This window comes from Asterias rubens, chromosome 14 (genome assembly GCF_902459465.1).
Source record: "Asterias rubens chromosome 14, eAstRub1.3, whole genome shotgun sequence".
NCBI lineage: Eukaryota > Metazoa > Echinodermata > Asteroidea > Forcipulatida > Asteriidae > Asterias > Asterias rubens.
Genome location: NC_047075.1, coordinates 9,161,285 through 9,275,858, shown reverse-complemented (window position 1 = coordinate 9,275,858; position 114,574 = coordinate 9,161,285). Strand labels below are relative to the sequence as shown.

At 40.0% G+C, this 114,574-nt stretch overlaps 3 protein-coding genes and 1 non-coding gene across 12 annotated transcripts; 2 read left to right on the top strand and 2 right to left on the bottom strand.

The window, feature by feature from the left end:
• Positions 1 to 4,898: 4,898 nt before the first annotated feature.
• Positions 4,899 to 18,471, bottom strand: LOC117299357 (CWF19-like protein 1). The gene is made up of 14 exons (XM_033782886.1): positions 18,324 to 18,471; positions 17,550 to 17,634; positions 15,546 to 15,621; positions 14,475 to 14,576; positions 13,754 to 13,971; positions 12,996 to 13,199; positions 12,455 to 12,580; positions 11,086 to 11,194; positions 10,557 to 10,636; positions 9,924 to 10,016; positions 8,587 to 8,703; positions 6,793 to 6,906; positions 5,641 to 5,744; positions 4,899 to 5,198 (listed from the first exon to the last, which is right to left on the bottom strand). Exons 1-14 carry the CDS (start codon positions 18,344 to 18,346, stop codon positions 5,054 to 5,056), a joined length of 1,596 nt encoding a protein of 531 aa, XP_033638777.1. The 5' UTR covers positions 18,347 to 18,471; the 3' UTR covers positions 4,899 to 5,053.
• A 192-nt stretch (positions 18,472 to 18,663) lies between these two features.
• LOC117299298 (microfibrillar-associated protein 1-like) lies at positions 18,664 to 28,580 on the top strand. Its single transcript, XM_033782796.1, has 10 exons — positions 18,664 to 18,765; positions 19,966 to 20,082; positions 20,850 to 20,901; positions 21,959 to 22,129; positions 23,182 to 23,571; positions 25,268 to 25,376; positions 25,671 to 25,840; positions 26,127 to 26,286; positions 27,640 to 27,729; positions 28,258 to 28,580. The coding sequence occupies exons 2-10, from the start codon at positions 19,998 to 20,000 to the stop codon at positions 28,438 to 28,440; spliced, it is 1,410 nt and encodes a 469-aa protein (XP_033638687.1). The 5' UTR covers positions 18,664 to 18,765; positions 19,966 to 19,997; the 3' UTR covers positions 28,441 to 28,580.
• Positions 28,581 to 30,402: 1,822 nt separating this feature from the next.
• On the bottom strand, positions 30,403 to 30,475 carry Trnar-acg. The gene has a single exon. It is a non-coding gene; the product is annotated as a tRNA-Arg (tRNA).
• Positions 30,476 to 31,234: 759 nt separating this feature from the next.
• On the top strand, positions 31,235 to 113,707 carry LOC117299095 (rho GTPase-activating protein 5-like). 9 transcript variants are annotated; one of them, XM_033782528.1, is made up of 30 exons: positions 31,235 to 31,355; positions 49,330 to 50,323; positions 55,052 to 55,715; positions 56,854 to 57,069; positions 57,643 to 57,936; positions 60,022 to 60,174; positions 60,795 to 60,903; positions 61,746 to 61,869; positions 62,938 to 63,151; positions 64,382 to 64,564; positions 71,742 to 71,999; positions 72,955 to 73,127; positions 75,197 to 75,356; positions 76,386 to 76,435; positions 78,780 to 78,908; positions 81,121 to 81,204; positions 82,965 to 83,075; positions 87,708 to 87,800; positions 91,605 to 91,688; positions 95,154 to 95,219; positions 96,428 to 96,585; positions 98,393 to 98,641; positions 104,215 to 104,308; positions 105,034 to 105,236; positions 105,521 to 105,619; positions 107,539 to 107,710; positions 109,139 to 109,216; positions 110,264 to 110,398; positions 111,175 to 111,277; positions 112,350 to 113,707. In XM_033782528.1, the coding sequence occupies exons 2-30, from the start codon at positions 49,918 to 49,920 to the stop codon at positions 112,633 to 112,635; spliced, it is 5,148 nt and encodes a 1,715-aa protein (XP_033638419.1). In that variant the 5' UTR covers positions 31,235 to 31,355; positions 49,330 to 49,917; the 3' UTR covers positions 112,636 to 113,707. The 9 variants fall into 9 exon arrangements, with proteins under 9 accessions (XP_033638419.1, XP_033638410.1, XP_033638415.1 ...); XM_033782519.1 differs by having other exon boundaries at positions 64,382 to 64,903; XM_033782524.1 differs by lacking the exon at positions 78,780 to 78,908 and having other exon boundaries at positions 64,382 to 64,903.
• Positions 113,708 to 114,574: the final 867 nt, after the last annotated feature.

The following is a 114,574-nucleotide window of genomic DNA, read 5'->3' as shown; positions in this document are numbered from 1 at the left end:
AGACTGAAAAACTGCCATCTAAGGTTAAGAGCACGGGATTCAAGCTCTGGTGTTTGATCAGCAGAGTGTGGGTTCGAGTCCCAGGTGTGACACTTGCTATGTAAAATTGGGGAGGTAGTGCTTTCTGCTCTACCGGCCAGGTTTCGGTTTGATGATACCCAAGCCTACATCCGTATGGACTGTAAAAGGGGTAACCCTGTTTCAATCCTAGGAGTAGGTGGCAACGGCCTCTGGAAAATATAATTGTAACCTACACGGCCTTGTGTGTCTGGCGACTTGCATAAAAAAAAACTGTAACAATCTTTTTTTTTTTTACTATCCCAATTTTTAACTCCGGAGAGTACTATTTCCCAGGAATATGCACGGTCGTCTCACGAAACTAAGCGTTTTACCCTGGGGTTAACTCTTTTAACCGTACCCCCTGAGCAGCGTTGATATTTACTGGGAATAAGTTATTTACGGGAAATTCCCGGGAGTTTTTTCTTTTTTAAAGGAACACGTTGCCTTGGATCGGACGAGTTGGTCTACACACACAAAAAGCGCTTGAAACCGTTTGTTATAAAACGCATATGGTTGGAAAGATGTTTTAAAAGTAGAATACAATGATTCACACAAATTTGCACCGAAATTGCTTGGTTTTGCTTTGCGAACTATATAACACGGTCGGCCAATGGCCGACCGTGTTAGTCGACGAGGTAAAAGGAAAACCACGCATTTTCGAGGCATATTTGTGTGGATCATTGTTTTCTACTTTTTAAACATCATTCCAACCATATTCATTTTATAACAAACGGTTACAAACGCTTTTCAAACACCAACTCGACCGGTCCAAGGCAACGTGTTCCAAAGTTTAAGTTAGTGTGAAGAGATCGACCAAAAGGTTCCCGGGAATTTCCCGGTAAACAAAACTATAACGATCACACAAAACACAATGTCTACACAGATTTACATTAAACTTAATAAGATAATGCCTTTCGGTAAACAGTATTGTCCAAGTCCCACACTTCGTGTATCACAACTTATATATGAAATAACAAACCTGTGAAAATTTAGGCTCAATCGGTCATCGGAGTCGGGAGAAAATAAAGGGAAAACCCACTCTTGTTTTCGCGCGTTTCGCCGTGTCATGACACGTGTTTAAAATAAATCCGTAATTCTCGCTAACGAGAATTTAGATTGTTTTAATGTTTTCTCAAAAAGTAAAGCATTTCATGGAACAATATTTCAAGAGAAGTCTTTCACCATTACCTTCTGTAAACCCTGTAAATTATGTGTAAATCTGTGAACTTTGTTTTGTTTCTGTACCGAAAGTGTATAATGTCTTTAAAGACCGTGGAAACTGACTAGCCTTGACAGTTGGTGTATCTCAACATATGCATAAAATAACAAACCTGTGAAAATTTTAGCTCAATCGGTCATCAAACTTGCAAGGTAATAATGAAAGAAGAAAACACCCTTGTCACACGAAGTTGTTTGCGTTTAGATGGTTGATTTCGCGACCTCAAGTTCTAAATCTGAGGTCTCGAAATCAAACTCGTGGAAAATTAAGCCTACTTCTTTCTCGAATACTATGGCACTTCAGAGGAAGCCGTTTCTCACAATGTGTTATACCATCAACTTCTCCCCATTACTCGTCACCAAGAAAGGTTTTATGCTAACAATTATTTTGAGTAATTACCAATAGTGTCCACTGCCTTTAAACTCCCCTGCGGCTCGAAAATACACTCGCTCTACACGGTTTTGGTGTCAGGTGTTTTTTTTCTCGTCTTTCCCGGGTTTTTAAAAGTTTGTCAACCTCTGTAACTTGTTTTAACGGGTGTTGTTTTTGCACGGTTTTGGATTGTGTAAGTTTACAAAAATGTATCAATGCCAAATAATGGGATGACAATAGATGATCATCCAAATCACAAGGATTTTGATTTGCTTTTGATGTTTACCGTTATGTGCGCAATACAATGATCCACACACAATTGCCTCGAAATTGCGTGGTTTTCCTTTTACTTTGCGAACTAACACGGTCGGCCATTAATGGAAATTAAAAAATTGGACACCCATAAATGGCCGACCGTGTTAGTCGACGAGGTACAAAGGAAAACCACGCAATTTCGAGTGATACTTTTGTGGATCATATTCTACTTTTAAAATATTTTTCTAATCATTATGCATTTTATAACAAACGGTTGCAAACGCTTTTCAAAGACCAACTCGTCCGATCCAAGGCCACGTGTTCTTTCAAAGACCAACTCGTCCGATCCAAGGCAACGTGTTCCTTTAATAGGCCTAGCGTTTGAGTGTAAACTTCTCTTTACATAGGGGAATAAAAGGGTAGCGACGAGTTCTTACACGGCCGTTTAAAGCCGGCAGGGTCGAATTGCCGTGTGATAAAGGCCTGAGCCGAAGGTGAGGGTTTGTTTTTGCACGGCAACGACCCTGCAAGGTTTTAAACGGCCGTTTAAGAACGAGTCACTACTCTTTTATTCCCATTCATAAAATGCCCATTCATAAATGCCCTTTTGTTAAAAAACTTTCAAAAACTTTGTGAAGAGCCTGTTGCGCGTGGGTTGGGTGTACACGCGCGTGCTTAGAAGTAGATTACGCGCTGTTACTAAATTGCGCGTAATTTGGGAGTTATTTTTGATAACACTATCCATGGATAAACATGTCAGCAGAATCTGTCAATCGACATACTATTACTTAAGAACTGTTAATACATTCAAAAAACCTTATCACATAAAACTGCTGCTACTATCATTCATTCTTTGGTCACTTCTCGCCTTGACAATGGTAATTCCCTATTATACGGAGTTACCGAACACCAGCTCCACAAACTACAACTTTTACAAAATGCTGCCGCTCGTGTTTTAACAAAATCTAAAAAACATGATCATATTACACCTATATTGCAGGAACTTCACTGGCTACCCATTCGACAACGAATTCAATTCAAAATTCTACTTATTGCATTTAAATCCCAGTTTGGCTTGACTCCGTCTTATATTGCAAATCTCCTTGTACCTTATGCCCCCTCTCGCACTCTTCGTTCTTCTGCCAAGTCCCTTTTAACTATTCCTAGAACTTCCTCATCATATGGCGATCGTTCCTTTTCCGCTTGTGCTCCTAAACTTTGGAACGCTTTACCTAATAACATCAGGCGCTGTAGTTCTCTTCCATTGTTTAAAAACTTGCTTAAAATTCATTTATTTAAATCCTCTTACACTTAGCTCGTTACATGTCTTGACAGTAGATTATTCACTGTATAATTTTGTATTATGTTCTACATTTCTTTTTTGTTGTATGTATTGTTTTTTGTTCTGCGCCTCGGAATAGGGTCTTGTACACTAGATAGATGGCGCATTATAAATGCATTGTTATTATTATTATTAAATGCTATGAATTGCGTGATAATCTTGCGCGCCTGACAGGCAGAAACCAGCCGTTTATAAACACTGGTCATTATCAACCGTTTAAACAACCCCACGTGACGCGCTCTCCACCAATAGTCAAATTAGTTAGTTTCCTTTCTGGTGTACCGTTGTTTTACTCTCTTAAATCAACTGGGCACCTTCTTTTAGTAATTGTCAAAAACCAGTCTTATCTCAACATAAATATATGCATAAAACAACAAACCTGTAGTAATTTTTTGAATAGCAACAACAGGTAACCTTAGATAAAGATTTAACAAACGTTAAAGATTTTGCCCAACTCACAGCCCATCCTCGGGTTACACAAAGTTGGGCGTGATCCACTGTTGGGGTGGAAAGATTTTCCAAAACAGAGTAAGGTCAAAGGTCATGGAAAATAAACATGAAATAACAAGAAACCTTTCAACATTCCTGGGCTGTATAACAGCAAACGACAAGCAAAATGTCACGTTTTTGTACAAAAGTGTACCTGAAAAATATTTATTTTATTAGTCATAAAAACAAAACATTTATTACAGTATTTATCGACAAAATATGAACATAATTAGTAACATTTCGCACCACACAAGTGGCAATGGGAGACTTTGGAACGCTAGGTGGCAGCAGACTTACCACTGCGGGAAAATTTCCATTGTTCACGTAGTTCGGAGCCTTCGCACATTACCGAGAACAATTGATTGTTCCTCCGACCACAGGTGTTGAACTTCAACAAAATTACTTTTAACAACTAAAAAATAAAGTTAAAAAATCCTGAACAACACGACTGTTTTATACAATCTATACATCTTCAGAAAGAATTTCAAAAATAAAAAAGAGTGAGCCTACGCCCTCTGATCCAAACTGGAAGTTTAACAATTGTCAAACTTCACACAAAGTATGATCTGTACTCTCTTTTTGTTGAGAACCAAAAGTTTAAATTTCATATCTTTTTAATCAACAATCGATTGGTCCTGTGTGTTGTGTAATGCACATAGATCCCAGTAACACTTATCGCTCAGTGAGGGATTCGCACGGTGATCCTTGCAGTGGCTGCTGATTGCGCCGTAGCATCTTGCAAACCATTATAAGGTGCAAAATAACTGGGTCTCAAAATTCATAACTTCAATAACATGTATAGGATTTGAGACATTACATGGTGAGGTATCAATGTATATTTGCTTTGCGATAACACCATGTGTGTGTCTGCTTGCCAGGTAGAGTTGTTCTTAGAGAACTGTCTTGCTTAGAGAACTTACTCCGCCGCATATGCATATGCATAAAATACCAAACCTGTGAAAATTTAAGCACAATCGGTCATCGAACTTGCGAGATAATAATGAAAGAAAAAAAAACACCATTGTCACACGAAGTTGGGTGCGTTCAAGTTCTAAATCTGAGGTCTCGAAATCAAATTCATGGAAAATTACTTCTTTCTCGAAAAACTACAGAGGGAGCCGTTTCTCACAATGTTTTATACCATCAACCTCTCCCCATTACTCGTCACCAAGAAAGGTTTTATGCTAATAATTGTTTTGAGTAATAACCAATAGTGTCCACTGCCTTTAAGATTTCTGTACTATAATTATTGTTAACTTTGCCCCAAGGTTCAATAAACCCTCGCTACTGAGCCAGTCCCATAGTGTTTTTGTCTTTCATTCATCTTTGTTGAAATCAAACGGCTCAAACTTCTTGCGGAATGCAGCGGCTTGCCTCGTTTCTTCATCTTTCTCGATAGTACAAGCTTTCCAGTTGGCCCTCTCTGGCATGTCAAGGAGCTCCTCGCATGCCATCACCTCTCTGAACGAGCGGGGAAAAAAACCTTGGTCAAGGGTTATGGAGGGTAATACATATAATTACAGTCATTTAACAGATTCCTTTTTGTTGTTTGTAGTATTTTTAATGGTTTCATTCTAACTAACACGGTCGGCCAATTAAAGGGAGTCAAAATTTTGACTCCCATAAACTGCGGACCGCGTAGTCGACGAGGTAAAAGGAAAACCATGCAATTTCAAGTTATACTGTGGATCATTATATTCTACTTTTAAAATATCTTTCTAATCATATGCATTTCATAACAAACGGTTTTAAACGCTTTTCAAAGACCAACTCGACCGATCCAAAGCAACGTGTTCCTATAACAGAAGCTTTCTATCATCATTATCTTTTAACTTTGTAAGTTGAATGTAAATCTGTAGACTTTGGGGTTTTGTGTCGTACTAAAAACCCTTTACTATCTTACCTTCCAAACTGTAAAGGAAAGAACACACTCTTCTTCATCCGATGTAAGAGTTTGTCTCCGTTGTCCAACTCTAGGTAAAAATAGGGTGCGTCGGCAGGTATTACCTAAATCGGATTGAAACAAAATTATGTACATCAGATTAAAAGAAACATTTATTTTGGGTGGAACAAAGACAAATTGACAGAGCCAATGAGCCTCGGGATTATTGTGCCGGCGCTGTACCAAAATGAGCAATTTAGCCTTATGTCAATATCTTTGTTTGGGGATTCTAGTCAGAAGCTAATACCAGGGAAACCCGCATGGCCGAGCGGTTAAGAGCACCGAATTCAAACTCTGGTGTTTTTGATCAGCAGAGTGTGGGTTCGAATCCCAAGCCGTGACACTTGTGTCCTTAAGCAAGACACATTACCATTGCTTCGTCCTTCGGATGGGACGTAAAGCCGTTGGTCCCATGTGTTGTGTAAACGCATGTAAAAGAACCCAGTGCACTTATCGAAAAGAGTAGGGGTTCGCCCCGGTGTTTCTGGCTGGATTTGGCAGCATATTGCGCCAAAGCACATTGTAAACCATTACATGGTGCTTAAGGATTAGGTCTTATATCCCAAAATTCGCCCCACTCCTTGCAGTAATCATACCTGGAGCTTTGTATCCTCTGGCAAAAGGCGCGTTATAAATACGGTTATTATTATTATTATTATTATTATTATTATTATTATTATTATTATTTTTATTTTTATTAGCATGATTAGGTAGGGATTGAAAACCCGATCCGCATAGTGCCCCTTTGCGAGATTTGAATCAGGGTCCTAGTGGTGGTAGGCGAGGAATAATTATAATAACAGCTACAGGTATAACTCAGATTCGCAGCACCCCTTACAACACCCCTTACCAATATTCTGCCTTTTCATTGGTTTAGAGCGCGTCACATGATATGTCTTAGTTTTGCGAGACGACGGCCGTGTGATAGCGCATCGGTTTGCCGTGCGCTAGTCCGAAAGACTTCAGAGGGAGCTGTTTCTCACAATGTTTTATACTATCAACCTCTCCCAATTACTCGTTACCAACTAAGGCCTCATGCTAATAATTATTCTGAGTAATTAGCAATAGTGTCCACTGCCTTTAACGTTTGGGCCCAAGCTTAAATCTACCTACCTGCTTAAGGTCTGTACGTGTCGGTATCTCAAACAACTCCAGCTTCTGAGCTTCAGCTTTCTCCATGAATACTTCCTTGATGTCCTCACATACTGATCGCTCGATTGGTACGACCTATGTATGACCCCAGCAAAATAAGAAAAACAAAAAATCTAAATCAGAGTCTTTAAAGCCATTATACACTTTCGGTGAACAGTATTGTCCAAGTCCCACACTTCGTGTATCACAACTTATATATAAAATAACAAACCTGTGAAAATTTAGGCTCAATCGGTCATCGGAGTCGGGAGAAAATAACGTGAAAACCCACTCTTGTTTCTGCGCATTTTGCCGTGTCATGACATGTGTTTAAAATAAATCCTCCGTAATTCTCGCTATCGAGAATTGATATTGTTTTAATGTTTTCTCAAAAAGTAAAGCATTTCATGGAACAATATTTGACCATTACCTTCTGTAAACCCTGTAAATTGTTTGTAAATCTGTGAACTTTTTAGTTTTTTGTCTGTACCGAAATTGCATAATGGCTTTGAAAATACTTGGTACATGTAGTTTCTGGGTTGGCCTGTCTGTTCACTATTTTGTATTGAAACAACTATGCAAGTCTTGTTGGTATTCGAATATTAGGTTTGTGGAATGGTCTTTGGATCCCAAAGAAGCTTGCCCTGGTTGGAACCAACCACTCACTCACTCGGTCGCTCACAGGTTGGGCTCGAGGATAATGATAATAATAATAATGAATTCTTATTTTTTTTATTTTATTAGTGCAGGTATCTACCACCAAGGTACACAAAGTCGCTGAGTATATAATAATAATAATAATATAAAATTTACAAGGCGCGCAGTATCTGGAATGGTACCGTTCAAAGGCGCCGGAAGCTTAGCAAGCTGACAAATTGAACAGATGAGTCTTGAGGTTGTGTTTGAAAGTAGATAGATCAGGTGTGTCCCTCAGCTCGTCTGGCAGGGAATTCCAGAGACGCCGTGCGCAGCTGGAAAAGGCACGGTCTCCGTAACTTGCCAGACGGGTTTTGGGAACATAAAGTATGTGTGGTGATGATGATGATCTAAGGCCTGGAGCCTTTCTCAAACCACGGCTTGGGCTTGGGCTCAGGCTCCGCGTGACGATATCCATGCAATACGCGCTGCTCCAAAATGCAGGTTAAATGCAAGCGCAGAGCCTAAGCCGGAGCCGGAGCCCAAGCCGTGGTTTGAGAAAGGCCCCTGGTCTGATGTTACGTTGTTGTAGAAGATCTGTAATGTAGCAAGGTGTTAATCCATGGAGAGCTTTGATTGTGAGAAGCAACAGGAAGCCAGTGGAGATTATATAAATTGGGTGTTATGTGATCAGAAGATTTGGTCCTGGTGAGTAAGCATGCAGAAGCGTTTTGGACTTTTTGAAGACGTTTCAGAAAGATAGGTTATTGAAGTTATGTATTCTGAGACCCAATTATGTAGCACTTTATGAATGAGGGTTTACTAGGTGCTACGGCGCCTACGGCAGCCACAGCCAGGAACCCCGGGGCGTACCCCTTCTCTTGTCTATAAGTGCACAGGGTTATTTTACATGCGTTACACAACACACATGTAGACCAACGGCTACGTTCCATCCGAAGGACGAAGCAAGTGTCATGGCTGGGGATTTAAACCCTCACTCTGCTGATCAGAAACACCATAGTTTCAATTGGGTGCTTTTAACCTTTCGGCCATGACACTCCCACATGATGTGTAAAGGATTTGTTCTTTATTAACTTTGTGCGATTGGGCCCAGCTGATTTGTGGTTCTTTGTTTTTTACCTGTAACTGGAGGTGCTGTGTTTTGAAATTCCTCTCGAAGATGGCGCATGTCTTCCCGACTGACTTGAAGTATTTCCTTAACGCTGCCTTGTACTGATCCAGCTCTGAAATGACATCCTAAAACAAGGAACAAAAATAAAGACTTTGTATTGTATTGTATTTGCACACATTTATTTCATTGCTGCCCTACATTACAACTTACACATTTTACAAAGTTTTATAAATATATTCAAATTATGAGTAGTTTACAGTATTACTTAGTATCTTAGGATATGAAAGTTTACAATGATTTAGATAGTTATATATTAGGAAGATGAACTTATAAGGATAACGCCAAATTAGGTTGCATACTTATACATTGAATGGCCATGGTTCAATGCATTCACACCCATATTGTACATGTTCATGAACATGAATTCAAGCTCTGCTGATTCTGTTCAGCAGAGTGTTGGTTCGAATCCCGGTCGTTACACTTGTGTCCCTGAGCAAGACACTTAACTATAATTGCTTCTCTCCACCCAGGGGTAAATGGGTACCTGTGAGGGCAGAGATGGTTCTTGTGATTGATTTAGCCGAGTAGCGCATTGTTGCACAAGGCTGTATACTCCCCAGGGAGCTGAGATGGTTTAAGGAATGAATTAAGGCCCAGTGACCAGGGGTAATAATTTGAAGCGCGTTGAGACACCCATTCGGGAGTGAAAAAGCGCTATATAAACTCAAATATACTAACATGAACAGTAAACTTTCATTCTGTTGACTTCCATGTTTTACAGGAGGTGAAGGTCAAAGTTCATCTTTGTGCAAAAATTGAGCAGGATCAATGACCTATAACTTTATGTCAAAATATTGACTAAATTAGCAGTACCGGATTCAAGCTCTGGTGTTTAACCAGCAGAGTGTGGGTTCGGATCCCGGTCGTGACACTTGCTACGTAAAATTGGGGAGGTAGTGCTTTCTGCTCTACCGGCCAGGCTTCGAATTGAAGATACCCAAGCCTACATTGGTATGGACTGTGAAAGGGGTAACCCTGTTTCAGCCCGAGGAGTAGGTGGCAACGGCCTCTGGAAAAAAAAAAATTGTAGCCCACACCTTGAAGTGGCCTTCAGGCCTTGTGTGTCAGGCGACTTGCATAATAAATAAAAAATAAATACAAATAAAAAAAATAGCATGTAGTTCTTCAGCTATGGGTACATGTATTTGAAATTTTCAACTTCAAACTCAAAAATGTGGTCACAATCAGGGTAGTATTGGTTCATGAGTTAACATTTTTCGAATATTTCAATTTGATTTGGAGTAATTTGATACTCGATGACTTATTATTGCAGACAATTTCTTACCTCAGGGAGATCCACCATCGACCTGTAGTGACCGATAGGTAGTATGAGTACGTGGTCTGGTACCATACCTCCTTTAGCAAGAGCCATGTATGTCTGTGTAAGAACAACAATTACAGATTAAGGTTGTGTTAGAATTGATGGCATAATTTAACATCTAAAATATAGTGGTGAGATATCTACTCTAGAGAAGGGCATTTACGGGAAAGCTCCTAATAAGAAAATTGTCTCAAATTAATACACCCTTTTTGTTTTCACCAACTCACACCTGGTATCTCAATGCAATTTCTGTTCCAAACAGCAGACCCTAATATTTTGATTGGATAAAAAAAAACATTGGTGCTGCTGAATGTCCCAGGCAGATTAACTGCTAATCCATTTTAAATTGACACAAGAATTTCAACCACTCAGAGAAAAGGATGTAAAGTTTTTTTGCGTTTTTGTGGCCATACTCTTAGGAACTCCTTGCCTTGTGAAGGTTTCCCTCAATCCTAGATTGTAGACTACAATTCCTAACTTTAGCTCCCCTGAGTAAATGTTTTCTTATAGTAGCCCTAAGAACTGGCTTTATTCCTCTTTTGGGATGAACAAAAAATAAATAAAAAAATGAAATCAGTGACTGAGAAATCTGCTTACCGATGTTCCAACGCTGACTACAAGGTGTTTCTCAACTTCGGGGCTCCCCAAGCAAAACCAGCACGGACCTCTCGGTTGAGCTGCAATCGAATCAAGAAAATTTAAACCTTTTATTCATGTAGGGAACCCTCAAAGTGCGCCCTCATTGTTCAAATCTCTACTCCAACTTTGTGATTAGCATATTAACAATAAAAACTTAGCTTTGGGGTCACAACCTTTTATAATAGAGGACCGGCCTCTCCCCGTGTTTCTACATTAATACAAACCAATTTGGGGTGGAAAACAGAAACATTGACTACAAAAGTATTTGAACTCCGCATTAACGTGCCGGCATCCTACCAGCTAAGGTATCTAGCCCGATGTTGGTGATCTCCAAACTTTATCAGTAACTTAGTTTGAGTGCCAGTCAGAACCCATTCAACCAGTAACTGCTGTATACCAGGGATCATGCCTAAGTTTATGATACAACCTGGGAAGCCGCGCAAGATGCCCATAGCTGAATCCTTTATAAAATAATGTATCTTCTTACGTGGTTTCCTTTGACCTTCATGCCCGCTGTGTTGACCTCTTGACCTCTTTTGACCTCTGCCCCTTTGACCTCCTCTTTGTGAGAAGAAGTACTGGTTGGACATATCTGCCTGTAGGAAAATAAACTTAAATTGTCAATGGTGAATACTTTAAGGTCATAGATTGGTACTTAAGCAGTCTTAAAGAAATTACCATTAAAAAATTACTTGGTGATAAGCACTGAAGTTGTTAATGGTATATGAAATTTTAGGAAGGATTCCCTTAAAGCCATTGGACACTTTCGGAACAGACAAAAAAATAAAAGTTCACAGATTTACAAATAACTTACAGGGTTTACAGAAGGTAATGGTGAAAGACTTCTATTGAAATATTAGTCCATGAAATGCTTTACTTTTTGAGAAAACATTAAAACAATATCAATTCTCGATAGCGATAATTACGGACTTATTTTAAACACATGTCATGACACGGCGAAACGTGGGGAAACAAGGGTGGGTTAACCGATGACTCCGATGACCGATTGAGCCTAAATTTTCACAGGTTTGTTATTTTATATATAAGTTGTGGTACACGAAGTGTGAGCCTTGGACAATATTGTTTACCGAAAGTGTCCAATAGCTTTAATGGTATATGAAATTTTAGGAAGGATTCCCTTAAAGGGAAGGTACACGTTTGGTAATTACTAAAAACAAATATGAACTTAAAAACAGTTTTGGTAATGAGCATTGGAGAGCTGTTGGTAGTATAAAACATTGTGAAAAACGACTCCCTCTGAAGTAATGTAGTTTTTGAGAAAGAGGTAATTTCTCACTAAAATAATAAAAGACTTCTAGCTAATGATAATAATAATAATAATTTGGGGGGCTAATCATCCTTACTCGCAGCTAAGAGCTGAATTGCGAAGGACGCGGCTACAACGTGTTCGAGAAGCAGGCATGCAAGGGCGCATTCAGCTGCCAGCTACATCAACCCATTATGACCACGGAGCACAGCCAAGATCGAAAGTGTTTGCTTTTTTTCCTGAGGGAGGAAAACCGGATAGTCTGGGAAACCCTCGTGGCACAGCAGAGAACCAACGCACAACTCAACTCACATATGGCCTCGACCGGGAATCGAACCGGGGTCACCTTGGTGAGAGGCGAGCGCTTTACGCACAAGCCAACCGTGCCACCCATTGCTACAAATTGCTTTCCCAATATCTTTCCGTGTGCGTTTTGGTCTGGTATGAATCAGTGTCTATGGCAATGAGCTTGTGAACGGATTTGTAAAGGAAACCTCGCTTAGTAGACATGTGCGCTATATAAGACTACGATATTATGATTAATCTTCCCCTGTTGTTGAGTTCTAGAACCGGTTCTCTTTTCACTTACCTGTGATTTCTGTTCTGGTTTGGTGCTAGACCAGCTGTAGGGACATTCCGTCACATCTTGAGGCTGTTTCACCAACTCATCCCTCTCCATGGTCTTCATGGGGACTATGTTGAAGGCGTATAAATACTGCAAGTAAGAAGTAATGTAACTTGATACTTTGTAGGGAAGGTACACAATTGCATTGTCTAAGACCAGTCTTCTCACTTGGTGTATCCCAACATAAGCATAAAATAACAAGCCTGTGAAAATTTGAGCTAAATTGGTCATCGAAGTTGCGAGAAAACGAGAAAAAAAAAGACCACATCCGGTTTAACTCACAACAGACGACCCATTGCCCTCCGTAATAATTACGTAAACACACTGTGACCAATAAACAGGACCTCTTTAAACCAAAGATAAACCGTATCGGATTATAACTCAGTGCTGTCCGATAAAGGGGAACAACTCTTTACAATCACCTCGAAAGTTAAACCGGTTCGGGTCTTACTTAGTACGCTGTCTGAACATACCCAGAGTAGTCTACTCCAATAAGTAAACAAACCTTTTGCTTCGCCGGGTTGCCCACTTTTGCGAGACCTAGAAAGCGCGTTGCGTGTTTGGCTGATTCGGCAAGGACCTTGTGGTTTCTGTATGGTAGACGCTCGTAATACGCGCCCTCTAGAGCTGAGAAATGATAGCGTGGTCTAAGAGCTAGCACTAAGTCAGCAATTAGACTGGAGCCTGTTGTTTCTGCGTCAAGTCCTTCCTGTGTGGGGAAAACAAATATATTGTTTTCATATTTTGCAAATTTTTTCATTCCAGGTACATGTAGTGTCCCGGTTGTGATACTTGTATCCTTGAGCAAGATATTTTATTTTTACTTATCTTCACCCAGGGGTATAAACGGGTACCTGTGAGGGTAGAGGTTGATATTGTGTTTGAACAAGCCTTCTGAGCGCCAGGGCAGCCTGGGCTGTATACTCCCCAGGGAGCTTAGAAAAACTAAAGGAATGTTGTTGGCCTAAAGACCAGGGCGTTATTGGCCTAAAGACCAGGGCGTTATTGGCCTAAAGACCAGGGCACCAATGTAAGGCACATTGAGACGTTATTGTGAAATGCGCTAAATGTAACTTACAATGACGTTATCATTACCCAATTATAGTAAAGTATCTTGCTCAAGGACACAAGTGTCACGACCGGGATTCGAACCCATACTCCGATGAAAACCACCAGAACTTAAATTTGACGCTCATAACCATGACACCATCAAAGGCACTTTATACAAATAATGTTAAAATGGGTGAAGCTAAAATAACTCACTGCTGTGCTGGCGTACTTAAACACCCCCCTTGGCCATGGTGATGTCATGAGGACATCAACTCCTTTGAACTTTGAGTCCGAGATGAGAGGTACAGCCAGAGCGTCGATATCCGCTTTATTGAAATCGCTGGGTTCTTGAATCGTCTGGTCTTTCTGTTCTGTGCCGCTCAGATACGCAATCTGCAAACCGGACGCTCCGCTGAAAATACCTTTTTTGCCTAAAATAAAATATCAAAACATATCTTGTTTGTGTGTGTGTTACCGATTCACCTACAGTGCTGTGTATTTGAGGAGAGACCAGTTTTCAATAATTAAGCTCCACCATAAAACTACTTGAGTTACATGTTTACAATCCAGGGGTTAGAGTCATTACGAACAAAAAAGTCTGAAACTTTGGGACAAGTTCAAAGGTATGTTGAAATGATGCAATTTCTACCGTTTGGTAACCCATTGGGGTATAGATTCCAAGGAGCTTTTGGAAACAGTATCCAAAGCACTAGAGAAGTAGACCAATGAGCAGGATTTCTTTATTTGTGGGAACAAAATATTGTCTGATTTTTCTTCACCAGGCGGACATCCAGGCAGGAAAAAACGCATCAGCTCATAAGCAATCCAGAAAAACAGGATACAAACGTGAAGTGGTAAGGCGGCTAAAGACTCAAATTGTTGTCAATTATTGTCCATCAGCACACATCCACCAACCATTCTATGGGACACTTACCCAAGTATGTGATATTTTCACAGAGTTCACAGCCTTTCACGTCTTGGATGAACTTCATATTTTCTTGTTTATTCGGTCCGAGTATAAACACCGGCATGGGTGCTATCGTCCCAGGAAAAGAGAGAAAAAACAAAAATAAATAAATAAAAGCAGAATTTTGTTCTTCTTTAGTCTTTGGACATGTTGTTTCTCACTTGGTATTTTTAATAAAACCAAAGTGAATGAATAAATAACAATATAGGTTTTCTCGGTCGAATTCGACAAATGAGCAGCCATTTTCATTTTCATGTGTTCAAATTAAAGCTGTTTTGCCTCTCCAGTTGTTACTGCGGTTCAAATTCAGAATTCGGCCATTCAATTTCGTTTTGAGTCGAGTCAAATTCCTTCAATTTAGTGTATCATCATTTTTTTCCGAGACACACACGCCTCAAGAAGCGACTGCGAAATTGAATGCTGCTTTGATGAATTGTTAAATTGAATGATTATTTTGTTAATTTGAATGACACAACATACATTGGACTAATCATTAAACGAAATCGAATGACCCTTTTCAGTAGCATTTGATTGCGCGCGAAATAGAACAGCTTGATGGTTAAATTGGCTGCTCTTTTTCCGAAATTGGCCGAGAAAACCTATATTATTATTATTATTATTATTATTATTATTATTATTACTTCACCTGGCTGCATATTAATTTCAAAAGTTGCTGGGGGGGGGGGGTTCTGGGTTTTTGTTTTCGATTTTTTGTTAAGTTGTTTGAATTTTTTTTTGTTAGGAATACATTTACAACTTGTTTTGCATAGCCTGGAATACAGTAAATATGTTAGGTATTAATATCAACCAAAGAGAGGTTACAAACTTACAAAGACGGAGGGTTTACTTTGACTCCGTGGGTAACTGTTGAAGCAATATCCGGATCCAAAGCTTTCCCATAAAACACTCTCCGTACTTGGGGTTCAGGGAAGCTTTCTACTATCATTATCTTCAGACTGTGTAAGTTTAGTGTAAATCTGTGACATTGTGTTTTTTGTCCTACAAAAGTTTACATACACCCTACAAGAGATAACCAACCTGTTTCTTGTCCTGTCTTGTATTTATTCCACTCTGCATCATTGGGACCAAAGAATTCACCAACGCACAAAAGCATCTGCAAGTGCAAATCAGTGAAATTAAATGGGAGACTTTGGGACACTAGGTGGCAGCAGACTTTCCATCGTTGACATAGTTCTGAGCATGCGCACATAACCGAGAACAATGGATTTTACCTGGTGAGTCTGCTGCCACCAAGCGTCCCAAAAGTCTCCCATTCCTTTTTATTTCATTTCATTTACATTCATGGGATGTATTGTTTTAGAAAGTTTTCAATTTTTTTTTTTTTTTCATTTGGTCAAATTACTTAGACTGTTACAATGATTGAATGAATTGCTAACATTCGGCCTTCCATGCTAACCAGCACTTGAAAGGCCTTCTAAGGCACTAGGGTAGGCCTTAAGTCCCGTGTGGCGGACATTTCACCACGTTGTTGGAACGGTTTAAGCTTTCCGGCGTGTTCAGTTTTCCGGGTGACCTGTCAGATACCGCCGCGAGTACCCTGGCGAGTACTGTAGTTCTCTCAGCAGTGACCCCCAAATTGTTTATTATTACGATTCTTTTCTGTGTAGTCACATAATCTCTTGCCCCATCTTTACATGTATTCATGGGTACATTTTCAGGCAGGTCACACTCTGCTTGCATAAAAAACAACTCATACGATCCACGCATTTGCCGCTAGTTGTACTCGACTCGTGGACGCCGCCATGACAGCTACCAGAGGGTAATGGATGACTCAATACGGCACTAAAAATGGACTACTTTCGCTTGCTGTGCTCAGGCATCGCATGACGTAATGCTACCGTATTTGGTCATTCAGAAAACTGAACACAGCGGAAAGTTGAAACCGCCACACCGGCTCACACTTCCTGCGAATGCTTTTTGGTATGTGAATTACATTGCGCCACAAAGGCAAATGGAACGCGTACCGATTGTTGCGTCACCAAAATTTGCTTCGCATTCGCATTCACAGGAAGTATGAACCGATGTTCTCTGCAGCTGATTTCAAGAAACGCTAGGATTAATCTTATCTTGAATTAGGACGAGTAACTCGTCCTAACGAGTAACTCGTCCTAACGAGTAACTCGTCCTAACGAGTAACTCGTCCTAACTTAGGATGGGTTCAATGCCTCCTAACGTCTTAGGAAACGGAATTTAACTCGTCCTAAATCCTAAGATTTGACAGCAGTATGAACCAGTGTTCTGTAGGCCCTCGGCACAATTTGTTCTGCAGGCTCTAGCATTCTCTAGGCTCTATGCACCAGTGTTGTAGGCCCTCGAACAGTATGGAAATATTGACTGCTATGAGGGGCATAGTTGGAAACATTGACTGCTATGAGGGGCATAGTTGGAAATATTGACTGCTATGAGGGGCATAGTTAAAATTATAGGCCCAAGGTGATGTCAAACCTATGACTATGCCCGAAGCGAAGCTGAGGGCATAGCCATGGTTTTGACATCACCAAGGGCCTATAATTTTAACTGTTCCCCGATTACTAAGCAGTCGATACATGTATTTCTTTTATATAGGCCTACTGAATAAATATTCTTCTAATCAACAACACTCTAACTATACGGTGAAAGGTCGTCAGCGAAGAAAGGTCGCGCTGTGACATGGAACGCTAGTCATACATTCTACATATCAAAGTTGCGTTATTTTTAGAGCGGGCATAGTCAATTGACTATGTCCCGGGCATAGTCACTATGACGTCATCTTGGTAAAAAAAACGGGCATAGCTATTTCCATGACTCCATTTTTAACCAACCAGTTTAGAGGATTCTCTACATGAGGTATATAATGTTCTTTATTGCCCTTCGTTGTGTTCTGTAAGCCCAGGGTAGGCACTAGGCACTCAGTGTTCTGAACTCGGCCCTATTTTGTAGGCACGATATTCTACTATTTCTAGAGTCCTACCTACATGAAGCCAATCGTACAAAACTTGAAAATCAAGTTAATTGTTGAGGCTTGGTCACCAGGATCTTTACCTCAAATGGTCCAGCTTTCTTGTTAACGTTGTTGACTCGCTTGAACAGCTGACTCAAATTCCCTTCTACATCGCCACAGACCAATCTGTAAACCACGGAAACAGATACAAACTCAATCAAGAAACTCCACTTTTAAAATTCGAAGTTATTATATGAAATGACAGACTGGACTGTTGTTGGGTGGAAATGAAGTACCTCTACTTAAACAATTAATTACCGCTAAATTTCGGCTTTTATTGCAAACATTAGCAACAAAAATAGCCATTTCATAACACTTGAAAAATATTTCACAATAATGAGCGGAATAGTGTCCGTATGGCGCCACCACTTTTTCATTTGGTTGTAGTCCTAGCTAGAAGTAGAACTATGAGGTTCGTTCTGCTATCGTCTCCCGGATAACAGGGACGATCGATAGCCAAACAAACTGCATAGTCTTATGAGTTATACTGTAGACGTATCCTAACCTTGAAATATAATACGATATCCTTTTTTGTAAAAATGAGAGAAAATAAAAAGTGGTGGCCGATCGTGCGGAAAGTTCCTAAAGTAAATAAGAGGTATACAAAATGAGTTGCACATTCGTATTAAAGTTAAACATAAAACAGTTGTATACATTTCCATTTAAACTGCTAGCTAGGTTGGAGAACTGTATAACAAACTATCTGACGGCTGTTTTGTGTTCTACAAAAACAAACATGTCACATGCGTTAACAAAAATTGAAAGCTTTCAAAAATGCTTGGCCTACGTACGTGTAGCTCTATGGATTTACTTACATTTTAAGAGGTTTTCCAGCCATGATTCTTCGTCTCTAGATGGATTTATGTTAACAAAAAAATGGGAGAAATATAACCACAATCACTGACAACAACGGCTGATTTCAGTTCATCACCACAGAAACGATCTTTTTGCATCCATCCATGGGCGCAGCCATTTTGAATATTCTGGAACAATTGACGTTGGTGGCGCAAAGCTGATGGTCGCGTGCTCTTCGTGATCCCGATATTGCGTGCCCAATATGGAGAGGGTATGCACAAAATCATCTAACAATACGCGCATTTTTCTAAATAGCGCAAAAAAACGAAGTTACGACACACAATTTATCTTATCACACAATTTGCCAGCTTGGTGTTGAAGATGCTGTAAAAACACTGTGCAGAAACCTGTTGTCTGTATCTTTCCAGACAGAGAATTTAACCCAAAGTTGGGCAAATATATGTGAGTATGCTGTTTATCAATTTTGGGTTGGAAATTTATAATTATAATAATATTATCTGATTGTTTTACACTTTTTACTTTCTACTGAAGAAAAACTGAACTGCATCAATCGATCGTACGGTCAAGCAATCCGCCGGCCGGAATTAATTTTGTTGAATGGCCGAAAGGCATTGGTAGGGAAAAGGGGCACCGTAGTGTAAACATGGTAAAGCCCAGTTTATACTCCCTGCGAATGTAGATCCAGTAACTGGGGCACTGTACTCCTTTTTTCGAAATTTTGACTTTCTGAGAAATTTCGATTCTCGCCCTCGGTCGAACTCGAGAATGTCAAAATTTCGAACAGCGCCCCAGTTACTGAGTTTACTGCGAATGCGATACTATACTAATTTTGATGGCACACAACGAATAAAGCGTACCGTAAACAGTTGTCCGTTGAGCTGTGGTCAACTCCTGCGAAACATTCGCTGTGAAAATAAATCAAATAGCCGTCCATCCATGTTATATTATGAATGAGTGTGACGTCAAATTTGGCTTTGAATTTGCAGAAAGTATGAACCGGACTTCAGCTCCCTTTTCCTTGCCACGTTTATGTCAGTGCCTTTCGGCCATTCTCAGCAAAATCAACTAAGCAATAATCATGTATGAACTATGATGTGTTAGAACAACTGTTATTTAATTGTAAGTTAAGGCGCACGAGTCTCCTCAGAGTCCATGGAATTTTGTGTAAAAAAAAGCAGTGGATATATATAGACCAATCCGACGACACAAAATTGGTAGCGCCCTCTATTGAAAAAATACCAACTGCGGTGTCTTTTTGTGCACAATCTAGGCATTGAAGGGAAAAGGTGCACTGTAGTGTAAACATGGTAAAGCCCAGTTCATACTCAAAGTTGCAGTGGCGCGCGGTGCTCAATATACCTGTGCGCCCAGTGCACGCCTGGTTTTGTCTATAGCAACGGCACAAAATTATTGTTAATTATTATTAATAAAAGAAAAACATCTAAATCGCTAGATCCTTTAACTGGGGTGCACTACTCCTTAAACTAAAATAGAAATCATTATTTGGGGTTTGTCTAAAAATAGTGCTCCAGATATTTTTAGAAATAACGATGCAGGTAACGTTTGTCTTCATGTTGTAGAATTAGAAGGAAAAAAAATTACCCAAACCCTTTAACGACTATGTTTTGTTTTGCTTCACAGCTTAGAGGAGGGTTAAGCCAGGAGCAAACACAATGACTACTCCATCAGAGATAGCTGCTGCAAAGAATGCACTCATCCAGTCTACGGCGGGTGCCATCCCCTTCATGAATGAGAAGGGTACGTATGAATCCTTAAAAAAACATCAGGACAATTTTTGAGGATGGCAATTTTAATGTGCAGTTAAGAACAAAAATTGCGGGGAAGGCCCGACACTTAATGGAGACACTGAAGGTGATGCCTCTATGTCCCCTGCTCATTACCTAGGTGCCCTTAAAATGCTCTAGTCAAAACCCTACAATTTCATCATATATAGGGTGCCCTTATTAGCAGAGTCAAAACCCTTTCTCACTAGCCAGCCAGGCGAGTTTAACATTTGTTCCTGAGGGTACAGTGGCAAAATCCCAAAGAAACTTTTAGTAAAGCTTTAAAAATAGTAAGTTTGACAAGACTAGATATTTGCTAGATTTCATTTGGCCACGATCGGGATCTGATTGCTGTCGTTCATTTCAGAAAACACGTACCATCAATTGACAACACGATGCACAAACTACAAGTTTACCAAGGAGAAAAAGCTTCGGTGCCCTTGCCCTTTCAAAAACAAAGTATAGACCTACATGCGTGTAGGCGCTCAGATGACACAGTGGTGGATTTCATGAAGAGTTAAGAATAGTCTTATCTGGAGTTAGTCCTGAAATCGACCCCGGTTTTTGTTTGCAATATCCACTTTTGTACCCCTTCTTTTTGGGTGGGGGCAAGAAAATTATAAGTTTCATTCACCAGCCACGACCCTGCCTACATTTGTACATGTTAAAATCAAAATGGTTGCCTCAAGTTAACTTGCCTTTATATTAACATTATTTCTGCAACTTTTATTTTCGTTCTAGGTGAGATGAGCATGCAGAAAGTCAAAGTCAAAAGATATGTCACGGGAAAAAGGTAAGTCAGGTTGGCTTAATAATATTTATAGGGCGCCAAAATGAGGTGCTCAAGGCGCACAGAAGGGGGAACCACACACAGCAAGGCAAATAAGACAAATAGACCAATCGGCGAGATTAAACACTGTGGTTTTCAACTTAATCTTGAAAGTATTAAGACTAGAAATGTTGCGGATTCGAATCATTAAGAGGTAAATCATTCCAGAGTAGTGGTTTCTCAGTATTTTCTCTCCATTACTTTCACCTCTGTGGACCCCGGTTCGATACCTGGACCGGAGCCTAGCATGTGGACTGGATTTTTCAGTCCCAACCTGGCTGCATGGATTTTGCCCTACTGACCCCTTGCACGCGTGTCACATGCGGCGACTGATGCCACGCTCACCATGTTGGTGGTCAATATGTTTACGTGTAAACGATGCATCGCCTTATATCGCAGTTCACTGAATAACACACGTTGCCATTGACCACCAAAATAGTGCCTGCAAGATTATTCTGATGATGACGTCAGGTGAATTGGGTCAATAGGGGTTTTTCATCCCACGTTTACAACTCAATTACTTCATTGTCTTCTCTACATAAAGTTGGTGTGATGCTTCCATTAAGATGCTTTGCTGACTACAATGTATATAGTTCAGGTTCAGATTCAGAAGATGGAGGTTTTCCAGAGAAAGACTTTGCTATCAATGGATCAAAACATTTGGGCCAAATTTCATGGCCCTGCTTACCGCAGCTTTCTACGCTTAAGATCACCATTCTCCACTTATGTGAAAGCGCAAGATTTCTGCGCTAGCAGTGCAAGGGTAGAATGCCTAGTAGTGTGGAGAACGTGCACTCGCACTAAGCCAAAATTCCCTGCTAACCCATGAAATACGCTTGAGGTAAGCGCGGAATTCCCTGCTTCCGCAAGCCCCACTTCTTTGCTTACAGTAAGCAGAGCCATGAAATTGGGCCCCAACCATGAACTAATTGTTTATTTATACCATAGGTCCTTTAGGTTGGTAAGCAGCTTGCAACATCTAATTATATTTTCTGTTTTTGTTGTCGTCGTTGCTCCGTAGGCCAGACTATGCGCCCGACAGTAGCGATGAGGAAGACAATGAGGTTGAGGTTGCCTTCGTGCGTAAATCCAAACCTCCCACAGTCACAGCATCAGTAGATGAAGAGGCAGATTCCAGACTAAGGCGGCTTCGTGAGCGCGAGCAAGAAATCGAAGGTGATGTTGTCGAAAGGTAGGTACACAAAAATGTCTCATTTATGGCCCAGTCTGAACAGTCAAATGTTTGAAATGTTTGATTGTTTGTTTCTTCAAAAAAATTGGGTCAACAGAGTTAACTTGAAATCGAAATTAGTTTTGATTACAGTTTGCTTTTCTGACTGTCAGTATCTTGACGTAGGCCCAAGGCTAATTCACAGGCCCCGGAGTGTGGCGTCAGATGTTCAGGCTAGGGTAGCATTAAAAGGGTCTTGAAAGTTTGTTTCAAACTTGACTTTTGAAAGTGTGCAGATACCCTTCAAACTTGTTAGTTTTGCTATAATAACAACTAGTTCTTGTACAATAGAAAATTTCACAATAAACATACCACAGGCCTGATACTTCCGATTGCCTCCGTTGCCCCTTGCCATTGCCTTGGTGCCCTTGAAATGCTCCAGTAGAAATTTACAATTTCCTCATAGGGTGCCCTTTGCCAAAGAGTAAATGCCTTGGTGCCCTTGCCCTTACAAAAACGAAGCATACAGGCCTGATACCAATGCAAAGGCACTGTACACGTTTGGTAATTACTCAAAACATATATTAGCAGGCAACCTTACTTGGTAACGAGCAACTGAGAGCTGTTGATAGTATGCACAAATTGTGAGAAACGACTCCCTCTGAAGTAACATAGTTTTTGAGAGGTAATTTCTCGCTAAAATAATAAAAGACTTCTAGCCAGAAGCCTTACTTTATTCCTATCTGAAAGCACACTATTTTGTACAACAAGGTTGCTTTTTCTTTCATCATTTTCTTGCAACTTCAATGACCAATTGAGCATTGAGTCCAAATTTTCACAGGTTTGTTATTTTATGCATATGGTGGGATACACCAAGTCAGACAACTGTTCTTTGACAATTACCAAACGTGTTCAGTGCCTTAAAGAAATGTTCGTACTTTTTTCCATGGACCAAACATTATGCCTTTAAAAAACTGGTCAAAAGTTGTTAAAAGGGTCTTTAAAAGTCTCACGTTTAACTTTTTAAAGGAAGCACAGATACCCTGAAATTTGAAACAAAATTTACTCAACAGAATCGCAAGACACCGTCGCGTTGATGGTCCCGAGGTCCTCGACGATGGCGAGATGGAACCGGAGGAAGAGATGGACGAGGACAGCGAGGAGGACTATCCATCTCGTCGTCATCGTCACGTCATCCACCGCATGGAGGCCGAGGAGAGTAGCTCAGACGAGGAGGAGGAACTCGACGAAGACGAGATCGAGAGACGACGAGCGATGATGCGTGACCGGGCGAAGGTGAGGGTGGTTAGAGAGGACGAGGAGCTGCTAGGGGTCGAGGAGGACGATAAGTCTGATAAGGAAGCGGCGGATGAGGATGACGAGGAAGCCTCGTCGGAGTATGAGGAGTATACGGATTCGGAGGAGGAGTCTGGACCGCGGTTAAAACCGGTCTTTGTTGCAAGGTTAGTTTCGGAAAGATCAGGACCCAATTTCATGGCTTTACTTACCACCGAATTCTTCTCTTGCACTGCAAGCACCAAATTTCTACGCTAGCTGTTATCGTAGAATGCCTAGTGTTGTGGAGTACACAAGCGCACATGACCAAAATTCCCTGCTGACCTGTGGTGAAATAGCCCCGTGTGAGGTTGGAACTCCCTGATAAAGCAGAGTCATGAAATTGGAGTAGATTTCAAAGGGTGTTTGGAGAGGATGAGGGGCTTCTAGGGGTCAAGGAGGACGATAAGGAAGAGGAGGAGTCGGGACTGTGGTTATAACCGGTCTTTGTTGCAAGGTTGGTAGGGTTAGAAAGATCAGGGCTTGAATTTTTATAGAGCTGCTTTTAAAAGCACAAAATGTGCTAAATATATTTCTGCTTAGCATAAATGGGCAGGATACCAGTTACAAATTTTACATGTGAGGTAGTATTTTGGCTGGTAACCCTGTTCTGGTAAGCTTAAAGCCTGTTTTTGTTGCAAGGTTGGTTTCAGTGTAAGAAAGATCAGAGTCCAGGGGCTGATTCCTCAAAGACCCGCAGGTGTCACCTTTAACACTAGCCCCTTTAAATAATATTAATAATATTAATAATATATTTATAGAGCACCTTATTCAAGGGCCTGGAGGCGCTTCACAGATTAAAGGCATTGTACACGTTTGGTAATTGTCAAAGACCAGTGTTCTCACTTGGTGTATCCCAACATAAGCATAAAATAACAAGCCTGTGAGATTTTGGACTCAATTGGTCATCTAAGTTGCGAGAAAATGATGAAAGAGAAAACACCCTTGTTGGACGAATTTGTGTGCTTTCAGATAGGAATAAAAGACTTCTAGCTAGAAGTCTTTTATTATTTTAGTGGGAAATTACAGTTTTCTCAAAAACTACATTACTTCAGAGGGAGTCGTTTCCCACAATGTTTTATACTATCAACAGCTCTCCAATGCTCGTTACCAAGTCAGTTTTTAAGTTAATATTTGTTTTGAGTTATTACCAAACGTGTATCTTCCCTTAAAAACAGAAGCAAAAAGGAAAGTAAACAGCAAAAGGTAATCCGAATTACAGAGACAAGTCAGTAAAATCAAAAAGTAAAAGTAAGTCTAAAGATATAACGTGCACATTAACAATAATAGTTTGGATTGTTTACTCGAGGGCGGCGGAAGGCTTTACCATTTCATAGCAGGAGGGGTGTTGTTTTGAAAGAAATTATTTAACAATTATAATTTTTGCATTTATTTTACTTTTTGACCAAAAAGTGATGATGTTTTTGACCGAAAAGATATTCTAGACTGGGAATCAAAGTGTGTTGAATCGGTTTTCAACTAGTGGTTTAAACCTGCCGAGGCCTGGTTCTTTATAATTTACCTCGACTTCGGTAAAATTATCAAGAACCAGACCTCGTTGGGATTAAACCACTAGTTGAAAACCACTTCACCACACATTGATTCCCTTAGTAAAAATATAAAATTTAAAAAATTGAGCGAGGGGACGAACACCCTCTGGAAAAGAACTGTTCCGGGCAGAAAGAAGAAAATCGGCCTAGACTACTACTTTTCCTTTATTTGATCTAGGTGACTCTTCGTTAATAACTTCACATCCACAAATTGAGTTCTTAATTGGTCTCAAAATCATCTGTTTTTTTTCTTTTCTTTTTTTCTCATCTTCAGGAAAGACAGAGTGACTGTCCAGGAGAAGGAATTAGCAGCACAGAAGGAGAAAGAAATTGAGGAAATGAATAAAGTCAAGATTGAAGAAAGACGGAAAGAAACACTCAGAGTAAGAAATTAAATGAAAATAGCTTCGCCCTCTCAAAGATGAAGCTCTGTTGTATGTCAATATTTAGTTGTATGTCATTATGTGCAGTTAATGACAGCAGTCTTAGAAGTTGTCCCTTTTTTTAAGATTTGCACGGTGTAAAGTTTTGTGACGATGCAAAATTTTTGTTTCGTTGCATGATTTTGAATTTTGTGAAGAATAGCTCTGGCACAGCGTGATCTTTAGAAAAAAGGGCAGCTTCGAAGATTGCGCCAATTATTCTAAATTCAACTTTGACCTTTGTTTGCCTCATAGTTGGTTGAGAGGACAAACAAGCAGGAGCTAGAGTTGCAGGTGGAATCGTCGGTTAAGGAACTCAACCTCAATGTTGTCAACACTGACGATGAAAATGACGAAGAGGAGTACGAGGCTTGGCAGGTTAGAGAACTCAAGAGGATAAAACGAGACAGAGAACTACGGGAACAGTACGTATCAGTTTTTTGTTTTATTTCATTTTATTTGTTATTGTTGTGAAGCCAAGGACTCTCGGAATCGGAAAAGCGAACTTAAGCACTGGACTAGCCACTGAAAAGGTAATACCTTCCGCCCGGGTTGTAGTTAAAAGGCAGGACAGTTCTTTTCAGAACTAAAAAGTCTCCTTAACACCCAAACAATCTAAGAACAAACTCTACCTGGCAAGTAGATACACACATGGTGTTACCGCAAACCAATGCCTCAAATCCTATATTTTTTTGTTCTTGCTATGTGCAGAATCCAGAAAGATTTAGCCGAAGCAGAACGACTACGTAACATGACAGAGGAAGAGAGACGCAACGAGCTGCGGGTCAATCCACGCATAGTCACCAACAAAGCGACCAAAGGTCGATACAAGTTCCTACAGCGATACTACCATCGCGGAGCTTTCTTTATGGTAAGAGACTAGTCAAATGTGGACAGTTGGTGGCGTCTGTTAAGTGTCAACATAGACCTTATCGCAAATACTCGGAGTGCGTTTTGGCGAACCCAACCAAAAACTGTTTCGGTTGTTGGTCGTTGGCTCTGCTGTTCAGACTGAACGATAACCGAGTTGTGAGCTCGGTTACCGTTTTGGTTATGACGTCAGAAACAATTATTGGTTACAGCCGCAAAAAACGCACTCTTGGTACATGCGTGTTAGGCTAGGAATGAGGTGCATGCTGGCCTTGCTAGCAATATGATCGCTAGCTAGACCAGCATGCAACTCAACCTCATTCAATAGTAAAACACTTAGTGCTTGCGAAATGGGTATTTGCGAAAAGGTCTATGTTTGAACAATGTGATGTAGATTTGAATAATGTATGGTATTGTTAAAGACACTGGACACCTTTGGTAATTGTCAAAGACCAGTCTTCTCACTTGGTGTGTCTCAACGTATGCATAAAATAACAAACCTGTGAAAATTTGAGCTCAATCGGTCGTCGAAGTTGCGAGATAATAATGAATGAAAAAACACCCTTGCCACACGAAGTTGCGTGCTTTCAGATGCTTGATTTCGAGACCTCAAATTCTAAATCTGAGGTCTCGAAATCAAATTACTTCTTTCTCGAAAGCTGCATTACTTCAGAGAGAGGGTAGTTTCTCACAACGCTTTATAATAATAATAAATAATAATAACAGTATTTATAAAGCGCCAAATTGCCAAAGGATACAAGGCGCTGAGAAGGAATGAAGAGGGAAAAAGACAGAACAAAGATAAAGATGAGCAGCTACGAAGAGGCAAAAAGGTGGGTTTTAGAGCACGTTTGAAGCTGGGACACTGTTGGAGCTTCTGCTTTTTATACTATCAACAGCTCCCCATTACTCGCTACCAAGTGAGGTTTTATGCTCCGAGTAATTACCAAAAGTGTCAACTGCCTTTAATGTCCGTCCAAGTAGACTGAGTAGGTTATATAAGAACAGTGTGGACCTTTGCTAGCTTTTTACCAGGGCCCAATTTCATAATTTGTACAGTGCTTACTGCCAAATTCTGCGCTTATGGTAACCATTCTCTGCCGCCGTGCAAGCAAGCGGCGAATTTCTGTGATAACTGTGTAAGCGTAGAATGCCTAGTAACGTAGAGTATGCACGAGCACAAGCCAAAATTCCCCGCTAACCTGTTAAATAGGTGACGTAAGTGCAGAATTCCTTGGTCCTTTGCTACGGTAAGCAGAGCCATGAAATTTGACCCAGACTGGCCATCAGTACAGGATCTCATCAAAATCTTTGCTATTTTAACAATTATTTATTTCCTCCCCCATTCCTCTAGGACGAAGATGCCGACGTCTTCCAGCGAGATGTTGCCAAACCAACTCTGGAAGATCACTTTGACAAAACTGTCTTGCCCAAAGTTATGCAGGTAAAGGTCTTCACCGTTTACTACGGTCTTAGTGTGTGCTTGCGCTCTTGTGCGCTTAATGTACACATTGTTGAGATGGCAAAGGTGGAAACCTTTGAAGGGGCCATCATGTTATAGTTCTACTTATCTTCAAGTATGCGCTACTCCAGTCAGATTTGCAGAATGGAGTGGTGATAAAAACCTATTGGATATGGGACGCAGAAGCGCTATATTTTTCTTATAACTTATAATGAAGACCTGTGACTCAAGTTTTGTTTGGCCTTAAAATTTGCAACCAGAAGTTTAAGGGCCAAATATGAGGACAAAATGGGGAAAATTTTGTTTCTCTGCGTTTTTTTTTCCGCTGAAGAGTTGCATGCCTGGTTACTTTCACACTGTTGTTGCCATTGACCGACTTATCAGAATTTAGTTTGCCTGAATAAATAATTTAATTTGTGGGTTTTTTCAAATGTTATGCCTGCGATAATTCCAGCTCCCTTATGATGAATTGATTTGACCCTTTCTCCTTCATCCATTATTGCTTCATAGGTCAAGAACTTTGGTCGATCAGGCCGGACGAAATACACCCATCTCGTTGATCAGGACACAACGGAGGTTGACGCACCCTGGATGCAAGACACGGCAATCACTCGCAAATTCCAGACCAACGCTGCAGGAGGAATGAAACAGACTTTTGAAAAACCTACAAAAGGACGAAATGCCACTACATAGTGTCGTCTTAGTTAAAGAATAATTTTGAAAGTAAGGGAGCGTCTCAAAAGAGTGCATCGTAGCCGAGCCCAAGCTTTGGTGTTGTCAGCAGCAGAGTGTGGGTTTCGAATCCCGGTTATGACACTTGTTCCCTTGAGCAAGGCAATTTACAGTAATTGCTTTGTGAAAATTTGGAAAGGTAGTGCATTCTGCTCTATGCCTACACCCTTATGGACTGTGAAGGGGCAACACCGTTTGAGCCCCAGGAGTAGGTGGCAACATGTCCTTGGAAACTGTTGATTTGGATTGAGCACGTCGGAAACGGATAAGTTTTACAGAGTTTCTTACTTAAGTACGCCTTTTAACCAAAAAGGCATTTATGAATGGGAATAAAAGAGTAGTGACTTGTTCTTAAATGGCCGTTTAAACCTTGCAGGGTTTTTGCTGTGCGATAAAGTCCCTCGCCTTTGGCTCAGGTTTTTATCACACGGCAACTACCCTGCCGGTTTTAAACGGCCGTTTAACGGACTCGTCGCTACCCTTTTATTCCCTTGTTTAAGCAGCTCTATAAAATATAGCAATTTTTTCCCCCAAAAAGCAGTGCTCTAGAAAATCAATTTGCCGCCAAACCAACAAGAAACCCTTGCATATGTCAGTCACAAGTAACTTTTTTTGGGTAAGCAGGAATTTTCTATGCTTATTATTAGGACTGTATAAAAAGGAACTCTGTCTTTATGGTCATTTAAAAATGTTTCAATCTGTGAATAAATCTGCCACAGGTTTTCAATATTTGCTCCTTTTTGAAAATTAGGCCTACATCAGATTCTCCAGTTTCAAATAAAATCCAGGTTTTGTAAATAATTACATTTTGGTCTTTCAAGTGGTTATTTTATTGTCGTCCATTTTATGTGTGCTGTGACTGAGGCGCTCTACGGACCGATCGGCAGCCGTTATACTGACCGATCGGCAGCCGTTATACTGACCGATCGGCAGCCGTTATACTGACCGATTGGCAGCCGTTATACTGACCGATCGGCAGCCGTTATACTGCCCTCCTAAGACCTGATGAAGCGGTTGAAGTATTAGCCTGAACGTCTGACGTCATTCTTCGAGGCTCGTGAAAAACGCCAGAGACAGGTGTGGTGGTTTCAGTCTTCCGGCGTGTTCAGTTTTCCGGGTGCCCTAGCCGGAAATTTCAGCACGTTGTTCGAACGGTTTTAGCTTTCCGGCGTGTTCAGTTTTCCGGGTGACGTAGCCAGACAAAAATACCGCCGCGAGTACCCTAGCGAGTACTGTAGTTCAGTGAAATAAAAATAAGTAAACTAAAAAAATTAAATAAATAACGGTAATAAATAAATTTAATAAACTAAACCAGAATAATAAACAAATTCTTCTGATTCTCTGACGCTCCTTCGGTATATCATGGAGGCTGAGTCTATTTTCTTCCTCCATGGGTATATGTACCACTGGTTAAATACAGGATAATTTGCTTGGTCTTCACACCAAATTCTCTCATAATACGATCCACGCGTTCGCCGCTCGTTGTACTCGTGGACACCGCCATGACAGCTACACGGAGACTGGCGTAACATGGATGACTCAATACGGCACTAAAAATGGACTACTTTCGCTTGCTGTGCGCAGGCATCGCATGACGTAATGTTACCGTATTAATAATATTGGTCATTCGGAAAACTGAACACGGCGGAAAGTTGAAACCGCAACACCGGCTTATTCATGTGGGAGAGGAGGATGATTCACAAGAGGGCGCTATCAGAAGAAGTTTGTACCAGAGTTTGCCGTATGCATTTCACGCAGGCAGTGCACGGAGAGTCGTGCTGGCGCCTGCAAGTCCACCCGGCCTTAAGCATAGGTGGAAGATGAAAATTTAATGTAAAAAAAAAAAAAAAAAAAAAGAGTAACAAGTTACGGATTAATGCTGAATAAAAAATACATTTATTAAAAAGTTAAAAAAATACTATTCGATCTTGCCAGGACTCGAACCTGGAATCCCCTGATTCGTAGTCAGATGCCTTATCCATTGGGCCACAAGACCGGTTGAAGTAATTCAGTTCGTAAACAATTATTTATAGATAATTTAATAATAATTTAATTTTTTTTTTTAATGCATTTCATCCTTAGTTAAGATGCAAATGAATTCAAATAACTGATTTAGATGATAACTGCTTCTATGTTTGACTAAAAATATGATTTTCGTAAATTTTTTGCTACTATCGTGTCCCGTCTGCCGTTGATTGGCCACTCAGAATGTGTGACACTTTCCAGATAGTTAAATTACAATTTATTTACTTTACAAAACACATTTTGGTCACACAATACAATTTTTTTTACCCAAACAACGAAATTGTGTACAAATCATTATCTCTTGTCGTCAATAGAAAGGGTAATAGCTACAATTTTCGGTCTGATAAAATCCAGTTTAGTTGACTAATCAAAATGGCCGTTTCATATTTTTCTAACATTATGCGGAAGTCAGTGAATTTTCCCTTGCCTAACTTCAAAATATAGAATTAGTTGGATTTGAAACAGATGAAAGACTATCTTTTCATAAAAATCACCAGCTATAATTCATAAATCTAGGACTTGTTATCTGAATGATGAAAGGGAAAATTTGAGGAATTATCGAGATTTGGGCGTGGTTTTCGGGTGCACTTCACAGCTAAACTCAAGTAGCCTGCCTGTTCACACAGCACACACGTTAAAAATGGCGTTCTGAACAGCATCGCTGGTGTCCCGCGCTCTGGTAGGAGTATATAGTGCGTACATACAGGAAACCAGTTAAAATTTACCGAACTGCAATAACGTTGTATTTTGGTCTCTGCTGAAATAAAAATCTATGCTGGATTTTACTTCCTGATGGCTGTTTCTTCCTAAGTAACAGAAGCTACCGCTGAGCTGGGCGGACATATTATTTTGTAAGTATCACAGTATTCTTTCAGTTTCGTAAAATAGAATTGTTTACAATCGTAACTGGTAAATTTAAATGTTTGATTTGGTGTAGAGTTTCTTGTGTTTTTTGGGGGGTGACTTTATCATTGATTTCGTATGATGGTGTGATGGTGGGCTTTGCCTTTTGGTCATGATGTTGGTGTTTATAAATGCAACTTACAAACTGCAACCAATACTTTCATTTTAAACGGTGATCCTGTTCCTTTTGCAGTTTATTTCGCTCATTCATTATGTGATTGTGTTGAGTTTGTATGATAATATAAAAGTAGTTTAAAAAACTATGTTTTTCAAACAGTTCAGTTCAGACAAGTCAGAACCTGACTGACTACTGAGTGAGTTCAAAATGTGGCTGGTGATTGATGATGTAATTTGAGTATTTGCAATATTTTTGTACATGTTATATGCATGGGGAAGGACACCACATACACAAACAAAAACAACTAATTTTTAGCAATCCCTACAAGTTTCTATTCGAAATATCATCTCTCACTTCCTGATGATGATTGGACTTTTTACTTGCCCGCGAAGCAGCAATATATTTAATAAAGGGAGAAGGGAGGCCAGCATAATTTACCAACTGTTTTGGCACTGTGAAATGTAAATTTCTGGAGAGGAGAGAGTGAAACTGCAGTGAAAAATTTACACTTTATGTCATTGTTGCTCTGTCGAATCTTCTCTGTGTGTGTGAGTGACTGTGTGTGAAGCCTGGTTCAGACTTCCTCTCTGTCTGAATGCGATGTGAGTTTTGACGTGTGTGGGTGCTCGGCAGGTCACAGGTGTTCCCCGTCGCAGCGAATGATTCGCAGGAGTTGAACACATTTTAGCTGTCAAAATTTGTATTGCAAAGGAAGTATGAACCGGGCTTCGATATGGACTCGGACTCTACATTTTGTCAGTTGTCCCGGTTGCACTGACTAAAACTTTTGGCCAAATTACTGAAGATGCCTGACCTGACCACATTTCAGTTGATAACTCTCAAGCCGTCGATTTCACTAAACTCTTCCTAACTTAAGATTAATCTTAGGACTTAGGAAGAGACCCAACCCTGCACTGTAGCATGCAGACCTTAAGATTAATCCTAAGTTAGGACGAGTTACTCGTCCAAACTCGAGATAGGATTAATCCTAGCGTTTCGTGAAATCGGCTACCAGAGGCATGTTTGTGTGGATCATTGTATTCTACTTTTACAACATCTTTCTACCCATATTTTATAACAAACTGTTACAGACGCTTTTTATAGACCAACTCGACCGATCCAAGGCAATGTGTTCCTTTTAAGCGAGGTTGTAAAATGTAAGGCCAAGGGTGCTTGATTGTTGATGCACTGCAGATCGGACACAAAAGTCCTAAACTGAAAAACAAAACGGTATCATGTTGTAGTGTCTTCAACTACATATGTTATGTTTAAAGCCAAGGAAGTGTCCGTTACCAAAATGCTCATAGTGACTGCCCTGCAAACATAGCTGACCTGGGCCCAATTTCATGGCTAGCTCTGCCTATCGCTCAATTCTGCGCCTATGGTTACTTTTCTCCGCTTGCAGGGCAAATGGGTCGCATTAAATACCGACAACTCACGACCCCTCACGACAACAATTTTTAAATGCACATTAACAGAACATTTGAACCTTTTATAAGTCAACCGTTAAATATATGCCCAAGAGTAATATATACCCAAATCATTTTCAATCTGATGAATTTATTTTATTTTTAATTGTAAAAAAAGTGTTTTTTACCCGAATTTAGTAACAAACAGTAATATCCGCCATGTTGTCTTTCGACGTACTTGGACGATTCTAATATACCGCAGGGGGGATACATTATGCAAGATGATTATTTACCTTTTTTTAAATGTATTTCATGGAGTTTAGAACAATATTATATTTAAGTTTCCCCTTTTAACTTCGAATTCCAGACTTAGTTAATTAACAAGAAATTAAATCAGCAGCTAAAACCAAAATGAAAAAATAAAACTTAGCACTCAGAAATTACCTTGCCCCCTGCGGTGTAATAGAATCGTCCAAGTACGTCGAAAGACAACAGGGTGAATATTTCCGTTCGTTACTAAATTCGGGGCAAAAAACACCTTTTTTACAGTTGAATTACTTTCAAATGTTCTGTTAAAGTGCATTTAAAAATTGTTGTCGTGAGGGGTCGTGAGGGGTCGTGAGTTGTCGGTATTTAGTGCGACCAAATGCCAAATGCGAAGTTTCAGCGCTAGCTTAGTTAGCGTAGAATGCCTAGTAACGTGATTGCATGTTAATGGGAAGAAGCCAAAATTCTCGTGAAAAGCGCCTGACACGAGCGCAGCAGAGTTCCCTACTCCCATAAGCGCAGATTCTTTGCTTTAAATTATTAAGTAAGTAGCCCAATGAAAAAATGTCAAAAAAACTAAAAATGGTCATTCAAATGGTCATTATCGCAAACTACATGTACATACAAAAAAATACTTGGTATTACAAGCAATGGAGAGCTGCTCCCTCTGGAGATGAATGTCACTTTTTCCATAAATAGAATTGCAGGCATATCATTTGTACAAATAAAAACTGTGATAAACTGAACTATCTTTTAAAGGCTACACGTACAGTAAAGTCTGTTCAACTGTCAAGTATAGCTGTACAATGATGACTACTGAAGTGTAGAGATGAGCAAACATGTTTTAAGGCATGAGTAGTAGCAGGAGAAGATAGAAGAACACTGGATCTGGCCCATAGATATAGAATTAAATTACTAGATCGGCCGCGCGTACATACGCGCCATTACCTGTGTAGAAAATAAATTTGTTCGCCATGGACGCGGTAAAAATTTTACGTTCGAAAGGCGACGCGCAAAAATGAACACGAGAGATAGGCCTTTGACGCGCTTAATGTCACGTGCTGACGGCAAAAAGTCACATGCTGACGGCAACGCGTAGAAAATGTACACGGGAGATAGGCAATGGCAGCCCCCATGCCGGAACCCGCGTATGTACGCGCGGCCGATCTAGTTATTCTATTCTATATCTATGATCTGGCCATGGTGTAAGATTTGGCACTGGGCTAACCAGGAGGGTCTGTTGATTATCCACTAGGTTGATTACAGCAGATAAGAGAAGAATGATGAGTGTGGGAAAATTGGATGATTATACTTGGTCACTACATGGTCAATGTGACATGGTCGTAAACTTGTCAAGTCCTAGACAACCAGTCTGGAGACTGGTGTCTGGGTGGGCATTGTAATGTTTTAATTGAGAAAGGATGTGCGAGAAACAATAAGCTTACACTTCCAGTAGTTTATGAGAAAGAGGGAATTTCTCATTAGAGCACATTTTGTATTTAAATCTGAAAAAGGCTTCATGTTTGAAGCCCTTTTCAGGCATCTGAAAGCACACACAAGTTGTATTTTTTCTGTCATTGTTTTCTTGCAACTTCAATGATCAATAGAACCAAAATTTTCACAGATTTGTTATTGTTGCAAATGAGAGTACTGGTCACTGACAATAACTCAACATTTCAAGTGTCTTTAAAGGCAGTGGACACTATTGGTAATTTCCTCAAAATAACTATTATCATAAAACCTTCCTTGGTGACGAGTAATAGGGAGAGGTTGGAAGTATAAAACATTGTGAGAAATGGCTCTCTCATAAGTGACACAGTTTTCGAGAAAGAGGTAATTTTCCATTGAATTTGATTTCAAGACCTCGGATTTAGAATTTGAGGTCTCCTGAAATCGACCATCTAAAAGCACACAACTTTGTTTGACAAGGGTGTTTTTTCTTTCGTTATTATCTCGCGAGTTCGATGACCGATTGAGCTCAAATTTTTACAGGTTTGTTATTTTATGCATGTTGAGATACACCAAGAGAAGACTGGTCTTTGACAATCACCAATAGTGTCCAGTAGGAATAGTGTATTAGAGTCAAATTTCGAGGCAAAATCCACAAGAATCCACTGCAGGGCTTGTGTGTACAACATTGTACATGTAACTCACAAAACTTAATGGAAAATTTATGTGGGCGACTAGAATCAAAACGTGAAAAAAACTTGCTGACACAACATTTAGCGTGCGATCAACTGTGTTTTTAAGATGTGTACGAGATTTAACTATGTCACTCAAGAAAACTCGAAAACCATGTCACTCAAGTTCAGAGGGAGATGTTTCTCACAATGTTTTATACTATCATTACAACCTCTCCCCATTACTCGTAACCAAGTAAGTTTTATGCCAACAATTATTTTGAGAAATTACCAATAGTGTCCACTGCCTTTAAATCTGGCGGTTACAAAATGAGCATAGTATGGCTTGGCTCACACAGTGCATACTAATCTACGCAATCTGTCCATATGGTATCATTTTATAGACATTGCCAATCTTCTCTAGGTTTCCTTGTAGATTGTAATTTAGATACTCCATAGTAATCCATTGCAGCGTGCATGAGTGAGCAAACCACAATGATGGTACAGAGTGGCTCATGCTGGATCATTGTGTACTCGAGCAGAAACCTGAACTTCCATTATACAATGTACATACAAGATGTGTCGAGCTCTGTCAAATTGTACAATCATGATCTGTAATTTGAAACTTTACATTACACTATACTCTAGTAAGGGGTCATTTTTAATGGCTGCTTAGCGACTGTTTTTGTGCTTACTGCCGATTTCCATTTCACAGCAATTCTAACCGCAAGCACAAGAGAAGGCGTGCTAACCTTCCGGTGCTTACTACTTGATAATAAATGGCGTCACAATGGAAATCCATGGTGAACGCGCAATATGGCCGCCCTTTTTCTGCAAACCTGTCAAATACGCTGCTTACATTTAAAAATGTACGGCTTAAGCAAATTTTTCTGCTAGTGCTACAGTAGATAATGGTTCTGCTCTGTCAAATTGTACAATCATGATCTGTAATTTGAAGTTTACATTACACTAGACTCTAGTAGGGACCAGGGCCCAATTTCATAAAGCTGCTTAGCACAAAAATTTGCTTAGCAAAATTTCTGCTTTGATAAAAACAGGATTACCAACTACATGTAAATTTCCACGTGATTTTCAGGATTTAAGCAAACAATAGCTGAATACCAGTAACAAGCAATATGCTCAAATGGAAAGTTGGTTGGTAATCCTGTTTTATCAAGGAATAAATTTCATGCTAAGCAAATTTTTGTGCTGAGCAGCTCTATGAAATTGGACCCAGGGCCCAATTTTAATACTGTTTAGCGGCAGATTTTTGCTTATACTGCGCGATTTCCATTTCTTAGCAATTCTAACAGCAAGCACAAGAAAAGGCATGCTAACCATCCGGTGCTAACTACATAATAAAATGACGTCACAATGGAAATCCATGGTGAATGCGCAATATTTCTTATATGCTAACCTGTGAAATACACTCCTTACATGATGTAAGGCCTGTGGACATTTTTCTGCTACAGTAGATAATGGTTCTGCTCTGTCAAATTGTACAATCATGATCTGTAATTGGAAGCGTTGGGAACATACAAGTGACTCTATTAGGGGCAGGGCCCAATTTTAATAGCTGCTTAGCGACCAATTTTGTACTCACTGCGTGATTTCCATTTCATAGCAATGCTTACCGCAAGCACACAAGAAGGCGTGCTAACCTTCCGGTGCTTAATAAATGACGCCACAATGCAAATCCATGGTGAACGCGCAATATGCCCGCATAACTTTTCTGCGAAACTTGTGAACTACGTCGATTACACCGTTGCAAATTTTCCTAATACAGTCAAGCACAAAAATTTGCTACAAACCGTTAAGCAGCTATGAATTTGGGCCCAGGCCTGATACTCCATGTCGGCAACAAAGGCGATTGCCTCCATGCCCCCGCTATTGCCTTGGTGCTCATGAGTTGTACAAATTTACAGTTTCCTAATAATTGTCTAATTGTCTCACCTTTGGCTCTGTTTTTAAATTTGTAATGTGTAACCTTGTGCCAAGATATAATTCAAACATTGCCACCAAATTTATGTATTAAGTATTTAAATCTATGCCAACTGGAGACATTCTGTGACACTTGCTGTGGAGTGTTCAATGAAAAGTCTTTGCAAAGTCTCTTTTGTTAATTGTTTTCTAGATCGAAACAGAAAGAAATAGGCCTATTAAAGCCATTGACCATTGACAGTTTCGATAAACAGTATTTTTCAAAGGCCCACACATCCTGTATCACAACTTAAAAAAATTAATAACAAACCTGTGAAAATTTAGGCTCAATTGGTCATCGAAGTTGGGAGAAAATAACAGCAAAATCCACCCTTGTTTCCGCACGTTTCACCGTGTCATGACATAATGTTTAAAATAAATCTGTAATTCTCGATATCGAGAATTGATAATTGTTTTAATGTTTTCTCAAAAGTAAAGCATTTCATGGAATAATATTTCAAGAGAAGTCTTTCACCATTAACCTTCTGTAAACCCTGTAATGTAAGTTATTTGTTCTGTGATTTGTTCTTTCTGTTCCGAAAGTGTACAATGGCTTTAACATGTTTCGGATTTAGAGCCTTTAATATTTTTAATTTCTTATTCTTCTTTTCAATTTTTTCTACTTTATACTTCATTGTAGGCTGTAGCCTACTTAGTTTAAAATCTCAATTAGTGTTAGTGAATGTAGTTAGATAAAATTAGCAAACACTCTTTGATTTAAAAAACCTCATCAATTTTGTTTTGTATCATAGAAAAAATCACAACACCGGAAAATTTGTATCTGTTCGGCTTAACACGAACGGAACACACACCAATGGCCACCCTGATAGCAGTGTGGCAGAACTAACAGCTCGTTATAACCCCCTCGGGTCTGCTCACCAGACTCGGTATATTGCCGGCACCGGATCATTGTGCAGGGGCATGGATAGAATAATGAAAATGTAATCAATTTTGAAGCCCAAGTGTTTTATTTTTATACTGTTGGCAGTTTTATACAGTACTTTCGGAGCGCAGTGTACGCCAAAGATGCAAATAACAAATGTGTGCACGGAAACAACCCCAGGGAAGGTGTTAAAGGGAACGCACACGTTTGAGAATCACTCTTAAAATTCATATAATAATAGTTAACATACTTGGTTAGTACAGTCAGCATTCGATAGAACAGTGTACGTAATTTATTCATGCATTTTCAGAATAATTTCACTTTGAAGATATGTCAGATAATCAGCAGAGTGTGGGTTCGAATCCCCAGCCGTGACACTTGTGTCCTTAACCAAGACCCCGCACCATTGCTTCGTCCTTCGGATGGGACGTAAAGCCTATGGTCCCATGTGTTGTGTAACGCATGTAAAAGAACCCAGTGCACTTATCGAAAATAGAGGGGAATCGCCCCGGTGTTCCTGGCTGTAGCTGCTGTTTGCGCCGTAGCACCTTGTTAACCATTATGAGGTGCTAACTAAATTCATCGCTGCAATAACCTATCTTTCTGAAAGTTTGTATATAATATAAATACTCAGCGCCTTGAGTGCCTTGTTGTTTGGTAGGATACGTGCGCTGTATAAGACTTCGTTATTAGGCCTATATTATTATAATGTTTTTAAGATTTTGTTGCGCTTTCACTATAATATGGATTAATTTATTAACAAGAACAGAATCAAAATGAAAAGAGACTATCAAAGTGAGAACACGGTTTTATCAGCTAAACTGTTTCATTTGAACAAAACACTTGCATAAGATTGATGTCAAGATTCTGGGTTTTTTTTTCTCGGCAGGGTTGAAAGTTTTTTTAGACTCAAAATCAACATTTGAACATCATTTTTCGAGACAAAAATGTTGAATTATAAAATAAACAGGACCATCAGATTTGCCCCGTCTTGAGCTTTACTGGCCCGACGCTGAAATCACTGGAGTACAGTGTGAAATTTGAGCCTTGTTAAAGGCAGTGGACTCTATTGATAATTTACTCAAAATAATTATTAATTAGCATAAAACCTTACTTGGTAACGAGTAATGGGGAGAGGATGATAGTATAAAACATTGTGAGACACGCCTCCCTCTAGAGTAATCTAGTTGTCGAGAAAGAATTGATTTTCCATGAATTTGATTTCGAGACCTCAAGTTTAGAATTTGAGGTCTCTGAAAGCACACTAAGTTCGTGTGACAGGTGTGTTTTTTTCTTTCATTATTATCTCGCAACTTCGACGACCAACCGAGCTCAAGTTTTCACAGGTTTGTTATTTTATAAATGCATTGAGATACTGTACACCAAGTGAGATCACTGGTCTTTGCCAATTACCAATAGCGCCCAGTGCCTTCAACCGGTACACATGTATTTGACCAATGGACTACTGCACTGGTAATTAAACCAATGCTGTGCAGCAAATAATTTGAATAGGAATTTGAGATCTGAGACAAGTTTCCTGTTACAAGTTCTTTTATTAGCATGCATTGCAATAATTAGCTTGCCACTAGGAAAGGGTGACCAGCCCAAACCATCATGTCACAGGGGCAGGGCTGTATGCTGTGTTTTTTTAAGGGCAAGGGCACCGAGGCATTTTTTTTCTTGGTAAAGGTTACCCTACATGTACATGTGTATGTGATGAAATTGCAAATTTGTAGGCCTACTATCAAGTATTTCAAGAGCACCAAGGCAATGACCAGGGAACACGGAGGCAATTGACTTTGTTGCCTCCGTGAAGTATCAGGCCTGACGTCATAGGTACTGTTTCTTGGTCTGTTAATAATTTTTATTGGTTTTGGGGGTTGAACAAAGAATTGACTAGAGTGGGATTCGAACCAACGACCTCCGGATTAACGTGCCGGCGCTCTACCAACTGAGCTACATGGGTATCGAGACCTTGACTGGCTGGTTCACTGGATGCCTGGAATATAATAACAACAGGGCCACTGGCCTCTGTTGCCCTGGTCTTGGCCTTGGTGCCCCTTCAGTTTAAAACTTCCCCCATGCCCTTTTCACACTCGTTATATGTTACCTGCATGTACTACATACGTACATGAATGGCAAATGGGCATCCTGAGGGAATAGCCACCACTGTCCACTCTCAGATAGGGGCACTAGCGGTAAAATTTAAATTTAAATTTAAATTTTACTCATAGATTGCTCCTTACTGGAGGAAAATTTGCTCCTTCTTCAAGAGTGAAGTTTAAAGGCAGTGGACACTATCGGTAATTACTCAAAACATAAATACATTATGCTCCCAGGAGCTTGCTGCAAATTATCTTTCTGATCTATTGTCTTCTTAAACACCTGGCAGAGAAGGTCTGTGCTCCTCCTCAGATAAATCCCTTCTCTGTGAGCACAGGCCTTCTCGATCTTACCAAGTAAGGTTTTATAATAATTATTTTGCAAGTAATTGCACACAAACAATAGTGTCCACTGCCTTTAACATACAGTGTACTACATGTACATGTACATGTATTGTAGCAGTGTACTACATGTATGTAGTTGCCAAGATAAGGAACTGCACTAAAAATAATAAACACTGTCCAACAGGATTTCCTTAGAATGCTTTGAAAGTGTTAACAATTGAAGACTTGGACAGCGATTTTTGGCATGTCACTGTTTTATTTTTGAACGCAGGCCGGTGGGGTTTGTGGATACAAAATATGATTCCATAGTGTACATGTACAATGTGAGACCAAATTTCTTTTCATCAAGCCTCTGTAAGCACAACAACTTTGCTAAGCACAGAATAGTTTTGCTTAGCATAAACAGGTTACCAGCCAAAATTACATTAAGTTTACATTGTTGTGACTAGTCCCCCACTCACTTTTTGCTTGGCAAAGAATTTTGTCAAGCAGAATTTTCTGCTCTAAACAGCTTTATGAAATTGGGGCCCTCTACTGAAGTGGTGAATTGGGACTTCAGTGTACAAACAGTAGCCTACACTAATCAGTAAAGTTCTGTGGTATATTGTTAATGGTATTAGATTATTAATCAACGATAAGCGCCAACAATGTTTGTGATTGCATGCTCATTGTTTGCCCACTTAAAGCCATTGGACACTTTCGGTAAACAGTGTTGTCCAAAGGCCCACACTTCATGTATCCCAACTTATATAAAATAATAAACCTGTAAAAAATTAGGCTCAATCGGTCATCGAAGTCGGGAAAAAATAACGGGGAAAACCCATCCTTGTTTCGGCACGTTTCACCGTGTCATGACATGTGTTTAAAATAAATCCGACAACGAGAATTGATAATTGTTCTAATGTTTTCTCGAAAAATATAAAAGCATTTCATGGAATAATATTTCAAGAGAAGTCTTTTACCATTACCTTCTGTAAACCCTGTAAGTTATTTATAAAGCTGTGAACTTTTATTTTTTGTTCTGTGCCGACAATGTAACTGGCTTTAACCAAGTGCATGTACGCTCGTGTGTAAAAAAAATTCATTTTAAGGCACTGGACACTTGGAAATTGTCAAAGACCAGTCTTCTCACTTGGTAATGTAAATCTCAACATTATGCAAAAAAAAAAAAAACTCTGAAAATTTGAACTCAATTGGCCGTCAAAGTTGCGAGAGACTAACCAAAGAAAAAACACCCTTGTCACACAAAGTTGTGTGCTTTCAGATGCTTGATTTCGAGACATCAAAATCAAATTCCGATGTCTCGAAATCAAATTCTAATACTTTAGCGAGAAGTTACTTCAGAGGGAGCCGTTTCTCGCATCAACAGCTCTCCATTGCTTGTTACCAAGTAAGTTTTTATGCTAAAAATTATTTTGAGTAATTACCAATAGTGTCCAGTGCCTTTAAGGTGTTCTCACATTATATAAACCAACCCCCTGCTTTTAAAGGAACACATTGCCTTGGATCGGTCGAGTTGGTCTTTGAAAAGCGTTTGTAACCGTTTTTTATAAAATGCATTTAATATGGGTAGAAAGACAATGTAAAAGTAGAATACATTGACCCACACAAACATGCCTCGAAATTGCACTGTTTTCTTTTTACCCAGTAGACTAACACGGTCGGGCATTTATGGGAGTAAAATTGTTGACTCCCATAAATGGCCGACCATGTCAGTTCGCACGGTAAAAGGAAAACCATGCAATATCGAGACACACTAGTGTGGATCATTGTGTTCTACTTTTAAAACATCTTTCCAACCATTATGCATTTTATAAAAAACGGTTACAAACGCTTTTTATAGACCAACTCGTTCAATCCAAGGCAACGTGTTTCTTTACAGGGTGGCTGCAGTGTTTTTTTTAATAATCTAAACGATTAAACATGACTTTTTAAACCTGAAATATTTTTATATATTTTTTATTAAATGCGCAAGTATTTTAAAAATTGTTTTCAAGAGATTAGGGGAACTCACCCCGGCCCTAAAAGGGGCATAACGTGACGTCATGTCGGGAACCCGAGCCGTCGGGCCCCCTGGCTGTGTTCATATAGACGTGTGCACTGTGTGGCCTGATACCTTGGCGCATGTAGTTAAGGACCAGACTCTTTTTGCCGACGATGTTTGAATTCCCGACGTGACGTCGATGGTAGGGGGGGGCGGTAACAGTCCACAAAAGGGGGGCATGACTTATTCGCTAATTACGCAAGTGAGATATGTCGGGAAAAAAAACACAACACATTTTATTGAGGTTCAATACATATATCAGAAATAAATGACGGCAAAATTAACTGTTTTATTTTAATTCACTGCAGCATCCCTTTAATGCACAAACAAATTGATATCTTTGTACAGAGGATCAAAGTTCAGTTGTTGCAGGGGCAGGAACATGTATTGTGGGATTACCAGATGTCAGATGCAGTTAAAGTGTATGATTAATTTGATGAATTACATGTACTCAAGGAAATTATAACATTGATAATGGGTTTTAATAGTGAATTCATGATGGAGTACACTGCCAAAACTCACTACTAAAATGGATTGCCCATACATTTGACACAATAACTCCCTACCTACATTGTAAAACGAATTGCCCATCAATACAAGTCGGTGACGGCAATTGCCCCGGGTGCTCTGTGCTTTTTTTTCTCAAAAACTACAGCACCTCAGCAAGTTATATTTTAAGGGAAGCTTTCTTCTATCATTATAAATCTTCAAACTGTGCGAGTTTAATGTACATGTAAATCTGTTGAAATTATGTTTTGTGGACTACAAAAAATACCTACATGTACATTGTAGACCCTTTATTAGTTTCCTCACAACAAATAGGTGTATACACATGTACGTAGCATGTTTTTTTCAAAAGCCATTGGACACTTTCGGTAAACAATGTTGTCCAAAGGCCCACACTTCGTGTATCAAAACTTGCTTACAAAATAACAAACCTGTGAAAATTAGGCTCAATCGGTCATCGGTGTCTGGAGAAAATAACGGGAAAACCCCACCCCTGTTTGCGCATGTTTCGCTGTGTCATGACATGTGTTTAAAATAAATCCGTAATTCTCGACATCGAGAATTGATAATCGTTTTAATGTTTTCTCAAAAAGTGAAGCATTTCATGGAATAATATTTTAAGAGTTGTCTTTCAGTTATACCTTCTGTAAACCCTGTAAATCTGTGATTTTTTTTTTTTTTTTCTGTTCCGAAAGTGTATAATGGCTTTCAAAAGCACTGCATACATGTACATGTAATGTACTCCAAATTTTGAGAGTATGCTTAGTATGTACATGTACAGTGTACATGTACATGCCCAGCAGTCTTGTGTATTTCCCCCCAAAAATGTAAAGCCCTGTAATCGGTAACCACACGTATTCATATAAAACAAACCTGTGAATGTATACGTATCTGCACACAAAGCACACTGAACCAAAATCAGCTAACTGTGACTGTAGAATATCATTCATAATTTTTTCAAACTGCATGCAGCGAGGGAGCCTCTTCATGTGAGTGTGTAACATCCTTGTACACAGCCAGTCAGTGAGGCAATATATGGACTTACACATCAGACACACTCTCCCCCATGTCAGTCTACTATCAACCTTCTTCGTCGTCATACATGTCTAGAAAGGGTTTGGGTAGTTTTTATAGCTCAAAACACAAATTGGTCCACAGATTTTTAAGTCACACTAAAGTGTACGTATGTAAATCTGTGGACAAAGTGTTTTGTGATACAAAAAGTACCAAAATCCTGGACTGCCATCGACTTCACTAAACTTTTCCAATTTAGGACTATAATCTATTTTCTCAAAAACTTAACGTTACTTCAGAGGGAGCCATTTCTTTATGTTCTATTGTACTATCAACAGAGCTCCATTTCCCGTTACTGAGTTAGATTTTATGCTAACAACAGCCCTGTTAGCTTCGTTTTTGAAAGGGAAAGGGCACCAAGGCATTGACCAGGGGGCATGGAGGCAATCACCGTCATTGCCTCCGTGAAGCATCAGGCCTGTAACAATATTACCAATAGTGTCCAGTGCCTTTAAAGGATTTGGGTACTTTTTCAAAATATCCATAGATTTACATTAAACTTGTAAACGGGGATTGAAGATAATGATAGTGGAAAGCTTCCCTTCAAATATTACTCACTGAGGTGCTGTAGCTTTTCAAAAATGAGTAAAACAATGTCATGAAAAAAACGTTTGTAAATGATTAAAATAATTTTCGTCTCATGAGAGGAAAATTATTTTCATGACATTTTTTTTGACTCATTTCCCAAAAACTACAGCACCTCAGCACGTAATATTTTCAGGGAAGCTTTCTACTATCATTATCTTCAAACTGTGTAAGTTTAGTGTAAATCTGTGGACATTGTGTTTTTTGTCCTACAAAAGTTACATAGACCCTTTATAACAGTAGACATCAGTCAGTACCTCAACTGCAAGTTGAAGCAGCCCTGATGCACACTGTGTGATCATGCATACAATTCCAAGTCACTTATCTCAACATGGCTAGTCTTCAACACTGTGTCACTTTCAAGGACACACACAAGTAGAGGTTGTCTGAGAGCAAGTTTACCATCTTCCCCTGATGTGGGGCAACAGATCTACGGATCATAGTATGTATTTGCTTTTGTTGTCCCTTGCCCATCTTGGGGTATAATGTTGTCAATGTATTTTGTTTTGTACTGTTATGGCGAATAAAATAATAATAATAATAATAATAATCTTCAGTACAGGTTTTGCCAGTAAGTTGTCAAGGAGTAATTTTGTTGTGTCTGTTTTGTTTGTTTTGTTTTTTGTTTTAATGTGCCTGGAATACCCAGCAGGGCATGCTTGGACCTACCATGCCTACTACGCACACAAATTACTGAGTAAACATGCATGCTTAGACTAGAGTCGCTCAAAAAGAACCATACGTAAATGGTTCATTAAATTTAATGTCTGCTGCCGCCAGCGTCTCAAAAATTTTCCATTGGGATAAGATCTTCATTAAATGCGTTTGAAAAAAGAAATTGGCAACATACATAAGTGAATTACATGGTGCTCTATTCTATGTTTACAAGTAGTTTGTTGGGATGTTTTTTTCTGAGGCAGTAATGTTTAATGTACAGCCTAATGCAGTTGATAAGTGCTATAAATATCTGGGCTCGAACAGGCGTACACGTAAAACTCAAGGGCATAACGTGTAGTTAAGTTTACATGGACTTGTATAGTACATAAGTACATTAAAACCACTGTACACGTTTGGTAATAGACCCTTCCCATGAAAATATGTAAATTGCACATAGCGCGTGCGCACTAACGTTTTGTTTGGCAAAATGAGGGAACATCGCGCTATTTTGTACACGGCTAATGGGTGCGTGACGCAGACGCGATTGCGCGTCTGCTTAGTGCACAACTCTATGGCGTTTGCCAACCAACAGGGTCTGTACACATGCGTGAATGTACTTAGCATATTTCATGGGAAGGGTCCATTGTCAAAGACCAGTCTTCTCACTTGGTGTATCCCTTCATTTATAAGCATAAAATAACAAGCCTGTTAAAATTTGGGCTCAATGGGCCATATTTTTGACCGCGTGAGGGCGCTCTCAATCACTTCCGGGGGTATATTCATTCATACGCAAAACAGTTTTTAAAGATTGGAACACATTATAACCACAGACATCTAATCCATCACAGACAATAAGACTTTTAAAGGAGCCGTTATAATCCACCTCTAAAGCAAATTGAAACTACGGCGCAACAAAAGTGACAGAACGCCTATTAATTTGTGCAGGGCGAATCGCGTGTACCCCCGGAAGTGATCAAAATACTATTTATAGCGCCCTCGCGCGGTCAAAAATAAGGGGCATTGGTCATCAAAGATATGCGAGAAAATTATGAAAGAAAAAGCACTCTTGTTGGGTGAATTTGTGTGCTATCGTTAGGAATAAAAGGCTTCTAGGGGTAGAAGTTTTGTTATTATTTTAGTGAGAAATTACATCTGAGAAATTACATGTACGTACTTCAGAGGGAGTCGTTTCTCCCAATGTTTTTTACTATCAACAGCTCTCCAATGCTCGGTACCAAGTCAGTTTTTAAGTTTGTTTTGATTAATTACCAAACGTGTACCGTCCCTTCAACAGGGATGGTATTTTTTAATGCAGCTCAAAATAGTCAGGTGTGGAAATGGTCAGGGGAAAGTCCCATACAGCTCTCCTTGTACACTTGACTTTACATCAGTATCGCCCAACCATGACAATTCAGTATTATGCAAATGGTACATTGTACATTATTACTCAACTGTTTCGCAAGAACCAACTGAGTGTGGGAAAAAACCTCTGGATGGACTAATGAACTTGATGAATGACGTTCAAGCATTTTTACACACTGTATAGTATACACATAATGAATGTTTATGAGTGCAATGGTGCGAATATGTTCATGAGTTGAAAGATGGAATGTTCTATTCAACGAGGCGGAGCCGAGTTGAATGGAACATTCCAGCTTTCAACGAATGAACATATTCGCACCATTGCACGAATGAAAAACATTCATTATTTGTTTTATATAACATCCAAGTAGAACTTTGTCATTTTGATTGAAAGAAACAACTTTCAAAACAAACAATTTCAACTGTAGAAGCCGAATGCTAGTAATTTTACTATGCCTTCTTGCAGTAACACCTGCTGCGTTACCAAAAACACGCGCACGCAGTGATGTTTTTACTCAGCTTTTTCGTTCCATCCGAAAAGTACCATTGCACGCTGCCAGCGTGCAATGGTACTTTTCGGATGGAACGAAAAAGCACGGCGAGTGACTCAGCGTGCAATGGTACTTTTATTTGCTATCACGTGACGGACAATCCTCCAATCAAATGGCAAGGATCTGCTTGGGTGTTTTATAATAAAGATTAGTACACCTTGTAGGATGCATGTACAGCGTAATGTGTTGTGTTTTTTTTTTTTTTTTTTTTTGGGGTTTTACTGCGCCTTGAACACCCAGCAGGGTGGATATGTGTGTGTCTTATTATTATTATTATTATTATTAATATTAACAGATCTGTAATCATACTGTACTGTAATCGTACTGTAACTGTACAACCATGACAACATGACTGGGTACATGTATACAGCTGTGTATTTTGGACCAGGGTTTGGCCATTTTTTATACAGTAGCCTACAATTACATAGATGGTCAATCATATTTCCATAGTATCCAAATCCCATCAAAATCACTCCAGGGGCCGATTTCACAAAGCAATAAAATTCATCGCAAGACAATTTTTCAGTATCACCATAGTAATTTGTATTGTGACATCACCATTTTCATAGCAACTGCGATTGATTTGCAGTTACGATCAATCTTAGATCTTTGTGAAATCGACCCCAGGTATGAAAAATGTTCCGGAAAGGTGTATTCAAGAAGGCCCAATGCACATTTATTTCTGTGCAATGTATAACTTGCTGAACCGCCAACTCTCCCTGATTCTGCTGGAATCTAACTGAAAATAAACCAATCTTTCCATCTTCTGATGAACAAATATGAAACCTGATTATGAAAAATTATTTCCCCTTGAGTGTTGTCTTCTTTGTGTACACTAGAACAAATCAGTATTAACTCTGAGTTCTCTGTGATTGTTGTCAGGAATTGCCCTGATGCAAATGTTGGCAGAGGACCAGCACTAATGGACCGATCCGGCCTGTCAATCAAACTGTGCGCGTTCACCCATTTTGACCAATCACAGCAATGATTGTGGTCGGACAAACTCGGTCATGCGTGCGTGTATATTTGGCACGCGCGGCAGAATGTCATTGGGAGTGCTTGTACACGTGTGTTGCTCACGTGCGCGGTGGGCGGAGCTTAGTGGAAAGCCGGAATGGTCCATTGTACAAATGCCTACACAAACTACTTATATTTTTACACCAGGACACTCCTGTACTGTACTGTTAAAGGCAGTGGACACTATTGGTAATTACTCAAAATAATTATTGGCATAAAACCTTTCTTGGTGACAATTAATGGGGAGAGGTTGGTGGTATAAAACATTGTGAGAAACAGCTCCCTCTGAAGTGCCATAGTTTTTGAGAAAGAAGTAATTTTCCGCGAATTTGATTTCGAGACCTCAAGTTTAGAATTTGAGGTCTCGAAATCAACCATCTAAACGCACACAACTTCGTGTGACAAGGGTGTTTTCTTCTTTCATTATTATCTCGCAACTTTGATGACCGATTGAGTTCAAATTTTCACAGGTTTGTTATTTTATGCATATGTTGAGATACACCAACTGTGAAGGCTCTAGTCTTTGACAATTACCAATACTGTCCACTGCCTTTAAATCACGGCCAGTTTTAATTTCCCCAGTGTGCGATAAAAAAGTTCTTATCTTATCTTATCTTACTTTTTATTTCACTGGTCATGAACCTTTTCAGGCCTGTACATACATGTACCTGTACATGTACAATGTGGGCCTTGCTTTGTTTTGAAAAGAGCAATTGGGCACCGCGGCATTTTCTTCTTGGTAATGGGCACCCTAAAGTAGAGGAAATTGAACATTTCTACTGAAGGGCACCTAACCAGGGGGGCACTGAGGCGATCGCCTTTGTTGCCTCTGTGATTTTTAAAAATTAAGTTGTAGTTTATATTCATCCGAATTGCTTTCTTTATTTTTTGCAAATTTCAGAAAATGGCGGTGAAGTGAAAGAAGAATTTGAAAAGATGATTTTGAAAGCTCCTTGATCGACACTCAACCCACCGAAGATCCTATCCCAACTGAAGATCCAGTCCCAACTGATGATCATATCCCAACTGATGATCAAATCCCAACTGATGATCAAATCCCAACTGATGTTCATATCCCAACTGATGATCAAATCCCAACTGATGATCAAATCCCAACTGATGATCAAATCCCAACTGATGATCAAATCCCAACTGATGATCATATCCCAACTGATGCAAGGTTGTCCCAACTACCGATCATATCCCAACTGAGGATCGTGTCCCAACTGCCGATCCTAGCCCAAGTGATGCAAGGCTGTCTTCAAGAGGGACAACATAATTAAGTTAAGATTTAGAGAGCAAAGTTGATTTTGACGTCAAACGAATATTAAACTTTTTTTTAAGACTTTTTTTAATGATTTTTTTTTAATGATTTCGTAACAAGCAGATCCACCAAATATAACTTTAAAACAATGATATCATGTGAACTACCCTCCTGAACAATTTTGAATAACAAGTCTTCCAACGGTTTCGTCGTGACGTCACCACCATGGCGGGCAAGAAACTCCAAGACCGTACCTTCCACATCGCTGTCGTCGGCTTGTCCGGCGACGAGCGCACGAAAGGCTCGGTCGGAGTCGGGAAATCCTGCCTCTGCAATCGGTTCGTCCGCCCGCACGCCGACGACTTCTACAAGGATCACATCTCGATTATCAGTCAGATCGATTTCAGCGGGCGGGTGATCAACAACGACCATTTCTTGTACTGGGGGGAGGTGAATAAACAGTTGGAGGATGGGTCGTCGGTGACGTGCAGCATCATGGAGCTGACGGAGTTCATCGATGATCAGTCGTTCCAGCCGCTGCGGGGACACGGCGACAAGGATTACAAGAAGAGATGCAAGAGTAGTCTGTCATCGGCGGAGAAACTGATGTACATATGCAAAGACCAATTAGGTGAGTACTGACTGGGCTTAGTGAGTACCTTCGTTGTCGGGTAGGGAGGGGGTCAACGGTATGGATGCAGACAGTCTGGCACCTAGTGTCGATTTCATAAGGTTGCTCATGTTACACGTGACTGACTACCTGGGGCCAATCTCATATCAGAGCTGCTTAGTAGATAAAAATTGCTTAACATTTTTCATTTCCAGGTAGGGAAGGTCAACTTTTTCATTCCCAGGTAGAGAAGGTAAACTTTAAGGATGGAGACAGCAGTTCTGACAGTCTGGCACCTAGTATCAGTTTCATATGCTTACTAATGTTAGCCTGGCTGACTATTGGGTAACAGAGTTCTGGCACTTCAGAGGGTGCCGCTTCTCACAATGTTTTACACCATCAACCTCTCCCCATTACTCGTCACCAAGAAAGGTTTTATGCTAATAAGTATTTTGAGTAATTACTAATAGTGTTTGTGCTACATACGTACGCAATAACTATTTTTGGCCCAAAGCTGGAACCATGGCCTCGGGCCTGCAGTCAAGTGTTTGTTTTTTTATTAGAATGCCTTTAGAATCATGGAAAATGTCCTGTTTTTGCAACACGGTGGACTATCCCGTTATTAAACAGGATAGGCCACCATGTTGCAAAAAAAAAGGAAACATTTAAGTTCCAGGACAATTGTCTCCAATTTGGATAATTATTAAAGGCAGTGGACACTATTGTCAATTACTCAAGATAATAATTAGCATAAAAACCTACTTGGTTATGAGGGATAGAGAGCTGTTGATAGTATTAAACATTGTTAGAAACGGCTCCCTCTGAAGTAACATAGTTTTTGAGAAAGAAGTAATTTTCCATGAATTTGATTTCGAGACCTCAGATTTTATGAAAGTCCAATTCAACGTGTTTTTGGTGGTCGCTAGCAACCGCCTTGTTCACCAAAGTATAAATAGCTAAAAAAAAGAAAGGCTACCAGCCAAAAACAATCATTGCTGTGACTGGTACCAAAATTTATTTCTTGTTTTAGCTAAGAAATTTGCTGAGCAGAAGTTTCTGCTACATGTACACAGCTTAAGGCAAAAAAATATCAGTTTTGATCGTCCCCGCCCGCATCCATTTTTACTATTTGTTTTCTTTCGATTTTTGTAAAAAAAAAAAAAAATACTTTCAAAAGGACTGTCTGAGAGGTGATTTTTCTGAATCTAACATGATGCTCTAGAGCACGTGTAACCGCGGTTTCATAAGTGAAGGCCTACCAGCAAATATTTTCTAGTGTATTACGTACATGAACATTGTCTAATCCAACCCTGTTAACCCGGTTGCTCATACAACAAATAGATATAAAATAAGTGTGCAGTGGGTTCAAACTGAAGAATTGAAGGCCTGTTAAATAAAAAATATAAATTAGAAATGCCCTCATCCTACTCTGTTTGGAAAAATCCGGACGATCAACTGGAATTTTTATTTTTTGGCCATACTCAGCTGAAGAAGTTGGACAAGTAGGCCTGTTATTAATTTTGGTTTTTACCCAAACACCGATGTGTGTTTAATAGCATTGTACATGTATACTCGATACTTTCCTGAGTCCTGTGAAAAATATTTCCGCAGTCATATTACTCGGATGGGATTCGAACCCACAACTTTTGCAATTCTAGAGCAGTGTCTTCCAACTAGACTACAGAGGTTGCCCGGTAGAACCCGCAGTCATATTACTCGGATGGGATTCGAAACCACAACTTTTGCAATTCTAGAGCAGTGTCTTCCAACTAGACTACAGAGGTTGCCCGGTAGAACCCGCAGTCATATTACTCGGATGGGATTCGAACCCACAACTTTTGCAATTCTAGAGCAGTGTCTTCCAACTAGACTACCGAGGTTGCCCGGTAGAACCCTACATTAGTTTTGGCAGCAGTTACATGTACTGCAACGATAGATCTGTTTTAAATTTGCATCAGGGATGGACATTGCTAACCCTGGACACTATTGGTAATTGTCAAAGACCAGTCTTCTCACTTGGTGTATCTCACCAAATGCATAAAATACCAAGCCGGTGAAATTTTGAGCTGAATTGGTCGTCAAAGTTGTGAGATAATAATGAAAGAAAAAACCCCCTTGTCACACGAAGTTGTGTGCGTTTAGATGGTTGATTTCGAGACCTCAAGTTGTAAACCTGAGGTCTCAAAATCAAATTTGTGGAAAATTACTTCTTTCTCGAAAACTATACTACTTCAGAGGGAGCCGTTTCTCACAATGTTTTATACAGTCAACCTCTCCCCATTACACTCGTCACCAAGTAAGGTTTTACGCTGATAATTATTTTGAGTAAATTACCAATAGTGTCCACTGCCTTTAACTAGTAGAAAAGGTTATAATGGGAGGGTGGATTGTATACGTGGTTGGGATTACACAATGTACTAGGCTACATGTACATGTACAACAGTGGAAATCAACCCCAGATGGCCCCACAAGGATCTGAGGTTGTACACATACATTATGTAGCATCAGCTCTGCAGGAAGAGTTGATTTTAATTGGCAGTAAGACATGCATTAAAGGAACACGTTGCCTTGGATCGGTCAAGTTGGTTTTTTGAAAAGGGTTTTGTAACCGTTTGTTATAAAAATTCATGATTAGATAGATGTTTTAAAAGTAGAATAATAATGATCGTCACAAGAATCAATCAAAATTTCATGGTCTCCCTATTAACTCGTCGACTACATAGTACCACCTTGGGCCATTTATAGGAGTCAAATTTTGGACTCCTATAAATGGCCGACCGTGTTAGTTTTGCAAATTAAAAGTAAAACCATGCATTTTCGAGGTTAATTTGTGTGGATCATTGTATTCTACATGTACCTTAAAAACATCTTTCTAATCATATTTACATTCTAAAACAAACGGTTATTTAAACGCTTTTCAAAGACCAACTCGACCGATTCAAGGCAACGTGTTCCTTTAATGACACTGGACACTATTGGTAATTGTCAAAGACCAGTCTTCTCACTTGGTGGATCTCAACATGTGCATTAAATATTAAACCTGTGAAAATTTGAGCTTGATTGGTCATCAGAGTTGCGAGATAACTACATGTACATGAAAGGAAAAAACACCCTTGTCACACGAAGTTGTGTGCTTTCAGATGCTTGATTTTGAGACCTCAAATTGTGAACTTGAAGTCTCGAAATCAAATTCGTGGAAAATTACTTCTTTCTCGGAAACTACGTCACTTCAGAGCGAGCCGTTTCTTACAATGTTTTATACTATCAACCTATCCCTATTACTAGTTACCAAGTAAGGTTTAATGCTAATAATTGTTTTGAGTAATTACCAGTAGTGTCCACTGCTTTAAGGCAGTGGACACTATTGGTTATTACTCAAAATAATTAATGGCTTAAAACCTTTCTTGGTGACGAGTGATAGGGAGAGGTTGATGGTATAAAACATTGTGAGATACCGCTCCCTCTGAAGTGCCATAGTTTTCGAGAAAGAAGTAAATATCCACAAGTTTGATTTCGAGACCTCAGATTTAGAACTTGAGGTTACGAAATCAACCATTTAAACGCACACAACTTCGTGTGACAAGGGTTATTTTTCTTTCATTATTATCTCGCAACTTCGATGACCGATTGAGCTCAAATTTTCACAGGTTTGTTATTTCATGCATATGTTGACATACACCAACTGTGAAGGCTAGTCTTTGACAATTACCGATAGTGTCCACTGCCTTTAAGGAGGAGGGAAAGGAGCAGTGTGTGGAATGTGGAAACCGTCTGCTGGTTATGGGCCATTACACAGTGATGCAAGATGCACTGGCAACTGGCAGCATAGTACAATATATTTCATGATCATAATGACATGGTCACTATGCACACACGTAACTATATGTACATATGCACATTTCATGTACATAGGCTTAATACATTAAATCTGATCAGTCTTGTTTGTCATGGCCAAGCGGATAACATCATCAAACTCAAGCTCTGGTGTTTCTGTTCAGCAGAGTGTGAGTTCGAATCCCGGTCGTGACACTTGTGTCCTTGAGCAAGATACCTAACTTTAATTGCTTCTCTCACCCAGGGGTAAATGGGAACCTGTGAGGGCAGAGATGGTTCTTGGGATTGGTTTTAGCCGAGTAGCGCATATTAATGTTGCACAGGCTGCATACGTACTCCCCACCCAGGAGCTGAGATGGTTTAATTAATTGCTCTATGGTTTAAGGAGTGATTTAAGGCCCAAGTGACCAGGGGTAATAATGTGAAGCGCTTTGGGACTCCCTTAGGGTGTGAAAAGTGCTATATAAAAACGGGTATTTCAATTTCTAAAAAACAAAACAAACTTTTGGTTCCATACTATTTTTTACATTTTTCTTTTTCACAATTGATTTGTTTTGCATGTAAGCGGGGAATCGTGATCGTAAGCGCAGAATTCAGCGGTAAGCAGAGTAATGAAATTGGGCCCAGATACAATCGTTTTGATAGTAAGTTTAAGTTTCTAAGTAGCCCACAGTTCAGACTGCCGTCAAATGCAGAGTGTTACATTCATACACTCAAAAACAAATGTACTACATGTATTTCCCATCCAAAAAGAAAGAATTACATGTACACTAGTTACTGTTTTATAAGCATTTCAAAAGTAAGTTCATTGCACGGGGTGTGGTATTTGGTAGCCTACAAATTGAGAAGTGGTGTTTACTACAAACAGATTTTAAAGCAATTACCACAAATTTCAAACTTGTTTCCCCTTTCCAGGTGATGAAGTAAACTACGATCGAAAGATCATGCCCGACGGAAAGTTTGTCATCGACGGCTTCTTAGTAGTCTTCGACGTCAGCCACGTCCAGAACCGACCCCCAAACAAACAGTACAGCTTCATCCTAGACCTGCTCTCAGGACCCTTATCCAAGTCCAAGAAACCCTGTGTCCTCGTCGCCACCAAATGCGAAGAGCCTGAGGAGAAGGCCCTTGACGAAGTCCGAGCCCTCAAGGACAAGAAGAAGGTCTCTCTCGTTGAGACGTCCGCTTTTGAGAACGTTAACGTCGACTTTGCGTTCCTGACGCTCGTCAACCTAATCGACAAGAATAAGAAACTCCCCAAGGAGGTACCGTTTATTAACGGGATAAAGAAACAGAAGGAGCTCTTGGACAAAGTGGAAGATGCGTACATGGGTCTCCTGAATCGGACGGTCACCGATTATCATGACATTTGGAACAGGACAAAGAAGAAGTTGGTCGGGGAGGACCACTACATGACGTATCTTAAGTACTTTGGCTCGGAGATTGCGGCGAAGAAGTTTAAGAGTCACACCAAGAAGCTAAGGGAGGATAAGCAGCAATGGAAGAAGCAACAGTGTCTGGAGACGCTACCGAAGGCACTGGAGGACATGCTGCCGGATCTCAAGTCCATCGATGGAAGGTGCTTGTCATTTTCTTGATTTTGTTTTTATTACAGTGCACCACAGTGGCTTTTGTCGTTCGTGTACTAAGGTCACTGGGATGACCAGGGACCAATTTAATGGCTTTAAGAGCAAAGAATCAAGCTTATAAAAAAACAAGGATTTCCACACTTGCGTCAACTGTTTTTCACAGGTTAGCAGGGATTTGTGCTGTGAATGGTATCATGACCGATGTACTTGGCATTCTTGGCTTACACAGCTAGCGCATAGAATTGTGTTTTTGTTTGCGTTTAAAATCATGTTATAGTAACTTTTGTATTACTTGTGTACCAAGGTCGCTGGGACTGATTTTATGGCCCTACTTACTGCAAGTAAAGAATCAACACTTTTGAAACGAGGGATTTCCGCGCTTGCTTCCAACGGATTTCACGCGTTAGCAGGGAGTTTGTGCTGGATATGGTACTGGGCATTGTTTGCTCATGAAGTGCAGAAATTCGGCGCTCGCACAGTAAGCGGAGAATAGTGATCGCAAGCGCAGCAAACCTTTTTCTTTTTTATACTCTTGCCTACATGTATATTGTAAGTTTTTGTCTAAGGTACATCTTGACAAGGCCAGGGCAACTCTTAAAGGAACGAGTTGGTGTACAAAAAGCGTTTGTAACCGTTTGTTATAAAATTCATATGATTAGAAAGATGTTTTATGAGTAGAATACAATGATCCACACAAATTTGCCTCGAAATTGCATGGTTTTCCTTTTACTTTGCGAACTAACATGGTCGGCCATTTATGGGAGTCAAAAATTTGACTCCCATAAATGGCCGACCGTGCTTGTCGATGAGGTAAAAGGAAAACCGTGCACTTTCGAGGCATGTTTGTGTGGATCATTGTATTCTACTTTTACAACATCTTTCTAACCATATGCATTTTATAACAAACGGTAACAAACGGTTACAAACGCTTTTTTAGACCAACTCGCCCGGTCCAAGGCAACATGTTCCTTTAACTGATGTGATTTGGGCTGTTAAGAGAGAACGCTGTGCTGCTTGTACACTGTGAATGTATGTAACACAGCACAGAATATAGTGCTCCACTTCTATGTACCCCATCCTTAAATGACTCACTCATACTTAACCTTTGACCTTTGACCTTTGACCCAGGGATTGGGAAGCTTGTAAGGGGATCATGACCTCTCACCCCAACTACAAGGAGTGGTTCGTTCAGCTGCCGAGAGGAGACGCTTGGCGTACCAGTGAATACATCGACCAGACCGACCATCAAATTGCTGTCGACTTCCTGAAGACCAACGCAGTGGATTGCGAGAAATGCTTCAAGTACCATGAGAATAGACTCAAGGAAGCCCTCAAGAAAGAGAGGTAGGTTTGGGGGGGGGGCGTTTTTTCTGTTATCACCTCTTAAGGTCCGGTCACACTGGCCTCGATAACGAGAGCAAAAACGAGAACGTTAACAATGCACGCCTTTGATTGGCTGAATAAGCATGCGTGTATTCTGCATGGAGCAATTTAACCAATAGAATGCGTTCTCTTGCGTCAAGGTTATCGTTTGCATTGTCGCTGCAGTGTGACTTGCCCTTTAGTGTGGTTTTGTACTGTGAAGCCCGGTTCATACTTCTTGTGAATTTTGACGTCACAAATTAACATCGAATAATTTGCATCAATTGAACTGTGCTCAGCCTCTGCAAAATATTTGCTGCAAAAAAACAGCCATGTGACATCATATGATTCGCTCCGCATTCGCATTTTGCCGAGACTAATACTTTAGCTTTAATATAGGATCGTTATTAACTGCACTACAGCAGAGTGAGTTCTTTAATTGGTCTCAACATTTCGACTAGCTTGCTCACATATCCCAGAAGTATACTTTCACCATGCAATGTTTCAAATCCTAATTTTCTGTTATGATTGTGTTTCTTCCTCAACTCTTCTTAGAATGAAGACAGAGTTCCGTAAGCTCCTGAAGGCGCTGAGCAACGTCGTACTCCCTGGCCGACCCCTCCAGGACACCCTAACCCAACTAGTGGACGAGGAGAGCTACCAGTACCTCAACCAGCAAGAGCGGAAAGAGATCTATGACGTCCACCAGGCCGAGATCACTGAACAGGGCAAGAGAGACTTCGTGGAGATGCTGCTGGAGAACGTGGAGACGTTTGAAGATTTCGATATGGATAATGTGAATGCGCACATGGAGGCGATTATTACGCATAAGTTGCAGAAAGAACCGAGGTGAGGGGAGGGGGTAGGGTTGTAATACTCAGTGGCTCAGTGACTCAGAGTGTGGGTTTGAGTCCCGCTCGTGACACTTGGGTCCTTAAAGGCAGTTGACACTATTGGTAATTACAGAAAATAATTATTAGCATAAAACCTTACCTGGTAACGAGTAATGGGGAGAGGATGATAGTATAAAACATTGCGAGAAACGGCTCCCTCTGAAGTGACGTATTTTTCGAGACAGAAGTAATTTTCCACGAATTTGATTTCATGACCATAGATTTAGACCTTGAGGTCTTGAAATCAAGCATCTGAAAGCACACAACTTCGTGTGACAAGGGTGTTTTTTTCTTTCATAGTTACCTCGCAACTTCGACGACCAATTGGGCTGAAATTTTAACAGGTTTGTTATTTTATGCATATGTTGAGACACATCAAGTGAGAAGACTAGTCTTTGACAATTACCAATAGTGTCAAGTGTCTTTAAGCAAGACGGTTAACCACGATTGCTTCATAAAGTTGGGGAGGTAGTTCTTTATGCTCTACCATCAAGGCTTCTGATGGATGATACCCAAGCCTACATTCATATGGACTGTAGTGAATTCCATTAACAGCTGCCAAGCATGTATTAGCTTTTAGTGCTCGCACTGGAGACTTTTACCATTCCCCTATTGTTAATGACCATCTGGGAATGTCAGCTGTAAATGGTGAACAATGAACTCCAAAACCCCCAGTGTAGTATAAAAGCCTATTGTAAGTTCCTTTGTGTACGCCTATTGAGCAGGCCCTAATCTTTTTCCTGAGTGTACATAGCCATATAAAAGCAAATGCTCTTCTCCAGCTTTTGGTACAGAAAGGTTGTATCTCTCTAACTTATATAGTCGTAGTATTTATTAAGGTTCATTTATTGTGGTTGTCCAAAGGCTGACTGGAAACTGAATTGGCAGTACACTACTCCTATACAGCAACCTTTCAGCTGGAGGACACCATTAGGGTATAAAGTAATATCTCTTTATAAAAGGGGTAACCCTGTTTCAGACCGAGGAGTACAATGTAGGTGGAACTGTTCTCAGTTCAGAAGGTGTAAGGGCAGAAACCCCAACAAAATTCCCTCGTCTCAATGCGAAATTAATGCATATTGTTTTCCGAGATTTAAGCTTGGGCGATATCGATTTATTTTATTCACGATATATCGCCGACAATATATCGCGATATTCGATATAATCGTGATTAATGAAATTTGACATCATCAGTCTTCAAACTCCAAGTGAAAGTTGTAGAAGAGACAGTCATAGCTTAAGAGAGGTGTTCTAATGACCTATTCTGTTGGTTTTACTCCAAACCTATGGGGTGCAAGATGTCTCAGCTAGCAAATACATCGCGATATTTTATCGATATTGCGATATATCGCAATTATCGCGATTATCGTGATATATCGCGATATATTTCAATTGAAACCAAATCCATCCGATATCGAAATCGTTTCCAAATTAATATCGCGTTATTCGATAATATCGTGATTTTGCCCGAGCTTACCGAGATTGCAGGTACAAGTTTTGTTCGCAAATAAACTGTCACCAGGGACACGTTGCCACCCGTGACCTACATCATGTACATGTACTCCTGGGGCTTGATCGGCTGGTACCCGTCTCAGTTCCTACATAGAGGTGTTTTGGCCAGGCTTGGAATTGAAGACACCCAAGTCTACATCCGTATGGACTGTACAAGGGGTAACCCTGTTCAGAGCTATATGCTTCGTTCTTGAAAGGGCAAGGGCACCAAGGCATTTTCTTCTTGGTAAAGGGCACCCTATGATGAAATTGCAAATTTGAACTGGAGCATTTCAAGGGCACCAAGGAAATGACCAGGGGACACGGAGGCAATCGCCTTCGTTGTCTCCGTGAAGTATCAGGCCTGCCTGTTTCAGCCCTAGGAGTTGGTAGCAAAACTAGCTGTAGCCCACACCTTGAAGTGGCCTTCAGGCCTTGTGTGCCTGGTGACTTGCATAAAAAAAAAAGAGAAAAAGAAAGGCAGAAACAAAAATAATTTGTCCTCGTCCTGATGCAAAATTAACATATTGTTAACTTTTTCTGATTGCAGGTATAAGTATTTAGACGGTTTAAACCAAGAGAGGAGACTGTTATTGATGAAACATGCAGCGTTTGTGAACAATCCCTGTCGACAGACGTGTCCCTCGCAAACCAGATGTATGGATGAGCTAATCAACCAGACACTGGAACAAAAAGTCACCAAGTAAGTGGATCCAGGGGTGTGATTTCTCCGTTATTAACCGGATATCCTTTTTTGTGTTAGAACCCCCTCCGGATCAAATTCACAAGAAAACAAAGGTAAAACTATATGTCACATGTAGGATTTGAAACTTTGCATGGTGGAAATACGATATGGAAAGGTTTTGCGTAACACCATGTAAGGACTATCTCTAAATGAGTTGGGGTGGTTCTGAATAGAACTATTGGTTTTAACTCGACATTTCGAACAGTATGCTCTGATTGACTCCTGGAAAAAAAAATATATATATATATATATATAAAATTTGCTTAGCATGAAATTTCTTCCTTGATAAAAACAGGATTACCAACCAAATTTCCACGTGATTTTCAGGATAAGCAAACAACGTCTGAATACCAGTGACAAGCACTATGCAACAAATAGAAATTGGGTTGGTAATCCTCTTTTTATCAAGGAAGAAATTTCATGCTGGGCAAATTTTTGTGCTTAGCAGCTCTATAAAATTGGACACAGGGCTCAATTTCATAGAGCGTGTTAGCATAACTACTCGCTGCAATAGTTGCATGCCTGTATTTCACTGGTATTGTTTGTATATTGAGACAACCATATTATTTTCATTTCAGATGTCAAGAACGTGAGATACCCGAGAGATGGTCCGAGCCCAACAGTAAACTAAGCATCGTTGTGTTGGGGGAAAATGGCTTAGCAGATGAACTCGTTAACGAAATAAGGGTAAGAAAAAGTCCTGCAGGTCAACTGTAGTCCACAAGGTTGTGGGTGCGAATCCTACCAAGCTTATCAGACTTGAATGCTTCAGTTTGGAAAGGGCGTGGGCACCGAGGCATTTTCTCCTTGGTAACAGGCACCCTATGGGGAAATTGGGCAATGGGTCACCAGGGCAATGACTAGGGGGGCATGGAGGCAATTGCCTTCGTTGCCTCCATGAAGTGTCAGGCCTAGCTGGTTTCCCAATAGGAGACTTTCCAACGCTAGGCGGCAGCAGACATACCGGGTAAATTTCCATTGTTTACGTAGTTCTGAACATGCGCATAATTCTGAGAACAATGGATTTACCCGGTAAGTCTGCTGCCCTCTATCGTCCCAGAAAGTCTCCCATTACTAGACTAAGTGATGTTGTCTAGTTACTGAATCGCAATTTTCATGATTTGTGCCACTGAAGATACGATGCAAGCAACCTGCCCAAAGTTTGTTGAAATCGTTCTTAGGACGCATCCTAAGTTAGGACAAGTTACTCGTCCTAATGAGAGAAGATGAGTCCTAACTCATTATGAAATCAACCCTTGTATAACAACAACTCTAGCAAAAAAACTGAATTTCGATTTGTGGTTTTTTATAATATTGCAGGCCCAGTCTGTGCAGGTACTGAAGATACGATGCAAGCAACCTGCCCAAAGTTTGTTGAAATCGTTCTTAGGACGCATCCTAAGTTAGGACAAGTTACTCGTCCTAATGAGAGAAGATGAGTCCTAACTCATTGTGAAATCAACCCTTGTATAACAACAACTCTAGCAAAAAAACTGAATTTCTATTTGTGGTTTTTTATAATATTGCAGGCCCAGTCTGTGCAGGAGGAGTACACATTAGATAACGTCATATACGCCTTGGAGCTTAGGCCAATAGAGGGCGATCTAGCAAGACCACAGAACTACCTTAGTACACCAGACTTCACCCCACAAGGTAATTCAACCCTAGATTGGGCCATGTCTTTATCCGCAAGGATAAAGACAGGAGGTACCTGCTACTCAAATCCAGTGATTTCATTGGACACAATGATATCGTTGGATAAATGCAGTGACTGAAAGCTACCGTAGCTGTGTTTGTATTGATCGGTCTGATGCATAGAGTTATATATAAGAACTGGAGGGCGCACGAGTGATGCTTCGTGCACAAACGCAACGGGACCGCAAGATAACAAGTGCGTCACTCTGCACGCGCGTTGAATATGAAATGCACGTTTGAGTTTTTTTTTTATTGAACGCTCACGCGATGCTGTTTGTTCAACTTACAAAATGGCTGCACAAACACACGCTGTGAGATAGCTGTTTTGTCAACTTAGAAAATGGCCGCCTGCGCGCATACCGGGGCGCGTATATAGGCCAGTGCGCCCTCTAGTTCTAATATATAACTCTATGGTCTGATGTCACATCAGACAACCTATCAAAACACAGATATGGAAAGCTTACTTTTGGTCGTCTGCATGCTGCATTGTACATGTATACAGTACATGCATGTGCATAGTCCGTGCATGTATTGTAATGATGGTGTAGAACTTGGACTGCATATGTCTATGTGAAATGAATGTAGGTCAAAGCTGAATGTACACGCCGGATGGGAGGCCAGTCTCTTGGCGTTATTCACAAGCCTCGAAGTGTGACGTCAGATTCACAAGCCTCGAAGTGTGACGTCGGATGTTCAGGTTACTGCAACCCATCCACTTCTTGTTTGATATTTCCCATTTTTTAGTATGACTACATTCATGCGGGGTCGTCTGTTTTTAAACTGCCCCTATGGGATCAATGGGGAGTCATGGCCGAGTGGTTAAGTTCTGGTGGCTAAGTCACCAGGGTGTGGGTTCGAATCCCGGTCAAGATACTTAACCATAAATGCTTCTCTTCTCACATGGGTAAAATGGGTACCTGGGAGGGCAGAGATTGTTCTTGTCTGTAGTGCACTACATAAAAGGCAGCACAGGCTGTTCACCCTGATACATTGTAAATCTGTTAATTGAATTTTCTTTTTTTGCAGGCTGTATATGTACATTCAGTTCCCCTGAAGATCTAGCCTACATAGAATCTAGTCTTAAAACCAGCCGCTTAGCAGTCACCGAAGAAAGTAAGAATGATATCTACGCCACCTTGCAGCCGGACATGCCCGTCATCTTGCTCTTTGCCCGAGACTTGTCTGTCCCTGAGTCTGATCTGGCCCAGATGAAGCAGGACATTAACACCCTCGCAGCTATGTAAGGATGCTAGACTTAACATAGATTGGTCCCCTTGTCTTTATCTTGGTATTTGGCATACAAACCCAATGGTGTAAATGGGAGCTAGACTTCTTGTAGACTGGTCCCAAGTTGTTATCTGAGTTTGATCTGGCTCAGATGAAGCAGGACTTTAACACCCTTGCAGCTACGTAAGGATGCTAGACTTAACATAGATTGGTCCCCTTGTCTTTATCTTGGTATTTGGCATACGAACCCAATGGTGTAAATGGGAGCTAGACTTATTGTAGACTGGTCCCAAGTTGTTATCTGAGTTTGATCTGGCTCAGATGAAGCAGGACTTTAACACCCTCGCAGCTATGTAAGGATGCTAGACTTAACATAGATTGGTCCCCTTGTCTTTATCTTGGTATTTGGCATACAAACCCAATGGTGTAAATGGGAGCTAGACTTATTGTAGACTGGTCCCAAGTTGTTATCTGAGTTTGATCTGGCTCAGATGAAGCAGGACTTTAACACCCTCGCAGCTATGTAAGGATGCTAGACTTAACATAGATTGGTCCCCTTGTCTCTTTATCTTGGTATTTGGCATATAAACCCAATGGTGTAAATGGGAGCTAGACTTATTGTAGACTGGTCCCAAGTTGTTATCTGAGTTTGATCTGGCTCAGATGAAGCAGGACTTTAACACCCTCTCAGCTATGTAAGGATGCTAGACTTAACATAGATTGGTCCCCTTGTCTTTATCTTGGTATTTGGCATATAAACCCAATGGTGTAAATGGGAGCTAGACTTATTGTAGACTGGTCCCAAGTTGTTATCTGAGTTTGATCTGGCTCAGATGAAGCAGGACTTTAACACCCTTGCAGCTACATGTATGGGTGCATTCGATTAGCTTCCCCCGGGTCGACCCTGATCTGCCCCTGGTGCGTTTGAATAGCTTTGACGTCATTCCAGGGGCTCACCCAGTTCAGCCTGAGGTGCCCCGCTTGTAGAGCGGGTCACTTGGGTCTGGCCCCAGGTGCATGACGTCACCACGTTTCGTCACCAAGTTAAAGTGTTTTTTTTAAATCAGTTTGTTTGTCTAGGGAACTGGTTTTTGCAGATTTTCTCTTCAACGCAGAATTAATTAAATTTTGTATCCAGGCTTTTAGAAGTTACAGTGTTTTTGCAAAATCGGTTTGTCTGTTTAGGGAACTGGCTCTCGCAGAACCAGAATTAATTTACATGAACCTTTTGTTAATTCTCTAGGCTTATAGATTGCGTGATAATTGATATGCCCACCGATGAGACCACATTGTGGCACGGGAAGAAGTTCCATGAGTCGCAGATCCGTCACGCCATCCGAACGATCGTCGACAGTCGCCGGAGCTCCTCGACTGACCGCGACGACGATATATCCCACGACGGTAGCCAGTACGATCCGGATCTAAGGTACGGAGGTGACAATCAGTCCCTGTATGAGGAAATCGTTCTGTCTAATGATAAAGTCCAGACTTTCATGGGGAGCAGCGGCAACAACACCCCGACCAGCCGGGGGTCAGACGACCTGACCGCCAAAGGGGAAACCCAAATGGGGTCGGGTCAAACCCCAATGGTTCAGAAGGTCATGAAAGATCTAACAGATTCTGAGTCTCAGTTTAAATCCCACAGTGCGTTTTTAGCACAGCATAAAGTACACGGCAAATCCTCCTTGGGCACCGGCAATGGGTCGGGTACCGAGCACCCATCGAGCGAGGATGATGATATTGAAGGCGATGACCCTATATTGAGGTATACTTCTGCCCACCCATACCCTCTTACCCCCGCCTCTCTCCGCTTCCAGTCCCTAATATCAATCATGGTGTGCTCAAGAACTAGAAAACTAGGAGCATTTTCTCTCACAAGTTTAAAGTGGCACGTTGCCTTGGATCGGTCGAGGTGGTCTATGAAAAGCGTATGATACCGTTTGTTATGAAATGGATATGGTCGGAAAGATGTTTTAAAAGTAGAATATAATAATCCACACTAATACGTGTATGCCTCGAGTTAGCGTGGTGTTCCATTTACTTTGCGAACTAATGTAACATGGGTGACCATTTTATGGATTCAAAAACTTGACTCCAAATAATGGCCGACTGTGTTAGTTCGCAAAGTAAAAGGAAAACCGTGCAATTTCAAGGCATACTTGTGTGGATCATTATATTCTACTTTTATAACATCTTTCTTACCATACATGTATGCATTTTATAAGAACGGTTTCAAACACTTCACATGGACCAACTCGCCGTCGATCCAGGCAACGTGTCCCTTTAAGGTTTCCTAAAATACAACTCAAAAGGATTTAAAAAACAGAATAACAGATGAGCGGAATTTTGACCCGATTACTGCTGTAGCACAACAGAATTAGCTAAGCACAAAATAAACATGCTTACTAGAATAAAGTTACCAGCCACAATACCATTGCACAGACTCCATATTTGACTGGTATCATGCTCATTTCTGCTGAGCGGGAAGTGGGAAGTGTCTATGAGAGCAAGATGAACAGAACTCAAGACAGTTAGGACCTTGGTTAGAAATGAGCAGGATACCAGTCACGGATGGAATCTATGTAATGGTTTTGTGGCTGGTAACCTTATTCAGGTAAGCATGTTTATATTGTGCTGAGCTTATTCTTTTGTGCTATTAAGCAAAATGAACAGAACTCAGACAGATTTGACCTTGGTTTTTATTTTATAGTGCTCCTTGAGCAGACAAAAATTCAAAAACAATTTTCTGCTTAATAGCAGAAATGAGCAGGATACCAGTCATAAATTGTACTTGTGACATGGTAGTTTGGCTGGTAATCTTATTCTGGTAAGCGTAGTTTTTGTTATGCTTTGCTACTTTTTGGGTTATATTTTGAGGGAAACCAAAACTAGCGAGAAAATGTCTCTGACAACTGACATTTGGTGAAGGTAAACTAATTAATCAAAATCCTAGTCACGCTTATTTGAAAAATTGTAAAATGTGTTAAAGGCACTGTACACGTTTGGTAATTGTCAAAGACCAGTGTTCTCACTTGGGGTATCCCATCATAAGCATAAAATAACAAGCCTGTGAAAATTTGGGCCTCAAAAAACACCCTTGTTGGATGAATTTGTGTGCTTTCAGATAGGAATAAAAGACTTCTAGCTTGAAGTCTTTCATTATTTTAGTGAGAAAATACCTCTTTCTCAAAAATTACGTTATTTCAGAGGGAGACGGTTCCCACGATTTGTTATACCATCAACAGCTCTCCAATGCTCGTTACCAAGTCAGTTTTTAAGTTAATATTTGTTTTGAACAATTACCAAACGTGTACCTTCCCTTTAAACAATCCTCCGTTGGTACACATTTGACTCCTGGTAGTACTCCCAGTGCTTCAAGCCGCTTGCAGCAATTAAGGTATTTGGTACGAGTCGCTTGCAGCCACTGTTGGCCTTTAGGCCAAGCCACTTGCTGCCACTTATGGTCGGTACATGTATAAGCCGCTGGCAGCCATTAAAGGCTTTTGGGCCAAGCTGCTTGCAGCCACTAATGGTGGAATTAAGCCGCTTGCAGCCAATAGCATTTAGTACAAGCCGCTTCTAGCTGCTACATGTATGTTCTTCTCTAGGGTGTACAGGAGCAGGGAGATGCCATCACAGATAAAACACCCCGCCCTCATTATGACCAAGCCTTAAAGACACTGGGACACTATCGGTAACTGTCAAAGACCAGTCTTCTCACTCGGTGTATAACAACATGCATAAAATAACAAACCTGTGAAAATTAATTTGAGCTTAATCGGTAGTCGAAGTTTCGAGATAATAATGAAAGAAAAAACACCTTTATCACATGAAGTTGTGTGCTTACAGATGCTTGTATTCGCTACCTCAAATTTTAAATCTGAGGTCTGGAAATCAAATTCGTAAAAAATTACTCCTTTCTCAAAAGCTACGTTACTTCAGAGGGAGCTGTTTATCACAATGTTTTATACTATCAACCTCTCCCCGTTACTCGTTTTTAAGTAAGGTTTTATGCTAATAATTATTGTGAGTAATTACCAATAGTGTCCAGTGTCTTTAAGGAACTAACTCTTAGCTTCCAACCACGGGAACCGCGGTCCAAATCCCGCCTGGGGAACTACATGTATGTGGTTTAAGTTGTCTGTCCCTGATCGCGTGGGTTTCCCCTGAATAGGAGACTTTCCAACGCTAGGCGGCAGCAGACATACCGGGTAAATTTCCATTGTTTACGTAGTTCTGAACATGCGCATAATTCTGAGAACAATGGATTTACCCGGTAAGTCTGCTGCCCTCTATCGTCCCAGAAAGTCTCCCATTGGTTCTCTGGTCGTTTTACTCAGCTACATGTACATCTGATACTGAAATGTCCTTCTCCCCATGGGGGTTCTTGGCTAGCACAGTGATTATTGCCGTCAAAACCAGAATGAAATGAAGTTAAAGGCAGATTTAGAATTTGAGGTCTCGAAATCAAGCATCTGAAAGCACATTTACTTCGTGTGACAAGGGTGTTTCTTCTTTCTTCATTATATTGCAACTTCAACAACCAATTTAGCTCAAATTTTCACAGGTTTGTTAGTTCAGTTCAGTTCAGTTCAGTTCAGTTTTATTTCCACTCAATCATTTCAGATGACAAGATATAACATAGAGTAGTAAAGATACACAATAGATTAAGTGGTGGAGGACTCCCAAAAGCAAGCTTGTAGGGTGGAGTCCCCCAGGGATGTGAGTAAATACAAACGTAGTTTGTTTTCAGAACAATGCCTGGGATATTTAAAACACAACACAAAGTTACACATGGAAAGACATGGACAAACACTAACAGGACAAACAAACACAAAGACAGTGGTTCTCTATATATGGTGGATATGCAGAGAAAAGTAAAAAAAGTGGTAAAAGCTGTATCAAAAATAATATATAACAAAAGCAGTTAACTATAGTAATATATACTTAAGGTTATTTTGTGCATATGTTGAGATACACAAAGTGAAAAGACTGGTCTTTGACAGTTACCAATAAATGTCCAGTGTCTTTAAGAAAAGGTCTATTGTAGGGAGTGGTCAAGTTGTAAGTTGGTGATTGGTAGGGTCAAAACATTGGTTGGATATCTGTCCCTGGTCCCTACTTATAGTCGAACAAATACAAGTAAACAATGCAGTGGATTAGGGAGTATTTGGGAATTGATCGCTGTGGTGTTACCCTTAATCTACCTATTGCAGGGAGTGGTCAAGATGTGAGTTGGTGATTGGAAGCTTCCGAAATGTCCCTGTTTTTAATATGTCCCCCTATCTTTTTAAACTAAAGTTCCTTTCCATGTACATGTATCTCTGTTCCCATGACTGACTTTCATTAAATAAACTGGCTCCTTTTCTTTTGTCCGCAATTCCATGGAACCTAGTCACACCTTCTCTTCCCCTTAAGCCCGGTTCATACTTTCTGCGAATGCGTTACGAATGTTGACGTCACAAATTTCGCAACGAAAAATTTGCAGCAGTTGCCCTCCGCTCAACTCACTTGCGAATATCGCTGCGAAAGGAGGGTTGTGACGTCAAAATCATGTCAAATTCGCTTCGCATTCGCATTCGAATTCAGTATGAACTGGGCTGTAGGCATGAGATCTTTTCTCCATTGTAAACAGAAACTGACGTTTTTGTCTCCAATAAAATTTGTACTTTTTTATCTACTTTTGAAAAAACTGAGAATTATAAAAACAGAAACTCCTCGTATAACTCAAGGGAGCTTTCAGGCGGTGAAAAATGCCGTCGTTTCCCCTGTAAGATCTTGATCATAATGTCAGACTGTTTTAGTCCACCTGGCTGGCATGCCTCATATTTACAGAAAGTGATGTTTTTGTCTTCAAATAAAATTGTACTTTTTTATCTATATGTTATTCTCTAACATTTAGAATATTGCTCACAGAAACTCCTCGTATAACTCTAGGGAGCTTTCAGACGTTGAAAAATGCTTTCGTTTCAATGTACCCCCCTAAGATATGGATCCAAGTTTCAGACTTTTTTTGTCAGCAGTGACTCTCATCCCTGCTTCCCTCAAGCCTGTCCCATGCCCCTCAATAACTTTTTAACAATTGTCTAAGGGTGCGTTCAGTCAGCTTCCCCAGAAAGAAACACCTTCCCCAGGTTGACCCGCGGTGCTCCATCGGGTGAGCCCCTCACACGAGCTATTTTGAACGACAACTCACCCTCACGCGGTGATGTCATGCACCTCGGGCCTGCATTAAAGCCATTATACACTTTCGGTAAACAGTATTGTCCAAGTCCCACACTTCGTAAACCACAACTTATATATAAAATAACAAACCTGTGAAAATTTAGGCTCAATCGGTCATCGGAGTCGGGAGAAAATAACGGGAAAACCCACTCTTGTTTCCGCATGTTTCGCCGTGTCATGACATGTGTTTAAAATAAATCCGTAATTCTCGCTATCGAGAATTGATATTGTTTAAATGTTTTCTCAAAAAGTAAAGCATTTCATGGAATAATATTTCAAGAGAAGTCTTTTACCATTACCTTCTGTAAACCCTGTAAATTATACGGATTTTTTTTCTCTTTTTTCTGTACCGAAAGTGTATAATGGCTTTAAGTGACCCGTTCCAAAAGCAGGGCACTTTGGGCTGACACGGGTGAGCCCCTGGAATGCCGTCAAAGCTATTCGCAAGCACCAGGGGCAGACCGGGGTCGACCCAGGGAAGCTAATCGAACACACCCAAAAATTCCTGTTAAAAACTATCTGCTTATGGTCCATGTTGTCTTAATAATGTTGGAGCGTCTAGCTACTTCATCCTGGTTCTGTCGTCTACTCACATTTTGTCTTTCGTCCAAATAACTTAAAAAGGGAGAGCTCTGTTCGTGTCTAATCTTTCTTACTTACAAGCAAACTTGCGAAGCTCTGGAAGTGCCATCTTACTTGTCAGAAAGTTAGATGGCACTTCCACAGTCAAACTTGACTGACAAGTTCTTTAACTTGTTAATGATGGATTGCACATAGTGTCATCAACCGCCATATTTGAGGATAAACAATGGACCAGGGGTCGATTTCACAAAGAGTTCAGACTAGGAGATATACAAAATGTGTGGAGTAACTCGTCTCAACTCGAGATAAGACAAGTCTTAAAGGAACACATTGCCTTGGAACAAGCGCTTTTCAGAGACCAACGCAGCCGATCCAAGGCAACGTGTTCCTTTAACTCTTTGTGAAATCCATCCCAGGACACGTGTATGCGCTGTTCACATCTCTCGGCCAATGACAGCCTTTTCACGCGTGCACTTTTCATCAAAGATGGTGATCAATTACATCATGTGCAATCCATCTACCATGGATTGCTTATGTCATTAAAGGAACACATTGCCTTGGATCGGTCGAGTTAGTGTTTGAAAAGCGTTTGTAACCGTTTGTTATAAAATGCATGTTAGAAAGATGATTTTAAAGTAGAATACAATGATCGAAACAAATTTGCCTCGAAATTGCGTGTCTTTCCTTATAGTTTTTATACTAACACGGTCGGCCAATTGTGGGAGTCAAAAATATGACTCCCATAAACGGCCACCGTGTGTGTATAGACGAGGTAAAAGGAAAACCACGCAATTTCGAGTGATACTTGTGTGGATCATTATATTCTACTTTTAAAATATCTCTCTACCCATGCATTTTATAACAAACGGTTACAGACGCTTCTCAAAGACCAACTCGACCAATCCAAGGCAACGTGCTCCTTTAAGTCATGCCCAAGTGTGATAACTTAGATGCCCACGCGATAAAGCTTATGTTTCTCCACCTACTTGTATTCCTAAAGACCGCAAGTTTGAGTCTGGTGATGTTTCCACTTTCCAATGTATACTTTCAGTCCTCACAAAAGTCTCTAACTTCAACGTAGAATTGTGACAAGTATCATTTCAGAACGAACTTTGAAACACTAGTTCATCGAACAGCAAAAGCAAATGGGTCGGTACATTGGATGGCACGGTTGGCTTGTGTGTAAAACGCTCGCCTCTCACCAAGGTGACCCCGGTTCGATTCCCGGCCAGGGCCATGTGAGTTGAGTTGTGCGATGGTTCTCTGCTGTGCCAGGAGGGTTTTCCAGACCATCCGGTTTTCCTCCCTCGGGAAAAATCAAACCTTTTTTTATCTTGGCTGTGCTCCATGGTCATAATGGGTTGATGTGGCTGGCAGCCAAAGGTGCCCTTGCATGCCTGCTTCTCGAACACATTGTAGCCGCGTCCTTCGCACTTCAGCTCTTAGCTGCGGGTAAGGATGATGAGCCCCTCAATTTATTATTATCATACATTCCTAAGAGGAATTTCTGCACCAATCACCAGCTCAAATCCAATGCCATTTTGATAGAATATCATCAGATTCAGTTGTGAACTGAAATTTCTAGTGGAAAATGAATAGTGATTTTTGAAATGTGACGCCGTCATTTCATCCAACACTGTTAATGTACACCCCTTTAACTCGAGGTTCGAGACTCAATCCCCCCCCCCTGTATTCTTTCCTTTCTCTGTTAGAAAATGAGTTGACACTCTTTAAAGATTGTTTCCCCTCCCTTTTTAAGACAGGTAAATGAAAATATTGTGTGTTTTGTCTTTAAGAATTGGAATGGCTCTGATGTGTGGGGATCAAAACCTCCCAGACTTGGTGCTTGGCCCCATCATTAGTAACGACACATGCTGTCGAGATATGGACTTGAAGCAGACGGTGAACATTGACATGTTCCTGAACACCGTAAAGAGGAGGGTCAGCATAGAGATCACATCCTTCCACCAAGCCAACCTCTACACGCAAGACGTACATCACGGCTACATCTTGGTGTACTCCGCAAAGAGAAGGGCTTCCTTTGAAACACTCAAGTAAGTTTTTTTTTTCCTCGTATATTTTTTTGTATATATATTCTTCTCGTAAACTAATGTCGTAAACTTGTATCTTAAACTTGATTGTGATCGCTGGGGATATGGCGAGCCAACTTGTATATACGGTAACATTTGAGTGAACTGTGTAAAGAGAACATGGAGAAGGGCCTCCTTTGAAACACTCAAGTAAGTTTTTTTACTTTTTCTCGTATGTTTTTCTCAAAAACTTACGTCGTAAACTTGTATCTTTTGCTTGATTGTGATCGCTGGCGATATGGCAAGCCAACCTGTATACAGGAGACGTACATCACGGTTACATTCGGGCCTCCTTCGAGACACTCAAGTAGGCTGGTTTTAAATATTAAAATTGTATGGTAAACTTGGGTGTGATCGCTGGCTACAAGGTAGACTAACTTGTACACATGAGATGTAATATCAGGGGTTTCATTTTAGTGTACTCCTAAAAGAGAAGGGCTTTCCTTTGAAACACTCAAGTAAGTTTGTTTTCTTGTATATTTTGATCATGAACTTAATCGTAAACTTGAGTTTCATTCCTGGATAACCGGTAGGCCAACTGGTACGGTTACATCTTTTTAAGCCCCTTTCCCACACGAGAGCACTTCAGTAAGGGTCCATTGCTAAATTGTAGCATGGTGGTATTAAGGTTTACAAAATGTACCTCGTGTGAAAGGACAACAGTTGTTTCCACTGTGCAAGTTCTCTTTCAAAATATTGTCAAACATTTTACAACCATGCTAAAATAAAGCAAGGGACCCCATTTGAATTTCTGTAGTGTTAATATCACTTTAAGTGTACTCTGCAAAGAGAAGGGCTTCCTTTGAAATACCCAAGTAAGTTTTTTTTGTCTCGTAAATCTGTACCGTAAAGTTGCATCGTAAACTTGGGTCGTGTCAGAAACTAATCACGTTTCAATATATCACACTTTTCCCCGCAGATTCTTTGTAAAGAGTGTCACTCCTATCCCAGTTGAGATTGTCGCCGTTTCCGACAGTGAAAAGTTCTCGTCGGACTATGAAATGCAAGCATTGATAGCGGAAGGCAATAAACTCGCTGATGAAACCAAAAACTGTACGTTCATCATAGCTGGAGCCAACTTTTGCAACCAATGTAAGTAGTAAAGATCTAATCCCATGCGCAGTTATTCGGCCCAGGACAGTCAGCAGCAAAGCCAGAGTGTTAGATTTTTTCCCATGGGAGGAAAACCGGATGGTCTGGAAAACCCGCGTGGCACAGCAGCCAGCGAACAAACGCACAACTCAACTCACATATGTCCCTTAGGCTGATTTTGCAAGGAGCTACATGTAAGATTGAATTTAAAGGAACACGTTGCCTTGGATCGGTCGAGTTGGTCTTTGAAAAGCGTTTGTAACCGTTTGTTATAAAATGCATATGGGTAGAAAGATGTTGTAAAAGTAGAAAACAATGATCCACACAAACATGCCTCTAAACTTCACGGTTTTCCTTTTACCTCGTCGACTAATACGGTCGGCCATTTATGGGAGTCAATTTTTTGACTCCCATAAATGGCCGACCGTGTTAGTTCGCACAGTAAAAGGAAAACCACGCAATTTCGAGGAATATTTGTGTGGATCATTATATTCTACTTTTAAAATATCTTTCTAATCATATGCATTTTATAACAAACGGTTACAAACGCTTTTCAAAGACCAACTCGACCGATCCAAGGCAACGTGTTCCTTTAAAGGAAAGGTACACATTTGGTAATTACACAAAACAAATATTAACTTAAAAACTCACTTGGTATTAACGAGCATTGGAGAGCTGTTGATAGCATAAAACATTGTGGGAAACCACTCCCTCTGAACTGAAGTAGCGTAGTTTTTGAGAAAGATGCATTTTCTCACTGAAATAACAAAAGACTTCTAGCTAGAAGTCTTTTATTCCTATCTGAAAGCACAAAAATTCGTCCAACAAGGGTGGTTTTTTCTTTCATTATTTTCTCACAACTTCGACGACCGATTGAGCTCAAGTTTTCACTGGCCTGTTATTTCATGCTTTTATGTTGAGAAACACAAAATGAGAAGACTGGTCTTTGACAATTACCAAACGTGTACCTTCCCTTTAACTGTAAATCAATCACAGTCGAAAAGTAAAGTAGAAAAGTAAAGTGTAGTGTCACGATACAAGTCACAAGGGTAACACTTACAAGTTGTCTAGCGATGAGTTTTATTGCTTTTTGAAATCAACCCCTGGTTGGATATCGAACCAGGGTCACCTTGGTGAGAGGCGAGCACTTCACCCACAAGCCAACCATGCCCGGCTTATCCCTTTCCTGCCTTCACCCACCATAGAACCGATACATAATACCAGTTAATGTCTTAGGCAGTAATAATAATAATACTAACTGTGGTTTCTTATAAAGCGCACATGTCCGTCACCCAGTGATGCTCCTGGCGCTGTAACATACAATATTTCCTGCCAGATTTTGGAACTACCTTCGACTTATAAGACCTAACTCTGATAGCACCATGTAAAACTTTACAAGATGCTGTGGCGCAATTTGCTGCCGCTGGAACCAGGAACACCGGGGCGAACCCCTTCTCTTTTCGATAAGGGCACTGGGTTCTTTAACGTGCTTTACATAACACATGGGACCAACGGCTTAACGTCCCATCTGAAGGACGAAGCGATGGTTATGGGTGCGTTCGTTTAGCTTCCCTGGGTCGACCCCGGTGTGTGGCATTTTTTTTTTTCCCAGGACGAACATGGGTAATTATCTGCACACGTTCGTCCTGGAAACAAAAAATGCCACACACCGGGGTCGACCAGGGGAAGCTAAACGAACGCACCCTAAGTGTCTTGCTTAAGGACACAAGTGTCATGGCTGGGGATTTGAACCCACACTCTGCTGATCAGAAACACCTGCTGTCGATTTCACAAAGAGTTAGGACTCGTCTTATCTCGAGTTAGGACGAGTAACTCGTCTTAACTTAGGATTAATCTTAAGGTCTGCATGCTACAGTGCAGGGTTGGGACTCGTCCTAAGTCCTAACATTAGTCTTAAGTTAGGAAGAGTTTTGTTAAATTGACGCAGAGTTTGAATTCGGTGTTCTGAACCGCTCGGCCATGACACTTCCAGTACTCTAGCAACAGAGTCCAACATTCTCCTGAAAATGATCAGAGCATATTCAGATTTTTGTTGTTTTCTTTTTCAGCGTTAGCTTATTCAACCTTCTTCACCGAAGCCCATGAGAAGATCTTCCAGACGGAGAAGGACCATGATGATCTCTTTGGGCCCTTCGGCAACCAGGATGAAGACATCATGGATGAGGAAAGACAGGGCATCAGGACGCCCATAGAACCCCCACCGGCTGGGTAGGTCACAAGAGGGCGCTGTTCCCATGGAATACTCAGACTTTTTAATTCAATTCAATTCATGAGAGACCTATTCCAGAGAATTCCTCTGACTTTTTAATTCAATTAAATTCAAGATATAACGGATACAAAATATTATAGACAGGGTGTCAGGACGTCCCATAGATCCCTCACCGGCGCTATTCAACGGGCGCTATTCAAGAGGCTTCCTCGGACTTTTTAATGTAATTCAAGTCAACCTTTATTTCATGCTACGCTTCTTAAGATTTAATGTATACAAAATATTATTAACAGGGCTTCAGGACCCCAATGGAACCCCACCGGTAGGGTAGGTCACAAGAGGGCGCTATCCCAGTGGATTCCTCAGACTGTTTTTCATAAGCCATTTTGAGACATGGCGGACACAACACTGTGAGGTTTGGGTAAATTTGTGTGTATACACCCAAACCAAACATTGCACTCCTATCACGTCCGCCTTAACTCAAAACGGCTCATTCAGATCAATGCGCCGTATTTTTACCCCAGGAGGGCGCTTTCAAAAGTATTTTCATCAATTCCAGGGGTATACGCAATTCGTCCTGCACAGTTTTAATTGCTTTTGTTGCTTTTGTTGCACCATAGTTTTAAATTTTCCACGAATTTGATTTTCAGACCTCAGAATTAGATTTTGAGGTCTCAAAATCAAGCATCTGAAAGCACACAACTTTGTGTGACAAGGTGTGTTTTTCTTTTCATTACTACTTTGCAACTTTGACAACCAATTGAGCTCAATTTTTCACATGTTTGTTATTTTGTGCATATGTTGAGATAAACCAAGTGAGAAGACTGGTCTTTGACAATTACCAAGAGTGTCCAGTGCCTTTAATTATTGTTTCAGGTATGAATGAATATACCCCGGAAGTGATTGAGAGCGCCCTCACGCTGTAAAAAATACGACGCAATGGTAGTGTTCGCTTAAGATAGAGTTTATATGATACAAGGGCTAGGTTTTTTGTACTAAGCATTATTTTTGTCTTTTTTCCATTCCAGATTTGAAGAATACTCTAAGCCTATTGTGAAAGGTGTTGCATACAAACCAGGTAAGGTCCCAGACACTCCCCTCATGTATATTTTACCTTGATTGTGGATGTGGTGTGCATGCTTAGTTAAAGGAACACCTTGCCTTGGATCGGTCGAGTTGGTCTTTAAAAAGCAACTGTAACCGTTTTTTTGTAAGATGCATATGGGTAGAAAGATGTTGTAAAAGTAGAATAAAATGATCCACACAAACATGCCTCAAAATTGCACAGTTTTTCTTTTTCCTCGTCGACTAATACGGTCGGCCGTTTATGGGTTTCAAATTGATGATTTCATAAAATGGCCGACCTTGTTAATTTTGCAAAGTAATAGGAAAAACACGCAACTTCAAGGCAAATTCGTGTGGATCATTGTATTCTACTTTTAAAACATATTTCCAACCATATGCATTTTGTAACAAACGGTTACAAATGCTTTTTATAGACCAACTCGTGCGATCCCAAGCAACGTGTTCCTTTAATGTCTCGAGGCCAGGATTTTCAGAGAGGCTGCTGTCTGCGTTGGGTTGATCCGAATCCATAGACGTTAGGACGCATTGAACCCATCCCAAGTTACTCTTCCTTGTAGGAAGATAGGATTAATCCTAGCGTTTCGTGAGTTCGGCTGCAGGCTTGTAGCTAAATTTTTTAACTAATAAAATTGTGGGTATTAGGATTAAAAGTTATTCTACCTAATCATTCCCTCTGGTTTTCCTGAATGTGATAGATTTGAGATTACTGTTCATATTCATGAAATTGGGCCCTTGTGAATGATTCAGGGATGAGATATGTCAGACTTTTATCTGAATTCAGACTTTTTAAGTCAACCTGGTGAAGAAAAACAGCCGTTCCTTTTTTTCCATAAGAAAACGAAATCCTGCTCTTTGATATACTTCTCTAGTGCTGAGAACACTGTTCCTAAAAGCTCAGTGGAATCTATAACTCCAGGGGTTATACCTTACAGGTGTAATTGCCATCTACCTTCTGAGATCTACCATTCAGGTGGAAAAGCCATAATTTCAACATACATCAGCAGAATTTGTACCCTACATGTGTAGTTTCAGACCTTTTTGAGCGCAACAACTTCCATCCCCGATTATTTGACTCCCTCACTCGATATGTTTTGTATGATTTTACCCCCCTATCTGATCTGATAAGGCCACATAAAAAAAAATTGTTTATCGTCCTTTTTGTTCCCGGATGTTTTTGTCAAACAAATTCTACTCCTACGTTATGTACATAGAAGACATTTTCTGTAAACTTTTATCAAACAACTAAGCACAGTGTAGCCCAAGTAAATATTTGAAGAGTTGTTCTTGCTTTGCCAACATGAATAAAAACCTTTTTTAAACATATTTTCAAACCTTTACATTTTGAAACAAATATCAGCTGAAGAATCTGGGCAGTAAAAGTATAAAGAGATTTCCCGACATGGGGAGAAAAAAAATATACATGGGGTCGGGGGTTTTGAATGGCCGGGCGGGGATGATCAACAATTTGTTGTTTTATGTGGCCTAAACCAATTTGAGTTTGCATTAATCTAGCGATCTTTCATTTGTTTCTTCCTATCCTCATTTGCACTTGTGCATCACCTTCATGTTCTCTTGTACACTACCCCCACTCACCCTAACAACCTTTCTTGTTTTGTTTTGTGTATTGTGCTCCCCCAATTCTTATTCAATATTTTATTTCCCCGTATTTTTTTCGTCCCGTTAAATTATATATGTTTCACACGGTCATTTATTGTCAACAACACACAACTGTGACACTTTTGATTCATGTGTATGTGGGTTTTTTCACTCAATGTAAATTCGATATTGTCGATTGGATGTGGCGCATATGCAATTGTTTGGGACATAAATATTTAACTTTTGAAAATTGCTTGTCAACCTGAACTGTATCTCCGACGCAACTTCTTTTTAACCAACCCCCATTTGTCCCATTATTGGCACTTTTTTGCAACACAATCACACTTCTCACACCTTTTATCTACCAAATCCCACTTCTGTCACCCATATCCCATTTTTTTGCGATGTTCTATGTCCAAATCCCACTTCTGACACCGTTTTTCACCCATATCCCATTGTTTGCATTGTTCATGACCAAATACCACTTCTGACACCGTTTATCTACCAAATCCCACTTCTGACACCGTTTTCAACCAAATCTCCTGTTGGCACTGTCTAACGACACAATCCCATTTCTTGCACTGCATCTCAATAAAATTCCACTTTCAAAACCATTTGTTTGTGAAAATAAAATACTCCCAATGGCGTTTTTGAACGACACCACGCATTGCATGTCTCATCACAATACCGCCTTCATCATCCACAACAAAACGTCTCCGCACACACAATTGTACATGTAGTGATCCCCAACTTAAGAGCAAGGGCGTTATCTGCAGGTGAATCTCCGTCAGTGCCTCCACCTCCTCCGTCCAGATACGATCACCTCGTTAGACCAAGTGACATAAAAAGTCAACAAAAACGGCTACAAGGTACAAAACTGTTGTCAACGTTTCACAGTCACAGTAGACGCAGCATTTGCGTGTAGCGTGTGCCCTATGGTAGAAACACATGTACAAATGTAGCTTGTAGTCAACTAGCTTAAGTTTCGTTCACGTTAACCACTAAAGATGTTGTGAAAAGCAGGGCTGAAGCTTGTCCCACAGCTTTAAGTGTGTTTGATGCCATTTTGCTATTCACTGTAGAAATAAATTAGAATCAGGTTAAGTTTGTGCCTGATCACCATCTGACTGCAGGACATGTCTACACCATAGGCTGTAGACGGAGCATGCCTGTGTAGAGTAGACCTTATGCACAGGACGTCCTTTCTGTGGGGCGCCCTACCCTAGAGGTCAAAAGGAGGTTGTTCATTGGCCAATACTGTGCGCCGCGTGTACAAATCCGTGCGTCTCGATTGTTTCGTCACTGTTTTTCCTCTAAGATGGCGGCTGGATGATGTCAATCATGGCTTTCCATCATTGAACAGTTTCACCACCCAAATTCAGAAACAATACATCCTTTGCAGTGAGTGAGTGTGTTTATGAAGTTCCCTGAGTCCAGTGAACAAATCCACTTAGATCAGGCAAATCATTTATAATGACCTTTGCCATGCTAGAGCAGAGGTCAATAGACTTTACCACCAGACCACCGCTATTGCCCTATACCGTGTGTCTACAAAAAACTACACTTTTGAAATGGCTGCCTAATATTCATATTGTCGGGGAAAAGGATACATGTTGATAGCTTATGGACTCTACTTTCATATGACACAAAAAAATCTTAAAGGAACACATTGCCTTGGGTCGGACGAGTTGGTCTATAAAAAGCGTCTGTAACCCTTTTTTATAAAATGCATATGGTTGGAAAGATGTTTTAAAAGTAGAATACAATGATCCACTCAACTTTGCCTCGAAATTGCGTGGTTTTCCTTTTACTGTGCGAACTAACATGGTCGGCCATTTATGGGAGTCAACAATTTGACTCTCATACATTGTAAATGGCCGACTGTGTTAGTCGACGAGGTAAAAGGAAAACCGTGCAATTTCGAGGCATGTTTGTGTGGATCATTGTATTCTACTTTTACAACATCTTTCTACCCATATGCATTTTATAAAAAACGGTTACAAACGCTTTTCAAAGACCAACTCGACTGATCCAAGGCAACGTGTTCCTTTAAAACAGTTCATGCTGACATCTTCGATTGAGTTTTGTAGAGCTTTAAACGACTTACCTCTCACAAATTGGAAGGCTAATTCCTGCGCAACGTAATTTTCATACCCTTAAGAAAAGTGAGCAGTGCTCTACCAAGCATAAATTATATTCGGACCTTTTGGTGTCATACATGTATGAAAGTTGGGTTCATAAGCTGTCTATACATACATGTAAACCTTTTCCCCTAGAATTGTTTTTATTCGGCAGCCATTTCAAAAGTTTTTGTTGTTGTTGAGACACACATGTAGCTAGAAGCAGTTTGAGAAACATTACAGGAAAACTCTATTATCGAAAGAGGCCAGAATGATACATCCTTTTCATCTTCACCAACTCACACCTGTTATCTCTGTGTAATTCCTTTTCCAAACATACCAGTCTTGACAAAGACCAGTCTTCTCACTTGGTGTAACTCAACATGCATAAAAAAATATATAAAAAAACTGAAAATTTGAGCTCAATTGGTCGTCAAAGTTGCGAGATAATAATGAAAAGAAAAAAAACCTTGTCACACAAAGTTGTGTGCTTTCAGATGCTTGATTTCAAAACCTCAAATTCTAAACTTGAGGTCTTGAAATCAAATTCGCCGAAAATTATTTATCTCTCGAAAATTACGTCACTTCAGAGGGAGCCGTTTCTCACAATGTTTTATACTATCAACCTCTCCCCATTACTCATTACCAAGTAAGGTTTTATGCTAATAATTATTTTGAGTAGATACCAATAGTTTCCACTGCCTTTAAAAGTGGCTTCACTGTCATTCTGGAACAACTTGCAACACAACATCAGAACTGCTCCAAACGAGAACATTTTCAAACGTCTGCTGAAAACCCACCTTTATAATCATTAATCAGCGCTTTTGTGACTTTTGTGTGACGCGCTATAAAAGTGCCGTTTATTATTGTCATTTTCCTTCCTTCATGACACTTAAGTATCTTCCAGCCATTTCATTTCTTCCTGAAGTTCACTTTGTCTTTTTGTTGTTTGTGTCTACAGATAAGAAAGGAGAAGAAAATCTCTACGACCAGCCTGAGAGATACCCACTGAGTCCAAGACGATTACCCCCGAATAAAGGCGAAGGTATTCCAAGAGCATTCTTTTCCCTTTTTTACAAATTTGTAGATTTTAGTTTTAATTTTGGTTTTAACTCTGTACTTAGCCTGGGCGTCTAGTGAAATTTGCTACCCGACTAGTGGCGCCTCAAGTAGTTGCGACGTCGACACTAGTCGCGACATATTTTGAATTCTCAAGATGCATTGCGGCATATTGTTTGCCGCAGGCGCAATATGGTAAAATTTGTGCTAAAAGGATTGAAGTATTGTGTCAGTGATGTCTGATTGGGTTTCGTAAGTAAATTATGTTGTCGTGGATAGTTGTGAGCGACACAATTGGTTCACCAAACAGATAGTTGTGACTATTTTTGTAGTAGTCGTGGCGGCATGACTAATCAAGTAGTTGAATAAAGATAGTCGCGACTTTACTAAGCAGTCGTTAGTCACGACTTCCTCACTAGTTGCGCTAGTTGCCAAGGCTGACTTACTCACAGCCATATCACTCGCTTGGGATTCAAACCCCTTACCTTTGCCATTTTAGATTTACCAACTAGACCATGGAGTTAGCTCGGTAGCTAAAGGCCGTCTGAATCCTATAACCCGAGTGATAGGAAAGTGATTTTTCACAGAACTCGGGAAAGTACTGAGAAATACAGTGATCACACACATTGGTGACTGTAAGAGTAAAAGTTAAAATTAACATTCTTCATATACCCCACGCAAGTCTAGTTTGCTTTCCTGTATCAGAGTTGCGCTTTAAATTTGTATTTGGAACTTGCAGATTTTTATTTGGAAGACAAATTTAGTGTAGCATGGCCTCGAAAGTGGAATTACTTCACACTTACGAACAAGATGCTGGAATGGGAGACTTTTGGGCGGTCTTTTTTCCACAGTTCTGGGCATGCTCAGACCTACCTGCTCAACAGATAGTTCCCACATGACGTAAGTAGGCCATCTTTACGGGCAATTTGGCCACGCTATGCGTTTTTTGCAAGAACAGCGTTTGGCACGCACACATTTCACAAAATTCGTGGATGCATTAATAAACTGAGCGCTTGACGCGCCTGCAAGCCAAAATGCAATTTGCCTGTAAAGATGGCGTCTATTGCAACTCATCTATACTGAGCATGAGCGCACACATTCCAGAGCTGCCACAAAGGATCGTCTGCTGTCTCAAAAGTCTCCCATTGCAAGCATGCATGAGCTGTAAACATATACACCAATGATCATCAAACATTGTTTGTCACATGTGTGACTTGCTTAGATGTGTACTCATCCACCTAATCAAAGCCTTGGTGTTCTTATTTTACGATAGTTTATCGTCATAGTGATTTGTGTGCGCATTCAGCCTGCAACCAATGCCTAGTGAGTACATGTTAGTTGCTCATTTCCATTGATCGGTATTTCAAAATGGAAAATATGGTTTTGGTATTATCAGAAAGCTGCTTTCGGTAGGTTCAATAAGTGCGCTGCCTATACCGTACGGTTCTTGAGGTTGGTTGATTTTGTCCAAATGAAGATCATCCAAACAAACAAACAAAGGGATTTAAAGGATTTGGAACTAATTTAATGAGCGGTTTAGAAACCAGAGCCGGCTGGCAGGAGCCGAAACAGCCCTCTGCTAAAAGTTGTTCCGGGTGTTAATAAAAAACTCCTGCTTTGTTTACGAAGCTGTCGTCCGTCGTGATAGACTTGTACTTGTCCGTCGGGACATGCTCCCTTTTTTTTTTTTTTCAAGAGCATTTCCTGATTCCTCTAACCCACCCTCATCCCTGACAAACCTTCCAGCTCCTACAGAACCCGTTTACGGAACGGTTCAGAAACCGAAAACGAAACCAGAGCCGGCTAGCAGGAGAAGAAACAGTTCCCAGACGTCTGGGTCCAAGGGAGATGGAGAAGGTATAAGACACTCCCAATCATCACCAGCTTGCCATGCTGTGCTTCATCTTGACTCATGTGCAGTAACACTAACACATGCCTTCATTATACATACATGTACATGTACATACAAACATACTACGGCCCAATTTCATAGAGCTGCTTACAGGCAGTTGACACTATTGGTTTTTTTATCATCTCACTTGGTGCATAAAATAACAAACCTGTGAAAATTTGGAGCTCAATTGGTCCTGGAAGTTGCGAGATATTAATGAAAGAAAAAGCACTGTTGTCACAGGAAGTTGTGTGCCTTCAGATGCTTGATTTCGAGACCTCAAAATCTATTTCTGAGGTCTCGAAATCAAATTCGTGGAAATTTTCTTGAAAACTGCGTTACTGGGAGCCGTTTCTCACAATGTTTTATACGATCAACAGCTCACCATTTAACTCGTTTCCAAGTAAGGTTTAATGCTAATAATTATTTTGAGTGATTACCAATAGTGTCCACTGCCTTTAAGCGGAAAGTATTGCTTATTTTTCCGGAATGAATACCTTTGGTAGTTTTTCATTCCCATTGATCAGTGTTTTGAGTGGAATATATTTTTTTTTTGTACCCGTACATCGATGTACTTTCCAGAGTTCTGTGGGGAAACTCCCCAACACCACAAGCTTGCCATGCTGTGCCACATCTCTGTACAGTAACACTAACAAATGCCATTATCTTACATACTGGGGCCCCAATTTCATAGAGCTGCTTAAGCGAAAAGTATTGCTTAGTAAACTTTGCCAAATGCTAGTAAACACATCTTATGACCATTCAAAAGTCTCTTCAAATGGTCCATAATTGCACTTTCAGTTAAAGATGCTATGTCAGACTTTTGGTTTAAAATTCAAAGTTACAAGCTTTCATTTGAGCCATTGCTCGAAAAAGTCCCCCAATTATTCAGCGGTATGCTGCGATGGCATTTTTGAAATAAAAAAAAAAAAAAAAAAAAAAAAAAAAAAAATTAATTATTAGTAGCAGTGAAATAAAGTGCTCAAAATTAGTCATATCATATGACCAATTCTTATGTGTTTTATAAGAAACGTTTTAAATTTTTGTCATGGTTCCTGACCATTAAAAGTAAAAGGTAACCTTTTTTTCGTTAGAGCGGGTGATACTCTTTGAAATACCATTCACTCAAAGAAATCTATTTTTTTTAATGTTTGGGGCCAAAAATCTGACATAGCATCTTTAATGACCAGTGAAGTGGTCCAGCTGGCCTGAGTGGAGTCCATATTGTATTTTCAGTATACGCATAGAATAGACCTTTCTTTTGTTGATAAACAAACCGCCTTGGTTGGCATGGTCGGCCGAATGTTAATTAACACTCAATCTTAAAAAGAGATGTTTTAACCAAATTCAGCATTCTCTGCAAACTTTCAATTAAATAAAATACCTCTCATAATTATTTGTTTTGTTATTAACAAAATCTACAAATTTAGTTACATTGTTACAAAAGATAGCGATCTTTTCTTAATTTGCACTTACGGCTTTCCATAGTTTTCCAATCTGGGTTGGCAAAAACTTAGGCTGTGACGTTGCAAAAGAAAAGTCTATAGTGAAAAGCTGGTGGTATTCGACATTAGAATAGTGAAAACAAGCTAACAGTTTATGCTGGCAAGTCACTGAAAGGGAAAACCCATAGACCACATTTGTACACGAATGGTATGAAACTTGGGGTTGTCTTAAATGTGAAGGTAATTGGTTAAGAAAGAAAAACAACACAACCACCCAATGCATTATGTATTTATTTTTATTTTTTTTTTTTTTTTTCATTTGAATCCATTTATTCATTTATTCAGACACCTGATCAAAAACACCAATAAATACACCTTCATTTTTACATTTATTTATTTATTTATTTTCATTTATTCATATTCATTTATTGAGACCTTACTTAACAAACACACAAAATAAGCACACCCCCTTTTATCTTTACCATGTTTCGTTATTTTTTTATCTACATAACTTCAGACCAAATTTCACAAAAATGGCCCAGAAACCTTTTGGAAATTTAAAATACAGTTAACAAACTGGTTTTGCCGAAGCGGCGTGTCGTGTTGGTTCACCACATACTAGGACAAACCATGCAATTTCAAGGCATACATGTATTTGTGTTGATTGTTGCATTCTACCTCTAAAGCATGTAAAACATCTTTCCAACCATACGCATTTCATAACGGACAGTTTGAAACGCTTTTCATAGACCAACTCGACCGATCCAAGGCAACGTGTCTCTTTCAATAATCGCTTTGCTTGCAGTGTTTTTGCATACTGTAGTTGTATTTGTGGCCTTGCACAATTTCAGCTTTTGTTGTCTCGCTCTTCTTCGTCTTTGAAAGGAATTAACTAACAACTTTGCTCAAAGTGTGCTTCATACATGTATTTGTAAATGTCAGATACACAAGTTTTTATTGACATTTGCTGATTTTTTATAAGGTTTTTGGTCGACGGTAGCTCTGGTAGCTTTTGTGCCAAGGTTTGTGCCAAAATGTCAAAGGCATTTGGTTTTGAGATAGCTGATAATACATCTTGCCCCCAAGCCATCCTTAGTAGCGTAGATTAACGCGCATAACTTCCATCATCAAAATGCAGAATTCCATGTTAAAGTCATTTCGCCACATTATTTCACATCATTTTTGCCAAATCATTTCTTGCAGGTGGACACTTTATTCATTTCTACATATTTTGTGTTTATTCATGTAGTTATTCTTTTATTTATTTATTTATTTATTTATTTATTTATTTATTTATTTATTTATTTATTTATTTATTTATTTATTTATTTATTTATTTATTTATTTATTTATTTATTTATTCATTTGTACATGTTATGTTAAGCTTCAATAGCGCTTGCTGGAAAAAGAAAACTGCTCATTCATAAATTTTTGTGACGTGCATGTAACCAGCATAATTCAATTTGAGTAGCTATAAATATCAATATGAATAGTAAACTTGCGAGTTAACCATGAGTTAAATCTCTTTTGAAGGAGTGGTGGCTCTGAAAAGAGCCAGTTTGGTCTCGACGTTTCAAACAGTATACTCTGCTCGTCGAACCGGCTCTTTTCAGAGCCACCACTCCTTCGAAAGAGATTTTACTCATGGTTGTACCCGCAAGTTTACTATTCATTTATAGTTTCTCTTATTCTCCACACCATGCAAAGCTTCAAACACCGTTTATAATTCAGTTTGTCTTCTTACATACATGTATACACACTGTAACTACTCCTGTGTACATGTAGCAGGAATTCTGTCCTACTCGATACCTAGCGTTTGTGAGAAATTTATCTTTTAGGGACAATACGTGTACGTGTACACACATTACTGTAAAACCAACAGATCAAACTATGCACAACGGATAATGTTCTTTGTTAGGTCCAGTACGCTCAAAGTTTTTGGTTTGGTCCCTATAAGCCTGTATGTGACTCAAACAATCTGGTCAAATGAGATTTCTACAAAACACAGCCAATACTTACGTAAATATCGTTTACGTTTCGACTAGTATCACTAGTCAGCCTCAGAACGAGGCTCCATTTGATAAATCTTGTATGTGCTCTCGTCCACTTGTGATGAAGGAAAATTCTCTTTGCATTCGCAATTCTCAGGAAGAATAAACCCAACTTGAAATTTGATACCTTCTGTCAATCTTGGCCTCACCCACCCCAAATATGTCTCAGACTTGTTCATACCCTAGTTTGGTACATGTCAAAAGAAGTGATTGGGTTTTCAAGTCATTACATGCTAGGTAAATAAATTAGTGTTTTTCATATTTTGGTCATGTGCGTGTTATGTGCAGCAGTGCTAGAGATGCTAATTAGGTCTGTGATTTGCATACATACACATGCTTTTTGTTAAAGAAGCACATTTTCTGGTCACTTTGGTGATCATACATGTAGGCTGATTAAGTAAACTTGTGATTTGCAAATAACTTGAGAATATGCTAATGTTGTGTAGTGCAGCAATTCTGGAAATTATACTTTATTTATGTTAATTGTATTTCAAATTTGCATATATACATGTAGCAATACGAATATGCATATTTTCTGGTCATGCAGTGCAGCAATGCAGGATATTATAACCTTTCTTCCGCATTATGGTTTACAGGTAGCATTAGCAGCAGCTTTGAAGTTTCCTTGCTACATTTTTGTACTACAGAGTGTTTTAAAAAATACTTTCTTTTTAGAAACAAATGTTTCATCTTAAGGGAAAAGTACATGATCTTGGTTGAAGCAAATGTCAGGCAAAACATAATTGCTAATGTTAAAACACCAATCGTATAATATAATTAAAAAAACAAATGTTCTTGTAAGAACGGTTGTCTGAAAACAGTCCCTTTGAAGCCCCATTCTGATAGATAAAAATGGTTCTTGGTAGAAACATTGTCTAAAAACAGTTCCTGTGAAAACCCATTTTGATAAACAAAATAACTCATCCATTAGAAATGATTGGAACCAACGACATTGCAGGGGACCAATGAAGTACCTTTCCCGTAAGATATCTATTGCTAAAGCTGCCGTAGTAGCGGAAAGCAAAAAGCACAAATTAGCAAGCACCACTGTGTTAGAAGTCACTAATCACTAAAAACCCAAACTAACAATTACATTTCTCAGAGGCCCTCGATCCAGTGGTTCGCCGTCGATCTAAGACAGAAGTCAATCGAAGGTCACAGGATGGCGACGGCACCTACGATTCTTTTGAAGAAGGTAGAAAACCTGTATATGCAGATGTGTGGAACTGTAGTGTATCGCTGTAAACGGGTCGTGTGGAAAAGATATTTCAGGGGGGGGGGGGGGGGGCTTCGTTAGAGCTAGTATTGGTTCAAGACACTCCTGTTACTTGTATCTTCCTATGATGTAACACCATAAAGAGGGCGCACTCTCACTAAAGACTGATGTCGTAGATGTTTTCGCAAACACTCATTGCGCAAGCGCTAACTGTTTCTTGAGGCGCATGCTGGTCTAGCTAGCGATCAAACTTGATCCCTCGCTAGACCAGCATGCCACACCTAACATGTGCGTACCGGGTGTTTGCAATAAGGTCTATAGAACTCATTGGAATACGGTGCGCAGGTGTTAGATGTGAAATGAGGTGCATGCTGGTCTAGCTAGCGATCAAGTTTGATCGCTAGCTTGATTGCTAGCTAGACCAGCATGCACCTCATTCAACAGTTAGCGTTTGCGCAATGGCTTTTTGCTAAAAGCTTTATGGGAGTTTGCTTAAGCGGTTCTCGTGTTCATAGCAGTTCGTGATTGATAGCGCCCTCTATTGGCGTGTCCATCAGCGATGGAGGTTAATGCAGGAGTGGTAAGATAATAAACAACCGAATCGTCTTGAACCAAGACTTAGATAGATGTAGACGAGTAAGGCTAATTGGCTGAGGTAACAATGGCACTATGGTAACAATGACATCTTACATGTAACTCAAAATTAAAAACATAATCAGTGAGCCTTTAGACTAAAATTAAACAATGATGTTTTTTGTCCTTGCCAAACTTTTTTGTTGCACCTTAAATTTGCTCAAATGCATGGACAAAACTTGTGGGTAAAAAAAGGCAACAGCCGAAAACCATGCAAATAGGTTTTGAAAACAAATAATTTGAAAGGGTCTAAAATCTTTTCCACTCGGCCATCCGTTAAAAAAAAATTGTTTCTCCCTATCATAAGTAGATGTGTGGACCATCGCAAGCTGCACTTGTATTATTGATTAAAGGTTTCCGTCCTGTCATAATGTTTGACTGGACCTTACCTTTGTATCGTACGCCATTTTGTGAATACTTGACAGCGCAACTTTGCCCAACCATCCTCTCTACCCAAATTTCTCACCCTCATTTCTCTTCACCTACATGTAGTCTTCCAGTTGTATTAAAGGAACACGTTGCCTTGGGTCGGACAAGTTGGTCTATAAAAAGCATGTGTAACCATTTTTTTATAAAATGCATATGGTTGGAAAGATGTTTTAAAAGTAGAATACAATGATCCACACAAGTTGGCCTCGAAATTGCGTGGTTTTCCTTTTACTGTGCGTCGACGAGATAAAAGGAAAACCGTGCAATGTCGAGGCATGTTAGTGTGGATCATTGTATTCTACTTTTACAACATCTTTCTACCTATATGCATTTTATAACAAACGGTTACAAACGCTTTTCAAAGACCAGCTCGACCAATCTAAGGCAACGTGTTCCTTTAATCCTTCTGCACTTAAACCAAACCCCAACCCTTGGCCCTTCCGTTGAAAAACAGCCTAAAATGACAAATTTTGTTTTGAGGAAAGCAAGTAAACAGATACGCTGTTTGGCCATTAAAGGCAGTGGACACTATTGGTAATTACTCAAAATAATTATTAGCATAAAACCTTACTTGGTAATGAGTAATGGGGAGAGGTTGAAAAATACACAACCTTTAAACCGGTGATAAGAAAACCTTTATCTATCCCAGCACCCATATTGCACCTTCTTGTACCCATTTTCAATCTAAACGATCACTCACTATACACTTAAGCTCCACCCACCACCTTCTTATACCCAGTTTTACTCTTAACACTTGTAAGACACTTGCACCTCATAGTACAACACGCAGCGCTAAGGCACCTTCACTACTGCAAGATCTCATCATTGAATCACCCAGGGCTGACAATCGCTAAATAAATATCGCAGTCAAATCTGGTTTTTCCTGGGATCCCAAGGGGAACTTCAGTGTAAGATGTTGATGCAAAAGTTTCAATCAGCAGGTACTTGTACCAGCTACAAGTTGGGAACTACTAAATAATAATTATAATAATAATAATAATATTAATAATAATAATATAGGTTTTCTCGGCCAATTTCGGAAATAGAGCAGCCAATTTAACCGTCACGCTATTCTATTTTGCGCGAAATCGAATGCTACTGAAAAGGGTCATTCGATTTCGTTTTATTATTAGTCAAATGTAATGTTGCGTCATTCGATTTAACAAAATAATCATTCAATTTAACAATTCATCAAAGCAGCATTCAAATTCGCAGTCGCTTCTTGAGGCGTGTGTGTCTCGAAAAAGAATGACGATACACTAAATTGAACATAGTGCTAAAGGAATTTGACTGGACTCAAAACGAAATTGAATGGCCGAATTCTGAATTTGAAACGCAGTAACAACTAGAGAGGCAAAACAGCTTTAATTCGAACGCATGAAAATGAAATTGGCTGCTCGTTTGCCGAATTTGACCGAGAAAACCTATAATAATAAGACATTTGTAAAGCGCCTAATGCAAAAAGCCTCTAAGCGCATAAAGAGAAAAATAAAATAAACAATGACAGAAAGATACAAGATACAAATAAGCAAACTACAAAAAAAGCAGCTTTTAACAAATGAGTTTTCAACAGGGACTTAAAAAGTTATACTGAAACATGAAATGCCTAAACTAGGCGTTATTCAACGACTCTTTTTCATTTACATGTTGAGCTTTATTTTTAAGTTATGGCAGCCTGTTTTGGGATTTAGCGTCACATTTCAAGAGAATTCTGAATACAATTTTAGAAACAAAATAGATAAAAAACCTCCCTGGGGGTTTAAACGATCCTACATTTTTATATTACTAACTGTTTTTGCAGCGGTTATGTTTTACTTGGGGCTCATCATGGGATACCAGATTTGGCTTGCATTGTCGTCCCATCGCACACACTTAACACCAGCATGGAGGAAGAAAATTTTCTTCCTCCATGACACCAGCAAGTAGTTGTATAGTCTTGTCCCAAGTCAAGCTCTCCAGTCAAAGAGGGCGCTCTTTAGCGATTTACAACTGAGCGTCGTACACTATCCACTATCGTCTTGGGACAAGACTAGTTTTTGTACTGAAAAAATATATATGCACTGTGTGGCATGTTTGCAGACGTACTGGAATTAATTATTACTGTGAGACGGTAATGAGAAGGTATTTTTATGAAAATTGTGTGCTGGCTTCAAAACATATTCAGAAGACACAGTTTGCTGCTTATATTATTTGTTAGAAAAGAAAATTAACAATTCCCAATATTTTTGTACGTGTTATACAAGGTATATGTTCATTGTCCAGGACCAGTTATTCCAAAAAAGATATTTCAATTTGAAATACAAATTGGTAATAATGGTGTTTGACTCAATGAAAAGATAGATTAATGAGTTACTATTGGCGGCTCATCCGCTGTTTTGGTTTGGTCAATAAATATTTACAAACTATGGAGGGAGTGGAACCCAGTGACAGTTTCCGGAAGGTCCAGTTGGTTTGTGTTATGTTTCACTATGATTTTTAATTCAATTTCTTTGTAATAAGTCAACCTTGATGGGTAGGAAAAAAATATCGTTTTCTTTCTTCTTTTCCGCCTGGCATCGTTACCCCATCCTTTGAAGTATTTGTCACCTTGTTTCAGAAGGTCAAGTTATTTTTGTATATTGTCCAGTTCTGTGTTTGTAACGCGACAAAACTACAAACAAATTTAGGCTATGTCTAGTGAGGATTCGTCTAATTCCGATCTGATCGTAATTTTACCTACAGCTGGGAAGAGCAATCGTCGTAGTTTACATTTCCGTTCCCGTCGGACTTCTTCTACTCGTAGCTCCGAGGCGGAAGATGATCAAGGTTGAACAAATTCAAATCTGCGGCTTATTGTTTTCTTTTGTGTTTTTAACAGGCTAAGAGTGAGGAGGAAGGGGGTGGCGTTTTGCCCCCTTCCGAGATGCTGTAAAGCAAGCGGCTTTTGTGGCTATCGTTTGTTTCTTTGTTTTTTGGACGGGGCAGAGGGAAAGCAGACAATCTTTTACATAAAGAATGCTCCATTTAAAAACGTAGCTAAATGGAAACATCCTTTTCATTTAGCAACTTACACCTGGTATCTTTTACATTATGGGAAAACTCTATGAAAGGAAAACGCTATATTAAAACATCCTCTTATCTGGCGACTCACACCTGTTATCTCCATGTAATACCTTATACAAACAGTGGACTGTAGTGTTCAATGAAGTTTCATGACCCGAGTAATATATGTAGGTGTAAAAACACACCCAGGATGTATTCTTTTCAAAGTCGGAATTTCAATAATGGAGCTTTCCTCTAATGCATCAAGTGGGGGACTTGACTTTAACAGCTGGATGCGCCTTTCTTTTTCCTTTTTTTATTCCAAACGTTGTGGACAAAGTGGATTCAGTTGATGACCACCAATGGGAGACTTTCTGGGACGATAGAGGGCAGCAGACTTACCGGGTAAATCCATTGTTCTCAGAATTATGCGCATGTTCAGAACTACGTAAACAATGGAAATTTACCCGGTATGTCTGCTGCCGCCTAGCGTTGGAAAGTCTCCTATTAAAGTTGGCTTAAATGCTGCTGTTACATTGTTCGTTTCTTTATATTTGTAATGGTTAGGGGTGGGGGGGGGTGCGGGAGAATCATTTTAACCTCGGCCCTGCTTCCATCCACTGTTGGAAATAACTGAGATTTTAGTTGGTAAACTCTAGCCAGGGTTGTCCGAATTAGGCTTAACTGCTGCTGCTGTTATTTGTTTCTTTATGTTCGTAACGTTTATTGCAGGGAGGGGAGCCAGGAGGGGAGTGGGATGTCAGCCACGCCCATGTTTTCAGCCCCCTCTGAGGATAAGCTGGCAAGCAGTGGCTTTTTTTGTGGGCTCAAACTCATGGTTATAATACAGCCATTTGACATTTTGCTTACAAACATGTATTTTTGTTTTTATTTTTATAAATATATTAATGATGATGAGTTTGTCAGGTTGTTAGTTTATTTTGTTTACATATTTATTTGGTTGGACATTTCCCTGTTCAATCGTTCTTTCACACTTTTTTTCCTTTGAGGATCTGGAACATGAGTGGTGTAACAAACGAAAACAGTGTGGGAGGGAGGGGAGAGAAATGTCAATAACACATCAGGCGTGCAATTTTTTCGCTCTCGTCAGTTGATTTCCTCTTTTTTTTCAGTCCGAGTTTTAGCATTTCAAATGATTTTTTTTTTTTACAACATTACTGAATTTTTGTTATTCTCTCATTTTTGGGGAAGTTACGGATGCATGCCTGTTTAATGTACATGTAGATTTAGGTTTCGGGTATTTTTTTTTTTTTTTAACTAATTTTTGTTATAAAAATGTTTTCCACTGGAATATTATTGAGTCTTCCATGCAGGTTTCTTAAAATATTAACTGCTCAGCTAACATCAAAAGAGAATTGTGTGATTCAAGTGGAATCGCTGCTGCATAATCTAACGTTAAATGCCGTATACTAATAAACTTATGATTGGTTAGCTTGCTAACTCATTAAGGGTTTATTCAACGGGAAATACAGCTGCTAGCTTGAGCTCTCCAGCAGGGCCCAATTTCATAAAGCAGTTAAGCAGAACAATCTGCTAAGCGAATTTCTTGGCCAAGCGAGAGATAAACACGATACCAGTCGCAGCATTTATAACTGTATTATGTTCTGGTACTCCTAGAACTGTAAAGGCAGCGGACACTATCGGTAATTACTCAAAATAATTATTGGCATAAAACCTTTCTTGGTGACGAGTAATGGGGAGAGGTTGATGGTATAAAACATTGTGAGAAACGGCTCCCTCTGAAGTGCCATAGTTTTCGAGAAAGACGTAATTTTCCACAAATTTGAGTTTGAGATCTCAGATTTAGAACTTGTGGTCTCAAAATCAAATATCTAAACGCACACAACTTCGTGTGACAAGGGTAATTTTTTCTTTCATTATTATCTCGCAAGTTCGATGACCGATTGAGCTCAATTTTTCACAGGTTTGTTATTTTATGCATATGTTGAGATACACCAACTGTGAAGGCTAGTCTTTGACAATTATGTACCAATAGTGTCCACCGTCTTTAAGGTTCGTTCTATGAGGTTCGTGGAGACAATAGCGGAATGAACCTCATAGTTCTAGGAGTAGTGGTCTGGCTGGTAACCTGTTTGTGCTTAGCAAGTTTTTATGTTTCTGTGCTTCATGAAAGTGGGCCCAGGCAGTGCCCAATTCCATAGAGCTGCTTAGCACAAAAATTTGCTTGAAATTTCTTCCTTGATAAAAACAGGATTACCAACCAAATGTCCATTTGTTGCATATTGCTTGTTACTGGTACTCAGCTGTTGTTTGCTTATCCTGAAAATCACGTGACATTTTGACTGGTAATCCTGTTTTTATCAACGAAGAAATTTCATGCTAAGCAAATTTTTATGCTAAGCAGCTCTATCAAATTGGGCCCTGATCACATTGGTTTGGTTTGGTTTGGTGCCTTGACTCTGAAATTTTATCACATTTCAAGAGGCAGCCTGTCTAATTTAACTAGTTTATTTTTTACTCACCATTTTGTTTTGTTAAAAATGTTGCTGTTTTAACTGGCTTACGATGACAGTAATATATTAAACTTTGGGGGTTTTGGTTGTAAAATCTGTTAGCAGAAAGCTATATAGACCTTTATCATGGTGCAGTCATCTTGAATTTTTCCCATTGATATCAATATTACCAAACCAAAGCTGGAAGAACAAAATAGTCTGGTTCCTCTTTGTAAAATGATTGTTAATATTCATTATTGTTATTTGATACAAGATACAAGACCAAGATGGAGGCAGCATGATAAATGTCTAATATTGTGATTAGGGTCTTGTGATAAGCATCTTGTTTGAAGTGCTGTGAGGCTTTGTGATTTTGAAGGTTTTCTCGCGATTGGGTTCTTTTGCAGGCCTGGTACTACGTCTGGTACTATGTGGAAGCCATGGCCTTCCTGCCCTGGTCTTGACCTTCCTGCCCTGGTCTTGGCCTTCCTGCCCTGGTCTTGGCCTTCCTGCCCTGGTCTTGGCCTTCCTGCCCTGGACTTGGCCTTCCTGCCCTGGTATTGGCCTTCCTGCCTTGGTCTTGGCCTTCCTGCCCTGGTCTTGGCCTTCCTGCCCTGGTATTGGCCTTCCTGCCCTGGTCTTGGCCTTCCTGCCATGGTCTTGGCCTTCCTGCCATGGTCTTGGCCTTACTGCCCTGTTCAAAAGTTTCCCATTACTTTTGTTACAATTATCGTGATCAGAAACATTAATGGTGTCCTTTTGTCTTTTCCCTCAGGCTTTGTTAACAACCCATTGTATAGTGCATATACTGGCCCATCCAAAGGTGCAAAGCAAGGCAATGGTAAGAAAAACGAGTTAGCCTGTTTTGGATTGTCGTGGCTGACCGATCTAATAATAAGGGAATAAAAGAGTAGGCGACGAGTTCTCATAAATAGGGGAATAAAAGGGTAGCGACGAATTCTTCATCCGAAGGCAAGGGCCTTAATCGCATGGCCACGACCCTGCAAGGTTTTTAACGGCCGATTAAGAACGGGTCACTACTATTTCGCATAATGCATCCTCGTATCCATAGGCTAAAATGGCACGGCGAGATCGATCACTCCTGCGTACGAGGTTGTGGGCTCACCCGCACAAACGTATCCAGAAACAATTGGTTATAAACAGCTCCAGCTGGTCATTATCAACCGATCAAACACCCCCACGTGACTCGCTCTCCACCAATAGGAATAGTGAAACTGTTATGGGGTATTTATAAATGGCTATATAAATCCGGCAGAGTCGTGGCAGTGCGATAATGATAGTAATCATAATACATGTAATCATAAACAAGACTTGTAATATGCACATATCCAACCTGCTGGGTGTTCAAGACACAGGCTGTGTTACAGGAATGCTTTATTAAAGAAAGAGGCCAAAATGACACATCTATTCCACTGAGTGTGTGTGTAAACATTGAATTACTTGGGTCATTCAACTTAATGGATGAGCAGTTAAATTTCCTGGGGCATTTGGCAGCCCTACTCAGGTGTGTATGTTATCCATTTAAAAGACTTTAGATCCATTGTTTGGATATGGAATTTCATGGAGATAACAGGTGTGAGTTAAAAAGATAAAAAGGATGTGTTGTTCGAGCATTTTCCTTAAATGGAGTTTTCCTTCAATGGAGTTTTGCCTCAAGGAGTCGCCAATACAAAAAGACTGGTTTGTGCATGATTTCAAATAAGTGTTCTGTTTGAAAAAGGAATTATATGGATATGTTGGGTGTTAATTGATAAAAGAAAAAGGATGTTGTATTTTTAGCCTCTTTCTTTAATGGGACTACCTCATAAAGCTTGTTTTTAAGTCCACCAATAGGAGAAGAAACAACATGGGGAAAACAGGTGTGAGTTGCAAGATGAAGAGGATGTTTCATTTTAGCCATTTATGTGATTGAGCTATTCCCGCAATGTAACTAAATTTACGTGGGGATAACAGGTATGAGTTGCTAGAAGAAAAGGATGTTTTATTAAAACCTCTTTTCTATACTTTGTTTGTTGGTTTTTTGTGTAGGCTCGACACATTATGCTTCCACCAGACTGTACGATGATCATCAAAGCGATATGGTGCCGAACCCCATTTACGACTCGGTGGAACAACCTCCAGCGCCATTCCCTGCAAACCGGTTCCACCCAAGCGGGAAACCTATACCACCTCCGAAGCCCAAACCGGTAAGTCTCACAAAACAAGTCAAGAATATTAAATTTGAATATTCAATTTGTATTCGGTTTTTCATGTGTTTAGTTTCTGTGTAGTTTTCAGCATTAAGGCATTTAATCTTTTTGGCTTTTAGATTTGAAATTTTTAATAACTAGTTTTACAGTAATTTTTCAGATCCTTTGTTTGTAGTATTTTTAATGGTTTCATGGTCTGGCCTAATTTTATGGACTAACAAGCTTCTTTAATCCGAGCATATTTTTCATTGTTTTACTAACGGCAATTAAGAATAATTTGAAGTTTATACCTTCTCGTCAGGATTTTCGTTTACAAAACTCACTCCATGAATTCCTTCTACAAAGTTTAGTTAGAAGTCTGAAGGATATGAGTTCGCTATACAGGGTGTCTAAAAAAATATATATATATATATGTATGGATAGCGGACTCAACGTTCATATGACACCAAAAAGTTTGTAAATAACTCATGATTGGGTGATCACTGCTCATTTTTGTAAGGGCTATGAAAATTAGGATGCGCAGTAATAAGCCCTCCAATTTGTGAGAGGTAAGTCCTTTGGAGCTTACGAAATTCACTTCAGGATGTCGGCTACTGATTCATGAAATATTTTCAGACTTTTTGGTGTCATATGAAATATCCAGACATGAAAACCTTTTCACCAAGAATAATTTTTTTTTTTTTATTCGCCAGCCATTTCAAAAATGTATAGTTTTGTTTTAGACACAGTAAAGTGTGATGTCAAAATACGAATCACTTTGGCAGTATTGATCACTTGTCTCAAGATGAATTTTAATGATTTGTGAAAATTTAACCATTGTGAGATTACATCAGTCAATTGATTATGTGTTTTGTTGTCCTTGTGCTAGCCTTTATTTTTGATCAGTTGAGACTGATTGTGTTCAGTTATGTAATTCTGTTTTAAGTTACGATACTTTCAGTTCAACAGTCATGTTTTTTTGGTGTAGTTTATTTGCAAGTCAACACTGTTGGTGTTCTTTTTTGTTGAATTATTTCACGTTTATTTTTCACTGAAATTTTGATACTTGCATTGACCACATGGTATGCACTTTTCTGTGTGGTCTTTGTGGTTGTTTGTCATGATTTTGTGTTTCATGTTCTGAATGCATTAACTGGAGGGTTCAATGAGACATTTACATGTAATGCTACTCATTGTTGTGAGAAGAAAAAGAAGAACAACTCTCCAAAAAACTAGACCATTAATGTTTTACAGTTTGATGATATCAAGTAATTATTATGTTCTGAATGCATTAACCTGGAAGGAGTTCAATCAGACATGTACTTCCACTCATTGTTGTAAGAAGAAAAAGAACAACAACTCCCGAAAATAACAAAACTAGACCTTAATGTTTTACAGCTTAATTATATAACAAAATTATTATGAAGATCAGTGATGAAGATCCAGTGTAAAACCATGTCTGCTAATAAAGCAAACAAATTGTTTATCTAATATGGAAACGTAAAAACATCAGTCTTACACACATCGCTGACCTCGGCTGGTTGGCTGTGTTAATTTCTTCTTGAGGTGAATACCAAAGTTGGACCCTACTTTGAAGCGGACTATCTCCAATGACTTCATCTCTGTGATAACTTTTATTGAGTTTATGAAAAAGAAGAAAAAAAAGAAATTGGTCCCGTTAGGTCCATAGGTCCTACCTCTAAAGGCAATTTTAGATTAACTAAAACATTTGTGATTAGTTACAGCTGCTGCTGTTGTTAAATAATTTCAACCTCAATCCCCCAAAACACTGATTTTTCTCAATCCTTGTTTCCTCTCTTTTAAGTCCGCCAAGCTAAATATGGCTAATTTCCAAAACGTTGCTGACAAACTTAGCAAACCACGTGATGGGACGCCCCCTGGCGTTGGACCCGCCCGTCCAAACCACCTCCCCTTTTCCACGACGCCCAGACGCCCCAGGGCGCCTTTAGCTACCCCCGAAAAAGGGGGTTTCACGAGCCCCAAGGAGTCTTTAAAGCATGTTCATGGCATGGGGGAATGTACGGAAGCGCAGGACGCACTTTCAAAAGTGATGGTATGTTAACGACATTTTGTGCTGACCCCAATCTGTATGATGAGAAAACATTAACATTTAATTACTTTGACATCAGTGCATGTGGAAGGTTAAAGGTCAAAGTGCATGGGTTGATTGTGACGCTAAAGGGACTCACTTGTCAGTAAACAAGGTCAAATTACTTTGGCTTTTCTTCAATGCTCCAAACCATGGAGCTGTTCAAGGGGAATTTCTCGCTTAAATATTTTCTGCTAAGCAAGACAATTAAGGACTAGTCTCAGTCACTGGTACAAATGTATGTGTTATATGGTATTTAAACTGGTAACCGTATTCTCGTATTAGTTTGTGCTTAGCTATTTTTGGTGCTGAAGCAATTAGGCCTGGGACTTTGGCAAAAGTACTTTCAAAAGTGACCTGACCAAGTTGTTAGTTTGGTTTGGTTGCATTAAAGACAGTGGACACTATTGGTAATTGTTAAAGACCAGTCTTCTCACTTGGTGTATCTCAACATATACATAAAATAGCCAACATGTGAAAATTTGAGCTCAATCGGTCGTCGAAGTTGCGAGATAATAATGAAAGAAAAAACACCCTTGTCACACGAAGTTTTTTTCTTTCAGATGCTTGATTTTGAGACCTCAAATTCTACACTTGAGGTCTCGAAATCAAATTCGTGGAAAATTCCTTCTTCTCAAAAACTAAGTCACTTCAGAGGGAGCCGTTTCTCACAATGTTTTATACCATCAACTTCTCCCCATTACTCGTTACAAAGTAAGGTTTTATGCTAACAATTATTTTGAGTAATTACCAATAGTGTCCACTGCCTTTAACTATAAACATCTTTGCCTATTGACCAAGTAAAAAGGTTTGGTTTATTCAACTAACTTACTAGACACTCTCAATCAAATAATATGCCGAAAGCTTCTATAGCCTGATGCTCATGACCGTTGACCTTCAACCTCCAACCCTGTTCTGATGACTATTAAGGCTTAGTTCTCGCTAATGGCCCGCATGCATTGCCAAGTGAGGGCGCTGCACTAATGACCATATTAGGAGTACAAGCAAGCTTGTTTACATACATGTAAATCAAGGCAATCTTCATTTAGTGAATGAATGCTTTGTGTCCATTCAACACATGAAGTTGCTTGTTTAATTTATACGGTTTCGAACGCTTTTCATAGATCAACTCGTCAATCCAAGGCAACGTGCTCCTTAAACTTCATCCAATAATTTTAACCAGCAAGAGATAGTGTACTCCCATGAGCATTATGCCCCTCACAATGGCAGCGCAGGGGCAATTTTGCCGGCTTTTCTTTTCTTTTCTTTCAACCCTAATAATTTTGCTATTCATGCCGAGTTTAATCTCATGAATATTCAACAGTTTGCTGACCTTGTAGCTCATCATAGTTTCACCTGTTAAACAGTGACTTTGGCTACAGCTCTGGCTAGACCGCGGGCATCTGCCTATTCTTCAGCACTTGAAGCTGGCTGATCTAGCCGTAGCTGTAGACGAAGTCGCTGTTTCGGACACGGACCTAAGGCTTGGTTTGCGCTAAAACTAATGACTGGTTTGCATCCGTTAATCATAGCAGCTGAAACTAACATTGTGTGTACAGATATAATAGGTAGATGGGGTATGTTGTAGGGAACTGGGTCCAATTTCATGGCTCTGCTTACCGCCGAATTCTGCGCTTACATGTACTATGGCGATTCACCGCTTTATGTACATGTACGTGCAAGCACAGATTTATGCGCTAGCCTTGTAAGCGTTTAATGCCTAGTTCAGTGGAGTACGCACACGCAGAAGCCAAAATTCGCTTATATACCCGTGAAATATGCTTGCAGTAAGAACAGATTTTCCTGCTTTCATAAGCGCGATTCTGTGCTTACGGTAATCAGAGCCATGAAATTGGGCCCAGATGCAGGGGCCTCTCCCCTGCCTTTCACACCTCCAGGATGCTCACCAACACCCCTCTGGGATCTACTTGTACTCCCCCAAGTCTTTTATATTCTTGTGGTGACATTTGGTGGTGGCGTTCACTAACTTCTAACCAAACTTGGTCTACATTTTGGTGACAGGATTTGACCCCCCCTTTTTTGTACAATGGTGAATGCATGATTGGTATCCTGTAGCATTAGATCTGGAATAACTGAAGGTTATCCCATTGTTGACAAGGGGTTGTGTTAATTTTGTATTTCTTATTTTGAGGGTGTCAGGTTGAGAGAGTGTCTTTGTGTGTGATTTTTTGTTGGTCGTTTGTTTAAATCCAGCTCTAGTAAGTTTGTTAGTAGTTTTATTTGTTTTACCCCAAATCAAATACATTGAGGTAAGAGTGTACACCACTAATCATGCTTATTATAAGGTTGGAAATCATGTGTCAGTAATGTGTTGTGTGTGTGTGTACTTGCAGTTCATAAAACCAAATTTACATGCCAAGCAACGCAGATCAATAATGCGTACTGCGGTAAGAATGTTATTGGACTGCTTGAGGATATCTTAAGCTGGCCTCAGGTCGACCTACGATTTTCTTGCGCCCGCAACAAACCATGGGCATTGCGCAGACAAAATATGCTCAGGTCACAACAACTGAGAAATTGTGCGCCTGCGATTTGTTCCTGACCGTCGGGATCACGTCGTACAAGTTGAAATTGTTCTCTTCTTGCGACTGTTAATTGTTTTCGAGCGGCGACTGTTTGAGATTATCTTAAAATCATTGCAATTGCGCTCAGGTCGTAAATAATCGCCGACTGAAAAGTTCCTGATGGTCTTACCTCAGGCGCAATCTAATCCTGAAAAGTCAGTCGCTCGACTGATTTTTGTTGACGCAAGGTCGACCTGATGAGGCCGGCTTTACAGGTTTGAGTGGAGAGATACTGTAAGTTTGTGAAACAGTTCTGAGATTATGCCTTATGTGAAGTTAACAGCAACAGGCAATAGATTCCCACACCAATTGGCTGTTTTTGTTTTTTATTCTATAAACATGTGCAAAAGTAATTTCAATTCCTTCACAAAATTATTAACCATGTTTTTAGCTATGCAGCATATCCCCCCAAAAAGCTTTGTTTTATTAAGCTGCAACATTGAGTTTTAAGAATAGCAATCAAAATGAGTTATTTATCTCGCCGCTTAATATGAGTTGAGTGATTTTAACTGAAGCTATTGGCATTGGGTGGTAGACAGAAATCCATCCGCTGTCTCAGCCATTGACCTTAGAGGAATAGCAGCATACTGTAGGTCATAGGTCATAGGTCATTTCATCAGATCAGTGCAATGAGGTTGTACCATGAGATGTACAGACTTTCAAGCAAGTTCGAGTGTGAACCATGGTTAACTAAAAGCAATTAACATTTTGACTCAAACTCAGGCGGGCCGGCATTGGTTGACTACTGTGGTTGACCATTTTGAACCAGCCCATGGTTTTCTCACTGGGTCCTGATAGCCTTTTCCATTCTAACATGTATAAAGCGCAGAGTGGAACCAGTAACAGTATATACATGTAGCGAAAAGGCGGAAGGTTGCGACTAGACTTCCAAACGAATTCTTCAAGTGAGTATGTCACTGCGCACGTACGTTGCTGGTCAGTTGTCATTAGGGGTCGACTAAATGTGTCCACTCGAACTTGGTCTTTGTTGGAATCGCATTGAGGTTGTCTCTTGATTTTGTTAAGAAATACCAGGAAAAATGCACAAAACCAATGGAGATGAAAACCAAGAGCAAATTGTACGAGTGGGCACATTTAGTCAACCCGTGATTGACTACTGACCAGGGCCCAATTTCATAGAGCTGCTAAGCACAAAAATTTGCTTAGCATGAAATTTCTTCCTTGATAAAAACAGGAATACCAACCAAATTTCCACCTGATTTTCAGGATAAGCAAACAACAGCTGAATACCAGTTACAAGTAATATGCAACATATAGAAATTTGGTTGGTAATCTTGTTTTTATCAAGGAAGAAATTTCATGCTAAGCAATTTGTTGTGCTTAGCAGCTCTATGAAATTGTGCCCAGCAAAGTACATGCACAGTGACGTTACTAACTCAATGACTCATTTGGAAGCCTAGTCAACTATCGGTACCATGGCAGTATCGACCCTCAAATGCCTTGTGCATTTTCGCTATAGTGTCAATGGTTCCCCTCTGCACTTTACACATGTTAGAATAGAACAGGCTATTGGGACCAGTGAAGAAACCATGGTCCTGGGGCTGGTTCCAAGGAATGGTTGACCACAGTAGTCAACCAATGGTCGACCAGCCTGGGTTTGAGTCAAAATACATGTAGTCAATGTTTAGTTAACCATGGTGCACACTCCCAACTTGCACCATGTTGCCCCAAACAGAGCTTGTTTTCAAGATACGACCTTTTGACCTGAGTTACGACCTTGTTGCAGTGATGCTAAATATTTATGCAGATTTATGCCATCATGAATGCATGTAAATGATTATTGCAGCATCTCCTACACATCCTTGATGTCTTAGATGTCCCCCTTCTCTCTCTCTCTCGATCTTCCTGCATCGCTCTCTCTTTACTGATCTTACCGTCATCTTAAAGGACTATCCTTTTTTGTTTCTGGTTCTGCATGTACATGTATTTCAAGACAGTGGACACTATTGGGCATTGTCAAAGACTAGTCTTCACAGTTGGTGTATCTCAACATATGCATAAAATAACAAAGTCATCAAAGTTGCGAGATAATAATGAAAGAAAAAAACACCATTGTCACACAAAGTTGTGTGCTTTCTGATGCTTGATTTTGAGAACTCAAATTCTAAACTTGAGGTCTCAAATTCAAATTCGTGAAAAATTACTTCTTTCTTGAAAACTATGCCACTTCAGAGGGAGCCATTTCTCACAATGTTTTGTACTACATGTATGAACCTCTCCCACTTGGTGTATCTCAGCATAAAATAACAAACCTTGTGAAAAATTGAGCTCAATCGGTCGTTGAACTTGCGAGCTAATAATGAAAGTAAAAACACTCTTGTCACACAAAGTTTTGTGCGTATTGCGTAGATGGTTGATTTCGAGACCTCAAATTCTAAATCTGAGGTCTCAAAATCAAATTCGTGGAAAAATTACTATGGCACTTCAGAGGGAGCCGTTTCTCACAGTGTTTTATACCAGCGACCTGTCCCCATTACTCGCGACCAAGTAAGTTTTCATGCTAATCATTATTTTGAGTAATTACCAATAGTGTCCACTGCCTTTAAGCAGTGAGCCAATGCTTGTCTTCTACTACATGCATCCACTGTTTCCGTCTGTTTATTACGTGTCAGCAACATTGCACTGTTTGTTGATTCCTTGATTTCTACTTTCAACTTTTGTCTATTTCTTGTCTTTTACTTTCCCACGTTTGTTTATTTCTTGTACTCTAGTTAACACTATTTGTTTATTTCCTGTGTTTTCTTCTCCTAAGACACTCGCTTCGTCTTCTGTCCAAATCGTCCATCTCTCCCAACTACTTTCTTATTATTTCCTTCTTAATGCCCCCTTTGTGCCAGTTGCCGTGAGTCACCTTTCTCTCTTCCTCTCTCTCTTTGCAAAGATTTCTGTGCCTCTTTCAAAAAACTTAATCCTACCTTCTACCTATTTCAGAGGCAAGGACAACGGCCAAAGGTGCATCCAGAAGACGCCAACAGTGACAATGAGCCCTCGGAGCCCATTTATGCCGTTGCCAACAAAAAGAAGGGTGAGTGGTGGCATGGTTGGCGTGTGCGTAAAGCGCTCGCCTCTCACCAAGGTGACCCCGGTTCGATTCCCGGATGGGGCCATATGTGAGTTGAGTTGTGCGTTGGTTCTCTGCTGTGCCACGAGGGTTTTACAGAACATCCGGTTTTCCTCCCTCGGGAAAAATCAAATACTTTCGATCTTGGCTGTGCTCGGTGGTCATAATGGGTTGATGTGGCTGGCAGCCAAAGGTGCCCTTGCATGCCTGCTTCTCGAACACGTTGTAGTTGCGTCCTTCGCAATTCAGCTCTTAGCTGCGAGTAAGGATAATTAGCCCCCCAAATTATTATTATTATTTTAAAGACGCGTTTTGTTTCAAATCCCTCTCCAGTCTTAAATGTTAATTTGACTGGTTCATTTCTCTGTGACTACTACATATTATACGCCGGAACGATATTCCAGAGGTTGTGACCTTTTTATTTATGAGGTATCTTCTTTTCACAAAAGTTGGTTTACTTTTTTACAAATTACAGGCAATGCTGCATGCAGCGATAGTGACAGCAAGGGAAGCATACATGTAGATGCAGATAGATACCATTTAAAGAAAAAAACAAAGGACAGTTTCACTTTCGTATCGCCGTTTCATTTCAAAAATACATTTCACAAATACTTTAAAACAAATTATGAATATTGAGAATCATTTGTGTATCTCCTTTTTATTTCACGGTCACTTTTTTACAACTACAGGCAATGCTGCAAGCAGCGATAGTGATAGCAAGGGAAGCATAGAGGCGGACAGAGACCATCAAAAGAAGAAACGAAACAGTTTCAGACGTAAGAAAAATCGCGATCATCCAGCCCAGGCAGACGACGCCAGCCCTCATCATAAACCGCATCTTGAGTCTAGAATCTATGACATGCCTGGAACCTTCTCACCGGATGAAGATGAGGTTTGTAGTTATTTCATTTGTGCTTCAAGATTTGTTTGTGCTTTTTTGTATGACACAAAAAAACACAAATGTTCACAGATTTACTTTCAACTTTACACGTACATGGAAGTGTCGTGGCCGAGCGGTTAAGAGCACCGAATTCAAACTCTGGTGTTTCTGATCAGCAGAGTGTGGGTTCCGAGTCCCCAGCCGTGACACTTGTGTCCTTAAGCAAGACACTCAACCATTGCTTTGTCCCTCGGATAAAAACGATTACTATTATTTTATTTTATTTTTTTCTGCAGGTTAATCCCAAAGCGAGGAAGAGGCAACAAATGGAAGAGGAGAAGAACCGGAGGAAGGAAGAAAAACGCCAAATTGCCGCAAACAAGAAAAGAGATAAGGTATTAAGACTAGTGAGTCTCATGACGATGACTAGAGCAAGCAAGTCGAAAACTTGAAACCAATAAAGAGCTCCGAGGTAGTTGAGTTAATCTCGGTCCATTATAAGCTTAAGTAGTGTTCCCAGCTGGTTTTCTATCTTCCGCCCAGGTAGTAGTTAAAAAGCATGACATTTCTTTTCGGAACTGAGAAGTCTCCCGTGTTCTGAAAATCTACTCCGCGCTAGTAGAACATAAAGTAAGACAGTTCTCGAGAGTCTCGCTTGATATTCAACTACCGCGGAGTAGATTTTCTGAAAAACATAGTAGAACATAAAGCAAGACAGTTTTCTAAAATCTTGCTTTATGTTCAACTACCGCGGAGTAGATTTTCTGAAAATCTACTCCGCACTAGTAGAACAAAAAGCAAGACCGTTCTCTAGAGTCTCGCTTGATATTCAACTACCGCGGAGAAGATTTTCTGAAAATCTACTCCGCACTAGTAGAACATAAAGCAAGACAGTTTTCTAAAATCTTGCTTTATGTTCAACTACCGCGGAGTAGATTTTCTGAAAATCTACTCCGCACTAGTAGAACAAAAAGCAAGACAGTTTTCTAAAGTCTTGCTAGATATTCAACTACCGTGGAGTAGATTTTCTGGAACATTGGGAGACTTCTCAGTTCTAAAAAGAACCCTCCTGTTTTTGCAATGAAGCGTTTTTACGCTGATACAACGCTGCACTGATACGAGGTTTGTTCACTGATGCAACGTTTTGTATATTATACTTACATTCTTACATTCTGTGGAAGTGATGTAATAATAATAATAATAATAATAATAATAATAATAATGAACGGCACTTATATAGCGCTTCACACAACAGTCCCGAAACGCTTTACAAAAATTAATGAGTTAACAGGTAAGTTTTCAGCAGATGTTTGAAAATGTTCTCGTTCGGAGCAGTTCTGATGTTGTGCGGTAAGTTGTTCCAGAGTGAGGGTGAAGACTATGAGAACGAGCGGTGGCCGAGCGAGTAAGAGCACCGAATACAAACTCTGGTATTTCTGATCAGCAGAGTGTGGGTTTGAATCCCCAGCCGTGACACTTGTGTGCTTAAGCAAGACGCTTCACCGTTGCTTCGTCCTTCGGATGGGACGTAAAGCCGTTGGTCCCATGTGTTGTGTAACGCTTGGTAAAAGAACCCAGTGCACTAATTGAAAATAAGGGGTAAGCCCATGTGTTCTTGGTTCCAGCAAATTGCGCCCCAGCACCTTGTAAAACATTACATGGTGCTATCAGAATCAGGTCGCATAATTCAAACATACATGTAGTCCCACATCTTGCAGGAAATACTGTTTGTTACAGCGCCAGGAGCGTCACTGAGTGATGGACATGTGCGCTATATATTAAACAGCCATTAAAGGATGATCTCAAATATATAGATATTACAGTTTTCTAACAGCTGCAGTCCATCCAGGAAACATAAAAAATATAACGAGTCTCTTACCTCACGTTAAAACATGGTAAAAATGGGTTTTTCTCCAGAACGCTCCAAGCCAAATTTCTGAAAAACATGGGGGTCAAACAAGCCCGCACGACACAGGAATCGTGACGTCATCGGCGGCTATTTGGTGTAGAAATACCAAAGCAGGAGAACTGTGTACAAAACCAATAGGGGATAATCGTCACTGGCGTCCAGGGTCATTATAATAGATAAGCCATTTTTGACTCTCGGCTGAAAAAGCCGCGCGGCCGGGTGCATTTTTGACTCGAGTTATTTATTACTACAATGCAAATTTTGAGAGTAAAATGGTTATTAACCGGTATCTGCGATGTCTATTTGGCCATAAAAAGGTAATAGTTGACATATTATTGAGATCATCCTTTATTGGCAGCTTAAGAAGCCACAATTATTATTATTTTTTTATTTTTTTTATTACAGGCTCAGAGGCAGCAGCAGAGACAATCCAAGAGGCAAAAGACAAAGAAGAAAGCTCCCGCCTATGCAGGTTATCTTGACAAGCCGAAGGGTATCGCCCTTGAAGAACTCGTCACCGAAAGCGATCCCCTTCCAAAGATCGTCCAGAAATGTATCGAGTTTATCGACAGGGAAGGTAAGTCGGCTATTGTTTTTTTAGAAAGGTAATCATTAAAGACAGTGGACACTAATTGTCAAAGGCCAGTCTTCTCACTTGGTGTATCTCAACATATACATAAAATAACAAATTTTGAAAATTTGACCTCAACCGGTCATCTAAGTTGTGAGATAATAATGAAAGAAAAAACACCCTTGTCACACGAAGTTGTGTGCTTTTAGATGCGTGATTTCGAAACCTCAAATCCTAAAATTTAGGTCTTGAAATCAAAATCATGGAAAATTACTTTGTTCTTGAAAACTACGTTATTTCAGAGGGAGCCATTTCTCACAATGTTTTATACTATCAACCTCTCCCCACTACTCGTTACCAAGTAAGGTTACATGCCAATAATTAATTTGAGTAATTACCAATAGTGTCCACTGCATTTAATACAAATCTGGCGTTAGTTTGGCTCATCGGTTTCCTTACCTGCTTTTCACCTCTGACCTCTGGTCCGCGGTTGGAATCCGACCCCTGACCTGTGCCCAATACCATGGCTCTGCTGACCGTACAGTAAGCCATGAATCTGCTGTCGATTTCACCAAACTCTCCTTAACTTAGGATTAATCTTAGGACTTTAAAAGATGAATTAAGTTCTGTATCCATAGACGTTAGGACGCATTGAACCCATCCTAAATTACTCTTAAATCGAGATAGGATTAATCCTAGCGTTTTGTGAAATCGACCCCTGCACTTGCAGAAAGTACATGTAGCAGGGAATTCTGCACTTCAAGTGTATTTCACAGGTTAGCTGGGAGTGTATTCTACATGTAGGTATTCTATGTTGAGACCAATTTCAGAACTGACTCCGCGGCAGTACAGTTAATTACGATCCTATAAGCTAATGTAGTAGCCCAGTCTAATTTCTATACCATCCGCCCTGGTAATAGTTAAAAAGCAGGACAGTTCTTTTCAGAACTGAGAAGTCTCCCGAACCTCCGATTATCTACTCCGCGGCAGTAGAATAAAGCAAGACAGTTCTCTAAGAACAACTCTACCTGGCAAGTAGATACACACATGGTGTTACCGCAAACCAAATATACATTGATACCTCACCATGCAATGCCTCAAATCATATATAGGTATTCTTTGTTGCAAAAAACAGGCACTTACCCTGTAAGCGAGGTATGGTGATTGCAAGCGCAGAATTCAGCCCTAATAGAGGACCTTGACTACTCAACCGTGTGTACATGTACATCAACAAGATAGGTAGAGACACACAGGCTGAAATCGTGGACCTTCCAAACATGATGAGGGATAAACAACTCTGGCGTGACGCTGTGCATGGAATCTCGGTTGCGACCTCTAAATGATGATGATAAATGACACAACATGTTGTAGTTTTTAGATTATCCCTTTTTTCATAATCCTTGATCTGTTATTATGTGTGATTATCTCCACTAGGGATTAGCCAAGAAGGGATCTACAGAGTGTCGGGAAAGAGCGCTGACTGTGACGCCCTCACTGAAAGGTTTGAGAATGGTAGGTAAACCATGAGGGCACTTTCGACATTGACTTTGCAAAACGGCGCCGTTGAATGTCGTTTTTTGGCAGATACTCTGTTATTATTATTGTTAAAGATGCTATGTCAGATTTTTGGACGATTTCATTTTGATGGGGGTCGAGAAGGTTACAAGCTTTCATTTGAGCCATTGTTCGAAAAAGTCCGCCAATTATTAGTAGCAGTGAAATAAAGTGCTCAAAATTAGTTTTTGTCGGGATCCCGACAATATATCACGTGACCAATTCTTATGTGTTTTATAAGAGACGTTTTAAATTTTTGTCATGGTTCCTGACCATTAAAAGTAAAAGTTAGAGCGGGTGATACTCTTTGAAATATCATTCACTCAAAATACTCTATTTTTTAATGTTTGGGGCCAAAAAACTGATATAGCACCTTTAATGGTTTATTTTAATCTGAATAAAAAACAACCAAGAGGTTGACCACATTCAAATTTACAAAGTTTTTACAGAATTAAGAAAAAGGAAATTAACAATAAACAGGCAATATCTATACATAAATACACAAAAATTAAAAGAAGAAAAATCATTAACTAGCAGAAACACGCCATAAAAAACCCCCAAAGAATGAAAAATAAGAAAAAATTTGCAGAAGGTTTACAGAAGGCAATGGTGAAAGACTTCTCTTGAAATATTATTCCATGAAATGCTTTACTTTTTGAGAAAACAGCAAACAATATAAATTCTCGTTAACGAGAATTACGGATTTATTTTAAACACATGTCATGACACGGCGAAACGCGCGGAAACAAGGGTGGGTTTTTCCGTTGTTTCCTCCCGACTCCGATGACCGATTGAGCCTAAATTTTCACAGGTTTGTTATTTGATATAGAAGTTGTGGTACACAAAGTGTGGGCCTTGGACAACACTGTTTACCGAAAGGGTCCAATGGCTTTAATCCGGAAGTCGTTAGTTCAAATCCGACTCCATTAAACTTGTCTTTGTTCAACCCCAAATCAAGATAAAGAAATCACGTTTTTTTGTGTATGTAATCCATATTTTTTTCAGATCCCAACATCTCGATTGAATCCATGGAGATTTCTGTTCATGCCGTGGCGTCTGCCGTGAAGCAGTTCTTCAAGCATCTTCCTGATCCCCTAATACCACACGAACTGCAGGGAGAGCTACTACAAATGTTCAAAGGTATGTTTCACTCAACTGTTCTCATTATTCCACAGATGTGAGCTCCTAGCAAGTTTTTTATGCTAACAATTATTTTTGAGTGATTACCAGTAGTCTTCAGTGGCTTTAAAGGAATTTACAGAATTGTTTTTTGCTAACAAAACAGTTGCTGGCCGTCTTAATCCACCATATACATAAACTGACAAACCTCCAACAGTTTGAGATGGATCGGTCATCTTGGTCTCAAGAGAATAGTGAAAAACGATTACACATTGTGCTTGACATTCGATGCCAAAACAAAAATGAATAAAACGTTCACTGGTTGATAAACTTCAAACGGGAAGTTAAATTTATTTATTTCTCAACAATTATACCATTTCCGACCTTTTGACCCTTCACACAAGTGGCTGTGCTATGTTTTAAAGACACTGAACACTATTGGTAATTGTCAAAGACCAGTCTTCTCACTTGGTGTATCACCTGTGCAAATGTGAACTTGAATGGTCGTCGAAGTTGCGAGATAATAATGGAAGAAAAAACGCCCTTGTCACACCAAGATGTGTGCTTTCAGATACTTGATACTTTTTAGTCGAATACGACGTTACTTCAAGAGTGCGTTTTGGAAAGCCCAACCGAGTTAAAAAGTCGGTTACCAGTTGGTCAGAACAGCATCGTCATTGCACCTCAACCAAACACGCGGAAAATTTTACCGATGACCAATGTGTCTTGTTAGGGTTGCCTCTGTCATGTTTCACACTTGGTTGTAGAGTTGACAACATTCTGGATTCTGTTTTCAGGTAAAAGCCAAGAAGATTTTCTGGAAGCAATGCCAGAATTCTTCAACAAGCTTCCCCCGATTAGACTCGCAATCCTGAAGTTCCTCATGCAGCATTTTGGCAGGTAAGTGTAGCTCCCCTTTCTCTAAAGCAAGGAAGTGGTGAATGGTGACAATTCACAAATCCATTTCTGATACTACTCTTTTGTGTTTTTTGTTGTATTGTCCAGTCATGCAACTCTTCTGCATTTCCGCGGAAGTGCTTATTTAGTTTTTTATATATATATTTTTTTTTTAAAGCCTTAAGCCGGGTTCATACTTCATGCAAACGCGAATGCGAAGCGAATTTGGCATGAATTTGACGTCACAACCTCCTTTCGCAGCGATTATTTGCAAAGGGGAATAGAGCAGAGTTCAACTGCTGTGTATTGTTCGTTGCGAATTTGTGGCGTCAGAAACGCTTCGCATTCACATTCGCAGGAAGTATGAACTGGGCTCAATATCCGCTGGCAACAACAATGTACAACTACAATAATGTAAAATAAGCCTAGTACATGCTAACAATGCACTTTAGAGCATAGTAAACCTCAACATTTTCTAGGGTTACGTTGTGGGTCTCATGTCCCGTGGCGTTACGGCTGCCTCGCTCAGCACTTGCGTTGTGCCTGTGAAGATTTTCCTCTTTTTTTTTTTAACGGGCAGTTGCATGCCTGATTGTCCAAAAACCTCAAGCCATTTGAGCCTAGTTCCTTTGAGTAGCCTCACCTTAATCAGCCTTTGGATGGGACGTAAAGCCGTTTGTCCAATGTGATGTGCAACACATGTAAAATAGCCCAGTGCACTTATCGAAAAGAGAAGGGGGCTTGCCTGGTGTTTCTGGCTGTGGCTGCTGTATGCGCCGTAGCACCATGTAATAAACCCTTATAAAGTGCAACATAACTGGCCTCAGAATGAATCGCTTCAATAACCTATCTTTCTGAAAGTTGGTATATACTCAGCCCTGGGAGTACATGTACCTTGTTTGGTAGATACATGTAAGTTCACTGTAAACATTTGTGTTAGACTTCAATATTATTATTTATTATTTATATGATTATTCAGGTTTACAATAATCTATGCATACCTACTTTTCAACAAATCCTGCACCGTTGGCGCATTATTTCCCAAACGAGATTTTTTCTCCGTTCCTCTTGCCAGGGTGATTGTGAACAGCGAGGTCAACAAGATGTCAGAGCAGAACCTGACGGTCTGCTGGTGGCCGACCCTCCTCCATCCCCAGTTCAAGAGCCTGGAAGACGTCGCCAACGAGACCCAGCTGTCTGCCTTCGTGGAGCTATGGGTCAAGCACTCTGTCAAGCTCTTCGGCACCGGTGTCGAAGAACAAGAAGCACCTGAAGAAGACTCGCCCATTTACGACCAATCCGAACTCATCCAAGGAAATCCCAGCGCAGAGGTCAATAAGGGTTACGATGCCCCCACTTGACCTGACCCCTGACCTTGACCCCTACACTTGACCCTTGAACTTTGTTAAAACCAGCCTGTGATTTAAACCCAGTTTAAGATTGACTACTAACCAGCATAACCTTGACTCTTTGAAGTTCACGCTCGAGTGAATAGTAAACTAAATTTATATCTGCGGTTCAATATGGATGACCCTTGAAAATTGACCTTTGACCTGTTTATATTGAATCGTTCCAAGATTGATTTAAGGGAGGGACTCGGAAATGTTAGCGATAAGAAAAACCTATAGTGATTCAAAGGATTTTTGGAGGCTGGAACTCCTTTTCTTTAGAATGAAGTGACTGATTGAATATTCATGATTTTCTCATTAATATTCGTGACTACTGAATATTCATGAATGGATATTCATGAGAGACTGTATAAGCCACTGACAGTCCCCCCACAGGCCAAGTTGGATATCTATACTATACAAAAACCACATCGTTGAGATTGGGATTGTTAAATCCCCCCTCCGTATTTAAGTGGAAAACTGCCTGATATACATAACTATAATATTCATCATCCTCTGAATAATTTCCTGTGGATTCTTCTTGCCATGCTGTGGACAAAACTGCAAATGACAGTCAAGAACATCTCCTCCCCCCCCCCACGTTGAATATTTACGGAGAAGCAAGTGACAGAACAATGTTTGGTCTTCCTAAGCTTATTATGAATTTTTCGACGACAATCTTTTGAAGCACTGACCGTAGCGGCGACAGATTTGTGATGATGTAGCGCAATGCAATGGTGCCGAATGGATCGTTGCTGTATCGAAAGGGATTTGTTAAACAAGAAAAATGTGTACAAATGGAAAAGTGAGGATGAATTTCTCAACGATCTGAATGGTGCTCACTGGGATAACTGGTTTACGTAACTGATGGTGGCCGGTGTGCTGCATTTTTAAGGGCAAGGTGGATAGCACTCTATGCGGAAATTGTAAATTTCAACCGGAGCATTCTAAGGGCACCAAGTCAATGACCAGGGGGCGAAGTATCACGCTTGTGATGGGTTTTGTCTTAAAGGAACACGTTGCCTTGGATCGGACAAGTTGGTCTATAAAAAGCGTTTGAAACCGTTTGTTATAAAATGCACATGGTTGGAAAGATGTTTTAAAAGTAGAATACAATGATCCACATAAGTTTGCCTCGAAATTGCGTGGTTTTCCTTTTACTTTGCAAACTAATACGTCGGCGAATTTATGGGAGTAAAAATTTGACTGCCATAAATGGCTGACCGTGTTAGTCGAGGAGGTAAAAGGAAAACGGTGCAATTTCGAAGCATGTTTGTGTGGATCATTGTATTCTACTTTTGCACCATCTTTCTACCCATAATAAGCATTTTATAACAAACAGTTACAAACGCTTTTCAAAGACCAACTCGACCGATCCAAGGCAACGTGTTCCTTTAAATAGCCCAATCGGTTTTCAATGTACTCTTTGGGGCCCTGTATTGGCCAATAAACAACCTCCTTCTGACCTCTAGGTGAGGGTACCCTACCAAAATGACGTCGTGTTCATAAGGTCTAAAATAGCAGGACCTAACGAGCTGGATCCATATAAGGTTGTGTGTGCGTGTATAAACCTTTATGTCAAGGTAATTCTTGCGCATCGACGCCCTCCTGTAGAGATATAACAATGCTGAAACAATCGAAACGCACAGTTATATACGTGTCGTGCACAGGATGGGCCAATCAGCAGCCGTCTTGTAACATGTGCGCGAGGGCGCTCTACTACAGAAATGTCCAGAAGGTCATCGCTGCGGGTGCTCAGTTAGGAACACACAGGGGGAGCAACAAACATTTGGCTACCATCTGCTGCCAGTCCGAGGATATTTTGGATTGACAACTTTGAGCGTGGTTTTACTCTGTGGATTTTCAAGTCATGATCTGACTTGGCTGCTTAAGCACAAACAGAAACTAAGCT

Excerpts from the sequence above, each read along its gene's own strand:
- LOC117299095 (XM_033782519.1), top strand. The coding sequence starts at position 49,918 with ATGGCGGGCAAGAAACTCCAAGACCGTACCTTCCACATCGCTGTCGTC. Across the intron at positions 57,070-57,642 it reads GAAGCCCTCAAGAAAGAGAG|AATGAAGACAGAGTTCCGTA; the intron begins GTAGGTTTGGGG and ends AACTCTTCTTAG. Across the intron at positions 105,237-105,520 it reads TCTCACCGGATGAAGATGAG|GTTAATCCCAAAGCGAGGAA; the intron begins GTTTGTAGTTAT and ends TTTTTTCTGCAG.
- LOC117299357 (XM_033782886.1), bottom strand. The coding sequence starts at position 18,346 with ATGGCTGGAAAACCTCTTAAAAT. Across the intron at positions 13,972-14,474 it reads TGAAAATATCACATACTTGG|GCAAAAAAGGTATTTTCAGC; the intron begins GTAAGTGTCCCA and ends ATTTTATTTTAG. Across the intron at positions 5,199-5,640 it reads TTTCCTTTACAGTTTGGAAG|AGAGGTGATGGCATGCGAGG; the intron begins GTAAGATAGTAA and ends CCGCTCGTTCAG.
- LOC117299298 (XM_033782796.1), top strand. The coding sequence starts at position 19,998 with ATGACTACTCCATCAGAGATAGCTGCTGCAAAGAATGCACTCATCCAG. Across the intron at positions 25,841-26,126 it reads GACAGAGAACTACGGGAACA|AATCCAGAAAGATTTAGCCG; the intron begins GTACGTATCAGT and ends TGCTATGTGCAG. Across the intron at positions 27,730-28,257 it reads TCTTGCCCAAAGTTATGCAG|GTCAAGAACTTTGGTCGATC; the intron begins GTAAAGGTCTTC and ends ATTGCTTCATAG.